Source organism: Hesperophylax consimilis, chromosome 14, assembly GCF_061612785.1.
Source record: "Hesperophylax consimilis isolate HC1 chromosome 14, BYU_Hcon_1.0, whole genome shotgun sequence".
NCBI lineage: Eukaryota > Metazoa > Arthropoda > Insecta > Trichoptera > Limnephilidae > Hesperophylax > Hesperophylax consimilis.
The window spans coordinates 24,563,100-24,707,278 of NC_142849.1; the positions used below are offsets into that span (position 1 = coordinate 24,563,100).

The window sequence follows — 144,179 nt, forward strand, 5'->3', positions numbered from 1 at the left end:
TGGATTTCACAGGCGCTCCTACATCCAAATAAATTCGACAATTGGGATGGTGGCACCACCTGTGAATGGTTTTACAAATTAATTATGCATCGACCAGGGTCGAACTAATAACATTTTGCACCCAGTTCAGAAAACAGTAAGATTAGAGCTACAACTTGGGAGTTCACCAAAACGTATTTTTTATTTTTTTTTATTTCTGGTAGAAAGCAGTCACTTTGTGGTTTGACATATTAATAAAATAATAATATTTACTTTGTATATAATCATGAATTTATTCGAACAATTATAACCTACCGTTTTCGGTTATTTATTATGACGCAAGCATCATCAGGGTGCAAAATTTATGAAAATATTTTTAGTTTGATTTTTGTAACCTAAGGGTGCTTGTGGTAAGCGAAACCGGTCGGTCATAATACATTTAATATATTCATGGATACATTCAAAGTCAATTACATAAAATAAATTCATTGTTTTATTTCAATGAAACTTTTATTTTCAAAAAGAATAGAATCACCATAATACTCTTGGTCGTGAAAATCTCAAATCAATAGAATTCCTGATAATGTATAAACATTAACATGAAATAATCGGTTTTCAACCGCAAAGTCTTTCACGTAAAGTGCATTGACTACTTATAATTATATTGAGGTACATACTGTGCTGATTTTATAGGCAAAAAAATAAAAATTATTACGTCCATGTAACTAGAGTTTTTGGAATGTGAATGATTTTTAAAATTTTGAATAAAAAAATACCTGAGCAAAAAAACTGAGATGAGCTGAGTACATAAAATTATATGTACATAAGTAGTTTAGGTACCTATTTCTTTTACGTAGAATTTTCGATTATTTTTAAAAGGGCTATTATAAGCTATTTAAAGTCCCGTACTTATATTACGTCTGGCTTTATTACTCCCTTTGAACTTATGGTAAGTCCGGCTCTGGTAGGTAGCCAGTTACTTACTCGTATATTTCCATTAGCTTGTATTTAAATACCTGTAAAATACACTTAATATTGTAGGTAGGTTCAGCCGCCCTGTGCGCAATTTTATTCATCCGTCCATTATTTCCGGTAACACCTGCGCTTACATCTCCGGGTAAAAAATCTCATAAGGTGGCGCCATCTTGCGTTCGCGTTTTAAACTATTCCTTCGCGCACTTTTCTCCCGCCAAATGCAGATGACAGATTTATCGGCCAATACGTACCTAATGGCCGCCCGGATGTAGTAAGCAAAATTTATTATATTCTTCGGTTTAATGAAAAAAAGTTGGTAATTTGAATATTGTTTGTCAAGGATTTCTGTAAGTTATGTTCTATGCAAGCGCTGCTAAATTTTTAATATTTTAAAGTACGCCGTCAGCTTTTGAGTAAGAAAAAGGTTTACAACGGGAAATACGATTTTTATGGTTCAAAATGCAGTATTCTTTGCCGATAATATCTTATTTTAAAAGTTTGGGTGAAAATTCTGCAGATAATAATTATTGTTTGCGTTACCAATTTTGCAAAAATAAGAAATCATTTGTGATTTACAAAAAGGTTTTTTAATGCGGCATGTTGACTTCGTAGGTTTTTTTTTTGCATTATTATTGCGAAATAATATTTTTATAAAAATATTTTGAAATTTTATTTTTTAACCAGTGTTTCAATTGTAAGTAAATTTCTTTGATGGAATATTCATTCGTAATATATTCATTCTCATAACACATTTTTGAAAGTTTCTATTTTATGATTTGTGCCTAGTAGTTTCGCAAAAAATCAAATGTGAAATTATCGTCAAGTGGCCATGTAGTGCCATTTTGGATGGTTCCGATGAACCCGAATATGGCCGATCACAGGTCGGCAGCTAAATTTTCCATTCCATTTTCATTTCTACGGCAGAATAACTTAATAAACTCAAACAAATAGGATAAGTGTCCAGTAAGACTTATTTGTAATTATCTACGATAGTAAATTTCTTGTAATCTTGACAAATCAAGCAGTTATTAAAGACTCCCGTAATCAATATATTCAAGCGATAATATAAACTACTAGTAATCGAAGGAATTACATATACCCACACAGATAGCTAATTCTAAAAGATTTCTTTGTCAAACAGAGCAAACTTATTTTGTGGCATTATTTTAAATGTTATAATTTATATGCAACATTTTGAATGTTATAATAGAGAAAATATTTTTCAGTCGCTCTGTCATATTTGTTCCCGTTGTAAATTGCACCCCTCTCCCCTATCCACCATCAAACTTCTCCCACTATATCTTTAGGTCTATATTTGTAATTTAGTTTTAAGTTAACTCTGTAAATGTGATCATTACGAAACATGTCGGTTGTAAATAAACAATAAAAATGGTTAGAATGAAGTATTTTTAATTTTTTTAATTTAAACTAAAAGATTTGACTCCGTCTGATACAATACTGTAAATCATGACCAAGTAGTGTTCCCCAATGGAAGTAACCCAAATAACTGACTGAGAATCCGAGAAGGCGAATGTCGATCTGGAATATTTAGGAGTATTTATGAGGGAAAATTCCACCCTGGGGCAAAGCGCCGAGACGATGTTGTTTTTAAAGAACCTAAATACCTTCCTTTAAAAAACGAGGTGGTTCTTAGCCAGATGCATATGAAACCCGGCTAGCAGTTGAATCAATCGAGTTCAAACTCATAAGATATATTCTCTTTTCAGAACAAGTAAAGGATAGTCTTTTTTCAGTTAATCCAGCAATGTTATGAATTTGGTTGGGTTTTCATGATTACTACCATTTATTGACAAACGTAAATACCTTTATCTCAAACCAAGCTTAAAAAGCAAGTGAAGTACCGTCCCTTAGTCAAGCGATCTAAAGTTTATTTTAGTAATATATTTTTAGCTGTCATAAAATAAGTTTTGATAAACGTACCTAAATAGTGTGAAAAACTATTTTTAAAATATTTGAACGCCAGCCAAAAGAACACTTATCCGGCTAGAGCACTTATTTATGGTACTTAATTGAACATAATTCGTATTTAACTCATCATCTCCATGACGATGTCTATAGGCATCTTTAAAATAGATGAGAACTATGATTTTTTTTTAATATTAGAAAAGTTGAATCGGACCAAGATATTACGCAGCATTTCAAGATTGGTATTTAAATTATCAATAAATAACAAAGTGTGATAAATTTTATGTATAAGTTATTACATTTTAAATTAATTGTTCGTCAAAAGCCTGAAAATAGACCTATTTAAAAAAAATATAATACATAAGATAACAACATAAAAAAACGAAAAAAACCAAAAATGTATATAGGACATAATTAGCAAAAGACCAAATGGCTGGCAATAGTGTTTCAATATGATATTACAATTACAAGACGTCCGTCAGGTGTCACTCAAAGTAGGTGATGCCTGCGCGCAACGTTCGGAGGTCAGCTGTTATCTTAGAGTAACATACTCTGAGGCTTCGACAGATGTTTGTCTAAGCTATTAGTTAGCGTGTTCTCAAACAAAGCGGTTGTGCTGTGTTTTTGCGAGTGATTTTTGTTGAGATTTGTAATTCTTTCGCGGTTTTTACACATTTATAAAATATACCAACTTTTTCGCCTATAATTTGTCATTATATTCTTTAACTACTGAACCAAGATAAAAGATGACATAATTATCAAGTAATATAACAAATTTAACAAGATAATATTTTAAATATTAATGCACCTTTTTAAAATAATAGATTTCTCAGACTAACGTCAATACTCCCAACTCCGAAATGTAAAAAACAATTGGGTAATCCAACTAAATAATATAATATCTTGGAGTAAAATTCATTACAGAAAGTATCCGAAATATAAATAGCATTAAAGATTTTAAACTTCACGAAAATATAAACTGAATGCTTTGGCATGTTACTTAAAAAATGACGGACAAAATGACACATCCCCCATACACACTAGCGTAGCTTAATTATGGTGGTAAATCTTATATTTAAAATTAGATTAAATAATTAATATACTTTCTGTAAATGAATATTAAAAAAAAAACAATAAGAAAAATTGTGATTCCTCCAGAAAACTTCGACGGACAGATGGACGAAGAGCATATTGACCCCTGTAGGTTTATCCATTTTTCAATTTGTTGAACATAAAAAAAATATCTTCAATTCGGTGTTTTCACTCACATACTTTCCGTCGACAAGCAAATGGTGTCTTAATTCAGTCGACATTCTTGCAAGATGTACATAAAGAATAAGCAATTGTAAATCGGCCACAAGATTTGGTGTTTTGCCGCTGAAGGCTACTTTTTCCGATGCATCTGATACCCACATGATAGAGAATTGAGTCAAATATTTTTTTAATAAATACTTTCAGCTTTACAAATCCAGATTTTTTTTCACGAGTCCGTTACTATAGCAGAAATATTATTACGAAGTTTCCACACGAGAAAATCATATTTTAATAATTCATGAAGTCAATTACCCATATTTTTTTCTGTTCATAGATCGATTTTGAATTGTAATGGGGTCTAACTATAAAAAATTATTCTACCAGATGACAGATTCGACATCTACATCCTACAAGGATGTGCGAAAGGAGGTGGCAGGCAGGTTCCACCCGGATAGGTACTAGATAGGCGCCCGGGAGTGTCTCGACGATATTTCCTAAGGGTGACGTAATGACCTTTTCTGGTTCCGCGACTGCCTATAAACCATTTTCTTTGTCTCCAGGCGCAATATTTTTTCTAAGGGGGTAAATTCCCTCTCTGAACAAACCCCTCCCCCCACCGGGTAAACTCCACCCTCGGGGTAAACTTCCCCCCGGGCAAAGTAAACCTGCCCCTCTGGGTACCTACTCGCCCCGACAGGATTACGTGTACCTACCCGCTCTCCCCCTGTAAACAGCGCTTTGCCAAAAGCCGCAGTAAAAATGTGCGGAATCCGTGAGAATTTTTTTACAGCCCGGGATATGATCTGAATAAAGTCAAACAATAAGATAAGCTTAGAATTTATCTCGGATTTTGTAAATCCTTTTTTAGTGTTTGCTCGGCGCGGGAAATGTGGCCGACGTTGATAAAATATGCGGGAAACATGAAGCCTCGTGGCATCGGGGAATTCCACCTTGGAATGTCGGTAGGACTACCTACTACCTCTAGTACTACCTTGAACGTATACTTGTATTTCCTTTAAATTACATCAAAATGTTTTATACCTTGTTTTCCAGGAAGGCAGAAAATTGGATTTCGTTTGAATTTTCCACTCATGGATGTCTTTGACATTAAACGTCTTGCGTTAATGTTAAATAATGGATTTCTTTGAAATTAAACATGTTGGGATGGTGTTGTTATGACTATCATACATTTATCTTAACTTTGCTCATAATCCAGTAAGAACAAGTATTCAAACATATAAAAAAAGTTGGCAAATTGACATGTCACAGGGCTTAGAAATAACTTAATACAGCTTTTTCTGTAATACACAGAGAATTGAGAAAAAAAGGTTGTCTCTTACTTCGTCCGTGTGATGGTGTTTTAAAAATAAAGACGTCACCACCATCTCAAATAAAAGTAGCATCACGTACTCAGTGTACCCAGACATGAACAACTCAATTACAGGTGCTCTATTAAATGCAGAGTTTCATTAACATCTAGAACACTAGGCATACCGCAGTAACTTCAATTATAATATTTTTTTTAAATATAAAAATGCAAAAATCAGTCATTTTAAACACATAATATAAAATTACGAAAGATTTAAAAAAAATTATATTCAGGGATCAGTTGGATTTAAAGGTCCAGTTAGAAGTTCTACCGAGCCGAACCTTCTGATATGAATGAACGGTGAATTATTTTCTCATTTGATCTCTGGTGAATTGAGGAGTGTGTTCTTGTATTGTTTTGTATTTATTATGCTTATATAATGCACTTGCATGATGTGGATTGACTAGATGGTCATTTGTGGAAAAGTGTGTGGAAGGGTTTAGTTTTTCAGTCGGAAAAAAAATAATAACAATATTTACACGATCCGCAAATGTGCTCTACTATTCAATAAGGAGGCCACTTTAGGTCGGAAGCTCCCTGAAACCTAAACAAAACTATTGGCTCTGAGCAAAAACGTGAATGCAAAATTCTTATGAAGTTATATCTAATGTAGTAATGCCTTTTTTTAACATAGACCACTGGTACGAATGATTTTTTTATCCTGTCGATTTAAAAAATATATATACATATATATGGTGATATGAATTATTCGTTTCATATTGAACCTTAAGTACGGTTATTCAGTCGGGAAACAAGTTAATTTTCTGCACGAGAAAGGGCCATTTTTACTGCTCAGTATATTGTGCTAAATTTTTCGGCTGTGTTTCCTATCCCTTACAAGTTAGCTTATTTCAAGACTCAGCTTGATTCCTTCATTTCCCTAAGAGACCATCAAGAGAAGTTTTTACGTTAAAAACCAACCATATCTTTCTTAGGTTAGCGTATTGCGGTATTAAGTAAACAGTGTTTTGGAAAGATTGAATAAATTAATTGAAAATTGTCAAGAAAAATATTTTATACTGTTTTATTTTAGTGAAAATAAATCACTTTGAATACACCACTAAATTCTAAATAATATAAATTTTCGAAACCAATGGTTTTGTAGTCAAGATAAACTAATGAAAATTACAAATAAAAGAACCTACAAACGGTGAATAATAAGTTATTATTAAAAAGCACCACAAAGTAAATTTTGCGATTATTGAAGAAGTTTTTTTTACAACTCAACACCTCAACAGCACTGCTAAATATAACGTTTTAATTCTAAACCAATACTAATTAGGCACAGTTGTATTGAAGGTATTCAACTTCAGTCTGGTAAAACTATGAAACGATACAAAAGAATCGCCGGATAGCAGAACCATTGACAATTGACCACCATTCATTAACTCTATTAAATCTCACCAAAACAATGCCGGCAGACACAAAACCTTCGTAAAACGCTGACCTATTGAGGATACAGCCTTAGTTTAATTATTATTATAGCTGAGTGAAAGGCCGTGCGGGGAGGAGTCAAGCCGCTCATGCGCACAATCCCACCCCTATTTGGATGATTGTCTGCAACAAAACCTTTTCTCTCCAGTCCAGCTGCAACCCCCGACGCGAAAGCTGTTTCGATTGTCACCAAAACTGCCCCCATACATCGCGCGATACAATAATAATAAGTCGGGACTTGAAACCAACCATGCTCAAACCTCAACACACGCAAATAAAAAAAGTTATTCGATCAACCCAAATAACTTTATAAGAACAATTAAACATCCTATTTAAGCAATTAATTAATTTCAAATTAACATTTTACAACTATATAATTTATTATTGTTTACTTGTTTTATTATTACTGCTTTGAAAACGAGGATTGTCAATTAATCGCCTCTTTAACCAATTAGTCACTACACCAATTGGAAGCAGCGTATTTTAAGATGTTTGTTTTAAGTAATCAAAATTCAGAGTGTCGTATCAACATTTGCAAAGAGATTGAACAATGTTTTCTCAAATAAGGAATTAGAGAGCAGATATGGAATGAGGATGTTAGTCAGTGGTACTGCCGCGAGTTTCGAAGTTTGAATTGAGATAAGATCTGACAGTTGACAGTTTATAAAATGACTGAAGAGATGGAGACGAGTGCCGTTCGCTTTGGGACGACGGTTCTGCTTCTAGGACTGGTCCTCATCACAACAGCTGATGGTAAACCTTAATTATTATAATATTATTTTCATTTGCTGTTTTTGAAACAAAGTAATGTGTTTTTGTTTTATTTTTAAAATGTAGAAATTATTTGTAGTGTATTATTTACTTTTATTATTTACGTGACAGCAGTTTTCCTAACAAGATACTATCAATCCACAAAATTTGGATTATACCAGTAAAATACAAAAGTACCTTATCCTCATAATATTATATTTGACACATTTAAGAGGAGAATATGATTTAAGATTTTCACGGCCAAAAGTATTTTTGTTATTTGTTTTCGGGGTGTTATGCCGTGTTGCGCTAACTCCTTCTTTAGCCAACGTTTCGGACAGCATTGTAGTGTCCATCATCACCATCATCAAATAACATTTTAAAAATAACACATCTGCCCTGATGATGGACATTGCAATGCTGTCCGAAACGTTGGCTAAAGAAGGAGTTAGCGCAACACGGCATAACACCCCAAAAACAAATAACAAAAAAATATATTTTACACGAGATTCAAGCAATGATTTGAAATGGATTTAACTAGACATGAAAGGAAATTTAAAAATAATTTACGTTGTGAATGGCATAATTCATATTACAATATAACCCTTCTTTACCTTTTTATTGATGTTGCAAATGATATTTTTAGGAAACACAATATTTTTTACCATAATAACTTTTTAATAAATCAGATGTTACTATTCTAACACATACCTACATAATATTTCTGTAGCTTTATAGATAAAATACTTGGGGTTTTATCCAAAAAATACAAGCAGTTTAAATGATTTGCGTTAAATTTGTTGGAATTACATGTTATTTTATAAAAAAATATATGTAGGTATAGCAGGTTTATTGTCGGTACGTTCCAGAACGGTAGATAAAGTTATCCCAGAGATAGGTGAAAAATCTTCTTTCTCATATGTCCAGTATGAAAATGAAGTAGACATAAGATGCTAGAACGACGACGTCATGTATAACTATCTATATAGGACTTACTATATTTAGTAAACTATACTCTCATTATCACCCTGGTCAAAGATCACCATTCAAAATTGGAACGTTGCTGCCTAAAATGATTTATCTCATGCTTGGTGACAAATCTGAATATGCAGGTACTTTTAACCTTTCTACTCACCATCTCCTTCGGTCTCACAACATACCAGTTGGATAGTTGGATAGCCCTGACATATTAATATTGATTCAATTTCATGTACCTACCATTAGATCAAGGTCCACTAGTATGTATTATTGTGACAATTATACCAGTCTCAGGATATAACTCAGTTATAAATAGATTGCAAACACTTGAGAAATTTTATGCTAAAATCGCAGATACTTTTAATATTCCCCTTGTAAAGTATAAAACTGCACTAATAACACATTTAACTCCACTTATTTTAATGAGGTCACTACATAACAGGATAACAGGCTATTGTCATTGCTTCATTCTTTACTGTTATTTTATTTGTTATGTTTTAACTAAATTTAATTCTTTAATTTTTCTCATCAAAATTTAATACTGCACTATGTATATGTAAAAAAATAAAATTAAAACTTTGTATGTAAATGGCACTTGTGCCGTAAATTCTAAATAAATACCACAAATGGGGATGTAATAGTCTCTAAGGATTCGCAGTTGGGACTCTTGCACAGTATTTACATAAACAAAGCAAAAAATTCTAATCTTCTTAGAATTTTCCCAGTAAATCAGTTAAAATGACTTCACACTACTATTTATATAATAACAACTTACTTGGTAGATACAAATCGATGTTCTTAAACAAATTTTATTCCTCAATATTAACTCCAAAACATTTTCCATACTTGACATGCCGGCTTTAATATGAATATTGCAATATTCTCCACCTGTACAACTAATTCAATCAACTCACGTGCCCATCCACATGTTAACCATCGAGTTATCACTCGGATGAATAGACCCAGCATCCAGATGGATGCCACTGCTAGACTATATTTGCGTTGAATACTAAAATGACTAACGTATGACTAATTATGTTTATTCTGCTGTCAGTTACATAACTATGCAATTATCATCATATACTCGCAGCATCACTCATGTGGAAGACCAAGATTCAAAATTTAAACGTTTCTAGATATACCTTTAGCCGTGTTTGGTGACCAGATATGAATAGCCAGGTAATAATAAATAATAATAATATAATATCTTTATTGTGACAAATTTTCAAACTATAACTATAGAAATACATGAAAGACTGTTTTGTGTACATTGGATTATAAATAAGATGAGTATATAATTTTATAAAAGGTAAAATAAATGTAAATAATAGAAATGTTAATGTAGTTATATGTTAAGGTTTATCATAGCCCGCCTCACTAGGCTTAGCTTGTGTTGAGGCAGCTATCTACCAAGTTTATTTATACTACTATAACGTACCTACAATTATATAAAAATACGAACACTCAATCGTTAGGTAGCATCAATATCAATACATCATTTACCAAGTTCGTTTATAATCCTAATAATATACCTAAAATTATATAAAAATACATACAATAATTAGGTTGCACCAATAACTGGGAATTTGGATGAGTGCACCGGTTAAGGCCCTATCATTACTTTTGATCCAAATTTTTACGCTATCTTTGAAATTTTTTTGTGAATGACATGTTTTTATTTTATCAGGAAGAATGCTGTAAAGTCTTGTCGCAAGATATCTAAAGTTTCGTTGACCAAAAGTAGTGTGCGTTACAGGAATTTGAAGTAAGTCTTTGTTATTGCTTCGAGTACAGCGAGTATTAGAACTTTTTTCGTAGTATGTATGTATAATTGTGTATAGTTGAGTGAGTATTGTTTTTGCGTATGTCTGCCGAACATATTCATAATATTAAAGATTAAGTTCGAGTCAGTAATTGGAGGAAGCCTAAGAATTATTTTTACAATAGTTTTCTGTGCCTTTATGATTGGGTCTAATGCAGATGAGGTTCCAACTCTCCACGCTATGATACCACACTCAATAATAGATTGACAGAGTGCAAAATAAACCGTTTTCAAGTATTGTGAGTTGAGGAAGTTTCGTATAGTTCTGAAGAAGTGCATGGTTTTTCTTATATTGGTACTTCCCCACCTTCCCTTCTCCCATCTTCTTCAATTCACCACTACCTTCAGCCTCACAATATACCCCAATTGGCAATGCCATAGTCTCACCTGCTCCAGATCGAGCAGATGGGATTCTTGTGCAGTATTCACATTAAAAAAATCTCGGTACTGCGAAGGTATATGGGTACGCATGTAAGTTTTAACTAGTGCGGTAGACTTCGCGTAATGTTGATTACTCTGACTCGACAGTTCGCTCATTTCCTCTGACGGAATAATAAGGTACTATCAAACACGGCTACCATATTGACAGGATTGACCGGACACGGACCACACAAACAAATTTAAAGATAGATGAAATGCAAGTGGTCGTGTCAAAACAGGACTTCGCTAGGGTCAGTCAATTTATTAATCCCGTTAAAACGTTTTTATATTTTGATTTGAAAAAAGTATACAAACGAAACATTACGTCTAGAATGTTTTGAATAGACATTTGAGCAAGCAAGGAACAATGCAATGCTTAGACACGGTTGCATCTGAACTTTAAAACAATTCTATTTTTGGTACTAACGTGGTGGAATTTCGTTATAATGAAACAATTTTAAACTGTCCCATGTTACCAAGAATGTAATAAAATAGCAATGGACACTTTCCTGGCATCTGTAAATAGATGAAAACAATCCAAATACGTTATTCCCTTAATAAATAGTAAAATAATCTATAAACCGAGGTAATTATGCCCGCTGGTAGTAATCAAATAATTGGAAATTCATTAATTTTAATAAAATCATTGTGTACCCCGTTTCCCCAAATATTTAATTTTATTTTTCAGTAAGTATGACGATGTTAATTTTCATTTCTATGTTAGACCATTGATTGTATTTAAAGTTCTTGATCTGGTTCATGGAGCTATTTGTGCTAACTCCTAATTTGCAGCACGCTAATAAGTCCCTACTTGGGAACTTGGGGACTGGGGAACTAGGGAACTGGCGGGCGGAGAATACCCGAGTTATGGGGAACCTGAACACTTTATGGGGAAACTTTATTTCTGAAATAATATCCACCCTACGAACCAACGCACGGAATATTGTTAAATAAAAATACCAAGTAATTGGTGACATTTTAATTTATTGAAGGGATTTAGCTCGCTGTTAAAAGCCGTGAATAACTTTTAACAGTATTTTAATATCTTATTTTAATTTTTTTACTTTATTTAATATTAAATTTATAATTACATATTATAACATTATATTAAGTTTGTTTTCTTTTTAATACATTACAGTACATCGTGATACACCTTTTTTTAGAGCAAATGCTCGTGTTAAAAAGGCAGAGAAACGCGTGTAAATAATACATACATATTTTTTGAAATAATATCGCATGGAGGGGTCATGCAATGCAGATCTGGAGCTATTAATTATTGGTAGCTGGTTAAAAACATTCGAGAGAAATTTTTTGAAGTTTTCTCGTATTTTTTGTACCGACAGGAAACTACATACTACTTATAAATACTTTTTTTAATATATTGAAAATAATAATAAAAAATAAAGAATGCTTTTTCGTTTTAATCTGATGGTATTTATTTCTCTAAAAACATCTCCTTTTACATTTTAATTTAATCTCTGAAATTGAGAGGGTTTTTTAAAAATATCTACAATATTATTTTCGTGAGATAGTTTTAAGTGAACAATCACTAGGGGTTAATATTTATGGTAATCTTTGACTTTAAATTCAATTAACTGCTAGACATGAAGAATAATAAGAAAACGCAGTTCATTTGTGAAAAGCGATATTTATTTAAAAAGATGTCGGAAATTACGAATTTTGACACAGCGAAATAATTATCGATGGATTTGAACAAAAAAAGTTGTCGCAAAGTTTTCTCTCAACACATTTTTTTTTACAGTACAATGATTGTTTGCAAAAATTTTTAAGGAATTTGAAATTTATTTTTATTTATTTATTTATTTATTTTAGGAACATTAACAGTCTTAGTAATATAATATACATAAGAGAATAACAAAAAACAGACCAATTATTAATGTTCACAGATATATATAGAAACATAAAACTAACCTGCAAACGATAAACCTATAATATGCCTACCATAAACAGCAATAAATAAAAGTGATTTTAACTATACTTAAATAGACTTGGGTTGGAACGGGAAAGGGGAGGAGAGGGATGAGGAAAAGTTGCCACGCAGGTAATATTAAAATATTAGGTACAATCATTTTAACAGTGGTTAATATGAGTTAGAATGTGATACAATGAAATTCTGTAGTGATAGTAACTAGCAGTGAATATGTCAGCACGAGTGTCTATATTTGCAAATTTATTATTATAGTAGTTACATGTCCTTTGCATAAATTCATTTTGGTTGGAATTGGTATTGCATCTATCAATGTAGAAAAGGGTATTTTGTCTGCTGTATCGAATTGGCGCATGGAAATTTATTTTGTTCAGCAACTCCGGGCAGTCAACTTTAGAGTTAATAATTTTATACAAGAGCATCTGATCAGCGACAATCCTCCTGTTGAGTAGTTTCGTGATTCGAAAATGTTTCTCGATTTCGTCGTAAGAGTTGTATATGTTAAATGATTTAAAATTGAGGAATTTGAGAAATCGTTCCTGAACTCTTTCTAACCTGTTAACATAAACAATATAGCGCGGGTTCCAAACCGGTGAACAGTACTCCAGGTGAGGACGAACATGTGAATTGTAGAGAGTCAGATATGTCTTAGTATTTTTGAAAAATTTGCATGTTCTCAGTACAAAACCTAGACTTTTTGATGCTTTGGTGACAATGTTATCAACGTGTTTATCAAAGGTAAGTTTAGAGTCCAAGAAAACCCCGAGATCACGCACATAGTCTTCATTTGTTAAAATCGATCCAGAAATGGTGTAATCATGCAGTATTTTCACACGGTTACGTGTGAATGTGACTTTGCAACATTTAGAAATATTGATAAAAAGCTTATTTCTGAGACAGTAATCCGTCAGTCGATCAAGATCTGCTTGTAAACGCGCAGAACAGTCCGGGGAGCTTATAGGAAGGTATATCTTCATATCGTCAGCAAATAGTAAAATTTGAGCGTTGTGAAAACATGTCGTAATATCATTAATATAGATAGAGAAAAGCAAAGGACCCAAAATGGACCCCTGAGGCACACCGGAAGTAATGATTTTCCAGACCGAGGAAAATCCACCCACTGTCACAGCCTGGGATCTGTTTGTTACGTATGAGGATAACCAACGAAGGAGATCTCCATGAATACCATGATTAGCAAGTTTTCTAAGCAGAATGTTGTGGTTGATCTTGTCAAAAGCCTTGCTATAGTCGGTATAGATTGTATCAACTTGCACACGTTTATCCATGGAGGCAGACAAGAAGTTTGTAAAAGTTATAAGATTAGTAGCAACAGAGCGACCTGCAAAGAATCCATGCTGAAATTCGTTGATCGAATTCTTTACCACAGGGAATAACTGGTCATAGACTATGTTTTCGAACACCTTTGAAAAAATGCAAAGCTTGGAAATGGGTCTATAATTATCTGCTTCACACTTAGTTCCCGATTTATGAATTGGTGTGATGTAGGCTCTTTTCCATATATCTGGAAATGTACCAGTCTTGATCGATATATTAAACAGTATTGATAGCGGGAGTGACAAATGATTTGCGCACTCGGTAATGAACAGTGGTGGGATACCATCCGGCCCAGCTCCCTTGCTAGAATCGAGCCGTTTTAAATATTTGGACACGAGGTCAGCATCGATAAAAACTGATCCCATCGCACAAACCTGCTTAACTACAGAGTCATCGCAGGAAATCCCCAGAGGGTCAGCCGGTTCGTAGACAGAATGAAAGTAATCAGCAAATAAATCACAGACTGCCTGTCCACCCTCGGCTGTTACATCCTTAAGATTTAATACGCTAGGAATAGATGCTGATAGTTTTTTTGATTTAACATATGACCAGAATGCCTTGGGATCTTTGGCGATATTCTCTTCAGCATTATTAATAAAGTCTTCGTGACACTTTTTTGCCATTTTTTTCTGTCTGGTGCGTAGCCTTGAAAAAGTAATGTAATCGGAAGGGTTCTTGTAGGTTGTATATAGTCTGTGAAATTTCTGCTTTTCACGAATAAGTTTTATTAATGATGAGCTATACCACGGGGGGTAGGAATATTTACCAGTACGCCTCAATGGAACCTTATCAGCGATCAAATTATTAATAATATTGTAAAAATGCGATACTGCAGGATTGACGGAATCGGTAAGGTTAAGTGCGTTCCAATCTTCTTGTGCCAGGCTATCTCTTATGTCATCATAATTAGCCTTGTGGAATGAGGGCCGTTTAATTGAGTTTTCCTTTATGACCGGGGGTTCAACGAACTCAGCAGTGATAATGATGGATTTATGATGAGCATCCTCAGGAACCAACGGATCGTTCGCGGGAGCTACGCGTACCAAAAAATTACAGAGAACGAGATCAAGAATTCTTCCTAATGTATTTTGAATACCATTATATTGGTGGAGGTTACAGTAATTAATATTGTCGATAAATGTTGAGCTTATTGTAGAAGTGTAGTTGCTAGGAATCAGGTTAACCTCACCCACAGGAAGAGTCCAGGTAATATCGGGTAGGTTAAAGTCTCCCATGATAAGAAACTTGCCGTCTGGTTGATTCAAAAGCTTAATACCTAGATCATTCGAGAAGGCGGTGATTCGAGCATTGAAGTTGAAACTTTTTGACAGGTATGTACAACAGAGATGAACGTTAGTGAATCCAGTTGCACGTGGGATGCGAAGAGTAACCCATATGTCCTCATCCGTAGAACACCATGAGTAATTACAAATTGCATTGAGTTCCTTTTTGACAGCCAGGAGCACACCACCACCCATGGTTACACCTTCGATACTTCTGTCGCGTCGGAATACGTTGTATCTTGAGTCAAAAAGCTCACCATCTGAAATAGTATCTGTAAGCCAAGTCTCTGTTATGCCGATAACGTCATAATCACCGCTCGTAACACTACGAAGAAATGTGTCAGTTTTAGTCCTCAGACCGCGTACGTTCTGATGAAAAATACTTAAAGGCAGTGACTCTTTTTCAGTTGAGTGTCAATAACAGAGAATGCGTGAATAGAATGTGAGGTACAATATAGTATTATCTGCAGAAAATAAAATAATAGTAATATCTCTAAGTAATTGTTCGTTACGAAAAGGAGTGGATCCTATAGAAGCATAATACATTGTGAGTAACATGTGCACTTGGAAATGAACGCTTAATGAGCCATTCGCACATCAGTATTACAGAATTCCGAGTTAAATTATCGAGTGACATTTGAAATATGAAGTACATAATAATATGATGTGTACAGAAAGTGAGAACATCTTGCAGTTGACAGGAGTTGTGAACATGATGATATAATAAGGTAATGTTGTGAGAGTATAATAAATATAATAGTAATGCAGTTGCAACATGAGAGGGAGGGTAGCGGGCGTGTGGAGGGAGAGGAAGGGTAGCGGGCGTGTGGAGGGGGAGGAAGGATAGCGGGTGTGTGGAGGGAGAGGGAGGGTAGCGGGCGTGTGGAGGGGGAGGGAGGATAGCGGGCGTGTGGAGGGAGAGGGAGAGGGAAGAGTAAACAATAGTAATAGAATGAGCAGTATTTTCTTATGAAATTTTCTGGAGGTCGTCTTCCCTCCTGACTAAAAAAGCTGGTGAATTATCGTTTTTTCTCACTAAGATCTTACAGTCCTTTACCCATACAAATCTGTAGCCTGCTTCCCGTGCCTTGCTTTTAACTTTGGAGAGCAGAATCTTATTGTTGATTGTTAAGTGGTTGTTAACATAAATTATTGCTTCTGGTCCGGAATATTTCAGGTCGGTACTGGTGATCTTCCTGGCCTTCTTAGATAGTGCAAGAAATTCCTCCTTTCTCCGTTTGCTTGCAAAACGGATGATTATCGGCTTAACCTGGGCGGACTTGGTAGCCACTCGCGTCACTGTGTCCACATCTTCTGGTTGTAGTTCAAAGCCAATCTGTTCGCCTATTTTCTTGGCTATGCAGAGTAAGTTTTCTCCCTTCGTCATTGGCACGTTCTTGATTTCTAGGTTTTTCACACGGGAGAGCTGATCGCGCTCGTCCAGTTCGTATCTGAAGATTTCCATGTTCTTCTTGATGGATGCAACCTCCGAAACTAACTTTTCGACAGTCTCCAGTCTCTTCTCAACCGCCTCCACCCTTTTTTCCGTATCGGACATAGCTGCTAGAGCAAACTCGAGGCTCTTCTTTATGTCAGATATCTCTCCCCACATGGGCTTGATGCGAGTGAGCTCGACATCGATTTTGTTGAGCTTCTCCATTATTTCGGCTAGAGAACTAGCCGGTACCGTTTGTGAGGACGCTGCTGGAGTTACAATTGGAGACCCACTGCGGGCTGCATTACGCGTACACGGCTTCATAATGTTGTTATAGTCGGTTCACTTATGTTGACTGGTCCAAATTGTGTTTATTTTATACACAGATAAACACTGGATATTACAGCAACTGTCACTTGATCGAAAATAGTGTTGATAAGTAGATAAGTTACTCCTGTCAGACTAGCGCCTGTTTGCCGCAATCCGTAGGGCACAGTTCAAAATCAGACACTTTCGGCCAATAGCGAGATAGATGACGACATTTACGACCAATGGCGATATAATGACAACACTTGATCTTAGCGCCTGCGTGTTTAGTCTGTTTACGATCTAAGAAATGTTTTTATAATTTTTGCTTTTTTTTTTTAATCACCACACAGGTCACTACACACTTTGTTTCACAAATCTAACTGACTGTAATCGTCGAACACCAAGTGATTTCAATTATTAAAAACGTTGTACTAGATTAACTTGTAAATCCTTATCGTTTAGGCAATTTTAATGCGGAGTGTATTTCGATGTATTCTAGACGGTATGTCTGTATGACGTATATTTAACGTTAACGTTAACGTATATTTGACGTATATTTATAGTTTATTTAACGTTGGGTCTAATAACTACATTGAAGTAAGGTAAAAATGGATCTTTCACATTATGAACTTACGTAATTATTTATTTCCCAAGTATGCAGACGTTTCACTTTCTGAAAATGTTTAATTTTTTATTACACATAGCCGATAAATTTATTAATTTTTGAAAATATGAATTTGCCAGCTTGTAGACATCTTCATAAAAAAAGAGAAAAAAAAGAGAAAAAACGATTTGGGTTTGATATTTCTCTTTGTTAAAACGCAATTGTTAGTTAGAAGAAAACATGATCAATAAACTAAACAAAAATCTCAGAATGATATTATGACAAAACTGACAAGATTTTAAATACAGTGTATTGTTTTTATTTTATTTGTGGAAGCGCAGGAATGGAAGCAAAATGAATCAATTAAGGATAATTTCATATAAAAAAAATTGTATTTTGAAATTCATTCTGTGCCAAAAAGTCACGGAACGCCCGTGCATTCCACGTGTCTCATTTCAAATTCTATATAACCCCCACATCATGTTGTTAAAAAGTGTATGAACACAAGTCATCCAATCAGTAGCGTACAATATTCTTTTCAAAGAAAATAACGTCTACACGCCATGCATTTGCTCCGTATTCTTTGTAAGAAAATTTTAATCAGAAAAACCATCAGTCTGGCTTAAAGTTTTTACTGCCATATGAGAAAGTTCTGAATACTGATTATATTTGCATTTGTGCATTAATATATATGTTATTAATAATCTGGCCTAACCTAACCAAACCTTACCCATCCTAACCCACCAAGCCTAGACTAATGATTAAATCACTTTTTAAATACATTTATTTGAATTTCACTTTTGTTTTCGTGAATGAATGAATGCAAAACTTTAGAGTGGAAATTAACCCCACTTCCCGATATTCGATCGAGCTGAAACTCGACAAATAGACTCGTTGGCAATGACGATGCATTCCATCCATTGGTGGCAATCCCTCATACACTCGCAAAAATAAAATGTGCTGACTTCTATGAAATTGCACGGAGAAAACTTACTAATATGAAATATTGATAATTTATTAAAAATTTGGTTTAATTATTTGTTTTCCTTTTAAAAATGAATAATTTGACAAATTTCATAACAAACAATCAGTAAAGCACAAATATGTTATGAGGAAGTCGGAACACGTGTTCTTCAATGTAATAATATTATAACATCTCGTCCATTATATTTATTCGGACAAGGCCACCTGCGTGAACACGTTTTCATATATATTATGAATAACTCATATTTTATCACGAAATGGTCATGCAGTCACATTTTTAACAGTATCGTAACAAAAAAGCAGTTCTCATATTTGTTCGTGTGGATGACATTACAGCAGTTAATATACGAAATAAGTGACAGCCCCACCCAGTCAGGATATCGTATATTTGTTAGGGTTGTTGACTTGGGTTGTTCCTGGGGAGGAAAGTTCAATCCTCAGTCAAATAAAAAATAAATAAATTTAATACAACTATTAATAATATATATTATTATTTTTCTTACACTGTGTTAATTTTTTTATGTTAAAATACGGACTTTATGTTTGCACCTAAATCAAATAAAAAAAAAATTTAACAAAAACTTTTTGAAAAGCTTTCAATATTATTTTTTCTTATCTTGTAATTGCACGTATAAAGTCTCTTTGGAAAGTTAATTATATTCTCACAGTTCAATCAATGGGCTGCATTATGTTATAAATATTTCTGTCTATTTCATTATGGAAGTTCATTCAATAATATAATCCAATAAAGTAAAGTTCCTGAAAAACATGTGCATAAATTAGTTCGCAGTTATTTAATTTTTGTGCTGAATGTAAATCTAAATATTAAAACAAGGAATAAGGAAGATAGATTGAGCGAATAAATAATATTTAACACATGACATTGAAATTTAGCTTTCTTGATGCGTCACAACCATATTGTGACTAGGTTGCGTTTAATCATCAGAATTAAAATGCCAAGAATTGTTATGAAACCGTTTATAAACGAAGAGGCAGAGCTACAAACTCTCCCTAATTTAATTAATTACGGGGTAGTATAAAAATAATTATCTTTTCATACATTAGGAGTGTAACTGCGATGTTTATGGCGAGCTGGGCAATAAAGGCTATACTGCCATGCCACCCTTCGTACCTTCTCACACCCCGCCTCTGCTGTACGCGACACCCTTGTCACACGAAAACACCCCTACCAACGACAGATACGGATTTATAAAGCGAATCTCACAATTCAGGTATATTCAGAAAGCTTACAGTAAATTCGTTTACAGACAACTGGTAAATTTTCAATTAATCTTAACAACTTACAAATAATTTAATATATTGTGCGCATTGGTCAGAATTTAACAACCGATATCGTACGGAATATTTGTAAAGTATTTGCGATTGAAAATCAGATAGGTACCTACCTTAATAACGGTTCTCCCAGTAGCAGCAAGAGTCTTGTATATACTTGTCCTACCGAGAGCTCGTACGTAGGTCATCGAAGATTGTCCCCTCCCTTCTCAGACGTCTTCTATGAACACAAAAAAGACAGAAGTATTGTGTTCGTACAAACAGGTCTCCAACTCATCTTGGAAGGAGTTAATACATAAGTGGTTCTTTTAGATTAATCAGGGATTTATTAATACTCCGCGTATTATAAAGGTGACTCGATAGTCGGCCTAACTAGTAGCTAACTAATTGGAATCTGAAACAATAAGTTTCTATGATAGCCTTCCCACTGGCCCTGGCGACTACTGGCCACTGGCTCCATCTTGCGGACTTCCACGCAAGCTCTATGCACTGCCATCTGTGCGTGCATCTATGAAGCTTTTACTTCTCAACAACATATTTTCTGGGTTACGAATAACCTGAACATTTTAAAATCTCATACTACCACCACGGTGAGCGTAAAATTTTGCTTATGTCGTGACGGACGATTTAGCCAGCCGAGTAATTGAACTTACGACGCCTGGTTAGGAACCAGACCCGATGCCAACTTAGCCACTGACCCGTTTAGATACCGATACTAGAACGATGACCTCACGTACGACCTCTGGCTGGGACTAGTATTCAACCATCACAGCAAAACTTAGATACTGTCTTCAAATGACTCCTATAATTCATCGGAATCGCTCTAGCAATAAGTAAAAATAATAAAAAAAAAACTTTATAAAAAAAGATGTTTACATTAACCTCATTCAGTCGGCTAAAATTTTATAATTGTAACTAAATGTATGTTTTAAAAATATATAAATTTATATTTAGAATATAATATAATTAATATTTAACTAAGAGTAGATAAGTCCTCTTTTAACTCGAGCGCATGGCATTTTGTCTGCTTGTAGATTTGTTAGTGTGTTCGGTGTCTGGTCAATCCTGTCAAGATGGTAGCCGTGTTGGATGATACATTTTCTTCCGCCAGATTTCGCATGAGCGTTACGCGCTTGGAATTATCAACATTACGTGGAGTATACTAACTGTTCACAGAACTACTAATAAGAAGTGAACCAAGCTGTTAGAGTAGTTTCCATCATAAAGAAACAACTAATGAAGTATCGTTAATTTTAAAATACCAATAAGTTTCATTACCTACATGAACACGCATAAAAAAAATATTTTTATAAATTTCATTAAAGTAACTTTTAAAATTTTATTATGAAACAACCTGCTGATAATTTGCTAATACACAAACTAAAAAAAACCAGATCACACAAAGGATACAAATTAAAGGTACGAAACCTATTCACACCAAACCATATTATATAACACAATTCAATTAGCATTTATATAATGTTATTAGTTCTACTAAATAGATTATTGTTGTATAATTAATTATTAGGTAATGTTTTTAGATATTTGCATTAATAATCATCTAATTTTGTATTTTTTATTCACTTTTCATGTTAACTGCATCATTAAGTAAACTTCAATTAGTATCCTTTTCTTTTCACTAAACTTCTACAACACTGTGTCTATGTAATATTATAATTTACTTTAGCTGCTACTAACTTGGTTTGTATGTGGCCATGGGTGAAGATGCTGTGATTTTACTTATGAAGACATAATAACACTTTACCTAAAACATGCAAACACCTCAGCACAGGTTCTCCTAGTGAGGTGTTCACAAAATACTTCTTCTAACCCATACAATTACAGATTATTACCATTCTAAACTGTATGTAAAAGAATAGAAATGATTTAATATTTCGAAAGTATTCTTATGTTACAGTAAAATAACATCAAAAACAGATTATACAGATAAACAAATATGAAAGATAATATAAATCAGCTAATTGTATAATAAGTATAAAAAGTCATCAGAAATCCTTTCTAAATCGAATCAAACAAAAAGGGACAAAACACAGGCATAGCCGGGTACGTAAGATCGGGCATTGGTAATTACATTAATCATACACCAATAACTCAATCAATTACATAATTACTCCACTGGGTAACGAGGTGTGCTACTCCCAAATTCTCTATTGCAAGATGAAATAAGTATATTATTTATTTTAAATATTGTACAACAGATTCGTTGATTTACATTACTAGATTTCGTATTTGAACATTATTTTAGGAAGATAGGTATCAATACAACAAAGTTTTGTGGTTATTTAAATAGTTATTAAATATATGTACTATTTCAGAAAATTCATCGAATACCATTCACCTTGACACGTTTTACTGTGCTAGAACATCTGTTCTGCCATGCGGTATCTTGAACAAGTCGTGGTGACGATTGCGGCTTATCAGGCACGTATAAGCTATTGCAAGAGTTTTCCATTCCATATTATAATGTTTGTGGATGTGTTTAACTACATGGAATTACAGTTACAAGAAGGCTATAATAACATACCTCAATAATAATAACAATCAAGGTTCATCTGCATGATACAAATTTTCCTTTTGATTACTGTTCCAAATTGGAAACGCTCGAGAATAGATTTTGAAATCTCACCAGGAATTGATTACACATACAAGATTAATTACATTTTTTACCCATGTAAGTTTCTGAACCCCTGATATCTGGATTTAGATCCAATACGATGCCACAGAGATGATTATTAATAGCGTCATTTTTTTAAATCAACAAAGAACCTTTCTTGATTTAATTTATTTTCCAAATCAATGATCGTATTTGAAAAAAAATACACTTGCAAATATACAAATAATCAAAGTCATTTCTGCTCTTTGAGTTAGATCAAATATTTTGTTATATTTTACCCAGCACTGCGTTCACAAAGTAAATATAACCAACACAAGTCTGCAATTATAATGATGCAGTGAAATGTCAAAGCTCCAACTCACATTAAAAAACTGCCCCATGAGGAAATATAACCTTCGGCCCCTGTTTACACTGCTAGATTAAAGGTGGGTCTGGAGAAGATGACGTAGTGAAATACTAGGCATAAAATGGAAGGGTACTTTTCGCTCTATAGTAGAAAATAATAATTCTTTCAATACGCTGCTAAAAAGATTCTTTGGGAAGCTCTGAACTTTTTGAAGAAAAAAACTTTGCCTATGCCCTTCTTAATGATCAGCATTAAGATATGATCCCTAAAAAGCAAATCTTTTAAGGAGGAATGAAAACTTATAAAAAGAGTGCTACAATTTGAATGGCACATGTAAATGTGATAGTTGAATGAAGGCATTTTTTGTGTGTGGTGGATTTTAATTTTTTTTTTGAGTTGCGTGGATAGATTGTACGTCAGAAATATGTCTTAAAAGGCTCTTCTGTTTTAAAGAAGTCTCTCTACTCAGTATAAAAGTATAATCTTTTCCAGAACTTAATTGAATCCATGTTTACTTTATATTTCCATAGTGCAGTTTTCTGTACGGGCTTTCTTTCATATTTCGTTGGCTTTTAATTTGAAATATCACGAGATATCCTATTTACCGTTTTTAAATTAAATGTTGGCTTGCAAATACTAAAATACAGAGAGTAACTTTGTGGAAACCTTTTTATATTATACTTTCCTCATTCCCTACTCTTTTATTTTTTCCTCATAAAAAGGCTCAATATACCTAACATTTTTAAAATTCAAATAAAAAAAAAAAAAAACATAACTAATTCCGTTTTTTGGTGAAAGTTTAAATACTGACTGACTTCAATGATCTGTTGCAATTTCATGGAAGCACTATTCCTAATAAAGACTCCATCGAAATGCTTGGAGTAAGGTAGGTGGCAAGAAACTTCTATGGCTTGACTTCAGTTAACTTGTATATTTATATCTATCATTGTATATTATGTAAAAGCTGTTTGTTTCTTACAAAATAAAATAAATATTAAAAATTTAACAAAAAAAAAAGTAAAAAAATAATAAAAAAAGCATATTAGACCGGCTCAAGTATCGGGGCTCTGTAGAAGCCCCTAGTAAATTTGGCTTCCAAGAAACTGGTTGTATTTTATAAGGCTAGCAAATTCTTCAATAGTCACCAGTTGCTAACCCTTTACAAATCTAAAGTGATCCCAAAAATTGAATTCGGGAGCCACCTCTGAGCTGGAGTAACACAATACTTGATAAACCTACTTTATCCTGTCCAAAGGAGGGCGGTCCGTCTGATTGTCAATCCATTGTTAACAGACCGATTGCCATCTCTCTTGCACAGACGCATTGTGGGCATGCTGAGTCTGTTCTACAGGTATTTTAAAGGAGCCTGCGAGGAAACTCGGAATACCGGTTCATAGTTGATGTTGGCTTTATGAAACGGACCGCTTCTTTAACTCATTTTGTGATGTCGCGTATACATTTCCAATCCAAGCCTCGAATTATGGGAAAAAAAACGAAGCTACGCACCATTTGCTGTTGCTTCGTTCCTTCCCTATAATTCGAGACTTGGCCTACGTTTCTTGCAAATGAACACGCAGCATTTGACAGCTCGTATGTGGAAATATTTAACGTCATCTGTTTTCTTCCTTTCTATAATCAGGGTCTCTTCAAGACCAGCATTAATAAATCTCCGTTTCGCCCCTTCCTTAGCCTGCCTCACAACGCAGGCCAAACTGGTGTACGACGTAGCTCCTTTGCCTTTAAACTTTATAGACGAGGGCGTCCTTGTGAAGTGTCACATAAAATAAAACTATACGTAAACTCTTTGGAAATTTGAACATTCAAGTGAAATTGAGTAAAATTAATATTGAAATTCAATTTAGGAGGCGGGTATGGGTACCGCCGCCCCAAGAACCATGTATTGAATAAACAACACCTCTGCCATGGGTCACCTCAAGTGGTTCGTTATGGTTAGTGATATAGCAGGGGTGCCCAGGTTCATCGGGTGAGGTATATTCAGGATGCGCCTGCCCTTCAGCTGCGTGGCGTGTCAAATCGGGAAAGGCTGGTTTGGATCGACCCTTTCACCTCTCCAACTGGTCTCTCGACCTCTCGACCTCTCGACCCATCTCTTTACGCCGCAGTGGGAGGGATTTATTCATATCTCCGTCACTCCTGGACATACTGATCCTTAGATTCTTACCCAACCTTCATACCTTTTACTTCCCCCTAACTCCCACTTCTGTCTTTCTTTAAAACATACTCTCCGCGCAGCATCCCAAAAATGATATAGGCCCATAGGGAAAATTATTTTCCTCATGGCCTTCTGTATAGGCCTAATGTAAAATGTAAGAAAAAATATTACTTTTGTGTGTTTTTAACTTCCAAATATCATAACTGACACAAGCATTACAATTGTTGCAATTAGGCTTTGTTATCGGATTCTCGACTATAATCTTAACAATTTATAATAAAATTATTATAGTCGCATAGCTGGCTTCTTTTTGAGTTATCAAACATAAATTAATAATTCCCTGCAAATCAGAAAAAAACTAGGTGTCTTTTAAATATAATCGTTTTACTGGACACTTTTTTATTACTATTGAACATAAATTTTCCCATGAAAAGATAGACTGAAACTAAAAATTTCTATTAAAATTTTTATTTTTTGTAATAAAAATGGAATAAGCTGTTTCGAGACACTACTTACAACTGTGGTAATAATTTAGTATGAAATCAGTAATTATTAACGCAATGTCAAAGGTTAAGACCCCAGGCAAGTACGATTAATTATGTAAATTAATCTGATAATTAATAATCACGATACCACTTTATAAATAACCTTACCTAACATAATTCCTTAACAGAGGTTACCAGGGAATATATAACCAGTAGCGCAACGATAAACTGTTGTGCCCCTGGCAAGTTTTAACTTCTAACCGTGACACGCATTTTCTCAGGGATTTTAGTGGTAAAGATACTTGTCTTAATATCAACCTGGTTAAAGACCATTTTTTAGAATCGAGATGTTGCTTGAAATGACTTTAGCCGTGTTTGGTGACCAAAATGAATAGCCCGAACGTCTCTATTACTTCTTGTTAATCATCTCCTCACATAGTCTCACGGGCTGGGCTGTTTTAACATAAAAAAATGTTATTATTTTCTCAAGAAAGAAAAATATTTCTGGACATTACCTGAAAATATTTTAAAATCTCCTACTCTCATCACAGTAAGCGGGAAATATTATTGCTTGTGTCGTGATGAAGGATTTTGGCCAGCCGGTATTAAACTCACGAGGCATGTAGGTGAAGGAGGGGGGGGGGGGGGGTTATTATATTATATCATATTCAGAATGAAAATGTATCCAGTATGGGAAAAAAGTGATTTTATTTTTAAACACTTTTAAAGTTTAATTTTCATAAATGTTCTGTGATTTCTGCTAATGAACATGGTTTTAACACCAAATAAAATATGACATTTGTATGCACATTTGAGCGCAATTTTGGGAAATTTTGTGTTGTATAGTTACATTCTGCAGTTTGTAAAAGACAATATCTGATAAAAAAAACTTATCTTTTTCTTCTAGATAGAGCTCGTACGTACGTTATCGATGATCGCCCTCTTCCTTCTCACACATCTTGTAAAAAAACGAAAAAGACAGAAGATGCTAGAACGTTGACATCACGTCCAACTTTTCTCTGGGACTAGAATATGTATATTTTAGATTTTTAATCTGTTGGTAAATAACTCTTTACAGCTCTGTTTCAAATAAATAAACCGAGTAATTTAGAAAAAAAAAATGCAATTGAGCATTCTCGCATAGTACCTAAGGTTTTCCCAGTTTTCCCGATTTGCCCCGTTAAACCACGCGTTTACCACGCCACTGCGTATAATATTTTACCGCGAGCACATTTCTTGCATAAACATTGATAATTACTCTCGAAAATATAAATGTAGAATTATTATAGACAATACCTGTATGGTTTTATTACTGAAGGCACTGAAATAAAAATACGGCCAATATATTTACTTATTTATTTTTATGTGAATACTACACAAGAGTCCCAACTCCTCCAAACCGTCTGGAGCCAGTGTGAATATGGCATCTCCGTGCTTGGGATATGTTTTGAGGCTGAAGGTAGTGGGGAGGGGAAGGAGATGGGAAAGAGGAAGGTAGGGGAGTACCTGGCTATTGAGATCTGGTCACCAAACACGGTTAGAACCATTTCAAGCATCGTTGCAAATATGAATGGTGGTCTTACACCAGGGCGATACTGAGAGTGTCTTCCACTCTGGAACGTGCCACAAGTATACTGGTATATTAATTTAAATGAGAAAATTGTAAAATAAATTCATCAATAAAATTTACTTGCGCACGCCGGGATTTGAAACCGCCACTAATTAATTTTAAATTATCACAAGTATTGAATTTCGAACATTTTGAGAAATTTCGTTTTAATTTTAGAAGCTACATGAACTCACTCACTGGTGAGCTTGAATCCAAACTTTGTATTTAGTCCAGTCATTATAAGATTACCCAATCGATATCGAATAGGTCAGAGGTCAGCAGACTGCGGCTTTCTGCATAGGCGTTTGCGGCTCTTCAGACATAAACTCCAGTTTCACCTACACTCAACCAGCCGCCATGAGGAGGAGCCGAATGAACTTTGACTCAATCAGCATCAGTGTTGCCAACTTTGCTCTTTTAGAGCTCTTCATCTACATAAACCAGTTTCAAAGGTCCTTTAGCCGCTAAGATCCTTTTTTTCATTTATTTAGAATTCCTCTTTGTTTTATTTAGAATTCATTCACGAACATGATATGAGGAACAGTTTTCTTTTTTTATAGGAAATTTTGTAGCCACCTCCCCTCCCAAATAAAACGGCTCTCTCTTCCATTTGTTATCCTTTTTCCTTGACAACTTGACTTTTTTCACTCAAAAGTCTGCCAATCCCTGCACTTGGCATAAGGACCTATTTGAATGTCACAGTTCACAAAAAAAAATACGAATCAAACTCGTCAATTCCTCGCCGACATAGTAAAAAAAAACCGATTGTTAAAATGATATCAAAGAATTTTAAATAACAAGTTTAAAATGAATCTACAAAATTTGTTGCGTGGCAATGTTATTTTTGATTTTTAAAAATTAATTGTTAACCATATGTAACCCTTGTGTTAAGAATTTTCTCCATTTTATGTTACAAATTTAAGAGTCCCAAGGGCGCATAACATCTATCTATCTATCTATATAAATAAAAATGTAAATATTCGTTTGTTCAAAATCCTTAATCTCCGAAAGATCTTGATTTGAATATGCTTGTGTTTTTATATATCCATATTAAATAGATGTCACATGTGACAGGTAAAAGAAGCCTTTTTTTTAAAAAAACAGCGCCATCTGTTGGACAGACATGATTTTTTTAAACAGCGCCATTTGTAGGACGCAAAAGCAACACGCGCTATTGTTTCTTTATCTGGACAGACAGACAGGGTAGAGCTAGTAGTTAATAAATAGATATAAAATCAGTTCGTGACCGAGTGGTAAAAGCGTCAGGTTAACACACAGACATCGCGGGTTCATCCTCCTCCTTCCTTACGTTAAGTGTTGCGTTAGTGGTAAGATTTAAAAACTGTTTAGTTTATTCAAAGTCTGAAAATTTTATTTATTTATTTTTGTTTTTCTCTAATGGAAAGAAAACTGTATGTACATTACAAATCTGAATAATCAACCGTTTATAAGCTCGTGTGAACATTATTACATTCTGGAATTGAACCCTAAATTACAAATGTTCCACTATTCACGTAAATACCACTGGGGTAGTACATAAATAAGTTAGAGAGTACATTTTATTCCGTAAAAGAGATTTACATCCTTTACAAATTAACCCCCGCTAACCTAATTACCCGGGGTTGTTATAATTAATTTAAAACATCAAACAAATATGATTAATGATACACCATTTATAATGAAGAAAAAAACGGTTCTGCAAAATTATCATGGCTAGGCATTGATATGAATTTTACGTTTCGGCTATGGTGGTCCCGAAAATGACAAAAGTTTTATAAAAATATAAAGGTTAGGAAAATGAAGATAATGTTGGATATTCTAAGAGTGATACAGTTTAAAATGACGTTAATGGATATGATAGAATATGTGGATATCCGCGAAGAATTTAAGGCTGATGTAAGCATAATGAGTAAGATTAAGATAGGTAGGCTTATATGGTTTTGGCATGTAGAGCGAATGAGCGAATAAAGGAGTGTAAGGAGAATATATGATGCAAATTTGAATGGTAGCAGTAGTCGGGGACGCCAGAAGAAGACATGGCACGATCAAGTGAATCAGATACTAGAGTCGGGCTATGTCAAGAGTCCAGTGCTATTCCACAGGATGAATTATAATATATAATTCGATAATTATAATTCGCCGTTCTATTCACACTCTAATTAATATTTGTCTAAACTCTAACATTGATTCACTGCCCAAATTCAAACGTGACATCATGTCAATAATTTAAAGTGTTCAATGCGCATACATTCACACACACGCAAACACTCACCCATACATTACACACGTCACACACACACCTATAAACTACACATGTCACCTGGTAATTAAGGAATAAATATACTACTTAGCACACATTGCAAGGTTACAAATCATAGGTACCCAACATGAAGTACCTTATTCCTGTATATTATTTCATCTTTGTGAATCATGTTCTGTTTTTTTCTATAATATAAAATAAAATAATTGAAGAGTATATATGTGACGATGTGTGAACGGTAGTGAAACAAGCAGTGTTTGTCAAGACCGAGTTGTTTGACGGTCCGTCCTCTCTGCCTACTCCTGCGGAAAACGGCGTGATGGTTAGTTAGTTAGCTCAGTGGTCAGAGTATTTTCAAGGAAAGAAAGAGGTCCTGAGTTATATTCCGAGATGCAATTGAATATTTTCAATCTTTTCTGTATCACAATCATCTGAGAGTCGTCAATATTGTCTTCAATGATTAAATATTACAATTTTAGGTTTTACTCATTTATACCACTACAAAAAAATAAAGTTTTCAATTAATAGGTTGGTATATCTGGTGATATTTACAGTAAATAGAATGGTGCTGATGTCAATATGTTGTGATGTATTCTTATAATATGTTTTTAAACGTACTGCGAATTAATCTCTGAAGTGGAAGATTTCTTATTATTTATTTACGTCCATCAAATTCAAGTTGTTTTAAGATGCAGTCTGCATGATGAAGATTGCTATGCAATCAATCAATCTGCCAACTTCCTGTTGGAAAGAGCATTGAGAGAAAATTATATTATTACTATTAAATAGTTACCATGAAATACATTTTCTGATAAGGCGTTCCCAACGAATCGTTTTTTATTAAATTACATCAGAAATTTTGAAGGCTGAAAGAATGAAAGACATATAATTAAAAAAAAATTATTGAGATATAGTTTGACACAAAACAAACTGTTTTAAAAAAAACTCGTTGTCGATGGCAATTCATTTTGACATGCGGACATATATGCATTTCTCTGAAATCGGACGATATTATAGTAGTTAATATACTAAATAAATTTCGGTCTTAACCGATCGGCATTTGGCAAGTTTCAGTTTCTCGGTAGGAAGGTTCAATCTGAAGTCAAAATATTTTTTTTTAGTTTTTAAAAATATTTTTAAACAGTAAAAAAGTTTATTAAGAACTTTATTTTTTATTAAAAAAATCTCAAATGTCACAAGACAAAGCTGTTAAAACAATATGCAAGCTTTAGGTGATGAGATAACGAATCATTCAATTCTAATATTATACAATACTATTTGTTGCTTAACACAAAACTGAATATAATTCATTTATTAAATTATGGCTTTGCACGCATCTTTTAATTACAATACATACTGAACGTTCAAATAAAGATCTTCATTTGTAACACATTTCACCATATCTAGAATTTAGAGAAAAATTCTGGGATTTTCCGATTTGTAGCATTTGATGATCAATTTAGCAATAATAATATATATATATATATTTTTTTTTAAATAAACATTCCCGGGTTACGAATAACCTGACAATATTTTAAAATCTCCTACTACCACCACAGTAAGCGAAAAATGTTGCTTGTGTTGTGATGGAGGACTTAGCCAGCCGAGGAATTGAACACACTATGTCTGGGTGGAATCCATACGCTATGTCAACTCGGCCACCGACCGGTCAATCCAAGAAAGCAAACAGTTTGCGGCTTGGCATTATATAAACGATTTTTTAAACTTTGTTTTAAACCACTTTATTTAGTTATATAGATCGACTGATTTCGGTTGCACTCAACCTTCTTCAGGACAATGAATTTACAGTGTATATTTTTACTGTACCGAAGAAGGTTGAGTCTAACAGAAACCGGTCGACCTATATAACTCAAATAAAGTGGTTTAAAACAAAATAAAATAATAATAATAATAATGAAAAATGACCATTTCGCCTGGTCATCATAGTTATTACTTTATTTGAATGTGTAAGATAAACAACAGGTAACTATATGCCCCATTTCATTGTGTTCATTACCACCGTAGGGCTCTTTCAGTGAATTTAATGATTGGCGGTGAATTATATTACTAACTATGAATATTCAACGCCTCCCGCAGAACCAAAGAGCCGTGTTCTGGCAGTATGGCCAGATTCAACTGAATACTAATGGATTATTATGAATGGTTGATAAAGCATATTATTTTACAGAGTCGATCAATCATGCGAAAATTCTGCTTTAAAAGCAGACACGAAAAACTATCAAGTTTGCAAGGCATCAAACATACTAATTTAGGTGTTTTAAAAGGCATTGCGATTTTTTTTGTAAGGTGGTTTGATAAATTATTTTTATCCGGCTTATTAAATTCACAATATTACTTACATATATTTTAGTTAAAACTTATGAAAAGTACGATATGGTCTCTTGAAATTAGCAAATACTGACTGATATTTTTGGTGGACGTAAACCGTATTTTATTATATAGACAACTAACTGAACTAACCGCATCATAATCAAATGCGTAGACGTTTATTGTGTGAGTTTTTCTTTTCATATTTTATGTCCGGGTTAAATCTTCCCAATAGGAAAAACTAAACCCTTCCACACACTTTTCCACAAATGATCATCTAGTCGATCAAAATTATGCAAGTGCATTATATAAGCAAAATAAATACAAAACAATACAAGAACAACACGTCAACTCACCAGAGATCAAATGGGAAAATAATTCACCGACTCCAGATATTTTCATATCAGAGGGTTCGACTCGGTAGAACTCCTAACAGGGCCTATAAATCCTACTGATCCTTCAACATGAATATTTAAAAAAATCTTTCGCTATCCTACATGTATTTAAAATGAATAGATATTTAAATTTAAATTTATTTTTTATTATTTTTATTTCTTGCTAGAACAATCACGATGAGTAACAAAACTCATTGTAGGACGAGAGGGGATTATAATATATAGTTGGGAGTTAATAGGTACAATTTAACATTGGTATTTTAATATCAAAATTATATATTTCACATGCGAAACAGTACATGAATAGAAAAATATCATAATTATAAGTTTCATATACAAGACGGTACAAAAATATAAAAAGGGAGGTTAAATAGAACAAACAAGATGAAACAAAAAAAGAAACAGACAGGGATGTACACATATAAGCACAGAGCCAAGATAGGATTTATTCTCGTAGATTGTTTTATCTGACACTAATTCACGCAAGAGGGACTACGTCGTCACCTGGCTGGACAACGTAGTGAGATGGGTTGAAGATTGGGCTCTAGAAAAGATATACAAAAAAGTGAAAATAAAGAAAATTACACTTAATTTTTTTTAATGCGTCATTTTTGTGAAATACCTTTGAAGAGGCTTTCAAAATAGACGAAAACTGGTAGGTACTCATTATCAGATGTCATGAATCGAATGCGTGCTGGGTTTCACCTCCAATTGAAAATATAATAACTGTCAACGCGAATTTGAAGGGAAAACAATTTGGAAGGTTGACATTTGAGTTCTGGGATAGCATAAAAATAATATATATGAATAGAATACAATGTGTAGGTTCCTTACCAAAGTTGTGAATAGCTCTCCTGTCTACCTAAAATACAATGTGTAGATTCCTTACCAAAGTTGTGACTAGCTCTCCTGTTTACCCAAAATACAATGTATAGTTTCCTTACCAAAGTTGTGATTAGCTCTCTTGTCTACCTAAAATACAATGTGTAGATTCCTTACCAAAGTTGTGACTAGCTCTCCTGTTTACCCAAAATACAATGTATACGTTCCTTACCGAAGTTGTGATTAGCTCTCTTGTCTACCTAAAATACAATGTGTAGATTCCTTACCAAAGTTGTGAATATTTTTTTTTATTTTTATATTTACTCCACACAGGAGGCCCTGAAGAAAATAATTTCCCCCAGGGCCTATGTCATCTTTGGGAATGCTGTGTGGAGGGTCTTTTTGTGGAGAGGAAGGAGTGAACATGGGTCTTGAAGAGTCCCATGTTGTAGGAGGGAGGAAACACAGAGGCCGGCAGTTCGTTCCACAGCCGAGCTGTTGAACTTAAGAACGAATCGTAGAAGCGACCCGTTCTCATGTGACAAGTGTCAACTGTGTACAAATGTTGGGCGCGCGTTTGGCGTGTATCCCGACTACGCACCGGTGCCGAAGGGATCAATGACGCTAGTTCCTCAGAGCATCTTCCATTGTAATACCGATAGAACAAGGACAGCATACCTACCTGACGCCTGTGCTCTAAAGATTGCAGTCCGTTTGTTAAGATTGGGGAATCTATAAAACGGACTGCCCGTTTCTGCACAGAGTCAAGGGTTTTTTTCAGGTATTTTGGGGCTCCAGACCAGAGATGGCTACCAAATTCGACAGTAGGGCGCACTTGCGATTTGTACAGGGTGAGCAGTTGTGTAATATTAAAGTATCTGCGGGCCCTGTACAGTAAGCCCAGCTTCTGAGAGGCCAACTTTACTCTGGCTTCGATGGAGCCCCCGTACTGGTACTGGTGAGCTGGTCACTTATAGTTACACCAAGCATATCAATGGAAGGCCTGTTCGGAAGATTGCTTCCGTTGAAGGAGACTAGATTATCATTTGGATCCCTTTTAGACGTAATCAGACAGGATTGGGTCTTTGAAACATTAAATTCGACGAGATTATTTTTACCCCAGGAGGAAATTCTCTCGAGATAACCGTCCATTCTCTGCTTCAAAGCCCTCCGAGCCGTTGGAGTTTGTGTGCCCTTTGGGAGCTTATCAAACAAAAAGCTATCATGAACTGTACTGTCATCCGCGTAACAATGAATCGGTGCACATGTCAAAAGGTCATTGATGTGCAACAAAAACAAAGTCGGAGACAGAACCGATCCCTGTGGGACGCCAGCATTTATGGAGTGCGAGGAAGAGGTGAAACCGTCAGCAACCGCCTGAATCGACCTATCCCTTAAAAAGTCAGCAATCCACGTACACAGGGATGCGGGAAGTCCGTAAGAATGCAATTTGTTGACAAGTCTTCGGTGCCAGACCCGGTCAAAGGCCTTGGATATGTCTAGTGCGACCGTTTGGGTTTCACCGTGACGTTCCAGGCACCGCCCCCAAACATGCGTCACATACGCGAGAAGATCACCGCACGAGCGGTTCCGCCGGAATCCGTATTGACGGTCGTTGATAATTTTGTTCTTCTCGAGGTATGTGAGCAGTTTGTCGTTGATCACACGTTCCATCACTTTGGACAGAACTGATGTGATCGCTATGGGGCGGTAGTTGGCCGGGTTGGAGCGGTCACCTTTCTTGGGAATAGGGTGAATTACCGCTTTTTTCCAACCAGAGGGCACAGTGCCACACTTCAGGGACATTTTGAAGAGCTTTGTCAAAACTGGAACTATTTCCGCAGCACACCTCTGCAATACCAGGGCAGGTATTCCATCAGGTCCACTAGCTTTGTTAACATCGAGCCCCCGTATGACGTGGAGTACATCCTGATGCCGGATCCTCAGCTTTTTCATATAGAAGACGCAGTGAGGAACCGACGGCGGAACAGCACCCCCGTCATCGAGGGTCGAGTTTTCCGCAAACATTTTCCCTAATAGGTTAGCCTTTTCGGTGGCGGTGTTTGCTAGTGAGCCGTCAGGTCTGGTAAGAGGTGGCAAACTGGGTTTGCAAAAATTTCGACCTATTGAGCCCGCAAGCAACCAGAATGCTCTGCTGCCATGCGGGCAGGCAGCCAGCTTTTTGCTGATCTGCAGGTCGTGTTCGAATTATGAACTATTAATGATTCTTTTGCATTCCTTTGCCGATTTGTTGTATGCTGATCTGCTTTCGGGCGTTCGAGATGTGTTGTAGGCTCGGTAAGCCGCGTTTTTTCGTCGAACTGCTTCGGAGCATTGTCGACTGAACCACGGCTTTGAGCCCACACCAGTTTCTTTAGTAGTCGATTGTATGAAGCCATCCATCGCCGATTTGATGACTTCACCAATCTCCTGGGCACATCTTAAAGGGTCTGAAGTCCGAAAACAAACAGCTGACCACGGAAAAGCGTTAAAATGGGCCCGCATACCGAACCAATCTGCTGACCTATAGTGCCACACTTTTCTCCTCAGTCTCTCATTGGTTGGTCTGAGGCTAACGGGGATTGATGTCGTCACTAGGCAGTGGTCAGATGATCCCAGAGGCGCTGTGACGTCAATCTTATAACCGTGTGGCACAGTAGTTAAGAATAGGTCTAACAGATTGGAGCGGTGAGTCTAGACATCAGGAACCCTTGTAGGCTCCTGAACTAATTGCTCTAATCCGTAGCAAATGGCAAAGGATTCCGCCTGTCGGCCAGCCGAGTCCGTTGGGCCTGAGAACTTCAACCATGGTTCGTTATGAACATTGAAGTCCCCCAGAACAATAAACTCGGCCGAAGGGTAGCGGGGCAAGAGATCATCAATAGTATCGCTCAAATGTTTGAAGAGCTCGGAAGTGTCTGATTCGCTATGGTTCGGTGAGCGGTATAGACATGCGTAGAATCTTGCCGTACTGGCAAGATTGACGCGCACCTACATTACGTCGAATCTGGAGTTTTCCAGACTCAATAGTCGTACACAGTTGACGTCAGCTCGACTATAGAGGCAGACTCCTCCTTTGAGTTGGAATTTGCTTGCGAGGGTAAAGCCCGGGCAGTCCAGATAGGAGGAGTCTGGCGGCTCGGCTATCTGAGTTTCGGATAGGAAAAGAAGGTTGGGACGTTGGGACAAAAGATGGTGATGGACGGAATTTAAATTTGTGTGCAGGCCGCGAATGTTGGCAAAATTTACCAACAGTTTTGGCCCGCACCGGGGACGCCTGCTACTCGCCGCTGTTATGATGTTAAAATTGTTGTGTTGTATGTTCATGAATTTAAAGTTTTTTTTTTTTTTGTAAGGGTAGGAGGTGAAAGAAAAGGTCTGGAAAGGAAAGGTATGAGGGGTGGGTAGGAATCTGGGGTTCAGGCTGTCCAGGAGTGATGAGCGTTTGGTTCCAGCCCACCCACTGCGGCACAACCGGCACAACAGCAGTGGCGGGGTTTTTTCACTCGCTGATGGGGCAGCCCACCCTTAGTCGTGAGCCTGAGGGTCGGGCCCCTGTACTATCGAGCGGCCCGGACAGCGGTAACCGGTTGTAAAGGGTCTCTCTCAACCAGCATCTCCCAACCGGCCCGCAACGCAGAAGGTGGGCCGACGCACCCGCCACCAAGACCTGGGCAAACCTTAACCCATGAACCCGGGCACCCCTGCTTAGTCACCAAACGTAGCGAACCACTTGGGGTGACCTGTGGCAGAGGTGTTGGTCATCCAATAAATGGTTCCCAGGGCGGCGGTACCCATTCCCGCCTACCAAATTGAGATGAGATGAAAATGTGTAGATTCCTTACCAAAGTTGTGAATAGCTCTCCTGTCTACCCAAAATACAATGTATAGGTTCCTTACCGAAGTTGTGATTAGCTATCTTGTCTACCTAAAATACAATGTGTAGATTCCTTACCAAAGTTGTGAATAGCTCTCCTGTCTACCCAAAATACAATGTATAGGTTACTTACTAAAGTTATGATTAGCTCTCCTGTCTACCTAAAATACAATGTGTAGGCTCCTTTAGCTTTCTATCAAATTGTAATACACTGACAAGCTTAAAAACATGATAATTGTCCTCTTCTGCTGATCAAAATTTGTTCAAAAGATAAAACGGACTAAGAATCGGCATTTAACGGGAACCTTTCAACTGTCGTCAAAACGAAGGGGCGCTGAGTGGCCATTTTATGACTTTCTCACATGTGAATTTCTGCTTAACAACTTGGTCTGATAGTTAAAGATTATTATAGTTATTTCGAAAAAAATATTTAAAAAATAACGTTTTTATTGAAGTCTTGTAAATTTTTATGAAGGTTTATAAAAATAACTAAGTATAGATACCTATAGAGGAAAATCAAGAACTATAAAATTTAAAAGAAAAACTGGTATTCTCTTAAAATAAAAACAATTCTGAGAAAGGTGGCATAAATTTATTATATTTATTGAAAATACAGGATTTGGGTATTTCTAAAATTTTAGAATGTTTTCTAGGTACATCGCATTCGTAACTCTATTGTTTAATTAAGTACCTACCTAGGAATAAAATTTTTATAAAAAATCTACTTCAGCATCATATCACCGATAACCTTCTATTCCCTCTAAGCATTTAATAAATTATTTATATTTGTATTTTATATGTGATTATCGCACAAAACTGCTCCCAACTGTCTGGAGCACATGAGAATATGGCATTCCTAATTGAGGTATGTTGTGAGGCTGAAGGTAATTAAAAGGTGAAAGAGATTAGGAAGAGGAAGGTCGGGAGTAATCTGTAAATGGCTAAAACCTTTTCAACTCACGAATGGTGGTCTTACACCAGAGCGATACTTAGGTAGTCTTACACGAGAACGAGCCGCAACTTTATTGTATATATTATTTTAAATGAATAATTGAAAATAACTCAAATTTATTAAATAAAATTTACTTGAGCACGCCGTTAACCTAATATTTTCTCGACTTAGCTATTCTATTTAAAAAGTACGATTTTTCTTAAAATTATAAGATCCTACCCTCGCATGGAATGTAAACATGAAAATCTAGAATTCATTTAAACATGTTTCAGATTTTCACTTTTCATCTTTCTCAAGTTAAATTGTGTAAAAATTGAATTTTCTTTACAAAAGAATATTTAAAAGGAAAATATGACACGAAAATCATGTTTGGAGGAATTTAATTTTTTTTTTATGTGGAGACAAAGTTTTTTTTCAGCCAGGGAGTGATGCAAAATGATCTGTTTATAAAATTAAAATTTGAAAGGGTCTGTTAGATTGGATTATGGAGCTTTTTTAAATGTTTAGTGGCAAAATTTGATAAATAAATGTTGTTGGGGTATTTTGTATCACCCGCTTTCATCACGTGCGTGACGTACATTTTCTATCTTTCGAAAAGTTATCAAAATTTTTGTTTGTCCTGAGATTTTAAGAAACTTGTGAAGTAAAAGACTATACCACAAAATGGAGCTATGAGAATTATACTGCAGACAATTTGTTATACATATAAAATTTTAAAACAAATTATTTTTTTCAAAAATATTTTTTTTACTTCAATTTCTGAGAAGGATTGAAAACCTGAAGCTCAAGCGCACACATAAGACGAATATAAATTAACGAATTAGGCTTCACTTACCAAAATACCCAAATTCAGTCGCTTGTGTACGGAGCAATGAAGACTTTTGGCGAATTATCAAAGAAAATTCAATTATAAAACTTAAATACATATAAATTTAAATAACGAAAAATGTTATTAATTTATACACTTTTTTATTGATATACTAATGTTTATAAAACAAGGTTTTTTTTCATGCATAAAAGATAACAAATTACTATAAGTAGTTATTTGCTTGAAATATCCTTGTAAACACAGGAAACATTTAAAAAAAAAAATAATAATAATTGTTGATTGAAATTATTTGGAGGGTTATGAGCAGAACAAGCCGACGTAGCTTAGTGATTCAGAGCACCTGACGGGCAATCAGAAGGTGCGGATTCAATTCCCGTCGGCAGTATTTATTTTTACTACTGGAGATATTTTCAATTTTTATAGATATTTCATGCGAGTAATTATACACCTTTCTAAGTGTTGGTTAGAACCAGGGATCAAACCAGGTTATGTATTGGCTAGCTCAGTAAAAAGGTAAGCAGATGAGACTCGTGTACTATCAGGGGTGAGCAGCTTCTTTGATCATCAGCTCGTCCATCGGTTAGGAGGTTGGAAAGGCTAACACACAATAATAACACATGGGTAAAAAGGCACAAGGTATATTGATCATCTCGAGAAATACAGGGTTGACATAGATCTCCACTCTCTCTCTCTCTCTATAACTTGACGAACGGATGAAACGAGGATTTTACATGAATTTAAATGGTTTGAACACAAGAAAGGGGTATACTGGAAGCTTACGATTCGCCTTGAGATGAGGAATGGTGCATCAGGCCGAGCTGGTCCTTCCCGTGCCCAAAAAGGCCCGGCGGTACTGTCGAGGTGATGTTGAGACACGAGGTGCTTCGACGGAAGCGTGGCTCCGGTGAACAAAGGTTAATCTCGGGATGTAGAATCATGTTTTCGAATGATGCGGCAAACTATTGATTACAATAATTGAGATGGTTTAAACACGTGAGAACTACGTGAGGTTCGGGTGAATTGATAATTGCCAACCGTGAGAGCGCGTGGCTAATTACAAGCCAGAACAAGATCGCGTCTATTATGCGCGCCAGACATTGCGGGCGATTGCAGTTTTGCTCTGCGGGAGACACTGTTGTCGGTCCCGAGGTCCGTTTTTGACTGGCGGGGGGGCCGGAAGCGGCCCGTGTTGAACCGAAGACGCTGTGTGTGGTCCGTGTTGAACACGCTGTGACTAGCTGCGAGGGTGAGTTGGGGTAACTAAAGCCCCATTTAATTTAATAGGGAGACTGTATTACGTAACAACCTTAATAACTATGTATCCATTTAAAAAAACGTTTTTTAATGTAATTGAGTGAGGATATGCTAAGTTACAACAGTCGGAAAAAAAGATTAGATTGTTTTAAAAGCTTCAATTCTACGATGTATGTCATGGTAGAATTGTACGGCAGTTAATCTGAATATTATACATGTGTAAAAAATGTCGTTTTGTTTAGTTAGTTAATTGTACAGTTTATAAAAAACACGTGTCATCATAACATGAGAAATTTTAAAAGCTTTAAGCTCATATATGACGATGTTTATCGAAATAATATGAATATCGTTTAGTAGCTGAACGTAAAAATGCATCGGGTCTCCACAAAGGCGTAATGGGTTTATTTTCCCACCATCATAAAACAAGCAACATTTTCTGCTTATTATGATGATAGGATGAAAAAAATCAAATATTGTCAGGTGATTCATAACCCCAGAATGTTTGTCTCTCCATTTAAATGAATAAAACAATATTAATTACATTCAATTAATAATTTTTTGCCTTTCCTTTTTTAATAACTAGCTGTACCCCGCCACGCGTTCTTATGGCTCAGTCCGTCTGTGCATATACGGAGACAATAGCGCTTGTTGCTTTTACGTCCAACAGATCTTGCTGTTTTTAAAAAATCATGTTTTTACATGTCACAGATGACATCAATATAATATAGGTATATAAAAACTCACGCGTATTCAAGTGTGGCGTTGTGTCAAAATTTCAAAGCAATCGGTCTAGAACTTTCGGAGATTTAAGATTTTGAACCAATGAACATTTACATTTTTATTTATAAAGATAGATAGAAGTTTGAAGTAAGCTCAGAAGGAATGCTCAAGAAAGCCAATTTGTGGCTTGACATTATAATTACACTAAACAGGTTACATTTTTAACCACAGATTTACAGTTTCGGTTATATCCTAACCTTCTTCAGAACAGTTTTGTTAAAATAACTAGCCTCAGTGCATAGATACATACATTTCAATTTCATGAGCAAACAAGTTCGAAAATGCATTTGGAAAGCAAATTTTATTTCATGATTACTACTCCGTTGTTGTTTTAAAGAATCCGAACTGTTCTCAACGCGAAGTGTAAGACCTAGAACATTAGAGGATGTACCTAGGTATCTAAACGGACCCAAAGCTATTTAACGATTTGTCTCATGTGATAAGAAAGTGAGAAAATATATTCAAAATAAACTGGTATTAAAATAAGACTGATTGACATTCTACCGTACTATGAATTACAAATTTATTTTTTTGCTTTCTGTGGCGATTTTTTATGAATTTTCAATGATTGATTTTTTTGTCCTGTATTTATAATATTTTAGATCAGTGGTTCTTGAACTTTTTGGAGGTACCGAACCCCACCAGTTACATATGCGCATTCACCGAACCCCTCCTAATTTGAAAAATAAAATTAGTTTTTTACAAATTCAAAACATGGTATATATATAGATGTACAAAATGAAAAAAAAATAAAAAACAAAGATCAAAACATTAAATTTTAATGGTTAAATCAAAACATGAAACATATTAATTATTATTTACTTTAAATCAGTGTGACTTTTGTGCTGTTGCCTTTCAGAAACCAATTCAGAAATTCGCGGCTTTACCTTGGCAAGTGCCACTCTCATGTCATTTTCACAACAAAGTCTATTCCTTCTTCGTTTTTATATTCAGCATATTCGAAAAGGATGGCTCGCAAAGATATGTTGTAACAAACGGTATAAAAATCTCCAGAGCTTTCTTAGCGATAACAGGGTATGTTTCTATTTGTTGACACCAAAACGTTGAGAGCGATGTTGTTCTGAAGAGTTGCTGTTGAACCTGGCTCTGCTGAATTTCAATGATTTTATCAAATATAAGTCGGGGGTCTTGACCTCCACCAAACCCCCGAGACTGACTCACCGAACCCCTGGGGTTCGATCAAACCCAGGTTAAGAACCACTGTTTTAGATACTTGCTGGAAAATTTTCAAGCAATTATATTGTACCTTTATTATTTATAAGTTAATAGATTAGCTTCTCCGTTAGACAAGACAATATTTATCTACGAACTGGGAAATTTAATGATGTTATATAATGTGTTGTTAATTTGTATAATTTATTTTATAATTTCAATGAAAAAAAAAAAAAAAAATATATATATATATATATATATGTGTGTGAGACCGGTCGGTGGTTGAGTTAACATCGTTTTGGGACCCATTCAGGCGTAGCGTGTTCAATTCTTCGGCTGGCTAAGTCCTCCATCACAATACAAGCAATATTTTCCACTTTCAGTGATGGTAGTAGGAGATTATAAAATATTGTCAGGTTATTCGTAACTCAAAAATGTCTTACTTTCTTTGAAAAAAAAAAAAATTATACATATAAATCACATGTGAAAACGAGTACGAAAGCAAAAGACATTTTGCATTCAACTAATAATATTTTTGTAATAATTAATGAAAATTTTACTACACATATCGTGAAGATATTGTGAAATTTAGTTTTCCCTTAATTTTTTTTCGAAATATGAATTGTTGCCTTGGTTTCGACAATGATAATTTCCAATTTCCTGTGATTTTTGACGCGCGCGTCGGGTCACAAGGCGCACAGCTCACGGTTGACAGGAACTCCCTTTAAGACGGGCGGCAGATCGTAAAGGCTTCCGTCAGCCTTCACGATAAAACACATCAAACACAACGCACATTAGAAATGAATGGGATTATGAAATGAAAGAGCTTTCTTAGTTAAAAAGTTTTATATTTTCGTAGAAAAAATGTTAGGGAGCATAATGAAACTATATTAATGACGTCTTAGTAAAAAAAAAATATATTTAATAATTGTATCAACATTATAGCCCCAGTTATTTCTCTTAGAGAAAGCTCGTTGGTTTCGTTCCCAAAATCGCAAGTTCGAAACTCGGCGAGCCCAATAAATCTCATTTCATTTGTCTCGTAATGTCACATATATTAAAACATAGGTACTTATTAAAGTTGTCTGTGATGATGTGCGTGATGTAAAATATTACCGCCTAATGCAATGTTATTATAATACATACAATTATTTACGTTAAATGAACTTAATTTTCATAATTGGAACTAGCGATAAATTGTTTTATTTCTATAATAATTCTGTATGTATTTGAAATGTATATATATATTTTTACATTTTTGACCAAAATAAATCTGTCTAAAATTGACAGTTCTAAATCTGAATCTCACTATATGATAGTATCTCTCTTTGAATTGTTAATTTATTAATACACTCTTATTATAATTTATTATAATATCCCTCGGTTTTTCACAGATCTGCGCTACTAAATTTATAAATAATAAATACATAATGTACGAATATCTACTTGTATATTTGTGCCACGTTCCAGAGTGCCATATGTCATTGGCCGTGTTTAGTGACCATATCTGAATAGCCGGATACTTTCTTACATTCCTCTTTCTCATTTCCTTTCCTACCCGATTTTTCCTACCTCAAAGTATATTCCAAATTGGAGATTTCATTTTCCCACTGAATCCGGGCAGACGTATCAAATTAACGGTAAAATTCTTTTATATAAGAAATATTCTACACAACTCTGTTTTATCGTAACCCACAAGAGTTCTTGTTACGAAAAAAATTTCATCACAATTAAATTTGAATAACTGAGTTAATGTTCTATTTCGATGGCCTAGAGCGCACACGAGTCAAGTGCAGTTTTAAGTCAAAAAATTACGTGTTTTGTAAAGCATTTATCAAGATTACTCTTTTTCTAAATAGGTGTTTCGTGGGAAATTTATATGACTTATTTAATTTTAGAATAGATAATAGTATATTAAAGTATAAGTGGATAAACAGGTCTTTAAAACACGCGCGATTTTTCGAGCACGACGGCGTAGCCGAGTGCTCGAAATAAAGCAAGTGTTTTAAAGACCAGTTATCCACGAATATTTGTACACTTTGAAAACATAAATATTGATATTATTATTAAAAATTTGGAAATAAGAACTATTAATGAATTCGTGATGTGACATCACAATATCTTGTTGTCATGGAAATGAAAAACACAATTGACATTTAGACTTCACATTTTGTTGATTTGTTGATGTTGCCATGGTAATTTTAAAAAACGCGCGTTCCATAAAGTGCGATTTAAACACGCTAGAGCGTACTTTAAATGAGTAAAAAAGGGCACCATCACAAAAAAAGTTATATTCACATTGATTTTGTTGCTTTACATACTATAAGAGTATTCTTTTACATAAAATTTTCAAATTGCACTTAACTCATTGTCGTGTGTGCGCTAAGCCGTCGATTCATTAAAATAATCATTTGTCTGAACGATTTTTCTCTCTCCTCTCTGTAATTCAAACAAGAGATTTTTTTCTTCATTTTTATTTTACACAATACACAATGATATGTGTACATACAACCAATATGCATACATAACTTTTCACCCAACTTCACTTTGTAACCCTTCACCATAAAAAATCACTTTGTAACTTTTCACTTTAAACATGATTTGAAAATTTTCTCTTTATAATAACTTCACTTAAATTTTTTTCATTCTATAACTTTACACAATAATATACACAAGTAATTGTAATATATGAGTGATAATCAGCTTTATCAGGAGAGTGTTTGTAATATAATGTAAATCAATATTATTATTAAATTATTAGTATCTCCATTAATGGAGGACTGAACGCAGTTGGCGCTAACATAAAATTGTCCAAAGAAGCGAAGTTAGCAGTCCACAATGGAGTGCTGGTACCTACCCTGATGTATGTAAGTGGGGCATGGAACTAGCAGAGAAAGTATGAAAGTAGACTGAATGCTGTTGAAATCCTTGATTGATCACTGAGGCGTATGTGTGGTAAAACCAAGTATGATCGTGTGAGGAATGTGGAGATACGCAAAAAGTGAAAGGCTGATGTAAGCGTAACGAGTAAGATCAAGAAAGGGACGCTTAGATGGTTTGGGCATGTAGAACGAATGAGCGATGAAAGGAGTGTAAGGGGAATATACGATGCAAATGTGAATGGTAGCAGAAGTCCGGGACGCCCGAGGAAGACATGGCACTACCAAGTGAATCAGATACTTGAGTCTGGCCATGTCAAGAGTCAGAATAATAGAAGAGTATGTATAAGACGATGTATGAATGTGAATGAGGCAAGGAGTGTGTGCCAAGACCGAGTTGTTTGGCGGTCGGTCCTCTCTGCCTACCCCTGCGGGGAAACGGCGTGATGGTTAGTTAGTTAGTTAATATTATTATGTTGAAAAAAATTATTTGTTTTTGATCTTATATAAATCGATCTTATTAAATTTATGAAAAAAAGTTTAAAATAAACTCAATTCAATGGTACCAAGCCCGTTTTAAATAAACGCACTAAACCAACCTTCAATTGAAATATATGATGAATAAATATTTCAGCTATATTTAGTCTGGACTAAATCTGGCTTATCACCTAGACGAAAATAATCTTATTTTTCAACACCGTCAAAAAACGCTTCAAGGATTGTCAATATGTTTTCGTCGCGAAGTAAAATATAGCCTAGTTTTAAAAGGTTATCTTTTCAGAACAAACCGAAAATAATATCATTTTTTCCGGTTTTTTCACCCCTCACCTTGAGACGATATTACGAGTAATAGAGAAAATAATAAAGTCCTACCGCAACATTTTTCTCTACATTTCTTTTCCTTTTTTGTATACCTTCTGTAACTTTTCTCTTTGTTTCTTTCTGCTCAAAATAAATGATTTTCTTTATTCGATTTGTCCTTGAATACTTTGTTCGGTCTCCTTAATAATCGAATAATAAATAACTAAATAAAGATATGGTCACACGTAGTCATTGGTTACCAGACAAAATACTCGTCCTGTACAGATTAGCAGTTTTTTTGTATTCTTAAAAACTTATTTATCTAGTCTACAGACTTCAAAGTTGAATGTGTCAAATTGTAATAATATAAAATTTATCATCCACAACGTGTTTACCCGCTTTCAAAATAAATCTCTCTGATTTCACGTTTGTTTATGGTTTTGAATGAATATTATCCTTGGATGCGGAAACTAACCCATTTCCCGACATCCGATCAAGCTGAAATTCGGCAGATAAACTCGTTGTCGATGACAATGCACTCCATTAGTTCCGGTGGGAATCACGCACATATATACATTTTTCTGAACTCGTATGTCGGTCCAACCCAATTGGCATTTGGCAAAGTTCAAGAGGGTGAGTATATATTGTAAATAGATTATTACAATATAGCGCCCCTGAGGTGATATCTCACAAAAGCGGCGCTATACAAATTGTCCAATAAATAAACAAATATAATTTTTACATTTTATTGCGTACATATGCATTGAAATACAACGGAAATAGATAAAATAATGTAATCTTATTTAACTTTATTTCATTAAAAAACAAATTACTTTGTTTACATCACTTTATTATATACAACCTCTTCACGTTTCATGAACGAAGTTCACCTCATCAGGAGTAAGAAATATAGATTACAATTGCAAAGAAGAAGTGGAAGGAGGGGGGGTTAGAGTGGGCGGGGTTTATCAGAATTAGGAATTACAATATCGTTAGACGGGAAAGACCAGTTGAGTTGGAAAATATTTAAAAGAGATTTCAGATAACTTCGAGTCGGGAACACCCTAGGAAGTTCACGGTACTACCAAGTGAATGCTTGATATATGTAAGTCAATTGAAGAATCAGACTAACCAAATGAGTATATTTGAAACGATGCTTAAATGTGAATGAAGCAAGGAACGTGCGCAAAATACATAGTTGTATGGTAGTTCATAATATATGCCTTGTCCTCCGGGGAACGGCATGTTGGTTAGTTTATTTTATTTTAAAGGTTTATCGAAAAAACATTCTGAAACATAATATGTACTCAAACAGATGGAAAATGTATTAAAAGATGATTGTTTATTTGAAATTAACATATAACAAGTTGTGATATTTGTGCTGAATTGAGTTGTTTGTGTTTCTTGTTTCAGAATCTCTATTTCCTCGCTTTGCCGAACCAATACCAAATGTCACCGTATCGGTAGGCAGAGATGCTCTGCTTGCTTGTGTGGTGGATAACCTGAGAACATTCAAGGTAAGATTAGCAAATTTTATATTACATCTAATCTTTGGTTAATTTTAGTGGACACTAGTTTTAAAATATATTTTCTTGTAATTACTGCACTGTGTAAGAGATTAATATATTTTTTTAAATTAAATTTTCGTTACCATTATAATATAGACCTTATAAGTCTCAAAAGGGGATTTTAAAATTTTTATTTTAAAAATTAGAAAGATGCAGTACTTAACAAGATCCTGCTTAGCCAAACCCCTGGCCTGCAAACAGGTGCCCTTAAATTATTATATACAATTTTTTTCACGGAGAAATCGTATTAAAAACTCGTCTTTAAAATGGGATAGCATGCCATGTGTTAATAAACTTTTAGAACATTCATTACATATAGCGGAACACGTGTTAATTCACCTGTGTTTTTCCTGATAGTAAACAATGACGAAATGCAAAAATATTCTAATTTTTACGAATGCGTGTTCCGACATCGCCACAACTCATTCGTGTTTTACTGAGAGTTTATTAGGAAACCTGACAATTCATTCGTTAAAGTCCAAAATAAGCAATTTTGTAAGAGATTTTTAATAAAATATCAATATCAGTTATTTTTCTCCATATACTTTATAGTAATCATCTTAATATCTACACAATTTCCATCATTACTCATTTATACATTTTGATTTTCCCTTTCAGTCATCATTAACATGTACCGATCCAATTTACCATTACCATTCGCATTGTGTCAATGCCTTTCTTCCAGATTAAGATCTTCCAGCCATTTTTTCTTCTCATTTGATCTTCCAGCCATAGAGTAACATCTGTTTACGTTTTTTGACAGTGATTTAAATATATTCCACCTTGGTCATAATAGAAATACGGGGGGATAAGAACGGGTTAGAATAACGCGTTACTTATAATCACGCTCATGCGTACTGCTTATACCGGTCGCAATTGATCTAAGTATTTTATAAGTTTTTTTATATGTTTATTCTATTTAAAATTGAATTCCACGGTAGTAAATAGTATTATTCTTTCTTATAAATTTTGAAAACCCGAAAAATGTTCAACCTATAAACGCCAAACGCGCGCTCAACATATATCACGGGTCGCTTCTACGCATCTTCTACGACTCGTTCTTGAGTTCAACAGCTTGAAGCTGGTGGGACCCAAACGCGATGTCACCTCAGCCACCGACCGGAAAAGTGATGTATAATCAATTTGTGCACATTAGTAAAACTGAATATATTACTAACAACATATCGAATTGAGTTCAATTTTCACATTCATTAATCAACTAAATTTGATTCGTAGCTATCCACTGTTGATTAATGACTGGGTAGTTGCAATTTAGTGTTGTTGTGTCCCACATTTTACATCGTCTATTAATTGTATTGTTTTTTTTTTGTCTGTGGAAAATACCCTACATTACCTACATGTGATTGTCGTTCACCGGAGCTACATAATATATGATGTATAAAATGTTATAACACAGAACATTTTGTATAAAAAGCTATATTATCAAAATATGAAAATTACCTAAAAACAACCCGAACCCGGAAAGACTATGGCATCCCAAATCACTGGGGTATGGGTATACTGATGACAGTGTGGAAATATAATTAAAATAGGATTGGAAAGAACCTAACCACCCAGATCTATTTGCTAAATATATATACAGCCATTTTGAGCCACGTTTTGATTAAGAATTCATCAGAGTGATACTGAGAGTATCTACCACTCTGGTACTCCACTAGCTCACTGCTAAAATATTGATAGAATAGAAATAAATTGATAGAAATAAACGGTATAGCTATTTAATAAAGTATATTTATTTAAATATTTCGTATTAGAAAATCAAAAAAAATGATTAAAATAACTGTTCGGGTGTGAGAAAAATTTATTAAAATTCAAATATTTTAAATCCCTGATGAACATAGATCATAATTTAATTTAAAGTCAGAAAATTAAGTGCATTATACTTCTACCATGCAAAATTACAAATTTATAAAAACAATATTCAAAATAAAATTGCACCCTTTAAAAATAACAGAAATCTTAGACAAACGTCCATACTTCCTACTCCTAAATGTAAAAAAAACAATAGGACAGTTCAACCATGAATATCTCGGAGTTAAATTTTTTAACTCATTACCAGAAAAAATTAGAAACATGAATACAAATATAAACGAATTCAAAAGCCACCTTAAAAAGTATTCCGAACAGTTGAACTGAATAATATCAAATATAAACCAATATAACAACACCCCCATACACACAAGCCCTGCTTATTTATGGGGGTACATCAAATACATATATTATGTAATTAATAACTGTACTATATTCAATATTGTGTAATGTAAGTCATGTATTACTAATAAAAATAAAAATAAATAAATAAATAATTCCAGCTAGATGAGGGTTGCTGTCTTTCACGTTAACCACCTGGCTGTGATTAGGTTGTTACGGTTTTAAAACAATAAGCCCCAACTTCCGGTACTAATATCGATTCGAAGATCTAGGTAATAGTATCGATGCATACCAACACTAGGATGATAGCTGTGTTTGGCACGCTCCTTACTGATCAGTTGAGATCTAGCAGAGCGGCAGTGAGCACGTAACGGACACTTAGAGACCAGGCAAATCAGGGTGACGCAACGTATTTCGACTCGTAAATAATAAATCATATTATTTAGTTTTCTTTGTTATAATTTTTGGTTTATCATGTGGCATATTTAAATAATGACTTGTTTTTTTTTATATTTAAACAAACTGGCACCCTATAAATTCATTAATTATTAGACTAACTTCAATATAATATTGCGGTGACATTTTGTAAATTAGAACTATCACAAAAAGTCATACATGAAGTAGTCGCAAAATATTCAAAGTCAGTAAAATATTAGATAAATCCCAGCTTTCATGGCTTTGATACCTGAACTGAATAAAGCTATCTAATGCAAGCTTTATAGTCTAGACTACCTTTAGTCAAAGAGCGAATAGGTTGGTATATTATGATACTATTAAACGATCTCCACGTCGTTAACGACAAGCAGATTCAGCCATCAAAAATATGAATTCGAGAGGACTGGATAATAAAATATGTCGACCCGCACTTGGAAATTATGTAGAATATATGTTTATCGGGTAGATTTAAAAGGTGGACATAAGAATTTCTTGTAAGTATTCACTTGTTGAATCTTTAACCTAAATTCTGGAATAGTCACGAATAAAACTGTCGTATATAACTTTACGACTCGAAACTTAAAGGGTTTAATATTTTCAAATATTTACGAGCTTTTAACATTTTGTGTCAAATACGTCTATTCCGAGATTGGCAACTTCACAGAAATTTATGTCTTACACAAGTCACGATCAATAATTCATTCAGTTGTTTTAAATTATCTTTTCCGATTTTATGTCCGGGTTAAATCTTCCCCTTATGAAAAACTAAACCCTTCCACACACTTTTCCACAAATGATCATCTAGTCAATCAACATTATGCAAGTGCATTTTATAAGCAAAATAAATACAAAACAATACAAGAATAACACGTCAAATCACCAGAGATCAAATGGGAAAATAATTCACCGACTCGGGATATTTTTATATCAGAGGGTTCGGCTCGGTAGAACTCCTAATAGGGCCTATAAATCCTACTGATCCCTCAACATAAATATTTAAAAAATCTTTCGTTATCCTACATGTATTTAAAATGACTGATTTTTGCATTTTCATATATAATTTTTATAGATAGATCTAATATAGATATCATACGCCTAAATTTTTAATGAAAGAGCTAGGTATAATGCCAGTAGCCGAAATAACGAATGGTAATATTTTTATAGTCTGAGAATGCCAAATTCTTTTTATCTCATTTCCTAAATCTGTGTATTTTCTTATTTTTTCATTAACAAATTTTTGAATATTACTTTTTTTTTTTATGCTTCCGATTTTTTTGTCCGGGTTAAATCTTCCCCATAGGAAAAAAAAACCCTTCCACTCACTTTTCCACAAATGATCATCTAGTCAATCGACAATATGCAAGTGCATTATATAAGCAAAATAAATACAAAACAATACAAGAACAACACGTCAACTCACCAGAGATCAAATAGGAAAATAATTCACCGACTCCAGATATTTTCATATCAGAGGGTTCGGCTCGGTAGAACTCCTAACAGGGCATATGAATCCTCCTGATCCCTCAACATAGATATTTAAAAAAATCTTTCGTTATCCTACATGTATTCAAAATGACCGACTTTTGAATTTTTATATATAAATTTTTTGATAGATCTAATACGTCTAAATTTTTAATGAGAGAGCTAGGTATAATGCCAGTAGCCGAAATAACGAATGGTAATATTTTTATAGCCTGAGAATGCCAAACTATTTTTATTTCATTTACTAAATCTGTGTATTTTCTTATTTTTATATTATTATTATATATATTAACATTTTTAATAATTGATTTTTATTAATAAATTTTTCAATTTTCCAGAAATATGAACCTATATATAAGTTTCTATATCCATCCGGCTTACACATCGATAATTTTTTTTTTTTATTCATCGGGATTGCTATGTGACAAGATTCATTCGTTATCCTCTAACTACATAGCTAGGGCTTATAACAATACCCTTTAATGTATCTATCTTACTATTACTGCTGTTTATTTGATCTTTTTACTATCGCCATCTGATTATTGCATTAATTGAATGAACTTATGTTTCATTAGTATGTTCACGAAAAAAATTGAATCGAAAAAAAACCATTTCAAATATATACCTACAATTAGATGTAGAGTTTTTACTGACAGGTATAGTTTAGAAAAATACAGATTTCTAGTGTACAAATAACCCGACACACATAAAAAAACCTTTTGAAAAAAAAAAAAGGAAATGTTGCTTGTGCAATAATGGAGGACTTAGCTAGAGAATGTCTTGAAACTCTGACGTCTTTCTTTTTGCAGTTCACTTAGCTGCCGACCGGTAATAACCACGATTAACTTTATTAATAAAGTTTGGAAATATAATAGTTCAGTAATACAGTACAGAAATGTAGGTTACGAGAAAAAGTTTATTGGTAGGTGCAGTTTTGAAATGCAGTTCGCAACTCTCACTTTTCATACCATTTTGATATGTTACACTTAAGCCACCGCATACACAATTTCTACTGATTTGTAAAAAGTTTCTCGTTAATTCTATAAGACTTTAAGTTCGAAAAAAAAATATTTTTTAAGATAATATCCCTCTTAGATATGAAGTCACTCGATAGAAAAAAATCACAAAGTAAGCTCCGAAAATTATTTAAAACACCTTTTATTCTGTTATTTAATATGTTATAGAGATGAAAAATTAAGTGTATTTTTAAATGCAACCAAAGCATTTATGGAGAGATTTTCCTGTATTTTTAAACGAGTTGTGTTTTATTAAATATTTTCACCATTTATAATAGTTTTTAATTATTAGAACGCTCCCTCTAACGTTCGTATTTATATATCTCCCTTTCAAACCATATTTGAACGTTTCACAGAATTTTAACAATTCATCAAATTTTAATATTAGATTTCTGTTATAATTCAAGTAATGTAAAAAACTGGTCTATGTGGAAATATTTACAGAACGTAAAGAATATAAATTTAACGGCATTTGAATTTAAACTTAAATTTGATTAATTTTTTAAATTCTGTGAATCAAATGGTCCATATGTAGTTAAATAAAACGGGTTTCTTGGTCTGTAAGTAAGTAACTAAAAATACAATGTATCAGTAGAGATTTTGGTAAAGCAGAGCACTAAACAGAGCATTATAATACGAAATAATATTATAAATTAGTTTATTTTATATGAATACCGCACATGAATCCCAACTGCCCGGAGCCAGTGGGTCTACTGCGTATTTAAAAGGTTATTGTAAGGACAGAGTGAGTGAAGAGGGGAAGGCTATGGGGAAGAGTATGGTAAGGTTAACAAATAAACATGGCTGTTGCCATTTCAAACAATAGACGTACACTTTCGAGTAGTACATTCAAGTGGACTTAAGAGGAGATAGATTACCGAAAATAATATGAGAGAGACCCATGTAACAGTTAACAAGTAAGAATAAGTAGTTTTGATTGATTTAGTGTAATTATTGGATGTATTTTTTTAGGGCCTCCGTGGTCGAGAGAAAGAACTCTCGTTTAGCAATTCGGAGATCACATGTTCAAATCCCATACATTTTAATATAACTAATTCGTGTTACTTAATAATTTGTTCTGTTAAAATAATGTGTAGTACCTCTCGAAGATACTCTCCGTATGGCCCTAGTATATGAATTGAAACGTTTCTTGAAATGGTTTTAGTCGTGTTCGGTGACCAGATCTGATTAGCCAGGTATTTTCCAACCTTTCTCTTCCTCATCTCTTTTTTCTCCTCACTATTTTTGGCCTCACAACAAAGACTGAAAAAGGGAATACCAACATAAAATATATGAAGTTTTCATCGGAAAATTGAAGTTATTTTTCATAATAAATAAAGAAATATTGACCATAAAGATGCTAAGCGCAAACTTCTGTTCTTATGGATAAAGTCCAATCCAAGATACTAGACCCAATCGTTTGCTTCAATAGAAACATACTAACTTTATGGGTTAACTCTCGATATATTTACTCTGAATAACAGGAAAATCCCATTGCAAAGAGATTCCCAAGAAATGCATTACTATTCAGCTGCAATATATGAATAAAACAATGTTGCCGACTTTTCAATGCAGTTTTAAAATACGGACAACTTTGTCCGACAAGTCATGAATTTCTGAACTTCGTGAACATACTCCTACTTGGATACATATTTATTTACGGAACATGAAAATAACAAGGAAATGTGTCGTTTTTATTGTTTGTTCTCATTGTTCGTGATTTTAAATTCGAAGAATTAGCATTATTCCCGGATATTTATAACTTTAATATAATATTTCAAAAACAAATTAGAAGTAAAATAATTTTACCTTCTAACGCATCGTTTGCTTATTAAAATCACCAACCAGTATTCCGTATTTGCTCTCTCAACAATAATTGTCGTGTTTTTTCAGTTCTTTATAAGTTCATAGACTTGAAAGCAGTGGCGGCTGTGACTTTTGGGTGTGCTAGAGTGCTACATTACAAAATATGGCATTATTGATGTTGTTGTAGCTGAAAACGGTTTTTAACTTTTTTTAGAAAATTTGATTTTTTGTATAAAGATTTTCAGGAAATCCGTGCGGCGCACGGAATAACCAAAAACCGAATTTTCGAAAAAAAATGTTTTAAACTACGAAAACATCAATAATGCCATTTTTTAATATTTGCAATCTAATACACTGAAATGTCACGAGCCGCCACTGCTTGAAAGACTTCATTATTTTATATGTCCTGTCTCCTTACAGATTATCCTCAAAATTATAACCATCTATTGTAACTTTAACGGCACATAGCACTCATTTTAAGGTGAATTTCCTTAGTGAACAACTGAAAAATTATTCATTTTCAATTTGTGCCAGTTTGAGAATAATCTCGTTTTCATCAGGATACAAAGATATCATACAAATATAGAAAAACATATTAATGCAAGTGTTATGAATGAAAATAAGGGCGTTGTACTTGGGAAAGAAAGAGGCTTACTTGATATTTGGTGCTTCCTAAACCGGATGACCATTTAAATAAAATTTGAATTATTGACCGACTTCGTACGAGACTTTCCTTCGTCTGAACAAAAGATAAATCATCAATGTCTGCAACGATTATTATAATCTGTATACAAACAATTGTTAAATTACTATAACTATAACTTAGGGTAAAAGGACAGGTAAGGGATGCGAAAGAAGAATAAAATGACATTCAGGGAACAAATTTTACCTTAAATTTCATTGGTTATTTGTTGTTATAATTACAATTTAAAATAATCAGAAAATACATTGCAACCCTAAATTAAACGAAATGAGAATATTGTATTACGTAAATACACATGGAGCGAGTTGCTTTTGGCCTCCCCATTCTGGGTATATTGTGGGTGAGGGGAAACAGATGGTAATGATGTAGGTTAGGAATAACCAGGCACCGAACACGGCTAAAGTCATTTCAAGCAACGTTTGTCCAACGCTTGTTACCCCTTTAATTTGAAAATTTTCTCATTTTAGAAGTTTTGTCACACATAGCGTTCAAAAAAAGTATATTCAATTTTATCTTATTTGATAAAACAAAATCAAAATTTTCTCCCATAGTATTTATAAGAAGATGGGTACTTTAATACCTACCAATCCGATGATAAACCATATGTTTTTTATAAACTGTTTTAAATTTCAAATAAGGAAGTATGCAATTTGTCACTATCTTAATGACGAATTTTCTTTCAAACTATCTTCAGGTAGCTATTAGTTACCATAAAAATACGAATAAAAAAGTCCTAATAAACACGACGATTTCATATTTGAAAAAAAATCTTTACTGAACCATTAAAACGACCACCATGTTGAAACGGAAATGGAACGTACCCACAAATTAAAAGACATATGAAATGGAAAACGGTTAAGTTATAACAGGATATCTCAACACTCAGTCAACGAATGTGGAAAAAATTTATGAATTAATAAAACCAATTTTTTTTATTATCTTAAGAATCCTTTCTCCAGAAAGATCCGCTCATTCTTTCCAATTTAACACTATCACTTAGAATGGGAAGAAGATTGTGAAACGCTTCCAGAGATATTCATTCCAGCAATTAAATTAAGAAGTTAAGAAAAGTTCGGTGAGCAAATTTTCGGAAATGAAATTTAATGGCCGACGTGGAGTTGGTTTTACTGCCATCTTCAGATTCTTTGCCAAGTTTTGTTATGGTGGGAGCTAACCGGCAATCATTGCAGATTGTTTTATTTTCATCTGTCATCTTAGAATTATGCGTCAGGCAGATCTCTCTCTTTTTCTTTTTCTGATATTTTGCTTTCTTATACAGGATGCGGCAAAACAGAACAGTCAGTGTAGTTTTGAAGGGCTATTAAAAAACGGCGCAACTTACAAAAATGGGGTTTATTCTAATTTATTCGGTACATGCCGTTTTATGTATCTAGTTCTGAAGATGACATCAGAATCATGATGCCCCCCAGCAGCGATATGATGAAGGTGATTTCTGAAGTTTTCGGCCGCGCATATTTTATAATTATAATTCGGTGATTTCCACCCAAATTTGATCCCTGAGTTCTTCCAAGGTGTGAGGCCGATGATAAAAAAAACATTTTCCTTCAGGTAGCATCACAGGAAGAAGTTGAAATTGCAGGCGAAAAGCTGGCTGGATGGCGACGAAAGAACGGCCATTTTCAAGAAACATTCGGACGGCAAAGCCCCGGTGTTGTCGAGACCAAACAATGGTAACGACTGAAAACGGCACGACCCTCCCGATACAATGAGACACCTCCTAGTTTCCTACCTCCATCACACGGGATGTACCGGCCCTTCAAACCTGCAATGTCTATTTTTCTGCACCCTACATTAAGGGTGTGTGTCAGACAGATTTTTAGATAAACAATTAATTCTGATTTTTTTATAAATAAAAAAAAAGAAATAAAATAATAATAAATCTTATAAATTTTTCAAAATGACAATATTTTGCTGATTTTTTCTACAATCCTACTAGACTCATGCTCGTATTATGGTAATCGTATATGATTTATGTAAGAATAACAATAATAAAACATAAGGAGAAAAGGAAATTGAAATGTTACAACAATAATTTTGAAAATGCATATTATCAAACAAACCAAATTAGAAATAAAAACAAAGATAAAACTGATTGAGAAAAAAGATATTCTAAAGAAATGGAAATAAAGATATTAAAATTAAGATTAAAATATTGCAAAATTATACTAAATTATTTTATGTCATTTTATCATTATCATTATAATATATATTACTTATCTACAAATGTACTTATTTACGGTCACATTTGAATTTAGCCATATAAAAAATTAAATTAGTTAAAACTTTTTTTTTAAACAGTGTAAGGAACTCATGTATTCTTTAAATAAGGCTCGTCCCCTTTCAAATAGCCAATGTTGAACACGAATAGTAAAAAGGGATATAGAATTAATTTACTTTATATTGGTGTTTAATTTTAATTACAGTTTCTGATGGTCCACAAAATATTACCATGATCTGTAATTTTTAATATTTATATTTATTTATAGTTAAATAAAATTATTTATTTTATTGAAAATTCATTATTTTAAATTTTTATTTTTTGTCTTTAAATTTTACACATGCCAAAATCTGTTTAAGATAGATTTAATTCTGAATCTATAACGATTTTTAAAGTTTACTAATGGTGTTCATTTGAAAGGTAATACTGTGCGCCTCTCTAATTACTTATTTGTCAATGAAAAAAAATTATATGGTAAAGAAGATTAATAGTACTGTAAGGCAACGATTCTGAGGCAATAATTTTACAAATACTTTGCAGTCACAAATCCTACATTTATAACATCCAGTGATTGTTCACGATTTTGCGCTAGTTTTCATAAAATCATTGACTTGTCAATAGCTCCACTCACAAAGGAGTTTTTTTAACGCAGCGCCATTTTTGTGAAGCTTTTACTAATTGCTCGAACGACTGAAGTAAGAAACGTGGTGAACTGTTAACTATTGACTATTCAAATTTAATAATTAGTCATTGCTTGACACATTAGCAATTCGTCAGTTATCAATTTAACGAGTTTTTACCTACCGATACAAGGAGAAAAACGTTTTTTTAATTTTTTTTTGTCAAGATATTGTTAAAAACGTGACTGCGTGACCAATTCCTAGTGAAATATAAGTCAGTCATAATAAATTTGAGCACGTATTCACGCAGGTAGCCTTGTCCGAAGAAATATAATGAACACGTGTTCCGACTTACTCATAATATATTCGTGCTTTACTGATAGTTCGATGTGAAATTTGTCAATTCATTCGTTATAGGCGTCCAGTCCCGTTTTTAACAGGAAAACGAATAATTTAACCAGATTTTTAATAAATTAACAATATTTCTTAATCTTAAGTTTTCTCCGTGTAAGAATATTTTCAATATTATTTTTCAGGTGATGATATCACGGAGATTTTTTTCTGATTTCTTTCAGTCAATTTCTTCAAGCCGTTTATCGTTGTTAACAAAGGAAAAGCTCTATTTTTAGTACCTAAAAAAAATGTTATTTGCATCTTAGTTGCATGAAAATTTAAAGCGGTTGTTCGAACGCAATATTCATTGGTGATCTCACTAGTGTTCCTTAGTAAATTATTTATTCATGCAATAAACATTTGTCTGATATCAAACATAATATATTCATGTTGCTGCCACCCCGACTCTTCTTTAGCTCGCATATAAAAACGTAAGCGTCGGGCATACTTAAAATGCAAAACTGACAACTGACAGCGCGTTTGGAGCAAAAAGGCGTCTTTGCTCGGTGCGAATGGACGAGCTCCAGTTCCGCGTCAAAATGTCTCGACGCCGAACATTTTTCTTACTTGCGAAATGGGTTTTAATATTACAATAGTGTAGTTCTGTGAACAGTAGACTTCACGTCCAAAAAAATATGTTTCTAATTTTCTCTTAGAAAATAAATCAAAACCAAAATTTCCTCCGAAATCATAAAATTTGTATGTTGGAACTTGAATACTTACCTACTTAACTAACTAACTAACCATCACGCCTTTCCCCGCAGGGGAAGGCAGAGAAGACGAACCGCCAAACAACTCGGTCTCATAGGTTTTCTTATTCACATTCATACATCGTCTCATACATACTCTTCTATTATTCTGACTCTTGACGTGTCCCAAATTTGATTAACTTGATCGTGCCATGTCTTCTTTGATCTTCCCCGTCTTCCGATACCATTCGCTTTTGCGTCAAATATTCTCCTTACACTCCTTTCTTCGCTCATTTGCTCTACTTGCCCAAACCATCTAAGCGTCCTTTTTTTAATCTCATTCATTACGCTTTCATGAGACTTGCACTCTTTGCGGATCTCCACATTGCTCACACGATCATATATGGTTTTGTCACACATATGCCTCAAAGATCTCATTTCAACAGCATTCAGTCTACTTTCATCCTTTCTCTGCCATTTCCATGCCCCACTTCCAAACATCAGGGTAGGTACAAGCACTGCATTGTGGACTGCTAACTTCGCTTCTTTGGACGATTTTTTGTTAGCGCCTACTGCGGTCAGTTCTACTTACCTACTCAATTACTTATAAACCATAAATATTTTACGTAACTTTTATTTTTTTTAATAATGAATAATTATACAATTTGTGCGAAGAAATGACTCCACCTCAATGACAATTCTTTTATAACAAACTATTATTTATTTCACCTTGCAGCTCGTACTCTGGCGTAATAAAAAGGGAGTTTACAACACGGCCACCATCTTGAACCGGAACCGGAACGTAATTAACAAATTTACAGACAGATGAAATGTAAAATTGTTACGCTTATTCTATATTTAGAAAAAGACTTAAATAAAGTAAAGATAATCCGAAAAAAAAATCAGTCGACTACCTATAGTGGTGGATAGTTTCACGCTATATATATCAATATGTTTTACCATATATTTATAAAAAAAAAATAGAATAAAAAGCCCTGAAATCGCTTGTGTACTTTTGTATGAATTTCAGTAAAAAAACAGAACATTTACTAGCGGTAATGAAGATGGGTAATTTGTTGGCAATTGACACGTTGATTTATTTTTATAAAGAAAGACAAACATTCCCAGGTTACAAATCATCTGACAATGTTTGAAAAACTTCTGCTACCACCGCAGTAAGCAAAAAACGATTCTTGTGTCGTGACGGAAGACTTAGCCAGCCAAGGAATTGAACTCAAGACGGTCGATTTACGCTCATATAAGTTCCTCTACTAGGACACACAATAATGTAACCAAACTTAAGAATATTATGTTAAACATTTTATGAAACACCTGTGAGAAATATGAAGCTTGCTGAAACTGTTTTCGTTTTGCTGATTATTTGTTAATTCTTCCACCAGGTGGCATGGGTAAAAGTGGACACACAAACCATTCTCAGCATTCACCACAACATCATCTCCCAGAACCCGCGCATCAGCTTATCCTATAATGATCACCGCTCCTGGTATCTACATATCAAGAGCGTGCAGGAGGGGGACAGGGGATGGTACATGTGTCAGGTCAACACTGATCCCATGCGCTCCAGGCAGGGATATCTTCAAGTTGTAGGTATGTTAAGTATCAGTTTATCTTATAACGATCACCGCTCTTGGTACTTGCACACCAAGAGCGTGCAGCAGGTGGACAGGGGGTGGTACATGTGTCAGGTCAACACTGATCCCATGCGCTTCAGGCAGGGATATCTTCAAGTTGTAGGTATTTTCAGTATCATTTAATTCTATAACGATCACCGATTTTGGTACTTGCACACCAAAAAAGTGCAGCAGGGGGATAGGGGATAGTCAACACGGATCTCATGGGCTGCAGTCAGGGATATCTTTAAATATCGACAAAATTGATGAAATCCTGGTGCTTACCGTAAATCATAATTATGTACTACCTTTTTACATGCATGTTTTTATTACTATTAATAACACGTAGACGGTTTATAATTCCCGTGAGCTATGTCTAATCAGGCCATGGGATCATTGTACATCTCCAATTTTACCTTTGTCAGTGGCCCGGTCCCCATTATATGTAAAGTTCAACAGGATAATCGTTGGATATTTTGATATCTCCTAGTTTCAGAATATGTCTTCCCATATAGCTGATCCTTGTTCCCACTATGGTGGGACATTGGGACTATAAATATATTGGATTCTCTTCTTCACATTTGTGTAGATAATATTGTTGTTTTCACCATTGTTAAAGAATGAGTAAAAGAACCAAATCATTCCTTTTCTGCGATTGATTAATGATTTCCTTTATTTCAATAGTACCTCCTTCAATAATCGACAACAAGACTTCTACCGACCTGGTTGTGAGGGAATCCAGCAATGTGACGCTGATCTGTAAAGCGGCCGGTTATCCCGATCCATACGTGATGTGGAGGAGGGAAGACGGAGAAGATATCAACTATAATGGAGATAATGGTACATGCTATGTAGACTTCAATAATTTATATAGAACCTGCACAAATTAAAAGCGCAAATAGTATGTAGTTTACCTCCTTTGTAACACTGTCCGTATCTTTCCGTATTGCCACAGTCATAAATAACATTGACATTTGCCTCCAGCTGTCAAAAAATTTACAAACTGCGCCAATCAGGGAATAGTTAAAGTATCTCCTTGATGACTTTAGATCGGCGAATAAATTTTGCATATAAAATCCAAGGGTTTACAACTATAATCATGTACAAATTTTAGAAATAAGAAAATTGTTAAGATGAACGGTTGAGCGGCCTTTTTCACACAAAACTTAAATATAGATTTGAGGCCAAAATAGCCAACCAAAATGAAAAAAAATATTTGTTCAATCAAATAGTAAAGAAAATTTTTAGTGCACATAAGTGGTATTTTTGAAGTGAAACTTCTTTACGCGCGTTATGCAATTTCGAGGACAGGAGTAAAACCAACTCATGACCGTCATGAAAAACCGTGATCATTTCGCTATAGGAGCCTAGCCAATATTATATACCTTTTTTAGGTCACTCTCCAAACTCAGCTTCGCGGTCTAGAGGCAGAGCGCGCGACTCTCGTCGGGAAAAACCGAGGTTCGATCCCCGCTTAAATTTTTTTTTTTTTTCTTTTTGTGATTTTTTAATAATATATTTTTTTAAAGTGATAAAATGCTTTTGTTAAAAGTGATAAAAGACTTTTAGATATTTTGACTACATGATATATAGGTCGAATACGTAATAACCGCGGTCTAGAGGCAGAGCGTTCGACACTCGTTATGCAGGACCCGGGTTCGAATCCCATATTTTTATAACTTTTAATTTTTTTTATCAACGATTTGTATTTTCTTTTTGTGATTTTTTTTAATAATAATTTTTTTTGAAGTGATAAAATGCTCTCGTGCTGCGACTTTTAGATATTTTGACTATATGATATTTTGGTCGAATACGTTATAACCGCGGTCTAGAGGCAGAGCGTTCGACACTCGTTAATAAATAACTTTGAAATTTAATGATTTGTTCAAATTCTGTGAAACAACCCGTCCTAACCCCTCCAGCGTCTTAGGGTTATATATGACAGGGCTTCCATATTTTATTAAAAAATTATCTTAAAAAAAACTCAGATATATGTGATTTTGTGGTGTTAGAAAGAGAAATAATATTCCTTTCCAGTTTGCCTCAAATATGCATAACGGATCCATTAATAAAATCCTAAGAATAGCCAAAATAAATTAATCATATTTCATGCCGCTATCGTAACAACCGGTTTAACTTATATAAAAATCTTATTTTTTTTTAATGAACGAGATAAAAGTAAAAATTAGTTCAATTCTTCATAACTTTCGTAGATAACATACACATCCAAATTTCTCATATTTCTGGTAGATAGTAATTTAGTTGAGGACAATTATAGCCATTTTATCTTTTAAATTTTTATACATAATACCCCTCGAGACTTATACTGTGACTAATTATTATTGTGTTTTTTTCCAGTTAATGTGGTGGATGGAGAAATTCTTTGCATAACAAAAGTGTCTCGTCTACACATGGGAGCATATTTGTGCATCGCCTCAAATGGAGTTCCTCCATCGATCAGCAAACGAGTAATGCTCATGGTACAGTGTAAGTAATCTCTTCTATTATCTGTAATCCGGACACTTCTTACTAATTACGTAGATGGGCTTGTATATTAGTTACCATTATATGTGTATTAAAATGGGTAGTAGATTTTAAGAAACACAGCTTTTATTAGTACCTAATAAAGGAGATTTAGTACCTACTACAATAACTTTACTTGCAGTTCCACCAATGCTGTCAATACCAAATCAGTTGGAAGGAGCATATCTAGGGCAAGATGTCGCTTTAGAATGTCATACTGAAGCATACCCAGCATCCATAAATTACTGGACTACGGAGCGAGGCGATATGATAATATCAGGTTCGCATTACACTTTCCTTTGATATAACTTTGTTGAGCTGTTTCCCACCCATAGTTACGAGTAATTTAACGTTTTTTATAGGTATAATCGGATTAAAAAACAAAACATTTATGATTATTCACAGGCTTTTTAAAATTATTTTTGCTGATTTACGATTATTTTAAAATTGCTGTGTATTTCTAATTTTTTCGTTTTTCGTAAACAAAAACAATTTTAGAAATAAATTAATCTTTTAGGTGTATGAATTTCAAATAAACATAGCTATTTTTAAATAAAAACATTTAAATACCTAAGTAATAAAAAAATACCGAAAATCTTGTCGAAAACGCTGACCACATGTTTGCTCCATTTTTTACTCCAATTATACAAAAAAATTACAAAACACGATGATATTTCGAAAAAACATTCCTTTTGCTTTGAGAATTTGTAAGAAAATTCTCACTTCAGTGTTTATCTCGTTCACAAAATTAAAAAATAAATATTTTTAACCGAATATCATGTTAGTGTCACGAATTAGGAATTCTTCACTTCGGCTATTCTCAGGATTTTATTCATGCAGGGAGTAACAGCACGTATTATAAAGATTTTAAGCAGAGATTATTATCAGAGAATATTTGGAGTTAAAAATGTAGTTTTAAAAGTAATTTTACTGTCCGATGATTTTTTTATCAATTAAAAACAAAAACATAGTATTCCATCACACGTCGCAACTGAGTAGTTGGGTAAAGCCTAGCGGGTCATGTGATATGCACTCCTTCTCTTTTCAGCAGCACAGTAACGTGTGAGATAGAGCGCACATCACGTAATCTCCTTGTAGCAGTGTTATCAGTGGCGTGGTGTAATAGATTTATTCTGTTTTTAATTGAAAAAAAATGTAATCGGACAGCAAAATGACATCCACCTTTCCAAGTACGCTCAGGAGTTGCTAGTTAAAATTAAAAAGTTAAAGTTTCACCATGCATATTTGAGATAATCTGAGAATAATAATAATATGATAGAAAAATAGATTAAAATTCTTTTATAAAAAGTTATTATTTTATTTTTAGCACCAAGAGGATCGTGGGTTTAAATATATTGATATTCTTAATTTTTTTTTCTTAGGTGATAAGTACCAGACTGTTTCTATGGACAGTGGGTATAACCGCTACATGATGCTGAAGATAATAAACGTGGCCGCAAGAGACTTTGGATCATACAAATGTGTAGCGAAGAATTCCCTGGGAGAAACGGATGGCGTCATTCGATTGGATGGTAAGGATTTTCATTTTATTTGGTTCATACATTTTGAGTGATTTATTTTTAAACCCTATTGAAAATGTCGCAAAAGTTGACTTTGAATTATTACCACATCGCACCCTTTCAACTAAACTGCCATACAAATTTGAATTTACGATAGTGGACTATAAAATGTTTTTATTCGTAACCTTTTTCGCTGCATGAATTCTGTCATACTTTCACGGTGCACAGTTATTAAGATCTATAAACACTAGATAACATATTTTTTTAAATACTTGTGTTTTTATATATAAATGCTTACAGTACGATCTTAAACCACATTTACATATCCAAACACATTGTCAAAATGCTAAACTTTCCAAGTCCATTTTCCTAGTTTGATATGCAGGGTGTTGAGATGTACCTGACTTACTTTAGCCAGTGATTCCTGACCTTATTTGGAGTAAAAAATGTATGAAATTACCGGGTCACACTGCCTAGAAAACCCTTGGACCCGACCCTAACTGTTCATTACCTACTGAATTATTTTATTTTTTGTTAAAAACAAATACAAAAGCATTTTTTATCGGAACAATTTTTAACTTTTGAAGGCCAACTTTTTATGGCACAGAAGTTATACCTATGAATGAAATATCTCATTGTATAAACAAGTTAAATCTAACAGATAATAAGGATATAACGTTCTAAACTGGTAATCGAACCCGGAATCTCTGTCGGGACAATTATACGTCATATTTATTGATCTAATGTTCCAAATTATCTTAACCAACTAATTTGTCCAATATTTTTGGCAGCTATCTTTTTGAATGATCACAAAGTTCAAAATAGTTGCTCTGTAACCTAGATAATATCTCGGCTAAAAAAATCACATTTTTATTTATATGAGATACCTATACCGGTACAATTGAATATTTAATTTTTGTCGGAACTAACTTTTGAAGGTTATACGCGTCAATATAATATATGATTGAATAATAAGATAAAACTAACGAATCTAAACGAAACAGAAGAAGACACAGAAAATAAAATTTTACCGATCTCAAGACAGAGATGAGACATAGATCCTGAGTTCGATTCCAAGTTGAGACAGTTATCTTTTTATTTTATATGTCCTGTTTTGTTTCCTGTTTCATTTATATTTTTTAATATTATCTTCCTTTTCAATGATAATTTCAAAAAAAAGACGCGCAGATATGCAAAATGCTAACTATATTTTTAATTAAAAATAAGGTAAGAAATCAACATTTAAAGTATGTCAGGTACGTCTCTTAAAAGGGTGTATTTTGGCTTACACCATTGTAGTTGAGCTCGTGGGCCTCATATATTGTATGCTCGTATTTTTATGGTATTTATATTTACAATCATTCAGTTTTTTGATTTCCTGTCTATTTTAAACAGACTTATTATATTATAATAATATTAACAATGTTATTATTTTAATAACAGTCATGGACTGTCCATCAACAACGAGTTAGTGTTGATTGATATTGCGATAAAATTTGTTCTAAGAAAATACTATTTTCGAAAACCACAGCTTGTTGCACTTCATCCTCTTTCTCGAACTGTTGTTTTTTTTTCTTACATTGATTTGTTAACAAATTTAAAAAAAAACTCAATATAATTTTACGTATTGTATAAAAATCGATTCTACGTCGTCATTTCATCAAACAGTATTGAAAATGTATAGATTGGCTAGTCTTCGTTTGAAGTGTGTTTGTCTCATTGCGTAAACGATGGGCATTGTAGTATCACTTAATGAAATTGCCAGTTCAGTGGGCAGTATTATAACATCACAAGCAAAAAATTATTAGATTACCTAAGAAGTATCGCAAAATGTATTAGATTGTTTGATCGTGGCGAAATAAAATACGGTTCTCAGAATAATACGTCAATTCTCATGAAAGGGTATCTATTATATTTAATTTTCAGAGAAAAAAAAATCATTTACCTCCCTGAAACTGACACGAGTTATTTTATAGAAACGTAATATTATTTTTTTTAAACTTTTTATTAAATTATGTCTTGCTAACAATGTCTTACTAAATAAAATTTTTGGTTAAAATTTTATAAAAATAATCAAACATGTTTGTGTAAACCTCACTAATAGAAACGTAAAAAAGAAACCGGTATAAAATGGTTCTTGGAAATATAGCATAAATTGTTTATACAGCCAAAGAGGTTTATTATGTGTTGTATTTACTTGAAATTTGTCAATAACCCTTCACGTCTCGGAAGAACATTACTAGCCAAACACATCATATTCCATTAGAAGCTCTGAAGGACAGATCTGACCGGGGCATCCATACATTGCTAGCCCCATACATCATATTCCATTAGAGGCTTTGAAGGACAGATCTGACCGGGGCATCCATAAATTGCTAGCCCCATACATCATATTCCATTAGAGGCTCTGAAGGACAGATCTGACCATGGCATCCATACATTGCTAGCCCCATACATCATATTCCATTAGGGGCTCTGAAGGATAGATCTGACCGGGGCATCCATACATTGCTAGCCTCATACATCATATTCCATTAGAGGCTCTGAAGGACAGATCTGACCGGGGCATCCATACATTGCTAGCCCCATACATCATATTCCATTAGAGGCTATGAAGGACAGATCTGACCGGGGCGTCCATACATTGCTAGCCCCATACATCATATTCCATTAGAGGCTCTGAAGGACAGATCTGACCGGGGCATCCATACATTGCTAGCCCCATACATAATATTCCATTAGAAGCTCTGAAGGACAGATCTGACCGGGGCATCCATACATTGCTAGCCCCATACATCATATTCTATTAGAGGCTCTGAAGGACATATCTGATCGGGGCGTGCATACATTATAAAAGTACTTTTATCATCTTTTTTCCATAATACGTTGATATTTGGAAAGATAAAAAATTATTCTTCTCAAATATTTATGCATGATTGATTACGCGGATAAAATCAAAACAATTATCAAAGTGTATGATTTCGAATTGGTGGGAGTTTTTTATAGACAGTTGAAGGTAATTTTTTTTATTGTATAAACGGCATAAAAAGTGAAGCGACAGTATTCTTACTAATGACCTACAAAAAAGGAATGTGTTTTATAAATATCAAGTTTTTTCAAAATTATGGACGTTTCTAGTCAAAATGTCCCGGTAAGTTAACATTTTCATGATTAATATTAAAATTTATTTTTTAGAAATAATAATGTTAGTGCTAACAAAAATAATAATGCTAACAAAAATAATAATGCTAACAAAAAATTGTCCAAAGAAGCGAAGTTAGCAGTCCACAACGGAGTGCTGGTACCTACCTTGATGTATGGAAGTGAGGCATGGAACTGGCAAAGAAAGGATGAAAGTAGATTAAATCCCTGAGGCTTATGTGTGGTAAAACCATGTTTGATCGTGTGAGGAATGTAGAAATCCGCAAAGAGTGCAAGGCTGATGTAAGCGTAATGAGTAAGATTAAGAAAGGGACGCTTAGATGGTTTGGGCATATAGAGCGAATGAGCGAAGATAGGAGTGTAAGGAGGATATATGATGCAAATGCGAATGGTAACAGAAGTCGGGGACTCCCGAGGAAGACATGGCACGATCAAGTGAATCAGATACTCGAGTCGGGCCATGTCAAGAGTCAAAATAATAGAACATTATGTATGAGACGATGTATGAATGTGAATGAGGCAAGAAGTGTGTGCCAAGACCGAGTTGTTTGGCGGTCCGTCCTCTCTGCCTACCACTGCGGGGAAACGGCGTGATGGTTAGTTAGTTAGTTAGTTATAATGTTTATTTCATATACAAGTCATATACAAAGATAATTTAATCTTCTTTCTAAAATAATATTAAATATTAAAATAAGTAATATGCTGCACATTTTATATACCTCAGGGGCATTCCTAAATTCCTTGGAATTTCACCATGTCGTTGGGACTTGTTGGTAAAAAGATTTAAAATCCTAAAGGGTTAAATGTGCCATATTTTTTTGTGTTGAAGTGTTTATTCAAAAAAATAATGTTCAAATAATTAACAGAAGATAAAGTAATTATTTCACCTAACAATACATAAGATGTACCACCATAATAAAGCTAGACTTGTGTGTATGTGGGATGTGTCATTTGGTTAGTTATTTTTTTATAAATATATGCCAAAATATTCAGTTTCATTGTGTTTTTTAACGTGTATTTTAAAAACTTTATTTTTATTAATATTTCGGATACTTTCTCGTAATGAAATAAAACATTTTACGTCATGATATTTCTAGTTGAATTGCCCCATACTTTGTCAGAGTAATATATTGTTTTTAAAAGGTGCAATTTTATTTATAATATTATCTTTATCTTTGTAAATTTGTAATGTTAAATGGTGGAAGTATAATGTATTTAGTTTTCTGACTTCAAATTCTTTAAACAAAAGTTCTGATGAAATATTTCTTGTTTTTGAAGATGTTGTAAAAAACAAATGCCAATTTATAAACTACATACATAAAACTAACTATGTATTTGAAATGTACTTTAATATTTTAAAATTGTAATATATCAATTTCTAACGTAAAAATAGACGAAAAAAAACACATTTAATTTTATTTCGGAGATCTGCAAGGAAATTGTGACTTCACTTGTTGTGCATGCATTTATAAGATAGACGTCGATTTCTAGGTTTTATATTTACGTTATTAAAAATCATCACATTCACAGAAATTTTATTAAATTCTCGCGTTAAAAGTCAATTAAAAAATAATGTGCCCAAAATAACCTTTTGTCGTTGGATTGCACCATTGTAAGCTCTTTCAGTGCGCTGTTAAATATATTGATTATTCGTACCAAATCCAATCTGAGCCTGAATCGTATACATTAAATGTATAACTAAAATACCGTTTAACGGCTGAGAAGTTTTTTTATTAGTAAGGCTGTCAGTATATTACTAGAAAGTAAACCTCGCTATGCAAAATATAGATTTTTTGTTAGCATCCATTAAGATATTTTTATGGAACACATAAAATTGATGTACTCATAGCACAACGAAAAAAATTAAACATATAAAACAATTTTTTCGTGAAATTCCGTAAAATGATTTATAATTGCCTACCCGACTTTACCGCCCGAGATTTGAATAGTAATTAAAATACGGAACAAATATATCATACAATATTATAATTTTTTTTCCGTTTCTTGAATAATTCTCATTATAAATTACGTATCAAGTTGAAAAGAGTTGTGGTCATTCTTGTAGGTTCCTACCTACACTTGTTTTAGAGTTTTTAAGGAGACGCACAAACTGATTTTCCGAAAGCTAAGATGTTGCAGTTGATTGTGTCTGTTCAAGGTTCAAAATTCCTTAGCTTCTTTAAAATACCCACTACAGTTGAAAATAAAATATCAATATCAAAAATATTTCACTATTGTCACATCTACTCGAATCCACTATTTTTTGAAAATCACAATTCGAACTAGTGTAACTCACCTTTCGCGCGTTTTCACCGAACTGCCAATCTCTACAGACCCTTTTCACATCATTCAAAACATTTCTGTCCTGCATCAAAGCAAAAATTATTAGTTCTGAATGCACTATTATTATTTGAATGTACTATTATTTTTGTAACTAATCCATCTTATCCTATTTTTTATTCTATTATGTTCGACATGTAGGTGTTACGTTTGTAAAAGCCCTGCCGATGCTCAATATACAAATAATTATAATCTCAATTGAAAAATATCTTTCGTAATAAGATCGATTCGTCTATCTTCGTTACTTGGAAAGACATATCGAGTAAACTTTGTCAATATCAGCTGACGCCATTCCCTGACCATTTTGTTCTCAGAAATCCCCGCCCCCTCCACTGTGACTCTACCCACCACCCCTCCCCCGGACCAGGGGGTGGCCAAGAAAAAAGGTTTGTACTACATTTGAATAATTCTATCAGGACTTGAGACGGATGAGGGAGGATTGGGGCCCAACTAAATAAGTAAATCTTTTGGCTCAGGATTGGACCCTTTCAAAGGGTGCAGATTACGCTGACTTGGTGGCTTTTTGTGCTTGTTTTGGGGTTCTTTAGCACAAATTTGATGCACTTGAGAATGAAGATGGTTAAGGGATGAAAATAAGGGTACATAATGTAGTGATTTTGTTTTGATGATGGGTGTTTTAAAGTGGCTGATTATTTTAAGATAACCACGTTTTTATTCATTACTAGTACAAGGAAAAAAAATGTTAATGGTTAGAAACAAAAAACATAATTCATGATTTCGAGTGCCTGGCATTTCAAATCTGGTCACTAAACAGGCAGGATAAATTCAGGCCAAGTATAAAACAGAATAACTTTCAAATAAGAGTAATCATGAGATTAAATTTGAATAGAGCAGTTTTGTTATACCACTATCCACGAAACTGTACTAGTTAAAAAATGTTTCATTTCGTTCGAAAAAAGTATTTCATCACAAAGTGATTCATTACCCTAACCGATCACGCGTCTCTATGTACATAGTTTATCGAGATTTTCGGTACGTTATTAAATGTCTGTTTGACTATTCCAATAAGTATTACGTTTGACGAAATATTCGATTATTTCATGTTTTTCTTTCTTTATATTGTGTTTGTAGTAAAAAAACACTAATCAACGCACATCAATAAGAACAAATGTATGCAAGAGGAATGGCACACGAGTCACGTAAATAAAATATACCCATATAGTTGTAGAGTTTCATGACTTAATGATAAAGACTTAGGTAATTAAGTCAGAGAGGGGGACTAACGCTTTGCAGGTAGCTAGCTCGCTTGCACAAAGCGGCTATAAACGTAAATTGAGACTTACGGAGTTCTCTGCGTTATGGATATACCTTCGTTAACTTTTCGTTTATACAACAGCTCTAAATATATGAGGAGTTGTAAAATTATATTTATTTCATAGTTATTTTAGACTGGTTTCTAAAATATTTGTACATTTTATTTAATTAAAAATCATTTTTAAATACATATGTATATCGATTAGGAGATTCGAAAATAATGGAGGCTTAATTCAAATTAAGAAAGTTACTGTTATGTATATATGTAGGTTGAATATCGAGAGTGAACAGTCAGAGAAGATAGTGAAAAAATATGTGATTAAGAAATGAATGGAATAAAAAGTTTGCAAATATGGTGAATCGGATAACTACTCCCACAGTCGGATTATGTGTCGAGTCGGTGTAAGATAAGAGTATCTATGTTTAAGACGATTTATGAATATGAATGAAGCAAGGATGTGACGAGATAGAGTACTGTGGAGGTCCTGTTAGTGTTAGTTGTTAGTTATTTGTGTGCCTGCTTGTTAGTTAGTATGACAACTGACCTCCACAGAACTCACACAATCCTTGCTTCATTCACATTCATAAACCTTTTCATACATAAGTACTTTACTGCTGACAGTACTACAGTACATAGAGTACTGTACCGTGAAATTTGTGTGTATTTATGTAAATGTTCACACAAAAAATCGAATTTTCGAAAAAAAAATCGTTTTCACTTGCAACAACATCAATAATGCCTTTATTTTAACACATTTTCCTCTGCTTTCAGAAATACTCTTTTTTCATGGTTAGAATATTAAAAATGTGTGAAAATATTAAAATTTTGAATATTTATTAAGGCGTGTTAAAATAAAGAGGTTTCGAAAAGAGATATTGTAATTATTGCAAGCCACAAAGGAATTTTTTTTTCCAAATACCTTAAATTAAATGCTAGACATATAATTATACTCAAAACAAGAATATGACTTGGCCACATAGGTATCGCTGACCAACCAATCAATTTAATTGAAACCACTCTTAAACCTCCATCAATTAATTCACGAGTTCGCATTTTTTCGGAATGAACAATATTTCAATCAACTTGCTAACACGGTCAACAATATTAAAGCCTCCCAGTGCAAACTTGGAGTTCTTCCGCTCTATCGGAATAAATGGAATATATCCATTTTCATAAATGATTTGGACGTGCGCCAGATAACATGGAAGTTGTTTGTGCGGAACTGATTCATATTAAATTTAATTGTTTGGGATATTTGGAATCACCTAGCTGTCAGAAATCTTCACTTTCGATTGGGTTGATGCTTTTTTAATATGGACACAGCGTTTATATTAAATGTTATAAAAATATAATTTTAGCTCATCAACAATCATTGAGATACCTAAATGTCAACAATAGGTTTAATTGACTTTCAACAATTTGGAGTTCCTGTTTAAGGAATTTTGAGGTTTGGGGGTCAAAACTTATTAATTTCAATGAACATTGTTATTAAAAGGAGTGTCCTCTGAGATTATTGCTCATTGATTAGAATTAATGATAATCCAAGAAGATAATTAAGAAAATCAGACAAATTAGCAAAAACTTTTTAGCAGAGCGTTTCAAATGGATTTTTTTTTGCTATAGACTATTATTTATTATGTTCTAATGAGTTCTAACAGGTTTGTGGTAAGGTTCTAGTCAATAATTATAGAAATAATGTTCCTGGCGACAATATTCCTTCTCAAAATGTTTCCACTAAAATTACCCCAGTTAAAATGTTCCAATGTCAAAATTTTCTAACGTCAAAATGTTACCATTAAAATTTACCCCAGTTAAAACGTTCCCAGTAATATTGTTCCATTCCAAAATGTTCATAACCTAACCTAAACATTTATTATTATTATTATTGTAGTTGTGTTATATATTTCAGTTCTTTCCACTTTGAAACACAACTTGTTACAGACCATGTCGTAGGATATATAATCACGAGTGTATCAGCATGTCCCCTAAAATTGTTCGATGATGTTTCGCTGATTGATGACATTTTTTTTCAATTAATATAAAAAAAATATATTATTTTTACATTTCACATATTATTTTGCACCTGGGTAGATTCATCCTAGAACTTCACTTGATACGCACTCCGTATCTTTCCAGCAGCATCCGATCCGAATCAGATGCGCATGTGGCAGTGTTATCAGTGGTATTTTTCTTTATTTTAAAATTAAAAAAAATATAATAATTGGAAAGCAAAACGATATCTACATTTTTACTCCAAATATGCTTGGAAGTATCGAGTTAAAGTCTTTCAGGTACGTGCTGATGTAGAGGGTAGACGACATTATTATGTGTGTATTGCTTAAACAATGAAATTGCAAAAAAAAGAACAAGAAAGTTGTCTACGGTCAACCCTTGGAACAAATGGATGAGTGCGTATTTTTTAAAGTATGCGCATAAACTGTGTTCACGATATGTTAATATGATGGCAGATGTTTGAAAGCATTAAATAAATTGATTTTGTAATGGGGGATTAAATGCAGTACCTAGTCTTAAATCAGAAGTCTTAATTTGTTTTTCGATGCGAAATCTCCCTCTATTTAATTGTTTAATGTATCTATTTTAGCATTATTAAATACTGAGAGTCAAAGTCCATTTGTAAACAAATAAAAACTAAATTCATTGTATTGATTCTTTTTGTCCAATATGTTTAGAGCACCGCAAGAACTGGAATAAAATCTCAGCAGAAAACAACGTCATTGGAGATTACGAGACGAAGGAGTGGAAGAACGCAGGTTAGTAAAGTTATCCGCAGTTGAAAATAGCGACCTGCTTTATCTTAAGCGGTATTGTTTTCTTCAAAGTAGCCTGATAAATAGCACTGCAACGGAAACTAGATAAAAGAAAAATATTCAAGAGGGTCTTGAATTTTTTCACTCTCTTTTTCAGCGTGTTTTGTGAGATTTCGACAAAAGCTTTCATGTTGTTTGTTAGTATAATCATTTGTAGTTCTGGTAACATATTTGAAATGGCTTACCGATATTAAAAATAAATAATTTTCTTCTTTCGTACGGTTAATTTTGAGTAGGAAATCAACCTTTGACCGAGAGGTTCTCTTAATATTCAGGGACAATATTTTTAATTGTTCCCCAATATTGATCGATTCCCCTTGGCTGGGAGACCTGTCGGTCTTCGCCCCCTTAAATAGCGGCATAGTTTGCAGTTGGAGGTCCACTTAATTTGGTATCTTCTTCACTCACTGCACTACCCACACTACACACTTTCATTAATATTCATACATACATCGTCTCATACGAACTTTTATATTATTTTGACTTTTTACATAGCCCGACTCAAGTATTTGACAGTGCCATATCTTCTTCGGGGCAGGGACGGCCCTGTGAGGGCGCAATTCGAGCAGTCCACTGCGGGCGATAAATTGCCAAGGCGCTGATAATACCTAACATGAAACAACCTGTGATGAATGGCTTCAATCAAAAGTGAAAACAGATAAACAGTAGCTCCTACCTTACGGATTAAAAATATATCAATTATTTATAAAAACGAACATCCTAGCGACATCTGTTGAATTAAATTTGATTGAGGTTTGTTTGCAGTAGGCATCTGTGATAGTTGAACTTATATCGAGATTCTAGAACGTAAACACAGAGGTCGTTAAAATCGTCTAGGATAGAGAGAATTCCCCTTGTTTAGGCCTGAAAATAAACATTGAATCTTGACAGCCAATTAGATTTAAACAAAAACTATAAAGTTTTGAGTAACCAATCAGTGAACGTAGAGGCGCGCGTCAACTAGAGACAAAGGAATGAACTTTGGACCCGACTATTAAAGAGATAATTTATGACCCTTTTATTTCCACAGAAATTAGAGGTGAAGGCACTTTAATACAAACATCAAACGGGTCAAGGTTTTAGTATAAAAAATCCTATGGAATGTTTTGAATAACTGATGTATTCGTAGGGTAGCGAACCATAGAGATCGAGTGCTTTGGGGCCTTTTCATGTTGAAAAAACACACGCGAAAATACAATGAAAAATTTGTAAATGAAATATAGTATAAGAAAGGGCGGAAAAACTTAGGAAAATTACTGGCAGGATTTTCAACTGTCGTGCGTTTGCTTATGGGAGCGGGAGAGAGCCAAATTTTAGGAAAATCGTATTAAAGAAAGGTGAAAGTGTTGGAAACAATGGGAGCTAATCGTTATCAATTTAAGATGAAGCGGACATATTGGAAAAACGATTTGGAAGAAAAATTTCGCGAAAAATTTTTAGAAAGAGTGCAGCGACTGAACGAAGGAACAATTCAGAGATTTTGAGCTACTACAAAGGTCCTAGGGACATGATAATAGAGTACCAAAGGAAGACAGTAATACTAAACATATAGCGATAGATTTAATTCAGGAAAAGTAGGCATTTTACATAATTATCAGGGTAGATAGATCTTAGAGTTGCACGAGACTACAGAAGAAATGGGACGAGATAAAAGGTTGGCGGTCTCATGTGTATTTTAGGATATAAACAATCAAAATTCGAACATGGTTCTTGTTTACGTTAGAGTAATAAGCAATTAGGAAAGCAATTAAATTTAACATAGCATATGGGACTGTTTATTTAAAACCAAATACATTAAATTGACAGGCAGACACATTAGCTAGAATTGATGACTTAAGTACAAAAATTTCATAAAAATGATTCCATATAAATCAAAAATTAATGACTATTTTTGAGAGAACAAGATGCAATACAGGTAACACCTTAATATTTAATTACTTTACAGTGGCGAACCGGTAAAAAGGGACAAAAATAATATTCATTTCAGGTCTAATGACATTAAGGTGGATAAAGATTTTGAGATGCTTAGAAGTACTACCCTGTACGCTTAAACTGAGATAATGCATAAGGATATAAATGAAAACATTTGAACTTTGTTTTCCAAGCGAAATTTAAATAGAAAATTTGGTCTTGGAAGAAAGGTCGCATATGGACCGACAGATTGGCAAGAACTGGAATATAGACGAAGATAACAGCATTATGAAAATAATTTCGGCTAGATGCGATAAAAATACAGTGATGGGAGGGTTTTCGCACATCATATGAGCGTGGAGACGATTTAAAGTGCCATAATAACCATAGGAAGGATGAAATAAAGGTAAACACTAATAAACATGATTGGATTGAGGGAATCAAGTACGAACATGAACTTGCCTGCTAAGACAGAAACAATAGTGACTGAATTATGAAACGTAGGCTTACTCAATTCGGACCCTATGGAGTTGGGGACGAGAGATAAAAACTAACCACCGCCCATAGTCAGATGACTGAAATGTTACAAAAGGTCATATGTCGGCACAATCGAAATTAGTGGCAGATATTTTCAAATTTACGAGTTGATAGGAGATAGAATTAATTATTAAAAGAAATTCAGATACGTCTTTTGGAACCTGAGAGGAGTATAAAATACGGTGCACAGCAGTTTCTAAACAGTGAGCCGTGGATTTGAAAAGTGGTTACGTGGCCGTACTACGTTCTTCGTAAAATTACAGTGGAATATCTTCCAGTCCGGACACGTCGCCCTAGAAATTATTTTTCATCAAAATAGCGCTACACAAGATATAAATTATCCGAATGTTATTGATTACGGCGATCACCCACCTAGGCGCCGACTGGTTTTGACAAGGGCGCCGTTTGTCTCAGAGCCGGCCCTGACTTCTAACATTCATAGTCGCGTCATATAATATTGCCCTTACACTCCCTTATTTTTTCATTTGCTCAACATGTACTTATCAAAACCATCTTATCGTACCTTTCTTAATCTTACTCATTACACTTAAATCAGCCTAGAATTCTTTGCAAATATCTCACACGATCGTACACAATTTTACCACTTGTATACACGCCTTGTGGATCCCATTTCTACAGAATTTATTATGATTTAACAAAGAATTAAGCTATATTCCATACTGCGTCCTTAATATTAACATTTTTTTAACTGTCAAAAGTATACAACAATAAAAAAACAAAAAAAATAAGCCATTTATCTCAGCGGCCTTACAATTGCAGTGAAACAATAAAATTTTGAACGCTATACACAAAATAAAAATTAGTATTCTGTATTATAAACACCTGTGTTCTACAGTTGGACAGTGTTTTTTTATAGTATTCAACAATAACATTCCAATGAACCAAAAAATAATATTGATTTTCATGTTCTATTTTATAATTAAAATTGACTAAGCACATTATTGTCCCTATTGTTTCCAACTCGGCATCCCTAATTGCTGCATAGTGAAAGGCGTAAAATAGTTAGGAGAGGAAGTAGATGGGTGCGGAGAAGGTGGGGGAAGTGCCTGGCTATTCAGATTCAGCCATTTCAGGCAACGTTTTAATTCTAAATAATGGTCTTTCACCAGAAAATACAAACATTGTTTTTAATAAATAAGTCGTGAAAAAATACAAATTAATTATGTAAAAATCGCTTGCGTCCGCCGGGTTTTGAGCCTACGACCCGTGGATTCATAGTCGAGAGCCTTACCACGCGACTAAGGATACATTTAGGCATGATTATGTTTATTGAAAAATTATTAGTGGCAGAATTGTATTTCAGATTTTTTGATGATTTTTTTGATTGTAGCGTAAATCTTCGATTAAATTAATTCGATGGATTACGCCGCTTGTAATAGAGGGTCGGTACTTTAATCGAGTAAGACTGCATTTCACACAAAGGGATGAGAATATGAAAATTAATTGAAATGGTTCAATTTGAAAGTTTAAATGAGCTGAAATTTCTACATTGAGTCCAGTTATAAAACTATACGGCAAGTTCGAAAAATGGTGCACCCCTAATGGGCAATTTCAAGTACCTCTTTGTTCATTGAATTTTCATATGAATACTAAATATTATAACATGGCTAGTCGTTATCTTGAGTGAGTTACTAATTTAAAAATTCACGAAATTATTTAATTATTGCTTATTCATTTTTGGATTTCATTCTTACTGAAACAAAATTACAACTCTCACAAAGGACAGTTTATAACTGAGTAGATTCAAGTCTGTGACAGACCACGCTATAAGCGCGCTATATTTTCATGGCTTTGCTTATTTCAGCTTATCGCTCACCATAAATTCCCATTGGTAGTGTATGGCGAGCGATATGCTGAAATATGCCAAGCCATGATGCATTAAGCGTAATGTGTCGCCTACCTTATGGAGAGCGATTTTTCAAACATTTCTTTGCGAAAACAGATAATCCATTTCTTAAAACAATGTTTGATTGTTTTGTCTACTCTGGGGTCAGCAAATAATGAGTGTTTTTTGTAGAAAGAAAGGAGTGATCCATATACTAGGAAAGGGAAAACACAAAAACAAAAAGCTGATTGCCTAATAATTTTAGATGAGCATGCGACTTATACGGAAAATTCCAACTGATTTACAGTTGTTGGAGAACAAGCCGCTACTATTTATCCCACCTGTAAGCGCATTTTATATTGGAATACTTAGAAATACACAATATTTTGTTTGGTGTCTTTTCTGCTCTGATTTTTATTTCAATATTGTAATTTTTTTTATTTATTCATCTTTATTTACACATTTGCTACAGGGTGATGTATAGTGCAGTGTGGCTAGAAAATTTTGAGTTGAGGGTAGGATTTGTGTAGAACGTAATATTAAAAGATTCATTCATTGTTTACTACACAATATTACACTAAAAAATACAACATCATACGATAAGAATACTTATAAAAAGGTTTGAAAATTTCGATATTTGATCTGTCTTGGCTAATGATGCAATACTTGGTGTCTAATTTATATTTACTACCGTAATACGGACATGTGTCTAGCTTGGTAGTCGAAAAGCATGTAAAAAACTGTATACAAATATATTTTACGAATAAAGGAAAGAAAAAAAAACGTAATTTGTGTTCTGTCTAATGGCCAGTGGAAGTGTTTAGTTTAGCTTTGCTAAAGTGTCAGCTACATTACTCGCTTCGACGCTTCGACGAAGTCCTCGACGAAGTTAGCCGAAGTTAGAAGTGTGTGCCCACACACTCGTGCAACTTCGCGAGTAATGCTTCGAGTCCTTTGACTCGGGCGCATTTACCGTCAACAATCGGAAGTCGGGCGAAGCGAAGCGAAGTTGCCCGAAGCGAAGTGAAGTTCGTGCCCACACTATCGTATTCGGTCAACTTCAATCAATTTCGCGAGTAGTGTAGCTGGGCTTTTAGACAGTTATTTATTTGAAGAGTTTGTTTGCGGTCCGACAGGTAGTTTCGAATATTTACGTTTACTACCATTTATTCCAATGTTTATAATAATAGTATGAAATGATTTACATAGGTCTAAGAATATTGGCAGGCATTTGAATCCCTTATCTAAGTTTTTGACTAAAGCAAATCTGTACCTCACGGTTGCGATGGAATGAGGGCAACCTTTATTTTTTCTGAATTTTAATTGGTTGGAGGGCAATAGGTAGAACACTATTATTTATTTAAAACCCCACGATCTCACTTAGTGAGAATGATCCAGTTATAAAATCTCCGTTAATACACAAATAGGTACAACAATTACAAACATCTACTCAGACCTCAGATACATTAATTTCCATACAACTAAATAAAGATTAAAAAATAAAACAAATATATAAAAATAAATATTTTAAAATTAAATGAAAGCTCACTCAAATGACAAATATTACCAAGGAAGTAAGAGACATAAGAGGGGCAATTGGAAAATCAAGAAATACATAGTATAATCAGAGCAACAGATTTTTTAGCAATAGTAAAACATTATTGTTCTTCAAGGTTTTCAACTGTTGATAGTTCTAAGAATATTCGATAGCTTTTCCAAAAAGTTAGGATGGATTATTTGACAGAATTTGAACAATTCATCAAATTTCCTAGTTAAAAGTCAAGTTACGTGAAAGTTCTGTAGTTATTTCAAAATTGCCAGTTGTTTTACAGTACTTGGATAAAACTGAACTTGAATAAGACTTTTACAGAACTTGAAAATGTTCAATAAAATAAAATAATTTTTGCTTATAACCACTAGTTTTTAATAATTTTTAGAACCGACCGGTTTCGCTTTACTCAAGCATCATCTGGGTACAAATTATTACTTTAAAACTCGTGGTTTTAAAACAAAAAGTATTTTATTTTATCAAATATTATTTACAATAATATTGAAAATATTCTTTGAAATTTGATGAATTGTTCAAATTCCGTGAAATAACCTGTTCTTAGACTTAGTTTTTTAAATGATAAACTAATATTTAAAAGACATGTATTCTTATGCATAGCACAAAGGATAACAAAAATATTATAAGCAATGATTGCTTTAGTCAAAATATTCAAAAAAGTCAAAAATAGTTCACCAACAAATGTAGGGGAGAGTGGGGCACAGAGGACAGCTTAACATTCTATCGTTGATAAAATAATTATTACTCTGATGAATGCTATAAAATTTTTACACTATGTTCTCTAAAGGGTTCAGTATAAAGTGGCAAACTCTTTTTTTAAATTTTAGGTACACAGTTTTTTATAAATCACAAAATAATCATAATGAGAAAGTGTCCTCTGTGCCCCGCAGCTGGGGCACAGAGGACCAAGCGTGGTCCCGTGTGCCCCACAACAATTTTCAACTTAAAAAATAATAATAAGAACACAAAAAATATTTAGGTTTTATATAGGAAACGAAATTTTTATTAATAATGTACTATAAGTCAAAAGTAAGGAATAAAAAATATGAGTTATAAGAAGGAAAAATATATATAATGTATAATTTAAGTACAATTTATGCATGTAATATTTTTGTCATCATCTTCTGATCCAGCACAAGAATCATGAGCCCATTTCTTGCATACTCTACATTGAATCCATCCTTCACTTGATTTTGAATCTAAGAATTTTTCTGTGCAGTAAATACAATGTGGGTTTTTCTCATCTTCAGATTTACCATCACTTTTGTCATCTGTCGCATTAAAAATAACTTTTGTTATTTTATTTTTTCCCGACAACTTTTTTAATGTTTTTTTTGGCAGTTAATAGCGTTTTCCTGAGTTTTTCCTGTTCTTCTGCAAGTTTAGCATTTTTGAAAGGTGATCCAGTTAGTTCTTCTGCATACTGTGTCCTTATTTTACGTTTACTTTCTTGGAATTTTCGTTGGAAAGTGGGTTTTGGTGATATTTGATTTAATATACTTTGAACCATATTGATAGTTTTCGTTTCATCTTGGAAACTAGTTGATGGTTCTGAAACCGCCAAAACTGATGATATCAATGAAGTTTCTAATTGATCGGCAATCGGTTCTTTATCAATATCAATAAGTGCCGAATCAATTAATATGTCATTTGTTATGGCAGGCTCAAAGACATCATTTGAAGTTAGGATTTTTGGAACTTCGTTTGGAAGTTCAGTTACGTTAGATGGTAAATAATCTTCTTCAGTAAAAATATCTGGATCATATGGGACAATTCCTGTAATTTTAAATCCTTTGATTGCCTTTTCCAGTGTAGCTGTCCGAATAAAGGCTCTCCCAAATATTTCTGAAATGCATGCTGATTTTTCAGTGGGCCATAAAAACAGCAATCCAAAGGCTGTAGTCGATGGCTAGTATGCGGAGGTGAAAAATCATAATCACGTTATTATTACGTGCAAAAGTTATCGCCTCGAGAGTTCTATGACTGGCGTGGTTATCAATAATTAAAAGCGCTTTCCTATTTTCAGAGGGCTTTGCGTAGTTAACGAAATGTTCCAAAAATTTCACGAAATGGACCGAATCCATCATATTAAAATTGTGAGAAATGCTTAGATTTTCGGCAAGGTCGAATGCCAATTTTCTAACATCTCGCGGAGTCAAGCCGTAAAATCTAGTTTCCAGATCCAAAATATGTATGACTAGTTCTTTTTCTTGATTTTAGAGAATACAGGTTTGAAATGGTCATTACGAGGACCACTTCCAATTTCCCTTTTCAGTTTACGCATAAGATACGTCCTTGGAATCCCAAATTGAATCGATGCTTTTCTTACTGACAACGTCTTCAAATTCACAGCCGAAACAGCTTTTATCATATCCGAACTGCTCCAACTTGGTTCTTCCTTCTTCTTTATATAGTTACAAACCATCTGAAACAAAATACAAACACAAAAATAATGTATATTTGAAACACAATATAGATCATAGAATGGGGGCACAGAGGACCATTGGTCCTCTGTGCCCCGTCTAGCTTGGCCCCGTATGCCCCATATTACCTTACTATACTATCGGAAATTTTACGTGTTAAAGACAATGAACTCGAATATAATAAAACTATTGAAAACACCTCAAATACATTACAAATCAGGTAAAAAATACTACTTCAACATACAGATACAGTATCTCTTCTTGAAATAAACATTAATAGGATATTTTTTTTAGAAACTTTCCTTGAAAAACGATTATTTAACTTTCTTGCCGAAATTGACGACTGCTCACGCCGCTCGCTGTGACCTGACTAAAGATGGCGTCCGAGCACAGCGTTTACAAGAATTAAAACTAAGATGGCGCCGCTAGTTTCGGTTTTATCGGGAATGACCCTTGTGCCCCGCTGGTCCCCTGTGCCCCACTCTCCCCTAGATATAATATGTCTCACCGCCATTTAGTAGGAAATTTAAAACTAACAAAGCCTTTCCTACAAAATAAAGTTGGTTGTTTACATGTGAAAAATATAATAAGCAGTAATTTTTAATTGAAGTACTAGTACATATTGAATTATTTGGCGTGTTGGAAATAAGCCGACGTAGCTCAGTGGTCTCAGAGCACCTGACCCAACATAAGAAGGTGCGGGTTCAATTCCCGTCGGCGGCATTTATTTTTACTCAGTAGATTTGTATTTTCAATTTGTATGAATATTTCAAGCGACTAATTATTGCTTATAATAATTTGTTGTCCTTATACGTTCATTTATCAGTTTAATTGAACTTTAGCTAGTATCTAGATTGACTATAATCCACGTTTGATTCTAATGGGTTTATTTATGTTGAGTAATATGTAAAATTCTTTTCAGAAAATGACTACACCTTCGGATCTTCAGGTTCCACGTTCTGGGGACTTGGTTCGTCTGCCTATAGACACACTTCAAGTCCACATTCAACTATTCTGGTTACTGTATATATATTAATCTACTACTTTCGCCTGTTGAGTTGAGACTTCACTAAATATACACATAATTACATTGACAAATAATAATACTAATGTGGAAGATTGATGTTACGTTTAAAATAATGTACTGTAACTCTTTTGTTTAAGGATAGTGTAAATATGAATGAAAGGAAGCAAATAGATTAACGACGCCTACACGATATCTTGTTCGCACCCATTTGATATCGAAAGGGTGTTGATAAAATATAATGTACGGTCAATTGAAGTCAGCCAATTTATTATGCGGCAGATTTTCATACATTGGTCTATGAAGTGATCGCAGAGGTTTTGAAAGCGTTAATAACTGTTTATTTATATGTCCTATTTCTCTCTGCCTACCCTTATAGCAATAATATTTTGTGCTTTAGAGACTCTATTTAAATTGTTCCTAAATTATTTACTTAAACTCTCTGATGTGGGAGCATGTTCCTTGCTTTGTGAAAAGTTGTGTATTTGGGAAAATATTCATTACTTTTGTACAAACAATTTTTTTTGTATAATCCACTTAAATAACTTATAAACCCAGTAAAATAAGTTAAGTTTGTTTTGCATTAGACATATTTTTTTAGTATCTCACCATTGTATAACCTATAATTATTATATTCTGTAATTGGGAACTAACCTAATTAGTTTAATAAATAAAGATTTTTTATCATCTTGTATCAATTTATCGTTTCATATGAATGTGTTGTAGTTTTATTTAGTGATGCAACTGTATTTTCTTTTGAGATTACGATTATATTACTGTCAGTAATAATCGTTAATTATTACGATTAAAATATTGACTTATGATACAAAAAGTAAAAAAACTTATCTTTTAAATTACGTTTTTGTTTTCTTGATTGAATGAATGAATGAATGAAGTGGAATCTTGGAAGTGGAAATTAACCCACTTCCCGCCACCTGCTCGAGCTGAAATTCGGCAGAAAGATCTGGTGGCACTCGTCCACACACACGCATTACACTAAAAGTGGATGACATTATACAAATATACAGCAGTTAATGTACGAAATAAACCTCGGTACCATTCAATCATTTTTTAATAAAAATCTGTAATATTAAAAAAAAAAACTTTGTTAGTTTTTATTCTTCTTTATATTCTCATTATGTATGGTCGTACGAAAACAAAAGTCTTGCAAATTTCTGATATCTTTATTATTTATTTTGTCACCACGAACATTTTTTAGGTTTGATGGACAAAAATGTGTTTAAGAAATATATGTTTTTTGTTGTTGATAATGATGTAAAAATCTTAATACACGCGGTAACGATTAATCGGCATCGTAATCGTTGTATCACAGTTGTAAACAGTATCGCTAAAAATAGAAAAAAATGTGATGATTATAAATAATATTAACTTTTACCATAGTGATTTCATTTGTATTTTCTGAGATGGTGTAAATAGTTGAGAGCATTTAAATGATTGATATTATAATATTATGAATAATTAAGAGAATGTGTAATTAATAATAAACAAAACATAAAAAGCTGTACAATAATACACTATTTTGTACATTAATAGAGAACATTGCTTATTTAGAAAATAATAATTATACATTTTTTGGATAAATTTTGTTCATTGGGTTTTTCAACTAACGTGGGATTTCAAAATATTATTGAGTTTTGCGAGCTGTAAAAAAGGTTTGTGTTAAGTGTTTTTTTATGTAAAAGGAAAGTATGACAAAATATTTAGTAAAGTTTTGCAAGTAAATCTTAATAATAATGATTTTGTATGTATGTATTATGTTTCATATTAAATTTCATTAACTGATTAAACAAACCGAGTCCCAAACTATGTCCCGATTACTCCCTATTTCGAGTGAATGTTTATGCATTTCGTATGTCTGCTAATTTGTTTGTACGTCCCGTTTCCGTTTCAAGATGGTAGCCGTTTAAATGGTTTAGTAAAGATTAGTTTTAAAAAACTGTAATCGTTGTGTTTATTTGGACTCACTTATTCGCATGTTTTGAATATTACGGTACCTACCTTACCTGCCTGAAAAAAGTAAAAAAAAAAATATTTCATTTAGATAGTGTTAATGTAATATTTCTTTGGACAGATTGTATAATTCCTTATTTAAAAAAGGTACATAAAATAAATGGTTTAAACTTAAGAAGGTAAGTATTTAATCAGTTACCAATTTATAAATCTTGTGATTTCAGAGACAAAAAATTGTTTTGTTTATTAAATGAGAGAAAATTAGACACGTATTTTTTTGAACGTAAGATTTACAATTTTTTTACGAAACTGCTAGTTATCAAATTTCTTTATAAGTTTTTATCATACTTCTAGGTATTTTTTGCTCAGTGATTTCATTACATACTATATAAGAAAATTGTCCGTAAAAAAATCGGGAATAAACAGTTTTGTATGAAAGTTGTATGATGTTGATTTTCAGAAAAAAAGGTTTTGTAAATATCCTGTTTTGGGTTAAATTTTAGTGTTTCGCAATATCAAATGATTGGTAAGACTGCTAACATAGATGACATACTCTAAACTGAATGGATAGTTGCTTTTTTATGCCAATGTGTTGTTTAAGTACCTACCAACGTGTAAGGGTGGTATTCGCTTGAAGATCATTACAACTGTTATTAAAAAAAGTGATATTTTATTACTGGTTTTATTTACCTCACTTTACTTTCATTACCTACCTTTGTTAATTCACTCCCCATATATTTTATTTATACCTACCTGTGAAAGCAGCAATTCTAAAAAAAATGGTACGAATACAAATATTAATTGTAGTAGAATTATGCCCTTTGACGAAGATTTTAAGGTGAAATTATTTTGTCAACACTATTGTCCCTCTGTGGTTGAATGGTTACGATCCTTGGGTATGATTCCGGAGGTCGCGGGTTCAAACCGCCCAATTTAATTTAATTTGATTTATTGGTGTCATTTCATTTTTTCAATGACACTTGACAAGAGCGCCCTGTCTGTACAGTGTAAAAATAGGGGAACTATGTCACCAACCGGTTTTGGAGCGTATTGCGGCGGGCCTTTAAAAGGCCCGGATTAGGAGGAAAGTTGGAAAAACTGATGCCTATAGCTCATTCTACATACGATCCGGCTTATAAAAAAAGAATCGAAGAAACGACTCGTTCTCATAAAGCCAAAATTCCTGATATTTTTTTACATGGCTACTATCCGTGGCTCTATCGTTCAATTTCATTTGAGTATAATCGAAATTAACCATCTACAGGTTAGAAGGGATGTACACATTGCTACACATTTCTTCAGACTGATTCGTGGATGGTTTGAAAACTGTTATAATAATAATAATTGGATGACTTGTATAGCGCCGTTTTTGTGCAAAATCACCTCAAGGACGCTGTACAAATTTATAATACATTTCTACAGTGATCTATGTTATTACAAACTATTTATGGAGATAATATACAGAACAATACTTACCTGGTAGGTCACTTCAGATTAACATTACCTAATTGTTTATTAGCCAAATTTAGATATAGGATTTAGAAAATAATTAGAAAATTGAATAAAACCGGACTTTCTGTCAGGAATAGTATATTTAATTTAAGGGTATGACAGCTTAAAAAGGTAATTTTTTAGTTTTGACCTGAATTCTGTTGGACTGTTGTGGATCTTAGTTCCGGTGGGAGTTTATTCCAAGCCTTCGGCCCAGATACTCCGAAAGCGCGATCACCAAACTTAGTATTTGGCTCTCGTTTAGGTCCTATCAGTCTGCTTACAGCTGATGATATTGCTGATCTAAGAGTTGACTGCCTCAGACCAGTGTTTTCCGGGACGTATAGTTCAGAGATGTAGGGTAGGGCCATTTCATTGATGGATTTAAACACCATCCAGCACAGTTTGTACTGGATTCTTTCAGGGCACTTGAGCCAGTGAAGGTTACGAAGGTGTTCTGAAATGTGCGAATATTTTGAAACCCCGGTTATGAGCCGTGCTGCTGCATTAAACACTGATTGAAGTTTGTCAATTTGATATTTTGGAAGGCTGGCATAAATGCCGTTGCAGTAATCGAGACGTGAGACTACGTACGAGTTGATAAGTAGTTTTGTTGCTTCTGTAGGAAGGTTTCTTCGGACAGACTTGATTTGTCTTAGGTGAAAAAAACCGGTGCTTACATTCCTATTTATTTGACTTCTAAACGAAAAGTCTGAATCTAAATTGACATCGAGAAGTTTGACTGTTGTTTTTAGGATGATATCGCTGCCGGAAATAGTAATAGGTGAATTGTCTATGAAGTGTTGACGTTTGTTTGTGGCCGCCCAGAGAAACTCAGTCTTAGATGGATTGAGCTGCAGCTTATTTGAAGACATCCAATGAGTTATTGCTTCTAGACATTCAGTTATATGGATCTTGAGACTATTGATTTCGTTTGGAGAGCATTAAAAATAAACTTGCTGATCGTCAGCGTAGCAGTGAGACAAGAGATCAAATGACTCGATTATTTAAGCGACATTATTTGTAAAAAGGATGAAGAGAAGTGGACCCAAAACGGATCCCTGGGGTAACCCTGAAAGCATGTGAGCATTGAGCATAGGAGCATGAGAGAATATCATGGAGAGCATTCATTCTATGTTACCGATGGTTATTTATTTGGTTTGTTAATTATCGGTAAATCGACAGTTTATATTTATTTCACTTTTTAGATAAGTATTACATAGCCAAATAAAAACAATTATGGATTTCTTCCTTGTGATTTTACCTCTACTGAGACAGTATACTATGGAATATGTAAATTAAATTTGTAAGAAAGGAATATGAATTCAAATATTTATACAAAACAAAAGATAATATAGAACGAAAAATTTACAAAACAAAACATTTATGAATACATAAATAGCCATGGAGAGAGGTTGTACATATAAATCAAATCATAATAGAAATATAAAAAATAGAGACATAACATTATTCGCAAGCTATCTGAGAAATATACTTTTAAGTATTTGGTAAGTTTGGTAAGTTTGGTAAGTATTTCCGTCACCCACAGCATAAATCTCCCAGCCTGCAGGACTAATTTGCCAATGGTCATGCCAATAGGGAGAGCAATCTTGCTGTTGAACAGAATTAATTCGGAAATGGACATATTTAGCATCAATGAAGCTACATTTAAAAGGCAAGCTCTATTATTACTAGTATAGTTGTTATACCCACTGTTTATATTTAAAAACGCATTGAAATGAGCTGATGAATAAAATTTGAAATGTTTTTTTTAATTAATTATGGACTAGTGAACGAGTGTACTGGGGATCAATACTGATAGCTGCTTAGATCAAGCTAAATTGAAATACCTGCAGAACAGACTCAGGATGCCGACAATGGATTAAATATTGCAATCGGCCTGTTAACAACGAATTATCAATCAGACGGATCGCCTTTCTTTGCACAGAATCGAATAGGTTAATCAAATACTGTTTGACTCTAGCCCAGAGGTGGCTCCCAAATTTTAAAGCTCAAAAATATATGTAGTATATATGCTGCACGTTTCAGAAATGTATATACATTTTATATCTAGTGACCAGATCTGAATAGACAGGTACTTTCTTACCTTCCTCCCTTCTTATTTCCTTCCCCTCCCTATTATCTTTACTTAGCCTCACAACACACTCTGATTGGAAATGCCACAGTCTCACTGGCTCAAGGTGATTAAGAGTAGTTGGGACTCTTATGCGGTACTCACATAAGCAATATAAATAATAATGTATTTTATCAAAGAGTTTGGTTAAACCGTTAAAAGAGGAAACAGCTGTAACACAGATAAATATGTAACAAAAATAGTTATCACTTAACAAAAATTAGTATTAAAAATAAATAATTACTATGCAACATAAAAACCATAGTTTTACACATTTCGTACTTTATTGTAAGTAGTTCATTCCTAAAATTTGTCTTCCAAACAAAAATGATTCAAGTTTTAATTTTATTATGTAATAAATTATTGACGGTAAATATAACTACTGTATGGTACAACGGGACACGCACAAGAAAAACGCAACTGAAGTTACAAAGGCCGGCACACGGAGACGCCTGATAATTGTAAGGTCTTGATAAAGATGGCCAAGAGGCAAGCGGTCCGGCTCGACTGTCCAGGACGTCAGTGGTGATTGTGGCAGGTGACGTAGCTTCCAATAAGGGCTGGCACACGGAGACGCCTGATTATTGTAATGTCTTGATAGAGATGGCCAAGAGGCAAGCGGTCCGACTCGGCTGTCCAGAACATCAGTGGCCTGCTGGGCAGGTGTTCGTGTGACGTCAGCTTCCAAAACATGTTGTTGTTTTTCCCAGTTTTCAGCGCAGCTCTTCAATTTAGGTGGTAAAACTATAAATAACTCGAGTAAATATTATGATTTTGTTTTGGAAACAGGAGTCATCGAACTTGCAGTTGTTTGCCAGATGCTGGTGTCCAGGAAGTGGCATCAAGTTTAATCTAGTTGCATGATACGATGTTCGATACATCTACTACTGCGAGCCGCCACACCCTACTAAAATCAAAGGGGTTGAAAGTAGACTATCAAGCAACGGAGATCATCAGGAGATTAAATAAATCAGTTAAAAAAACAAGAGTTTCCAGCTTTTTCTCTACTTATAAAAACGTCAGCAGTCTATCACATTCCATTGGCAACGGTTTGGCCTGCTTAACGAATTCGTCCAGTTCAGTTGGTTGGCCCAATTAACTCAACACCGCGGTGCAAGATACATTGGCCGAATAAATCAACCAGCCGCGGAATAACAGCCCCAATAATTTGATTTTTGTGGGCAAACAACTACTGCGTGCCTTATTACCTTAGTAAAATATCATATCGGGAAACGATCCCTACAACCTTTAAAAATAACTTGAAGAAAGAAACGAAAAATAACACAGAAATAATTGTAATATATTAAAAATAATAATCATTTTTATTCCAGACGGTATTCAGGGATTATTCAATTTACAAAAATGAAATTTCCAAAATATTCCATCATTTACAAAACATGTTTTTTATTTTAAAATTGGCTCCCACGTCCAATCCAACAATCAGGTAATTGCTCGTCTAGATATCGACGAACGGCAAGTGGTAGAGCTCTATCCTGTTGAAACCACATTTCAAGTCTTCTACGTAAATCAACTTCTCCCAAAAGGAAAGGAAGGTCGTTCATCAAGCAATGCAGGTAATATCTTGAAAAAGTCACTGTTAATTGTTGATGATTTCCGCCCAAACGTTCACAGAGAACTAAACATGATGGTGCACCTCCTCTATATAGCGTGGACTTTCTTCTGTCCATTCATGCAAGTTATGCATGTTTATCACACCAGTTCTATTGCAAAGAGCCTCGTCCGTCCAAAGGACGTTCCCAATGAAGTTGGAGTTCTCAAGTAACATACTGAGTAGCCACTGACAATATGAAATCATTGATACGGGGTCACGTTCCAGAAGGCCCTGTACGCAACGATAATGGAACGGGTGCACTTCTTGAAAGATTCTAGGTAGAACTTTTCGAAACACCAGTCATTGCAGAAATTCTGCTAAGTGACAATGTATGGTCATCTACACTGTAGCCAAGATGAATTTATCATCCTCTAGTGGTAAATTAGTAGCAAATTTGTTTCGAGGTCTTCAGTCTATGCCTTGTTCGCGAATACGTTCATGCGTTTGAACACAAGTTTTAGACAAATTTCGATTTAGAAAAATGACGTGCATATTCCCGGTGGGCGGCGTTTGCGTTTGCGTTTTGCCTGTACAAATTGATGAATGCCTACCCTTTCTTCGTTTCTTTCTTGTTTTTAATGAAATAAAAAATATATATATACATTAACAAGTTTTGATTATAACATCAAGTCAAACACTCCTAGGTACATTACATTATCGGATTATTTTGCGAATGAAATACAAGTTATCGACACATCGCATGGGATTCGTTGAATTCAAAACTGATCGAGGGAACCAGCAGTAGGTGCGGGACGGTAGTTTGACGGAAAATAGTAATGCCTGACACACACGTTGAACCAATTTTACCTTTTAACATGAAAAGCAACCTGTAGTATCATGTACATACACAGGGTGTCCGCGAAGTAAAGTGCACTAACTTCGGGAGCTGATTCTAAATGACGATAGAAGTAAAAAAGATAAATATCTTTATTTTCCATACAAAATTATTTATTAACCCATACAAACAAATTTTGTATTTTGAAAAAGTTATTATTTTTTTACTTCTAATATCATGTAGAATCACACCCCCTCGAAGTTAGCGTACTTTACTTTTGGACATCCTGTATAAAAAAACTTAACACTAAATTTTAAAAATAAAATAATAAATTCAGTTTGCCTCTAGTACGATCTGTTTTCTATAGTGGGAACCTTCGACTTCTTCTCCCATTCAAAATTATGTAAGAATGAAGTCTTCGAATTAAAACCAGCTGCTTTATTCACCAACTTCTTGTTCATCTCTAAATAGTATAAAATAAAGTCGCTATCCGCATCTGTCTGTTTGTGCGTTTAGTTCTTCTAAACTACGCAAAGGATTTTGATACTGTTTTCACTTTTATTTAAAGAATTTATTCCGAAAGATTTATATATAAATATAATACAAGAATATTATATTTTGTAAAGTTTGGAGCCCCCACGTTATGCGCCAGTGTAAAGGGCGCCACGTAGGGTTTTGGAGCCGGCTGCTCAGCTTCAGAGGTAGAATCATAGGATTCTAATTATTAGCTCAGGTAGGGTCGGCAGATTATACCTTTACACGGGGGGATATTCAACAATTGAAGACTCCACTATCTCGTCAAATGAAACACCTAAATGGGAATGATTAATGAGTGTATTTACAGGTCAACAAGCACACAATAGTATAACACAAAGAGGGCAGAAAATATACTTCATAAATTATTTCTGGCTGATTGAATTGAACAAATCTCTTTCTCACATTGGCTTCGTCTGTCAGACGTCTTTAACAGGCTTCTAAATAGGCACATAAAATGGCAAAGGTTTGGTACACGCTTACATTAGATATCCCGGGAATGCAGGAGTTGCTAGGCCAGCGAGGTGTTACTTCCAGATATTGTAGAGTGGGAACCAAGGTAGTAATCGTCTACACGCGCAAAACGTGCGCGGACTAGGCTCGGGCTATGATGAGGAGGCCGGAGCCAAACGCACGAGGCCAAGTCGTGAGTTGAAAGAGCACGTGATGTCGCAGCCAAGGCTAGTATTGGAGCGCACGTGATGTCGAGACCAAGGCTAGTATTGGAGCGCACGTGATGTCGAGACCAAGGCTAGTATTGGAGCGCACGTGATGTCGAGACCAAGGCTAGAGTTGGAGCGCACGTGATGTCGAGACCAAGGCTAGAGTTGGAGTGCAAGATGGCGGGCGGCCACTAAAACTGTTGGGGTTTGGCGTTGGTGCGCAGTAATGCATGCGCACCGTTCTGCGTTGAATTTTAATTTCGCAGGTATTTTAAAATGTGTTTGAGAGATCTGTTACGTGACAATTTGTAGAAAATACTTAAAAGTCAATGTTTATTCTAGAATTCACATCCTCAAAAATTTACTCCAAATCATTAACAACGCCGAGCAACGCCGGGCAAACGTCTGCTAGTTAATCATATAAATGAAAAATCCCACTGAATTCCTAGGAACGTAATGAATAATTTATTTGAAAAGGCAGACATTTTTTCAATTATATTAACAAAAAAAAATATACATCCTGATTGATGATGTCGTATTAAACATAGGTTTAACGTTATGAGACAAATTGGAAATGGGAGCGAGAAAGATTGTGTTTTTATTAAAATATATATTTTCCTTAAAATTAATAAAAGCCACTACATTGTTCTTCGGGATCGTCGTATTATAATATAGAACTAACAAAATTTATTTCACTTTAAAAAATCCTAATTGATTTAGCGTTAATAATGTTCTTACTGACAAATTTTCCAAATTAATCAAATTGTTGATTTTATTCCAGACGAGAGCTTTCCAATTGTTTCCAATTCCCATTGCATAATGACTCCGTTCCATCAGTAGAAGTTTGCCGTAACCGTATTCGTTGGAAATAGTGAATAATTTATGAATGAAGGCGAATGAAATAAGCCGAATGAGAGAAAATGGAAGAAGTTCGGGTTGTGTTCCCCTTTTTCAGTGACCTCGTTCAACGGACTCACATAACTCAATGGTATAAGTATACTATTCTTCGTATTGGTAAATAAGAGTTTTGGTTTATGCCATATACTCTAACAAATGTGCTGGCCCAGATAACATACCGCCAATATTTCTCAAACAATGCGCACATGCAATATCAGGTCCACTCGATGCAATATTCAACCACTTACTTTTTTCTGGACATTTTCAAACCCGTTGGAAATCTAGTTTCATTACCCCTTTTTTCAAAAAAGGTGATGACACAAACATAAAAAACTACCGTATTATATGTATACAATCAACACTTCCAAAAATTTTTGAATCCCTTGTTCTCGATATAATTTATCCATCAATACTCAAAGTAATTGATAAAAACCAACATGGATTTGTTACTGGAAGGTCAACTGCTACTACTTGTAACATTTCTTGCCAAATGACGGGTGATGAAATGATTATTATGAATAATTAATGATGGATCCTAAGATTGTGACATTAATCTGATAATACCTTACAATAATCAAGTCATCTCAACCACGCGCAACAAATGTATGTGGGTAGCAAATGTAATCTGTGAAGGAAGTTTTAAATAAAAGAAGGTTCAATTATTACAAGAAGCTAATTTATTGAAACAACAATTGATATATATTTTGATCAATAAAACGAACATGAGACTCTAATAAATTTTATCTCCGGGCGTGTCAAGAATGCACGTACGATAAACGCCATCTTGATAAAATATGACTGATAAGCCGGTAACATTATATTTAAAAAAACTCTAAGTATCTTGTAAAGAAATGTTTGAGTGGGCGCCAGCAGAGTATTTATTAACTATGCAAGAAGTTAATGCAGTAATCCCTATCGGAAAGTTAAATTAAATATTTTAAAATATAAGTTAAAAAGGAAAAGACCTTTCGTGAATTGCAAGAAAGTCCCTCATGTTCAGCGTCGCACAAAACACAGCGCAAGCTCCCGAGTCCAGCCACCAACTAAACCAGTCGAAGTACGCTCGGCACCGTGATCTCGAAAACAGGAGCGCCAACAGGAGAAAATTAACCAACTGATTATTTCCAATCGGGTAGGAACTCGCCGCCCAGGAGTAAGAACTGCTACAACCTGCTACTCTACCGCAACTATATTACGGAATCTTTTTCCAAAAAAAACGAGTGGACAGTATCTGTGCAGACTTTTCAAAAGCTTTCGACAAAGTATCCTATAAATTATTGCTTAGTAAACTGTATGCATTGGGAATGAGAGGCAAGTTGTTGGATTGGTTCTCGAGTTACTTGTCTAACAGAATTTTAATAGAAGAAATTAAATATTCCAAATCTAAGTTATTTTATGCAACAAGTGGCCTACCGCAATGGATTAAACTCGGCCCCATTCTCTTTCTTATATTTATAAATGATATCATAAATTGTTTTGACGATGCAGAAGTTCTGCTTTTTGCCGATGACATCAAATTATACAAAAGAATATCTAATATAAGCGATTGCCTAATCTTACAGTCCAACATCGGAAAATTACATAATTGGTGTATAGCTAACAACTTGTTCCTCAATTTTGATAAATGTAAGCTATTAACATTTTCTCGAACAAAGACCCCACTATTATTCACATATACAATAGCAAGCGAAATCTTAGAAAAAGTCAACGAAATTCGGGACCTTGGAGTTATGTTTGATACTCGATTAAATTTTGTAAATCACACACAAAAAATAACTAACAAAGGTATGAAGACTCTGGGATTTATAATCAGAACCATCAAAGACTTCGACTCGTTGGAGGTTATAAAAATCGTGTATCTGTCGGTAGTGCGCAGCTTGTTAGAACACAATTCAGTGGTCCCCATACTACCAGATTCATATCAAAAATATTGAACGTGTGCAGCACAAATTTTTACGATTTATTAACTTCAAACTACACATATACTATATACTATTCAAACTATACATTCTTGCTAAATACACTTAAAATACACTCCCTAGAACAGAACAGAAGAAAAATAAATGACCTAACTTTTTAATTTAAGATAATTTACTCCAAACTAGACTGTTGTGAACTCCTGCAATTCATAGATTTCAGAGTATCTACTCGAGCAAATAGGCAAAATATATTCTTCTGCAACAATAAATTTAGTACCAACTATCACATACATGCATCTATTTCTCGCTTTCACACACTTGGAAATAAAATCACCTCAAATATCGACATATTTAATAAAAGTTTGCCAAGATAGACAGATTAATGTTCAAGAGACACCTGATTGACATTTTTATGTAGCATATTGAAAGAGCAATTGCGTAAATTGGTTGTTTTCTTGTAGATATGTTGTGAACTTAAAAAAAAGTAATTTTTGTGTTGATGTTTTAAAAATAAAAAATTCAGTGTGTGGCAAGCCTACGCACGACGGAAGTGAAACTTTGAGTATTCTTCTCTCTCTCTTTTCATTTCATTCTCTCTTTTAACCGAATGTTAAAATTAATCAATTCTTTTACACTTTTATGTCGTCACTACTCATTTTTGACACTAAAACTCTGTTCCAAATCGAATAAACTACAATCAATTAGGTATTTCACTCGCAGTACACGAAGCAAGCAGCTGATGCCTGGCGTGGCGTCGTTGGCTAGAGAGAGAGGAAAAGAGAGAAGAGAGAGAGAGAGAGAGAGAACGTTCGTCAGTGGCTCCCTCACCTCAGTAAGCGACTACGGTGAGAGAGCGACAGTGAACAGTGAGCAAATGATCACGGTTTTTCGTGACGGTCATGAGTCGGTTTTACTCCGGTCCTAGAAAATGCATGACGCGCGTAAAGAAGTTTTACTTCAAAAACCTTCTGTTGTCACTGTATTATGCAGTAAATTATGTTTAGTGTAAAAGCCCATCAGGGCGTTTAAATTGATAAATAAATAAATATCCTAAATACAAGATATTTATAATATTCAAACCCTTCATAAAATTGACAATAAGAACTTGTACACGATATATCTTGATAATTAAACAAGTAGCTGGAATAAGAGTAACGGAAACGATAATTTTATTAAGTGTAATAACCATTTTTACACCATCAACTATTTCAAGAATGGCGGCCAAAATTCATTGTTTATTTACTTAAAATTTACGGAACAAGTGCCATTTATGTATAAATGAAGACCTCAGCACGGGTAAGCCACCCAGTGAGGCCAAAATTACTGGATAATTCTGAAATTTAAAAAATATTATACCAAAAAAAAATATATATATATATGATAGTTATTGATAATTATAGTGTTATGATATAGAAAGATAAAACAATAGAAAAAAAGTAATATTTTATAAATAAACAAGACAAAAGATAAAAAGAATATATATTCTAACATTGTTTATAACATAGCGAATCTAGGAATCACACAAGTGAAAAAATGGTTGGACTCAAATACACTCACACTAAACATATCGAAAACAAAATTCACAACGTACAGCATAACTAACACAGGACAGCCAAAAAACAATACAAACACCATAAAAATACACGAATGCATAAACACCAACATCTGCGATTGCCCCCCTCTAGAAAAAACAGAACAAATAAAGTATCTAGGAATCCTAATTGACCATAATCTTAGATGGACACATCACATCAAACAAATCACAAATAGACTCCTCAGAACAATACACATTTTCCTAAACATAAGAAACATATATAAAATAAAACAATTGAAAACAATATATTATGCACTATGCCAATCAATAATAGAATATGGAATAATTGCTTGGGGAGGAGCAACAAACGCAGCTATCGCTCAAATAGAAATCGCACAGAAAACGATATTAAAAGTAATACTCAAAAAACATAAACTAACCGACACAGACCAAATATTTAAAAGCTGTGACGTACTTGATATACGCCATTTATATGTTAAAACACTACTAAACTACATTTTCGACCAAAAAAACAAACCCCAACAAACACAAAATATCACTAATAGACCGGTCAGACAAGCGTACAAAGAAAACATAAAAACTCCGACGGTAAACACTACCTTTGGACAAAGACACCATAAATACCACGCTATTAAAGCATTCAACAGTCTTCCACTTGAAACAAAAATTGAGGAAAATAAAAATAAATTCAAACACAAAATAAAAAAAATGGATTAAAGAACAAAAAGACAATATTACCAAAATACTATAACATAAAAGAATAAAACATATACACGCAACACAAAAAAAATATATATAAAACACGCAACACGCACAAACACATATATCATTATAAATGCCGATTTACATTCTCTTTTGATATTTTTCTTTTAGTGTTATAATTATATTTTAATTTTTAATCTTTATTTTTTATTTTAAATTTATCTTTATTTTAATGTTGTTTTTCTTTTATTTTTTTTAAATGTATAAATTCTTAAATTATAAAATGGGGGCCCCAGCACGGGTAAACAACCCAGTGAGGCCAACATTACTAAATTGAAATATGAAATATTGTAAAAAAAAATGTATCAACAATAAAAATAAAAAAAAAATTAAAAAAAAAAAATTCATTCAAAGTTAGCGAAAGAAATGAAGAAAAACAAAAAAAGTCAAGCAGTGAACTCGTTAAAACGTTGTAATATTTCGCCTCTTTTCGCCATTCTTTTATTTGTTTAAAACAATATAAAATTTTCTTCTCTCTTGGCTATGGCCGATATTTAATAATTTTTTTTTTCTCTGAGGCTTTGCATATGTGTTCGCAGGGATGGAAAATTCCTCCCCTACAACACATAAGCCTCCATGAAATTGGACCCTTTTCTTTGATATCTACAGAAAGCTACTTAAAGCTCTCTTGTACTATATATCTTTATAGACATATGTACTTACCTAATTAATACGTTATTTACGAACTTGAACGTAAATATTTCCGTATTTATATTGTAATTAAATTCCATCAAACGTTGTGTAATTTTTTGATTTATGATATAGGATTTTAATTACCTTCATTTTTGTGGTAACCCCCTTGGTTCTGATCGAGGTGTTGAGTTTCAAAATTTAATTGGTCTTTCCATTGCAAACCTAGACTTTAATGAATTCTCTGAATGAGCTAACTTTCCTATTGTTATTATTCTGATTCCCTGCACCCTAACAAAGTCGTAGTTAAACGCTGATAAAAGATATTACACATGTTTATTTGAACAGGTGATTAAATATAACTCAAATGGTTAATTGTTAGTAAATTTGATTTTGGTAAACTCTTGTGTCTGTTTGGCGCCACTCCTTTATGATTCTGCTGCTATAAGGTACATGTAAAGATTGATTTAGTAGGTTAATGTAATTAGTTAATTGCATATTTGACGAACTCGGAATAGCCCATTTGCTGGCATAATTTGGCTCCAAATCCTCCTGCAAGTAAACGAGATGATCGGGAGTCGACTAGAAATTCGCACAATCTTTTGACACGGCTCTTTGATTGATACCTAAGTTATCGCGTCCCAAAAAGCCTTCCACGTCATCATGCATTGCCTTCAAGTTTCTCCTCGAGTCCCGATACCCCCAAATTCCGACCCCTCCTTGGACTACAATTTACTTAGGGCGAACCGGTTTCGTCCTATATACAATCATATACTCACGGTTGGTGTGGACTTACGGGTCGTGAATCCTCATTCCACGTTTAAGAGAAGATGCGAGAGTGGTCCAGAAGACCTAAAATGCAAGCTGTATGCAGGTCCGCATCCTCCAGTAAACAGTACATACGAATAAATATATGTATACATACAGTTTGGGAAAGGTTTATAACTCGCAATACGAGGCTATCTACCTCGCATTCCAAGCTCGGATCTCGCACGAAGAGTTCTACGTATTGTTTTAAATTTTACCTCCAGGTTTCAACATTAATTTTGTTCATCCTATCCCGTGATTTTCCAATTGTTTCAAATAGTTGGTCGCCACATTAGAGAGTACTCGACTCTCAAATGTCTCAGGCAACTGATGGGGTTCTGTATGAGCACCCAATCAATAATATTCAAATGTTTCGTATAATTATTCGATATAAATCTTACTAACCCGTGATTTTTCATTTGTCGATTGTGAATGATAAGTATTTGTAAGCACGCAGCTTCCAGCTGTTTCAGGTAACTAATAAAAATCTATGCGATTATCTAATCAATGGTATTCAAATGTTTTATGTAATTTTTCGATATAAATCTGGCTAACCCGTGATTTTTCAATTGTCGTTTGTGATTGATAGGTTTTTGAGAGCACGCATCTTCCAGCTGTTTCGGGTAATTAATAAAATCCTATGTGACTAACTAATTATGGCCAAGGTCGTTTCCAAACTATGCGGTTGACCCAATTCTCCAGTGATCCCTTGTTTTATCAACAAATTGAACAATGTAAACATCTCATCTGACCCACTAACCCAGATGTGAGATTGTTTATTTTAAAAATATCTCGCGCTCTCCTTGTGATTCAGTTATGTTACCGTTTATTGTGCATAGTTAATTTAAATATTTTTAATTCCTTTATTGAAGTTAAACTATTTATTTCTTTTCCGAATTTAGTAAATTTACTAGAGTTTATTGAAGAATAGATATATATATATATATATAAGTACACATATCTCGATTGTCAAAAACGTTAAATAAGATTACATATATTAATAAATAAATATAAAATATATGATTCTACATAGTCTTGAATAATAAATAAATACATATTTTCTTTTTCAATAATATAGATATGTCCTCGGGTAGGTATTAAAAATCGCTACCATTTCGATGCTTCGATTAATAAATAAAATACATATATATAATTACATTACTTATATATATATATTCTTTATATACAATATATTATTTTATATTTATATATATATACACAAATACACAATATACATATTTTAATGTGTAATTCTTTGTTTTGTTGTTTTAATTTAATATTCAATTGATATACTTCCACTTCACAGCCCTTCTGTGTCTCCTGGGACCTGAAAATTATTTATAAAAGGAAAACTTACCCCCGTCAAGGTATTTCCGGTCGGGTAGTACACAACAACCTTGATGAAGAAATCCTACCTAATTAATTGTATTTTTCAACTAATTTCAAAATAAATCTTTTTGACTATTTATTCCTATATAATATTTTATTCTCGCTTGAATCATATAAATTAGCTGATATTTAATTTTTCTTCCGAACGAAATCCTAATCCAGAAAACCCGTTGATTTAGTAACACTTTTCTAGTTTAGGCTTTTGAATGATAACTGTTTCATACTTTTTTTCGAAATGGTAGATTGATGTTTAGAATTCCGGTTAAAACGACAAACACTTTTAACACTGTCGCTATACGCACGATGGATTTTAATTGATCAATTTATTGATTCTAAATTTCTTTTTATTTATTTTTATAAGAAAATTTTTTCCGAATTGCGCAGACTTTTAATTATCTCGATTCTTAATAAATTAATTTCTTTTCCGAACTGTTACTTTTTTGAACAAAGGTTTGAGCATTTGTTGTTATTTCTTTTCGAACTGTCTAGATTGTGTTTATTTTAAACTAAGACGTAAATATTTATTACTATTTTATTATTTTTTAACCAAATTGATGTTAAATTATAATCTATTTTTAAATTTCAATTCACGAGCACATCCACTCTAGATGAACGACAAAACTCTCAATCGAATTTTAATTTCACTTGAATGGAATAATTATTTTTAAATTTTGATTTAATTTTTAATTCAGTAGTCACTTTTTTGCACTTCACTAAACACTTTTTAAGCACTGAGTTTAAATTATATTTATTTTCACTGTTTAACCAAATTAAACTGACCCAACAAAACTTCACTGATAGGATTTTCAAAGGAATTTAAACTGAATTTAAAATTTCTAACTTTTCACAAAACTTCCTAAGTCCAGGGACTTGTTCAAAATTTAATACTTAGACTTGTTCAAAATTTAACACTTAGATTATTTCACTAGAATTTTACCAATAGACGTAGTAATGCGACGTAAACTCCGTTTTCAAAACTCTCGACTGACTCCCTGAAAACTGGTCTGCACCGCCATTTTATACCTTTCTCAGATTCCAAAAGACGTATCTGAATTTCCTCTGATGATCGATTCTATCTTTTACCAACTCGCAAATCCGAACATCCCTGCCATTAATATCGATTGTGCTTCCATAAGATCTTCTGCTTTCCGGCTCTGGGCGGTGGTTAATTTTTATCTCACAACTCTAAATCGATAGGGTCCGAATCGGGTAAGTCCGCGTTAGTCGCCCAAGCTACCTTTGTCCTCCGTTCATACAAAATGTAGTTAAAATCTCATGATTTTGCGTTCCTTTTTTTTCCAATTCGCGATAGGTCCATCCTCAATAACATATATATAGATCTCAATTTTATGCATCTCGTGCGAAAATTGTTTAAATCCATGCTGAGATCTTTACTACGCATTTTTGAATTTCGATTTGTCTAAATTCTACTTAATTTTATTGTCACCTATACGAGCTTTTCCATTTTCACCCGTACCTTCCCTCTTTATGTCGCAGATTTGAGTTTTCCTTATTTTTTTGGATTTTCTTTTATTCGCGACGTTTTCCTGCACAATTTTCTTCTTTATTCTTTTGTTATTTCTCATAACTCTATAACTAATTATTTTCCAAGTCGTATTTATTTATTTCACGGTTAAATTTAATTGTATCACTTTTCTCCACTTGGATTATTCTTTATCTCCGTTCTTTACCCTTTCTTTTATCTTTTCTCCACTTTTCCCGATGTGTGTGGTCTCCAGGAAAATTTCATACTTCATCTATTATTAATTAATATATAATTTTCCACACTTCTATGGGAGATATACCTAATTAGACTCTGGGATATCTGTCATTTTTATTGCCTGACCCAATCTCCGCCCCATCCTCTATCTTTGTCATACAAGATTTTACATAAATTATATGTCTGGACACATGTTTACGTCTTGAATTTATGTACTATGGTCGTAAATTTAATTTAATTTCAAACCTGTTAATTTTAATCTCTTTTGCCTTATCTAAATACCTCATCTGCTCCACGTTAAAGTTAATCGTTTTTCTAATCGTTTATTACCTTAACGTAAATAAAAATCATGTTCGGATTTCGATTGTTTATCTCCCAAAATACACATGAGACTGTCAACCTTTTATCTCATGTCACTTCTTCAGCCGTCTTGTGTAGCTCTAATATCTATCTAACCTAATAATCATGTAAAATGCCTACGTTTCCTGAATCTAATCTATCGCTATATGTTTAGTTTTACTGTCTTCTTCTGATACTCAATTTTCATGTCCCTAGGACCTTTGTAGCAGCTCAAAAATCTCTGTATTATCCTTCCATTCGGTCGCCACACTTTTCTAAAATGTCTATTTTTTTTGCGAGATTTTCATTCAAAATTGATTTACCAATATGTCCGTTTCATCTTAAATTGATAACGATTAATTTCCATTGTTTCCAAAACTCTCACCTCTCTTTAGTACGATTTTTATCGAACATGACACCCTCCTTCTATCATAAATAATTGTACTACAGTTGAAAATTCTGCCAGTAATTTCCCTAAGTTTCTCCGCCCTCTCTTACACTATCACGTTTATAATTTTTTCATTGCATTTTTGTGTGTGCGCTTTACAACTTGTAAAACTCCCAAAGCCCTCGATTTCAATGGTTCGATACCCCATAAATGTCTCAGTTATTGTAAACATTCCCAGGATCCGTTTCCTTGAAACGTCGATGTTTACTCTATAGTGCATTTACCTCTAATTTTTGTGGGAATCGAAATGTCGTTAATTATCTATTTTATTGCCCGATCCAGAGTTCATTCCTTTGTCTGTAGCTGAAGCACGCCTCTCCGTTCACTGATTGGTTATTCAAAATTTTTATCGTTCTCGACCAGATCCAATTGGTCGACAACCTTCAATATTTATTTTTAAGCCTAGAAAGGGGGTTCCTTTCTCGTCTTAGACGATTTTACGACCTCTCTGCTTTCATCCCGGAACCTCGATTTAAGTCCAACTATTACAGGCGCCTACTGCAAGCAAACTGAATCAATTCTTTCTCCGCCAGATGTCGTTAGCATGTCCGTTTTCATAAATAATTTGTATATTTTTTTGCAGCTATGGTTTATCTGTTTTTTCACTGTGATTTAAAGCCTTTCATCACAACGTGAACTGCCAAAATGTTTAGTTGGTACATAGAATTGTAGCCTGAAACCGTAGTATAATTGCAACTATTATACATAATAGGGAACCATGATTTAATGGTAGGAACATAAAAGGGAATCAACAACAATATACCATGGGAATCCAACAGAAAATTTACAATTTTGTGTAAAAAAATAAAAAAAACATTTTTTTGTTTCTTAACTTCAACATTTTCAATGAATCTAATATAAAATAATAATCTTTTGATTAAAAAAATTCCAATTCTTGAAAATCTTTGTAATTATGCACTGAAAATAATAAAAATTGTTGATTTTTTATAATTTTAGAACGTATCTTCGTACTCACAATTATAAAAGAAATTATGTTGTATCCGTTTTCTTCAAAAAAGAAGCGGTATTGGGAATACTTTCATTTTTTCAAAAAGTATTTTAATACAAAATTGAGCCCAACAAATTTAGAATTGAATTGGAATGAGTCCCACAAACTTAGAATTGAATTGGAGGAGTGAGCCCCACAAACATAGAATTGAACTGAAGTGAAGGACACAAACGTAGAATTGAATTGGTGTAAGCCCCACAAACTTAGAATTGAATAGGAGGAGTGAGCCTCACAAACTTAGAATTTCAGTTTCCTCAAAATTTATGGACCACTTCTTAAGCCAAAGAATTAGTTGAATCGAACAAGTTTACGCAGTAGAAATCCACGGAATATCCCTCGCTTTTTTATCCAGAAACTTGGAAACATGTCACTTATCTTAATTTGGTTTCTTTTAGGTTCCTATTACAAGAGAAAGAATTACAACATAAAACGTCGTCGGAGAATGTATATTAAAAAAAACACAATAAGCACAAAGCTAGGCCAATTTCTTCCCAAACAGCCGGGAAATTGTGGAAATATAATTGAAGAGATTTCCGGCAAAAAAGTGGATTCCCGGAAAATTTAATTCAATTATGTCTCAAGATATCAAATCATTGGGGACTTTCGGTGGAAGGACCGGACGACGGGGCTTTTTTTAATAAAGAGTTAAGCGATTTTATTTGTCAAGGTAGAGTTGAAGGTAATTATAAAATGTTTGCTCCCCTGAAATGAGAAACGTTCCACAAACTTGACACAGTTCTTTACAAAAAATAATATTAGAGGGTTTCTTTTTTTCAAGGAAAATTGAATAAAATATAATCTGAAAATTGTGTAACAAAACCAGATTTTAATTGCTTTTTTCTGGTGTTATGATTTTAATTTTCGCTTTACTTCTTGCGTTAATTTTGTGCGTTATTTTTTGTTTGCTTGAAAGGAGAGCTTTTCCAAAGGAAAAGTATTCTTTATATCTGAGGTTAGCCTTAAATAAAATTATTAAAAAATTCCGCACAGCATCCCCAAAGATGAAGTAGGCCCTGAGGGGTTTTTTGTCCTCATGGCCTCCTTTGTAAAGCCAATGTACTGCATGTTTTATTGAGAAAAAAAACGATTACATTTCTGTAAAAGGTGACAAATTTATCGAATAAATCGTATATTTTACAAATTAAATTTATATTTAAATAAACGTGTAATTTTTTTTAATAATCATCATTTAAAAGTCAAACCTACACATATATAATAATAAATTAGTTTATCTTTTGGCTTTTTCTTTCATAACGGTTATAATATATACCTTGTCCTCATATATTGTATTATACAGAAGTGAGATGCATAAGACTGTGAATGGGCCGGTGATCCCAATCCGCGGAGGCGTGAGATGTCGTCCTTCAGTGGCGTGGAGGGGTAGAACGGGCCGTCTCTGTAGCCGCTGTAGAGTTGGTCCGATCGATTGTCGCTTGTTCTTGATGCTGATCCCGGGTATGGTCCGAAGGGGTAGGCCCGTGGTCCAGGATGAGGCGGGGGTCAGAGTAAAAGAAGGCGAGCAGAAGCAGAAGTAGAGGGCAGAGCAGAGAGAGAGAGTTGTAGAGCTGGTGATGGTTACTGGCTATCTCCCCTTCTGAGGGGCTTGTGCCCGTTTTATAGGCCGCCGGTGGTGGCCCTACGCTCAAACGGCTCTCGCTTTCTCTTTGATTCTTGGAATCGAGAGCCGTGTTGTGACGCAATGGTGGCGCCCGCCGGTCCGTTTACCGCCGCTCGGCCGGTAATTTCGGGCCGTGGTCGAACGTGAGCACCGCTTTCCTTTGTTTGGGCACAATCCTCAGAATCGTGCCCATGTGACGTAATGACGGCGTACCACCGGTCATTTGTAACGCTTTGACGGCGCACGGCCGCTTGCTTCGAGCCGTGGCCAAGCGTTCCCACTACGTTTAGGCACGATTCTCATAATCGTGCCCGAATTGTATATCATTTTATTTCACCAGCTCTCACACTCTATAATTCTCTGCCCGTATTCCTCTAGCCAAGCTCTGACGTTTTATTTATTCCAAGATCACATATAACATTTACATAATTTACATATAGAGGGTTACAACAATTTTGCCTTTCATACATTTAACTTTAACATTTAACTTCTAGATAGAACAAATTTAAAATGGGACGGCTGTGGCCGAGCCCGGAGCAGTACGTCCGTTACAGTATATCAATAAAGTATAAATTAAATTTGCTTATTTGTTTTCTTTATGTCAATTACAAACAACACAGAGAACCCTTTCAAACATTTTCATTTCAGAAATAAGTATTTCTTAGTAAAAATCTAAACCTCCCTGCTACTGACATAAATCTTTAATTTAGCTATGTCTAAGCATAACATTTTTGTTTATCTTTAGCTTTGGGTCCTAATTTGAAACCTCTGAAATAAATATGAAATAGTGGAAAGGCTTCTTCTTCCCTTTGGGGTAGGTTTCGATTGGCCCTGCAACCCTTAGGAAAGATGAAACGAAAACATTTGGAATCATAATCAGACTGATCGGAAGGCAAATAATACGGCTGTAATCGGTAAGAACTTCTTGCGGTTGACGAAGTTGTATTATAAATGCGACCAATAAGACGATTATTTTTGATGAAATATATTCTGAACTTATATAATATGCTTTGTGGTTAGGGAAAGTTGGGTTTTACTCCCAGAGGTGGGCAGATGGTTAAACTCATCTTTGAAAAATGGTCAATCGTCTTTTAGAAGAAGTTATCAAGACTTAATCTTCGGCATGTTAAGATGTAAAACGTAATTTGGGTTTGTAGAAGGGGTGACTTTGTTTTCTTATGTATTTTTATAATTTTTTTTTCTTTTTTCAAAAAAATTATGGCAATTCTTTTTATGGCTTTCGTTAAATTATATTTAAAGAAGGCAAATTTATAATAAAAGCTCTTCATTCATCAACGACTGTGGCCTCCGGCAAACGCCTGCGGTTGGAGGGCGTTAAGTTACCTTACCCCATAATGCAGCTTTGGTAAAAGCGCATGCAAGTGAGAAGGTGCGCATAAACCCCCGAGGCAGGCACTGTACGCATATAAACGGAAACTACTGTGGTATGAGATTAGCGCGCAATGCATATATTGTAGGAATTATACATGTATGAAACTAAAAAGGTTGTTGTGGTAGATAGTGTTTTTGTATCGGCAGCTACTACACCTGGTACTTCCTTGAATGATCTAGAACATCGATAAATGCAACCCTTATCGTATTGGAACTTACGAGATGCGCGGCGAAAATACATTGAGCGCCCGCGATCTTCGAGATCAGTGCAGTACATATCTAGAATAATAGCGAAGCCGTTAGCCTACGTTCTTACGACCTGAGAGGTTCTAGACTAATAAACTACTAGGTGCGTATGTCTACTATATAAATACCACATCGCGTTACCTTGTGGTCAGTCTTTAGCACTCAGCCTGTCAATCTCGGGAAAGCGCCCGACGTTCATTTGTTTCCTTACCACATACAAAAATGTTTATAAGTTTTGTAGGAATGCAAAATATACAAGTACTATAAAGTTTATATTAAAAAATAAACATGGACGGTAGTAGATTTTGGGTACCTAGCTTGGTAATGGAAAGGTTAAATCAATTTATTTTTAAGTATATATTAAGTTGATATCGCTTTCACATAATTTCTCATAGTTACCGTAACGTATTTGGAACTTGCAATTCAATTGTTCACGATAGGAAAGCAATAAAAATCCTAATAACGAATTTCATTAAGCGTGGTCGCTGGCTAAAGAAGCCATTTATTTGCTATTCAGGCCAGACACACTACAAATTAGAGGCATCCATGAGTATAAGAGTTTTGGCTAACATAACGCGAAATACGTGTAACAAATATATTGCTCAAACAAAACAGTGTGTACCCTAACAAATCACCGAAGACCTCCTATCTACATAGAGTTTTCCAGGGCATAAAGATTTGTAAAAAATAAGAGCTGGTTGTTGGCTATATAAACTTTGAATAAAGAATGAGTACAAACAAAACAGTTTGTATCCCAACAAATCACTGAAGACCCACCTATCTACACAAAGTTTTCCAGGGCACAAAACTAATTTTTTTGTAAAAACTTAGTTTTGTGCCTTAGTTATATAAGGTTTGTATAAAAATCGAGTAGGTATATACAATTTCAAAATATTGCCTGAAAATTTACAAACTTATTTATTTTAAACAATAAAAAAATGGTTAAAACTAAGTGAATTTTGAATTAAAATGGTGCCATAAAATAAGTTTGTTGTGTTTGAAAAAAATATATTATTGCGGCAACATTTCAGCAAAATTCTTTTACACCGTACTGTTGGCACACTCTGCGTTATTTTGCTGGCCATTATTGTTTGAAAGAGCGCAGTTACAACAGTGAGTTTTTTCTTCAAATTAAATGCAAGTCGCGCATCTTGGATTGATGGTATTTTTAAAAATGGGTGTGCGAAGGATTAAAATAACTTCCGAGTCGCCGTAATTTACAATCATTTAGATAAGGCACTACTCTAAAATCCCTGAGACTCTTAAGTTTGCAGTTGAATTTATAATTCTAATAAGGTGGCGTGAAAATTTGAGTACATGTACCTTTTATTAATATCTTCATTTTTGGTACCCTTTCCTGTCGGAGGTTGAATATCATCACGGTTATGTTTTCCTATTACATTTTTTTATATTGAGACGTATAAACTTCCTTAAACAAAGCCATTGAATGCACATTAATTTTTATAATATGTAAACACGTGATCAATGATTAGTAAGAAAAATATTTCAGTAATTTCAGTTCATGGAATGTAAATAACAAATAAGTCAGAAGAGAGGTAAGACACGCTGGAGCTTATGAAATAATTCCAATAAATGTTTTAAAATATCTCTTCAAACTGCACACATTTTGGCTAGTGTGAGCTCGCGGGCATTTGCAAATTGACCAAGATATGGTCAAATAAGGTCCAGTCGATAGTGCATTTAAATTGCTATTTCGGTAAAATTAAAATCGTTTGTTTACTCGGCAGCCATTGTTATTGAAGTAAAAGTTTAAAGGTTAGTTTTTTTCATCTCACATTATTTTGAAAATCCAAATTTTTTAGTCATTTTTAGTTTAAAAAAATTTGAAAAATTTTTGGAATTGAAAAAATAATATTTTTCCATGGAAAAAATCTTGTACTTTACCATCACCTAGAATTAACTCCCGTAGGGCACCCCTAGATAACCTGCACAGAACTACAGCATCAAAAGTTTCCAAATTAAATCATTCAACCAATCAACTGCTTACGTAAATCATCTTTAAACCGTAAAACCCCAGTACTTCAGCAGCCAGTCAAGATATGTTTATATAGCAGCTAGCTATTCTATACAATGTACTGTGTAGTGTAGCAGGTAGGTATACAGTACATTATACAGAGTACATCATATGGTAAACAGCAATCAGAGAGTGTTCATGTTACACTTCCTACTACCGGCTGTACCGGAGTAGCACATAATCATACTTTCCTTCCAGCCTTGAAGCCTTGAAGCCTTGAGCTTCATGTTTACTGAAACTAACTACCCACGTTAGAAACCTTCTGAAAGGTATTTTCAGGGGCAGGGGGTTTCAAACGTAAATTCATTTTTTAAAAAGAGGGCTGTTGCTGTGAAAATATATTGTACCTTGTATATTTAGAATTATTGTCACAAGCGCCATTTATAAACTTAATATTTATTGACAGTTATATTACAATAAGTATGTAAAAGAATCATATTATATAAGTTAACAAGACAAAAGTAAAAATAATAAACATTGGTGCAAATGTTGTGAAAGAAATTAAGAAGAAACAAAAAACTTGATGTGCAGTGATCTCGTTTAAATATGCACGGTTCAAATTTTTAATCAGTATGTCTTTATAATTTATTTTTCCCAAAATTCAATCTCATCGCTCATTTGCAATAAAAATTCGCAAGTTACTGGATAATCGCACATGTCTTCGAATGTGTTTTCTGGGATTTACACATTCTACACTCCTTTTTTCATACGTTTTACTTTACAATGTACATACAGGAGTGTAGGATTTAGATTATCCTACGCTCCTTTATTCATACGTTTAAGTTTATAATGTAGATAGGAGTGTAGGATTGAAACCTTTATTCATAAGTTTAACTGTACAATTTACATAAGTATGACCAAAATGTATAATTTTATTTTTATAAATATATGTAAATACATCACTCAACAGGTGTTTTCCATAGTTGTTCTTGTGCATTGCAACTTTTTTTAAATTACACCTTTTAAATCCATCAATTCGAATTTTACTGTTGTATTTGGAAATGTAAATATAGGAAGTGGAAATTAACCCACTTCCGACATACAATCAAACTGAAACTCGGCAGAGAGACTCATCGTCGATGATAATGCATTCTAAAAAATAAATATTATTCCACCCGATCAGCATTTGGCGAGGTTGGTAGGATTGTGAACCCCAGTTTCTGAAGGAAGGTCCAAAATATATATTTGAATATATTTTTTAATTTTTAAAAAAGATATAAGACACAGCAGAACCAGTCCCTGGGGAGGAAGGTTCAATCCTCAGTAAAAAAATACGAAAAAAATCTAATAATAAATTGTGGTTAAAAATATTTGTTTTTTAGGGGTTGATTTTTTTAAAATTACACCTTTTTTAGATAATTCCGATCATTTTGATACGTGAATTACTAAAAAATAATTAATTGTATTAAATATAATATATATTAACTCTGCCACTGAAACTATATTGTAATTAATTTAACTAATTTCATTGATATAATACATACGCACTTACACATTTTTATATTACGTACATACTGTTCATTCGCTACTGTTTGTTTCCTGAATAAAATAAAATAAATTAAATATTTGGCTCATTCAATCATGGACGTAAAAGAGTGTCAACTAATTTCTGAAGTATTAGTATGAGCGTCGCTTAGCATCAATATTTGTTTGTGGTGTTGCATAAATCGTTTTCAGTTACATTTTGTAGAATAGTCTTCGTCTTTAATTTATTTATAAATAGTGCAGATCCGTGAAAAATCACGGAAATGTCTGAGTTGATGCAACTATTAATCTTCCTTTAACATTTTACTTGCATTTTCCCGCCCCATTTTTACCTACAAGTACTTATACAAGTTTGTGTGACATTTTACAACAATAAAACTGACTGTCAAAGCAGTTCATTGATGGAGCCTGTTTGATGAACATCTATTGGTGATCAGTGCTGTTATTAATGTCAACTCAGGGAAGAAGGCCTGTGCAGTGAACATATTCGGTTCCCTCAATGTGTTTCGTATCGAACCTGGATGTTATGGAAGCTCGTGCGTGAAATAAATCATAACTCCTGTGAGTTAAACAACCGAAATTAGTATTCTCGAAGCGTTCTATTAAAAAAGCATTTTTTTTTAAATTTTATTAAAAAAAAGTTGAAATGATTATTATTACTCTAGCCAGAACTGAAAGATTCGCCGTATTTTTGGTAAATGCGCAGTTTAGGCGATTTTTGTCGGATTTTTGCGAAAAATTGTGTTTATTTCCCGGCGGTGGTATTTTACAACGACAGTAGTGTTATGATAAAATTTTTGAAATTTAGCTGCAATTACTGGCGTTTTGGTTTTAGTTTACTTTTCAAAATTACAAAACAAATTGCAGCATTCGGAGTTTTAGAGGCAAAATCCGCTGGGTTCATTTTATAGCTCTACAAGTTTGTCGAACTATAGAAAAGAAATATTTCGAATTTTTACTTTCTTATTTGAAAAAAAATACCAGAAAACCGCCTAATTGTGAATTACGCGTCACGTTATCAGAAACGTAAAACTTCCGGATTCGATCAATGACTAATTTAATATTGTTAACCATAGATTTCCAAACATTTACCATTTATATACAGAACGAAGTTTCTATCTAACTTGACTGTTCTCTTCTCCGTATTTAACTGTGCTTGTGCCTTGTCAGGTAGAACAATGGCATAATACCGTATTGTTGGTGAGATTGTTCAACGTTCCCGAATCTGCAACAAATCCTAGGATCTTGAATGTTCCCTTGTTCAATGCCTACTATTACAATCTTTCATACGTGAAACTTTTAACGTAGTTCAGCTCGGCAGTTCGGCTCGCGTATGTATACGCAGCATAGTAACACTAGAGTTTGAAAGCACACTTATTTTAATACATTGAAAGTTTTTATTTTATTTTTGTGTGATACGTCACAAAAGCGCGCTTATGTTGCCACCCAGTTGGGCAGCGTTGCGAGGGGTAAAGGTAGTCCTGTGAAAAGAGTTTTATTAATGCGGGCTAGAGATCAGGATAACCGACGCTCATAGTAAGAAATGGAACAGAAATTTGTCCCCACGGCGTAGGCAAAGTTCATCATGCACCAAAGGCAGCACCAGAGATCCGGACAGCCAACTCTCGAGGAAAGGAAATTATACGGAAAGTTATCACCATGGCGCTTGCGGGTGATAAGTTTAACAAACCCTCACGGCGCTGAAAACACCATCCTCTCCACGGGCAAATCAACAAAATAGCAATACGACCGCAGAAAGTTTCAGCTTGTTTTTGACAATCTCTGAATTGCTCTAAGGTAGCCAATACAAAGGGTAATTTACTGCTACGAAACAAGTAGAAATGACACGATTAAATATCCAGTGAAGAATTATTAGAAGTTGATTTCAGATGAATCGAGAGCCATAATCTGCTTTCAATGGACGTTATAGTGAATCAGCCTAAATATTTATACAATTCTGGTATCCAAAGCCAAGCGGACCGCACGCCACTATCGGCTGGACGAGATTCCGCTAAAACACCAGCTGTATCAGTCGCGAAAATACGATGCTCCCAGCACAAACCGAAGGAATCACTAGGAGCTAGAAACTGAAAGATATGACTGGCAGCCTCCGTTTGTCACCATACCACACCATGTGAGATCTCTCGTACCGAATTACTATATTAGATTCGGAGCCGTAAATTCCAATTAGAAATGTTGTTCAAACCTTAGTCATAATCACTCATTAGTTTAATTCAGTCATTTCCTGACAAGAAAGTTGTATAAAGCTCGGTCCAGACATGTTCTTTTGTCCGTACCGTACCTCCGTTTCGTACCAGCGTCGCGATCAAGAACGCTAGTTTGGACGCCCGTTCGGTACGGTACGGTGGTACGGCATCTCGATACGGATAGAGGTACGCTCCGATCCATCGCGAGTCGGTTTTTCGGCCCGTTCAAAGGCGATACGGTACGGGTCTGCGCCAGTCTGGACGTGTTCGCGGCGTGCGACATCTTTCTCTGTTTTTGAACAATTCTAACTCCCACCAACGTCGCCTTTTTTGTTTTTTTTTCGTTATATTATTGTGAATAACAATGAAGGACGCGCAAACAATCGTCAAATTCTCAAACACTTCCGCAGTCGACGACATGGTGTGAGGAAATGAACACGCTATGATCGCAGCGACGTTACGGAGATACGGGCTTTTGATCGCGACGCGGATACGAAACGGAGGTACGGTACGGACAAAAGATGATGCGTCCAGAGTTTTTGGATCGCGACGCTGGTACGAAACGGAGGTACGGGACGGACAAAAGAACATGTCTGGACCCAGCTTAAACTCTAATAACTGTGTTTCATTGTAGTATTTGTTGACTCACGAAAACGGCGCTATATAAATTAGCCAAATATTATTATTATTATGTGCGGCTGAATACATAACCCGGAATTATTTTCTGGAAGCCACCGGCCCTAGCCTAAAAAACTAGTGACGCAGCATAAAATCATGTAATGAACATCCTACACAAGACGCCCATGGAAGAATTTGGGATAGACCAGGAGGAAGAGAAGGCAGATGATTATATTGTAGGAACTGGTGATGAAGTGTCATTAAATGTAACTTAAGTCATTTTTAGCAATATATCGCTCCCTTACCAATATCTTGACTCTAAGACTTTTTTGTTTGTATTCAACTGCTTGGTTGTGATGTGGTATAAAACAAGGACCTCTTCAGGACATAGGTACACTCTTTCCTGTATTCAAAAAGACTTTTCACACAGCATCACCGAGGATGACTTCAAGTCACCCAAAGATACAATTTAGCAATCAATGTGCTAGGTTTAAAAATAGGGTGTTCATCGCGTTTAAGGTTATGAAACTGTTAAGATAACTCAATATGTAAATGTTGTCATTTTCAAAATTTGTTTTACGTTTTACGCACATAAATCTTTTAAAAAAGCAAAATTTACAAAGCTTGGCCCTTGTTAAGGCCGCGGCCGCAAGTTGCCATCCCCGAACCCGTGATGATGAGCAATTTGATCCCATCAGGGGCTCCCAAGTCATGTATTAAATTACTACCCGGACGTCGCGGCGTCTTTTTAATGCTGAATTTGTGTACCCAAGAATCCGACCCATCGCTAAGAAAGATTACAATATCACGGAGGCCGTAAGACCCGCAATTTCTAACCCGCCAATAAAATGGTAAAAAAAATTACTGACCTATTTTTGTAATGTTTAAATGATTAAAAAAATCTACCTGTAAGAGTTTAAAAACGATCATATAAACAATAGTAAGAAAACCAAGTAAATTTTGAAAAAGCAAGATACGTTTCTTTAAAGATCTCAACGTCATTTCCAATACTAGCTATGTAGAATTGAAAGATCCTAATTGTCAAAGTATAGAAAAAGATTTATTTATTTTTCGGAATAACTTTATTGAGTAAAACCTCAAATTGTAATATTTAAATATTGAAGACAATATTAGTGATTTCTAAACGAAAATCTGAAACAGAAAAATGATGTGACCGTTTCCTTTTCTGATTTTTCTGTTTCAGATTTTAGTTAAGAAATCACTAATATTGTCTTCAATATTTAAATATTACAATTTGAGGTTTTACTCAATAAAGTTATTCCGAAAAATAATTTTTTTTTTTTTTTTTTTATTTTTTTTATTATAAATTTTTAAAGATACAGGTATATGCAGTCCCACAAAGCTGTCACACATGACGGCTTGTCTGTAGGTTCTACAAATAATATATATAAAACATTTTTAATTTTTAATACATGTATGACACAAAATTATACAATAAACAATATCACAAAATAATATATATCAAAGTACCTACCTATATACAAATTATTTAGGCAGGTACGTTGAGATGTTCAGGAATACATCAATAATAATGTTCAGAGATACATTGATTCGTCGCTTATTAGCCAACGCTTAGTGTTTTTGGGGCAGGGTCTCTCATTATTCTGAGGTTTAAAATTATTAAAATTATTAAATTTATTGAAAATCTCTGGTATTAAATATTTAAGCGTTCGGCTTCCATACTTATTTGTTACTCTTGGAATAATGAGGCCCTTATTTTCAGTGAATCTTGTTGTGTGATTATGCACCGGTTGCTTTTTATATTTGCTATCTCTCTCATTATCCATTATAATAATGTACCAAAGAAGACCCTTTATTGGAAGTAGGCCCTCAGAACCATACAGTAGTTTTAGATTACTTCTTTGTCTGTAGATATTCGGTGGTACAATTTTTTTTATTATAGCAATTTGTAAGTTTTGTATATATTTAATATAAATATTGCTTGAGTGCCCCCAAGTTCGTATGCCATATCTGAGTATGGATTCGACCATAGAAAAATAAATTATTTTAAGAGTACAATGAGGCAAAACAAATTTCAGTTTATAAAAATTACTTGCAAAAGATCGGAGCTGGTTACAGATTTTAGCCACTTGTTTATCCCATTTAAATTTATTGTCTACTATTAGTCCCAGATAAGTATATTCGTTAGTAAAGTCAATTGTTTCACAGTGGCAAATATTTTCAATTTTTCTATGTATACATTCAGAATTATGAGCAATTATTTTGGGTATATTCCATATTCCCAGGCTTGGTGATTTTACATACATACATTTTGTTTTTTTAACATTAATAATTAAACCAACATCATGAGCCCATTTAAGTAGCTCGTTAAAGTCACTTTGCAATTGTTGAATAGCTATGATAGGATTTTCATTGGATACTACAAGTGCAGTATCGTCAGCAAAAATGAATCTAAAGGCCTTTTTAAAGAGTTTTGACATAACAATAACATATATAATGTACAATTTTGGACCTAAAATTGATCCTTGCGGTACTCCTGATTTAATATGTCTTCCTTTACTCATATCATTTAAAATCTTTACGTTCATTTTTCTATTAGTTAAGTAGTTTTTAAAGAATGAGAGGAGTTTACCCCGGATTCCAATGTTTTCAAGAACCTTAATTAATTGTATATGGCTGAGAGTGTCAAAAGCTTTTGAGTAGTCAATAAAAAGCACCAGTACATGTTTTTTAGAATTAAGTTGAGAATTTATAAAATCAGAAAATTTTTCCAGCAATTTATCACAACTTTTTTTTTTCTGGAACCCGTACTGGCATTCATCTATAATATTCAAATTATTCAAATATTTATCTAAATTTATCGAAATATATTTTTCTAAAATTTTTTCTAGTGCCGGGAGAATAGAAATTGGCCTGTAATTGTTAATTTCGGAGTGATCTCCATTTTTGAAAATAGGTCTTACAATGCTATTTTTTAATTCATCGGGGATGAGGCTGGTATCGATTATTTTGTTGATAAAGTGAGCAATAACAGGGCTAAGTAATTTGACATGTTTTTTTAAATCAAACATACGAATTAGATCTATGCCCGGTGACTTTGAATTTTTCATACCTCCGATAATATATTCAATTTGCTTAGCATTAGCTCTAGGTAAGTACATTGAATGCGGTAGGGATTCTTGCAAGTGATTAGACGCTCGGAAATCACATTCATGTAACAACTTATTAACTCCTTCATCAAAAAAGTTAGCAAAATTTTCTGCCACTGCATCAGAAGATTGTGACTTTAGGAAATATTTAGATAAGACTTCATCGCAACCAGATTTATTTTTCCTACCCAAAATTGTATTAATTTCATTCCATGTTTTTTTAATGTTCTTGAAACAGTGATTAAATTTGTTATTATAGTATGCCTTTTTTGTGTTTAATATTTGTTTATTAAGTTTATTTCTATATTTTTTGAAAGAGATTTCATATTTTTTATTATTAGGCGTGTTTTTCCACTTTTTCCACATGGCATACCTTAAAATATTCATTCTAGACTTGCAGAAAAGTCAACAGATGTCGCACATAAAAAATAAAAAATAAGATAGGTTTATCTAAAAAGACGCTGTCTGGATTGCATTTAGTTCGGGTTGAATCTTGCGATCATACATAAAGATAGTTGCCAATAAAAATGTGCGGTGAAAAAATGAAGACAATGTTAGTAGTTCTTATTCGAAGTATGATACAGTTAAAAATGACCGAGGGGAATAGGGTCCCATTAGCTCAGTTGGTAGAGCACTGTCACGGAAAGACAAGGGTCCTGGGTTCGAGTCCCAGATGTGACCGTTTCCTTTTCTGATTTTTCTGTTTCAGATTTTCGTTTAGAAATCACTAATATTGTCTTCAATATTTAAATGGAAAAAGATTGCTGAAAAAATGTTTTTTAACTTATATTCAAATATTCAGTTTTATAAAAGCTCAGTCAAATAAAAAAAACTGCAGAAGATTCAGATTTACAGAAGTTGTAATTATGATTGAATTTATATAGGTTTGCTTAGTATTTATTATACAGGGTTTTTTTTTTAAATATTTACTCCACACAGGAGGCCCTGAAGAAAATAATTTCCCTCAGGGCCTGTGTCATCTTTGGGGATGCTGTGTGGAGGGTCTTTTTGTGGAGAGGAAGGAGTGAACATGGGTCTTGAAGAGTCCCATGTTGTAGGAGAGAGGAAACACAGAGGCCGGCAGTTTGTTCCACAGCCGAGCTGTTGAACTTAAGAACGAATCGTAGAAGCGACCCGTTCTACGCACCGGTGCCGAAGGGATCAATGACGCTAGTTCCTCAGAGCATCTTCCATTGTAATACCGATAGAACAAGGACAGCATACCTACCTGACGCCTGTGCTCTAAAGATTGCAGTCCGTTTGTTAAGATTGGGGAATCTATCAAACGGACCGCCCGTTTCTGCACAGAGTCAAGGGTTTTTTTCAGGTATTTTGGGGCTCCAGACCAGAGATGGCTGCCAAATTCGACAGTAGGGCGCACTTGCGATTTGTACAGGGTGAGCAGTTGTGTACTATTAAAGTATCTGCGGGCCCTGTACAGTACGCCCAGCTTCTGAGAGGCCAACTTTACTTTGGCTTCGATGGAGCCCCCGTACCTGAGCTGGTCACTTATAGTTACACCAAGCATATCAATGGAAGGCCTGTTCGGAAGATTGCTTCCGTTGAAGGAGACTAGATTATCATTTGGATCCCTTTTAGACGTAATCAGACAGGATTGGGTCTTTGAAACATTAATTTCGACGAGATTGTTTTTACCCCAGGAGGAAATACTCTCGAGATAACCGTCCATTCTCTGCTTCAAAGCCCTCCGAGCCGTTGGAGTTTGTGTGCCCTTTGGGGGCTTGTCAAACAAAAAGCTATCATGAACTTCACTGTCATCCGCGTAACAATGAATCGGTGCACATGTCAAAAGGTCATTGATGTGCGACAAAAACAAAGTCGGAGACAGAACCGATCCCTGTGGGACGCCAGCATTTATGGAGTGCGAGGAAGAGGTGAAACCGTCAGCAACCGCCTGAATCGACCTATCCCTTAAAAAGTCAGCAATCCACGTACACAGGGATGCGGGAAGTCCGTAAGAATGCAATTTGTTGACAAGTCCTCGGTGCCAGACCCGGTCAAAGGCCTTGAATATGTCTAGTGCGACCGTTTGGGTCTCACCGTGACGTTCCAGGCACCGCCCCCAAACATGCGTCACATACGCGAGAAGATCACCGCACGAGCGGTTCCGCCGGAATCCGTATTGACGGTCGTTGATAATTTTGTTCTTCTCGAGGTATGTGAGCAGTTTGTCGTTGATCACACGTTCCATCACTTTGGACAGAACTGATGTGATCGCTATGGGGCGGTAGTTGGCCGGGTTGGAGCGGTCACCTTTCTTGGGAATAGGGTGAATTACCGCTTTTTTCCAACCAGAGGGCACAGAGGGTTTTCCAATAAGAGGTGTTATTTTGATATTCAATTGTAAAAGATCAATGGTTTCGTTGCTTGTGTGGCACGTAGCGCCGTCTTGTTGAAAGTAAACGTTGTCCAGATCAATACCATCCAATTCCGGCCATGAAAAATCATTAATCATCTCTCGAAAGCGCTGTTGCTCCAGCCTCATTTTCGAAAAAGTAAAATCCAATGACTCCACCGGACCATAAACCGCACCAAACAGTCACACGATGAGGATAGAGAGGCTTTTCAACAATAACTCTTGGGTTTTCCGAGCCCCAGATGCGACAATTTTGCTTGTTGACGAAGCCACCGAGGTGGAAATGGGCCTCATCACTCAAGATGATTTGCATTTGATTCACTCAAGTGAATTTCAATGCGTTGTTGAAGCGTGTGTTGTTCCATTTTTATTAATGGCGTAGTTTCTACTTGTCAAATGTCAAAAAACGACAGCTCAAAAGTAACATCTATCGAAATAGCGGGCTATTCAAAATAACACCTCTTATTGTCAACTGCGTAAACTGTTTTGCTAGGAAATTCCATCAAATTGTTTTTTTGGCAGTCTAAACGCAATTTTTTTGGGTTAATTTATATTTTGTTTGAAATGATTTGAGATTTTCACGGTAAAAAGTATTATTGTGGGTTATTCTTGGGGTACTGTGCCGTGTTTCAGTACCTCCTTTTTAGCCAACGATTCGGATCCCATTACAGTATCCATCATTAGGGCAGATGCGAAATTGACACAGTAATGCTTTATGAAACGTTGACTGAAGAACGAGTAAGGTAATGCGGCATAATATCAAAAAAATAAATCACCATAAATATTTTGTTTATTTATTTGAATAACCACTTCCCTGGTAAGCAGGCTTATTTTTTCTGAATATACTGGAAAATATTCAAATTTACTATCCATCAAAGCATGTGACAATATATAATAATAATAATAATAATGTTTATTTCAGCTGGACAGAGCGGTGTGTGCAATGCTCTTCCTGCCATAAAAGTTTACATTTAAGTTAATACATAAAAAGAAAATTAATAAAGAAATAAATAAAAATAATTAATAAAAAATGAATACATTGATGAGTAGATTAGAACTTTATGGTGGCTTGAGTGAAATTCTCCATCTCTGGTGTAGAGGCGCTCCCTGCCACTGGGCAACGGCCTGGACAAGAGTGTTGTCCGATCTCTGGTAGCGATGACTCGTCCCAGCTATTCTGTGGCGCATCAAAGCAGCGAACCCATGCACCCTTCCTTCGGTGAACATCTGTGAGGCGCTGCATCACCAGGGGAGGCCAAATAGGGCTCTGTATGGGTGGTTGTACTGTACTCGGACTGTGTTCATGACACCTTGTGTGTATGTCGTCCATAGCTCGCTAGTGTAGAAGCTCATACAATATGATTGGAAAAGTTGCTTCTTCACCGGAGGACTGCATTTGTTGAATATTCTGGCAAGCATGTTAGCTCGTTCACTCAGTACTCTTCTTTGACGTTTTATGTATTTTTATCATTTAGGTCATCGGTGATGACATGCCTCAAATATTAGATTTCGCTGCAAATTTTCAGGTTGGCCCCGCCGAGACGTATGGGTGGAATGACAGTGGAACCAGTATTTGCTTTAAATATCAGCAGGGATGACTTTTTAGCATTGTACATCAGCCCGTGACTATAAAAGCTTACTATAAGCTTCGAATATTGCCAGAAGTTTTCTCATCGCTCAATGCGTTACAAGTTTTTTGTTTGTTTTTTTATGTTAAGGCAGTCCATTATTTCCTTGGTTCGAGGTTGCGAAGGACTATTATAGGACTCAGTATAGTGTTACGACGTAATTGCCGAGATGTGAATATGAAGATCGTTAATTTGGATTGTGAACCAAATTTTAGCTTTTTTGGTCGTTGTTTTGTGTTGTGGTATTAGAAATTACCTAGGGAATACAGTGGACTCACTGTTTGTAGTGGACAGTAATTTAGTGAAATAATGGTTAACCGGAAATAAACAGACATGTTGAATTATTGAATGACATGATTGTCATAATTAAAGTGTATATTATAAAAATACCTATTTTAACCCAAGAAGACTAATCTTAGTCGTTTCGACTAACACTGCATGGGTTTTATGCTGTATCTCTCTAACAAATACGACGATAAAGCTACTTCTCCGTGCCAACTCAGTTACCGACAAAAAAACTTGCAGCAAGTGGAGCGCCAGTTGTATGTGGTATTATTTTCTATAAACGACACACTTTTTAGCCAAGTCCGCAGAGAATACAAGGTACTTAAATATGTCAACAATAGAAATATATTAGAATTATTGTTCTTAACATTTTTTAAAGATTTACAAGAGATTAAACCATTATAAGTAAGTTATACAAAACTAAAATGATACTTTTGGTTTAGTTATTTTTCTTCAGATTTGCATCACCGCTAATTTTGATCTGTAAATTTTGGAGCTTTAAGATTAATAAATTTACAAAAAATAACAACAATTTTTTTATTTTTCATGCTTTATATAAAGTGATTTTATAAAAAAAAACGTACATACGTGTGCAGATTATCAGTTCCAATCACAAATACACATATTTTTTTATCTTGGGATGTAGTTTTTACACGTGTTTTATCATTTATTTATCTAATTGTTTTTGTATATGATTAGAATGATAATTATGATTATAAATCTATTTTTTGAAATATAGAAATCAATACAAACTTTAGATAATTTAATATTTAAAAAAAATTCTATAAAAACAATAAATTGAAAAAAAAAACGAGAGACTATGCCCAAAAATTATAAAGCTGTGGTTAATTAACGAAAATTTCATGTATCTTTGAATTTATTAATGCCTACATATCTCGTTTTTGGGCAGGTATATTGAGATATTTTATAAATTTTATAGATGTAATTTAAATTATCTAATATTACTATGTGATCTATTCGAATGTTTCATAAATGTAACTACAAATGTATTTATCTGCAAGTATTTTCTTATACATCTATTAAGAATGTTTAATTGGTAGAACCTACAGACAAACTGCCATATGACAGCTTTGCGGGACTAGCCTAAATTTTTGCAAATGTTTTTATATTCGAAATAAATAAATTAATAAAAATATGTATTTCAAATGGTGATGCATGCACGAAAAGCCTCCCTCCCATAATGCCATAAAGTTGTATATACATATCGTCAAGCTATGCAAATTCCAACAATCCCATGACCTGGAAATAGCTTCGATATAAACCCTATCGATAAAATATCGTTGATTACGAAGAAAGAATCGAAAAAAGAGAAATAACTCATTCATTCAAGTGTGGCGATACAACCAAGAAATAAAAATAAAAACAGCTGCAAAACTTTGTATACAGCATGCCGACTCAAATTAAATAACTTCTTAAGAACAAAATAATATTCAGCAAATACTAGATAATATAAACCATTCGTGAAATTAAAGTAAATATATGTCATTAAAGTTTACAAAAAAACAATAGTTTGAGTCTAATAATCTGCACACATCTGTACACATGCATTTTGTGAGGGCTTGTAGTAGTGTTAGTCAAATTGACAAATTTTATTTTTTTATTTTTTTTTTTTTTTATTGAATAAATAGTTAATACATAATATCAAAAAACAAGTCCTGCTAAGCCGATTGAATTGGCTTGTCAACAGGTGCTTAAAGTTAGTTTCAAATACATTTTTTAAAGTTATAATTTACATCTTATATCTACAGAATTAACAATTTTTTCATACAATATTTCATACATATTAAAATAAATATTTTTTTTCCGATAGCCAATTTTTCACCATATATTTAACCTTATTCATAGATTTACATTGCTTTATAGTGTCAGGTAATAAATTAAATATCTTCGGTATGTTGTATTCAAACGTTCTCTGTCCGTATTTATTATTAAATTTCGGAACTATTAACCCGTCATTGCGCGTGAATCTAGTACTGTATTTATGTTCTAATTTTTCTTTATGCTGCGGGGTAAATATATACTGAATTATGATTTTTTGCCATAGTATAGCCTTAACAGGTAAAATTTTGGCACTCTGAAACAGCAACGGTGTATTATGTCTCTGTTTAAAAATATTAGGGACGACTAGTAATTTTACAATTGCGTTTTGTACAACTTGGACTTGTTTCAGATTATTGTTTATTGATGATTATTGTTTACGTGTAGAAATATGATGAGGGTTAATAAAAGACACATATATAGAATTAATATTTCATGTGACGTGGAGACAAACGAGAACAGAGACATTAATTATAATATGTATTGCTAAGGGAGAGATAGATCAGAACTTACTGGAAACATGTTTAAAATATATAATAATTTGCATACTTATACACATATAATAAGCGTTTTTATTAATTTCACGCGCATTAACCCATTGGCCTCATATCGTATTTATTTATCTTATTCGTAAAAAATTGCGTCCTCCCTTTCTGCATCAAAATTTTTTTTGATCTTTTTTCAGAAAACACATTGTAAATGGAATGTTATCGTAATTATACTTATGAAAATCATTTACGTTTTGTGACGTAATAACTGACAAAATAAAAGCAAAACAAACTTTTATCTAAATAAATCTGTTCCCTTGGGCTTCGCTTCACATAGTAGGTACATAAATATGCATAAAAACGAATGAGCAAAAAATATGGGTAAATTGCATTCATGGCTTCAAACCGCCACAAACCCGACGCCGGCGGTTGCATTCTGCGGATCTTTCAGCATTTTTGTTGTACCATTTTATCAGTCTACTGAAACAGACATCATGAACATGGTTAACCCATTGAAAACCGAATTTTGAAGAAAAGAATGCTCGTCCAAATCCCATTACGTCATAAATTTATTTATTTATTCTTGGTTTTACAGATGCTTTCACTTAAGTGTGAACAATCCAATACAAACAATATAAATCTGGATTGTAGAATTAATGGAAATAATTTATTTAGGTATCTATCATTGGTGTGTCGAATGTGCTGAGTCAGCGGCAACTGACCGGCTGCCGCTTCAGCGTTCAAAATGTCCGATGGCATTATAGGAAGTAAGCTAGAGTACGCTAATGGTGTAAGTAATCTGCACCAAACTAAATATACAAATTAATATGCTGGAACAAAGCCATACAAAAATCAGTTGTGTCAATATGCGGATGTATGGAACTTATCCGAGGTTGATGCACCTTATAGACTTATTTGGAGTAAATACAAATAGATTAAGCCTACAAATTAGAGTAAAAATCTTGCAATAAATAGTTTTAATATCACCCTACAGATTGCACCACAAAACAAACAGAAAATAAATCGTACCACTCTCCTGATTTCGCGGCTATGAGCTGCAATGGGTGAACACGAATGTTTGATTTTCCGGTTATTTTATATCTTATCACAAAATTGCAGAACGAATCTCATTCGAACTATCAGAATTAAAAGAAAGTTCAACTGTTAGGGAGCGTTCAAAGTATTAGACCTAAACAGAGAGCGTACTGTAAGCTTATTAATAAATTCGATCAATCACTATCAATTTTCAAAATTTTATCATAAATCAATCTCATGTTGTTTTCCAATTTTAATTTTCATCCCCCGCTCATTATTGTTTTTGGTACTGACTGAAATATTTTCCATAGATTAACATTTTTACTTTCACGCAAAGTAGATCTCCATTCTTTAATAGCAGATGTCGAATTTCTGTTAATTCATATTATTTAAGAATTCCGTAAATGTAATTCTGAAGAAATGAAGTTTTAATTTGCAAACGTTCTTATGAGGATTTAAATGGAACAAAAAAAATATAGCGTTGAAATAGGCATCGAGATCTTGGACATTTTTTGTGAAGAATTTTTAATATTATGTACTTATTTGCTAAAAAACAAGCCATTTTATAGCAGGGATAAGCAACGAAGATTGTACATCAGAAATTAATTTTCATTAAAATAATAGCGCAGACTCGTAAAAGTCATGGTATATTGTAATTTTTTTATTATTAAAAAAAAGACAAATATTGCCGGGTTTCAAATAACCTGACAATATTTAAAAATCTCCTTCTATTACAAATGTTGCTTATTTTGTTATGGAGTACTAGAGGCCAGGCGAGGAATTGAGCACACAACGCCTGGGTGGAACACAAACGCGATGGCAACTCAGCCACTGACTTACAATCGTGGGATTTGTGAAGCTGAAAGTATTTATAAAATACTTACTGGGTCCCGCGAGCATTGTTGTGGCTCAGTCAGTCTGTGCAGATAGAGAAACAATAATTGATTTTGCAACGTTGTATCAAAATTTCAAGGCTATCGGTCAAGAGCTTTTGGAGATTTAAGATTTTTAACAAACGAACATCAACATTTATATTTATATAGATTTGCCTCAGAATCAATGCATACCAAAAAAAATTAGAGGCGATCAGATATTTGCCATTCAAACCCAAGAAAAAAAAGAACCCATAAACCCAAGCTTCAAATCGTTATTCTAATTTAGATCTGAAAAAAATGTAAACGAAAGAATGATGAAGATTATATCAACAACTCTCAATGAAGATATGAAGCTGATATACACAAAAAACTGGGATTCCAACCAAGGTCTTCTCTAAACTGGTAAGTCCCGGTATGTTTGTTTTGTACCGTCTGTTTTATATTTTAATTGAGTTTCTATTATCTTCCTCAATGATTAAAGTAAATATTACAATAAGATAAAAGGTTCAATATTCTACCCCATAATAGAATTTACACATTATACAGAGATATTATTAATTATTAACTTATATCATTGATATCGCTATTCCAAATTCCTGTAATATTCAAAAAACTGTTAATGAAAAAGAATAAACAATAAAATAATAAAAAAAAAGAAAATACACAGATTTAGGAAATGAGATTAAAAGAATTTCTCATTCTCAGACTATATAAATATTACCATTCGTTATTTCGGCTACTGGCATTATACCTAGCTCTCTCGTTAAAAATGTAGGTGTATTAGATCTATCAAAAAATTTATACATAAAGATGCAAAAGTCGGTCATTTTGAATACATGTAGGATAACGAAAGATTTTTTAAATATTTATGTTGAGGGATCAGTAGGATTTATAGGCCCTGTTAGGAGTTCTACCGAGCCGAACCCTCTGATATGAAAATATCTGGAGTCGGTGAATTATTTTCCCATTTGATCTCTGGTGGGTTGACGTGTTGTTCTTGTATTGTTTTGTATTTATTTTGATTATATAATGCACTTGCATAATGTTGATTGACTAGATGACCATTTGTGGAAAAGTGTGTGGAAGGGTTTAGTTTTTCCTATGGGGAAGATTTAACCCGGACATAAAATCGGAAAAATAAAAATAAAATTATAAAAATAAAATAATTTTGATACATACTTTGTCGCTGGTACCTATTATATGATTAAAAACTTATCAGCTCAAGTTTTGGAAATAAAAAAGTTCATTGAACAATAAATTAAATTAAATAATTTTACAAATTATGCAGGAATACTTTATATCACGCTTGTATGTAAACGCATTGCTTCAATGAATTTCATCGTAAAATACGTATTCTAATGGTTTTAGCGAATATTGACACAACCCTTGTTAATTATTTGATCAAGTTAGGTTTTTTTATATTAACTCCACACAAGAAGCCCTGAGAAAAATATTTTCCCTCGGGGCCTATGTCATCTCTGGGGATGACATTGGCCCTAAAGTTTCATAGCTTGCGCGAAGCGCCTTGACGCCAAAGGTATTTTGCACCAATCTGAAAATGCGTCTGTTATGGATTAATTTAGGAAAACAAATTTACAATGTAAGCGCTACAACATTCATACTTTGGCAATGCATGCAGATCAATTTTGACGACTCCGCGAGATTATCAGAGATTTAAAAAAAAAAATTGTGTGTCCTTTACTATCAAATGATTTTGTGGACATTGACGGAGAAGTTTCATTAATACAATCATTTTGTAAAGGTTACTTAGTAAGTTCGTTCAAAACCGGTTTTCGGTAAATAAAATGCTGTCTCCCTCTATTCGTTTGGGAGGGGATGACCGATGGTGGTATTTTCCTGTTAAGCATTTACTACAACGAAGAGTTTCTTCATACTTCTTTATTCCAAGCAACCAAATAAAATTAAATGGTGATCAATTTCACTATTGCCAACATTTATTATTGCATTGAACGTTCATCAGCCGTGTGAACAAATGCATAGGGTTGCCAATTAGGGATCATGGGTTTAGTTCCTTTGGAAGCTATGTAAACCCTCAAATTATCATAAAAATGTCAGTTTCTACTTTAATGATGGGATTAGGTTATTGGGGTCAGGTTTTTTTGCAAACTTAAAAAAATCTTTAAAAAAACATTGTTCCAATTTGCTCCGAGTTTCAAACCAATTATAATTTATATAGAGTAACTGATTTTGAATACAGATGGCGCTAGTTTACACCTTCTTTAAAGGCAGCCAAATTATGTTATTTAAGTCCCAATTTTGATAAGGGAACTCACTTCTCTTCGATAGTTTCTAGCTAAAGGAACCCAAAGTGACAATTATATTTCGCTCTCCGTTGGTGGAGTGATCTCCACAGAGTGTCGGTAGCAATATAAACTTTGGAAAAAACAACAATAAATTCGGTGTAATTTCAACTTCCACAAAGTGTTTTATTTAAAGAGGAATCTACCCTTTTGTTTCTCAAGTTCTAGTTTAAACAAACATGTATTTGAAAAATTAATCAGACTCCCAACAGTCTAGAGCCGGGCATAGCGAACTATGGCATTCCCAATCGGGGTATATTGTGAGGCTGAAGGTAGTGAGGAGGAGAATGAGATAAGGAACACCAAATACGCACGCCGGGATTCGGACGCGCTACCTCCGGATAAAATTTACAAAAATTACTTACACTTACAAAAATTTACAACAAAATTGCACTATTTCAGCTACACAAAGATATTTTTAATGAAAATAATACCCCAATGCTAAATATTGGCATATTGAATACTTCTGTTGGTGGACTAACTGTACCACTCGTACGAACCACAACAGCACAGCATCACTATGTATATAAAATTAAAATTAAATTATCTAATCAATTACCCGCTGATGTGCGAACAGAAAAAAATACGACAAATATAAAAAAAATATTAAACCATATTTTTGTAGTACCACCATATAATTTTAACTTCCTCTTATATAAACTGACTGTTTTGTTATTCCTAATGTTTTATGTATTGTTTTAATTACCTCTATAATCTTAAAAAATATTATGTCTAAATCTATTATTATGTTAAATTTTAATGTTTTTTAAAGTTATTAATAAGTTGTCTTCTCCTAACCACAAGCGTCAGATTTTGTAGGACAGTGTATAAAATATGCTTTAATAATAAAAGAATAAACTTTACTTACGCACCCCGGGATTTGATCACGTTACCTCCGTTAAAACTTTTTAAAGATATCTATGTACCCACCAATGTAATTCGTTAACTGTACGCTATATTTCCTCACCAAAAACTTTTTCACAAAGGTAGTTAAAAACAACAAAGTACACGCCCTCATCTCTTTCAGATTGGGGTCAGAGGTAAAGCTCAGGTATTTGGTCCCGGAAGTCTGTGGTAAGGCGTAAGTCCGGTGGATCCCAGTGACAAAGGTTCGAACCCCAACCGCTCATAAAATGGCACATTTTAATAAAATAATGCCCGCTATCTTTCTTTTATGTGGGCAGGACCTCCCGAAACCCACATCACCTGTTTAAAATAATTTATTTATGATGGAGAATAAAATTAAATACGAAGAGTTTTATTCTGAACGGGAAGTTTTCTCTCTGCCGTGTGAATTACAGACAGAGTTTTTCCTTTTGAAGTTTTAAAGGTAAAACCATTTCTCTAAAGAAAACAGCCAAATATAAATTTTGATCCATATTTTCCTGTTCCAAAGTTTTGTTTATTGTTATTTGATTAACGCCACTAACACACACTGTTTACGCGTTACGAACTAATAATACATATTTCAAATACTGTCTAGTTAAATAAACATTTTACTTCTATTGCGAAATATTTTACTTTTCCTTGTAAAAGTTAAAAATTATCAGTAAAGCCACGTTTGGGCCATTGTAACAGGTATGAACCGCGTTGGGCCGCCATTGTAACAGGTATGAACTGCGTTGGGCCGCCATTGTAACAACTACGGAAAACCAACATCGGGAATTGCTACGATTATGAAATAAAACCGAAAATAATTTCAATATTATATTTATTTCAATATCACATAGAGCTAGAGATCTCTCTTCAACAAAATTAGATTAAACTCAGGGGTGAGTGTCAATACGAAGTATTTGAACGCACGGATGGAATTTGTATTGGTAGCAAAAGTTTGAGTGTGACATTGTGTAATGACACTAAATATCTAATCTGTTAAACGTGAGTAGGGCGCCGAACAACACTTAGGAAAGCGTTGTTAAATTTCGAAGCGGTACAAACCGATGACCAGCAAATTAATTTTATCTAGCTGATTCCGTCATCGCGTTACCCGGAAGTCTGTCGACTGGAACGATCGCTCGTATCTTATCTGAAGTCGCGTCGTCCTCGGCTGGCTGCCCGATTGGTACTAACGGTCCACGCTTCTCGAAATTATGTCCCGAGCTCCCTTCTAGAACGGACCATAGAGCACATGTCACATAGATAACTCAGAGGTCTTGTCAGATGATTGATAATTATTAGCAGGGCAAAACTGAACTACTACATCCTATCAATAAATATCCCATACAACAAACTATAACATTAACTCCATACCGGACGCCCTGTGGAAATCAACTCTCATCAGGGCCTATGTCTGTCAACTTTGGGAATGCCGGGTGGAGGATTTTTTAAGAGAGGATGGGGCATGTTGTCAGACGTAGGAAAGAAGCCGGAAAATCGTTCCATAGCAAAGTTGTCAAACTCAAGAATAAGTCGTAGGAACGACCCGTTCACATGTGACAAATGTCAACCGTATAAAATTATTGCCATAATCGCAAATGAATTATCTCAATACGCGTTATTATAAAACGATATTTAATTTGTTATTTTTTCCAAGCATACACGGAGAATACTGATATGAAATATTGCTAATTTATTAAATTTATTAATTGTATAATAATATAATTAATGCTAATTTATTAATTGTACATGCTGACTTGCACAGCAGATCACTTCGAAGAGTACGTTGACTGTCTCGCCACCTTGCAAGCAACTATTAACGAAAAGGATTACACCAACTCCATAATTATCGGAGATTTTAATGCTAAACCAGATTCAATTTTTGGAATAGAACATAAATCCTTCTGTCAAGAATATGATCTTATATGTGCTGACACCGAAATGTTACCAGAAAATTCATATATATATATTAGTGACGCACACCACACCACTAGGTGGCTGGACCACTGCTTAGTGACAAAAAATATCTTCAAGCAGATTCTAGACATGAAAATATATTACGACGTGGACTGGAAAGACCATAGGCCTCTCGAACTTACCCTACAAACGTAAGAAATACCAACTACCGAAATATATACATGTATGAAAACTGACCGAGCAACTTGGAATCCAAAGAATGAACGCGACATTCAGAGTTATAATATAACCCCACAAGTTTTTCTACAAAATATTCAACAAGATTTTATATCGAACGAAAGAATTGGCAACCCTGCAATTGCGAACATCGAGGCACTATTTATCCACATAGTGGACGCACTACGAAACGCTGCGATTGAAGCATTTGACAATCGTTAACAAAGATCACAACGGCATAAACAAATATGTGGTTGGAAGGACTTCGTCGCGCAAAAATACGCAGAATCGAGACGCGCTATGATGATCTGGATTGAAAATGGTAGGCTCCATGAGGGCTCCATCACGGTGGAAAGAAAGTTAAAGCGTGCAACGTTCAAACTAGCATTTAAAAAATTAAAAAATGTCAAAACAACTCCGAACAAATTTAAATGGATAAAATAGCTGGAACTTTACATAGCCGTGACTTTAAACAGTTTTGGAGTAAGAAAAATAAACACTGCAACATACGATGTAAAATTCCGTGCAATATAAATGGAGAAACGAACACTAAAGCAATTGCTAACATTTTTGCAGAACACTTCACCACCTCTTCTCCGACCTCTCCAATCCCCGCAAGCGAACCACCACTGAGTCGTTTAACAAACCAAGACAGCGGCTTATTGATCACAGCAGACATGGTCATTACCGCCCTGAGACAAATGAAAACTGGGAAATCAGCGAGTCATGACGGACTGAGTACCGAACACATCAAACACGCTGGAGGACCGATTTTTCTACTGCTGGCGAGTTTGTTTACCGACATCTTGAAGAACGGATACTTACCAACTAATATGACAAGAACTATAATAACACCTTTTTTGTTGTTTGTTTTTGGGGTGCTATGCCGTGTTGCGCTAACTCCTTCTTTAGCCGACGTTTCGGACAGCGTTGCAGTGTCCATCATCAGGGCAGATCCGGTAGATTCGAAGATGTCACACATCTGCCCTGATGATGGACACTCCAACGCTGTCCGAAACGTCGGCTAAACAAGGAGTTAGCGCAACACGGCGTAACACCCCAAAAACAAACAACAAAAATGCTTTTGGCCGTGAGAATCTAAGAACTTACCTATAATAACACCTGTTCTCAAATCTAAATCGTTGGACTCTACCTTCCAAGACAGCTATAGACCGATCTCAATTGTCACCACCATTGCATGATTATTCGAACGTCTATTATTAAACAGTATCGGACCTAGTCTGGAAACCTATGACAACCAAATGGGATTCAAAAAACAAACTGCTACCGATACTGCTATATTTACGGTAAAAAGAACCCTGGAATACTACAGGAATAAAAAGACCACCTCATATGCATGTTTCTTAGACCTGAGCAAGGCCTTCGACAGGGTTTTTCACCTTCTGCTATGGGCTAAACTCAGAGAAAGAGGCATATCATCGGAGGTCATACATATCCTCGACTCGTGGCACAGACAGCAGGAAAACCTAGTAAGATGGAAGGATGATTTTTCCGAACCTTTCCTCCTAAAGAGTGGCATCAGACAGGGAGGATGCATGTCACCGATACTGTTCAATCTGTACATGGACGAACTCACCGAAAGGCTAAACAATGCAGGAGTAGGCTGCCACATCGGAGGACAGTGTCTGAATAACGTCATTTATGCGGACGATATGGTCTTGATGGCACCATCTATAAGGGGACTGCGCATTCTTCTGAAAATCTGTGAAGAGTATGCTGAAGAAACAAATATGTTGTATAACCCCGCTAAAACGGCTCTATTGGTCATAAGACATGGGCAAGGCCCAAAAAATATTCCTCCAGCTACCTTGAACGGTGTGAACTTGAAGGTGACCGAAGGAACTAAATACCTTGGACACATAATCACCAGTAATCATCAGTAATCACGATGATGATATCGATAGACAAAGGCGATCTTTCAGCGTTAAAGCAAACATGCTCAGTACAAGATTTCGCCTTTGCAGTACCGCAGTAAAAAGGACGCTCTTCCTTTCATTCTGCGCAACGTTGTACACGTGCGAATTATGGGCAAACTACAAATAGAGTAGTATAGAAAGACTACGGGTCCAATACCGATAGAGTACCTACATTCGAACTGTGCGTGCACGCTAGAAATCGCTCTGCTTAAATAATCAATATTTAATAGATTTACCGAAATAATCCAAAAATATTGGTGAATATATAACCTTGGAACAGTGGTGAACTTTTTATTGCGTACTTGTATTAAAACGCCCGCTGATCAGTATCCTAAAGTGATCTTAAATCTGTGTAGTGCTTCAGTGAAAGTTTTGTCACATTTAAGCGCAAACAGAATACTGTACTGTGTACTGTCAGGCTAATATCACATATTAGTACCAATATTATCACGGTTGCGGATAAATAGGCCGTGGCGTAGAGTACAGCAACTTTAGCGTCGCTTACTATTGTCGCGGAGGAGCTGAGTTCGCTCCCCGGTTAAAGAAACTTTTTTTTTAAATAAAAAAAAATAATAATTAAAAACATTAATAAGTTAATTAATAAGTGTAACGCCATCTAGTGAATTTCATCAAATACATTAAAATGAGCAAGCAAAAGAAAACCACCAAAAAACACCATCTAGCGACTCTGATGATGACTACAACACAAATAAAATATTTAAATTCATGGAAAAAAAGTTTGAAGATTTATCGGAACAATTGATGAAATCTTTTAGAGAACAAATTAAAAATGAACTAAGAGATCTTAAGAAATCTGTAGGATTTTGTTGCAATAAAATTGATGAATATGAAGAAAATAATAAAAAGAAAGATACACTGATCAAACAACTGCAATCAGAAAACAACGAAATAAAACAGCAAATAAACAAACTGGAACAATTACACAAACAAAATAACATTGAGATACAAGGTATTCCTTTTAAAGAAAATGAAAACTTACCAAAAATAGTCAATAATATAATGGAAACCATAAAATGCGAAATGGAATCATCAAAAATAACAAATATATATCGTATCAGAAACAGAAACCCTTTAAACAAATATCCAGCCTTAATTGTATCATTCCAAAACAAAGAAACAAAGGACAAAATCATCGACCAAAAAATAAAATATGGTGTCTTGTACACTAAAAATATAAATTTTCCGGAAGATAACAAAATTTTCATAAACGAACAATTAACGCAACTAAATAAACACCTCCTGTTTCTGGCGAAATCCTCAAGACTTGGCTACAAATTCATCTGGGCGAAAAACGGTAAAGTTATGATGAGAAAAGATGAAACAGCTCCAATCATCCACATAAGGCAGCCGAATGACATCCCTTCAGAATAAAGGACCATTTAACCGCATTGCATGTGAAAATTACTTATATCCATCAAAATGTCTGATGAAAATTTTTTGTATGAAAATTACATTTGTAAAAACACAAGTGAACTAAATAATCACTTTAAGGACGTTAACTTTTCAATTCTTAATATGAATATTAGAAGCTTAAGAAGGCACTTTAATGAGTTTTGTATTCTTCTCGATAGTCTTGATTTTTCTCCTAGTATTGTCATTTTAACAGAAACGCAAATGAAAGAAGTAATTCCCTATGACTTGCCAGGATATGTAACTATTTCATCCGAATGTAAGCATACTGGTCACGATGGAATCACTTTATTTATAAAAAATTGTCTTAAAAAACCTGCCTTCGAAATTCTAGACTTTAAAACAGCTAACGCAATTAAATTAACATTTACCCATAGTAATTGCACTTATTTGCAATTAATTAGCTATCTATAGATTAGATTAGCTATCTATTAGCTATCTATAGATCACCTTCCTTAAATGAATCTCTATTCAATAATGAACTTAATTCACTTATAAAAATGACTAACAGAAATAACTTTAATTTTGAAATATTAACTGGTGATATTAATATAAACATAAATGAAAACAACAAAAGAACAAAATGTATAAATGAATACTTAGATTGTTTGTCACATGCAGGATACCAATCATACATAAACTCACCAACAAGAAAAAATCTAAATAATTCCACGACTCTAGATCACATATTTATCAAAACACACAAACACGTTATAACTACATCTTCAACTCTAAAAACAAACATTACTGACCACTACCCAACATTCTACGGACACAACATCTTAACCACAAATTCAAAAGTACACTCTAACACTGTTGAAATAAATGAAATTAATTACATCACATTAAACAATTTACTTCTTTCAGAAAAATGGGACAACAAACTATCAATAGCTAACCCAAATTCAGCATTAGAATTATTTTATAAAACTCTAGAAGCTTACATTTCTAAGAGTACAAATAAAATTGTCATCGCCAAGAGAAATTATAAAAAAATTAAGCCTTGGATCATCGTAGGACTAATAGTCTCTATTAAACAAAGAGATAAATTATACAAAGAGATGTTAAATTATCAAAAAGCCTGTCAAAAAAATAACACAAGAATTATGCCTTTCATGAAAACGAAATATTTAATGTATAGAAACTTACTAAATAGTTTAATAAGAAATTGCAAAAAGAAGTATTATTGTGAACAAATTGATAGTGCAAAAAATGATACCAAAAAAACGTGGAATATTATTAACGAAATCACGAACAAAAAAAAAAGTATCAACCGATGTCAATGAGATTATAATAAATGAAAATATTATAACTGACAAATCGGCCATTGCAGAAAACTTTAACAACTTTTTTACAAATGTAGTAGATCAAGTACTTGAATCTTCTGGTCAAATTGATAATACAATACCCGTAGACTCATATTTACACTTAGACTCAACTAACGATTCAATTAACTCCTTAGAATATTTTTCACCCATCACAACAGATGAAATTGATAAACACATTGACGGTCTAAAATCAACAAATTCTACAGAAATTGATGGTTTATCAGGTAACACACTAAAAAAAATAAAACATTATATTTTAACTCCATTGCAACATATTTTTAATATATCTTTAAAAGAGGGAAATTTTCCCGAACAATTAAAAACCTCTATCATAATACCAATCCACAAATCGGGAGAAACGCACATATTAGACAACTACAGACCCATTTCCTTGGTCTCAAACCTCTCAAAAATATTTGAAAAATGTATCAAAAATAGAATAATGAATTACCTAGAACAAAACAAAATTATGTCCCAAAATCAATATGGCTTCAGAACAAAACTAAGCACTGAAGATGCAATATTCGATCTGACTAAAAAATTATACACATCTGTTGATCAAAATTAAAAGAGTTTAGCTATATTTCTAGACTTAAGAAAAGCTTTTGATACGGTAAATCACAATCTACTTATAAAAAAAATGAATCAAATAGGTTTAAAAAATGATACACTAAAAATTCTTACTAGCTACCTCAAAGACAGAAAACAAAAAACAAACATAGGGGATTTTTATAGTACTGAAACAGGAATAAAAAATGGAGTACCACAGGGAACTGTGCTTGGCCCAATTCTCTTTCTAATATACATAAACGATTTGGGTGATGTTATAATCCCTGGTAAAATTGTATCTTACGATGATGATACAGTAATAATAGTGAATGGAAAATCCTGGCCTGAAACTTTTTTGAAGGCAACAAAATGTATTACATATGTCTCACCATGGCTAAAAAGTAATAGACTCTTCTTAAACTATAATAAAACATTTTGCCTAACCTTTTCTAAAAATAGTAAAAATAAACCCCCCAATAACCTTAAAATTCGAATACATAACGTTAACTGTAATCAAGAAATATGCTCATCTTGCTTTGAACTCGGAAAAGTTGAAAATATTAAATATTTAGGTATTGTTATTGATACAAAATTAAATTGGCAGTCACAAATTAATAATACCGTCTGTAAATTAAGATATCTTACATACACATTTTACAGACTAAAAGAAGTGCTCAATGTTGAAAAACTGAAAATTATTTATTTTTCTTTGGTGCAATCTTCACTCATATACGGAATAATAGGATGGGGCGGAGCGCTTCATACACATATCAAACCTTTACAAATAATTCAAAATTATATCATCAAAGTTATGTATAATCGGAAAAGAACATTTTCAACAGATGAGTTATACAAAGAATCTAAAATATTCTGTCTCCGTAAACTATTTATTTTGCAAACTATGAAATACACCTTTAAAAACAAACATAAATTCGAAATAAATGAAAACAGAACCAACATTAGAAATAATAATGTATTTTATACCCCCCAAACGAACACGAAACAAATGCAAACACACTGCAGTTTCATTGGACCTCGTACTTTCAATCTTTTACCGAAAAATATTCAAGTGATTACTAAACTTCCTCAATATTTAAAAGAATTAAAATTATGGCTTTTCGATACAGCAGTTGAAACTTTTTTTATTTAATTTGTATCAATTTATGTTTCTCATAAAATATTCACCATATATTACACTAAACACGTATAACTTCACTATACACTATTATAAACACTTTTTATACAAACCGCTTAGACAAAATGTAATCTTGTTTTTATTATAATTATTGTTTGTTTCTAGGTACAATAAAATAATAATTTAAATATATTACCCACGCACAGGCTGCGCCTTAGTGGGTTCCCATTATTCGCATTGATTTATATGATATTGTATGTAATTAATGTTAAAATTGGGAAAAATAAAGGAATTAAAAAAAAAAAATACAACAACGCCTTCCGCACAATGTTTTGTCTCCCCAGATACTGCAGCGCTTCCCGTATGTTCACGGAGGGGCGAGTTCCCGGATATGCAGCCCTTATTAGATCCAGGGTGGCAGGAATGAGGGAAAGGATAAGAAGCTCTGGAAATATCCTCACTATGGAAGCCCGCCTCACTCCATCCTCCAGCATTGACTAAAACTGGAGAAAAATACTAGCGCCTAATATTGTCACGGCTCCCTAAAGGCTTCAACTTTCTATTATTTTATCATTTTATTCTATTTTATTTTCAATTTATTCTGTTTTCTTTTCGTTGTCTTTCTGTTCTATCTTTTTGTTTTTGATTATATATTTTATTTTATCTTTATATGGAATGTGTGGGACTGCATTAACCTCCCCACATACCGGAATAAACACCTTATTATTATTATTAAAATTCTTGTAAATTATTTGTTTACGTGAAATTATTTCTACACTATAACGAATGTTTTGTCGAATTTTCTAAAAAATTATCAGCAGTAGCACGAATATGTTATGAGGAAGTCGGAAAACGTGTTCTTCCAAATAATAAGAGTATCGCATATCGTCCATTATATTTATTTGGAAAAGGGCACCTGCATGAACACGTATTCAGATATATTCTGAATGACTAATATTTTATAGGTAATTGGTCATGCAGTCAAATTTTTAACAGAATCTTGATTAAAAAGCCATACTCATTTTTCTCCGTGTACCAACAGAATTATGAATCAATTTTAGTCAAATATAAGGGGATTGGTTTAACAAGGGGGGTTGGCGAGGAGAGATGAGACATGGGAAGACACATTGTGGAACCAAAAGACATAGCCATATATCCAATGAAAACTCTGGTGAACTTTATAAAAGGGACCGGGAGACTGTTAAAGGATTGAGGTAAAATGGGAGATGGTACAATGGGTCTATGGCCTAAGTGCTCACGGGAAATATATGTGAACCGTCTTCGCTCTATAAAAAAAAATAGTCACACATATATTTGTTTATTGTTAATCTAACTTTGAGAGGTTATACATTATTGTTTTTTCACTATGAGTGACGATAACTATTTATGAAGAAAATATTTTAAATTATTATCTGATTGTTTTTTGCAGATAAAACAAATAAACTACTTGCTTAACAGTTGAGTTGAATTGAATTATCAAGAACCAAATACGCGTTAGTTAATACCTACACCTACGCCGCGCAGCCTCGTGTTTCCCTTTAAAGTGTAAAACATTCCTACCGACTGAAATAACAATCTCTTAAAAGATCTAAACTATATAAAGTCGAGAAAACTTGAATAGAACAAGGCACTTTTGTCTAATGTAATGTTGACTTCTGATTACGATTACAACATAAGGTTTGTTTCTTAGACTCTTTGTTTTGGAAAATTCTAAGAGATTGTTAATCAACTGTATTTTGCGATGTAATTTCACCTTCCTTACGTTCTTTCCAGCCTATTTACATAGTATTACGATTCTATTTAAATATTTTCAGCGAAAGTGCCATCGTTAACACTTCATTTAATTTTCTCCGGGACGTTTATTTTTACGAAACTACTGCGCGATCTTTTTTGAAAAAAAGGTAAAAAGAGATTACATCACCCCTGGCTGCGACCAATGTTTGGTTATGCGTAAGCTATTCAGGAACCTTCAAAGCTTCTAAGGCTGTATTTGGAATAGTATCACCGTTTGTCAAAAGGCTAACAATGGCTCTACCCGGAATAAGGACCTCTGAGGTAATAGACTATACTGCAGGTACTCCCTATGGAGCCAATCTCATCAAAATAAAATATTCACATCAGCCTTGAAATTTAGGTTCTATGGCATCCAGATTCTCCCCCAAATCCTGAAAACTCTGAAAACGAACGGATATTTTGAAAAGAAGCTTTCAGATTTTTTTAGTTCACTTTTCAAATTCGCATTGCTTTCGCGTATTGAGTGAACGAAGTCTTTTGAAGGGAAAAAAATAAACAAAATGCTTTTTGGGCACTCTGTTCGCAAGGGAGATTTCTTCTTTCATGGTCTTTCTTTGTATGGAGTACGTTAGTTTGAATTCTCTCGCTGTGTGTATTGAGAGACGTATATGAATAAGTTCACTTCGGATGGGATTGCAAAAACCCTAATGGTAATACAAGCCCAGGTGAATAATACACAAATGTATCAATTCAATTACCGTTTATATTTGAATAGTGCGCCATGTGAATAATTCAAGAGAGGAATTACACTAAGGTGGATTCTTATGAAACAGCTGCAAATTCTAAGGACCATCTTAAGTTAATAAGATTTGCTATTGAAGAAACCTTCTTATAAAAAACATTGTAATACAGATTTACTCTATTTGCATTGGAAAGGGTAGTAAAAATATAAAGATTGGATAGTTAGAGCAAGATGCGACGAGTAAATTTCAAACTTCCTTTTAATGTAAGTATTATTATATATTATATATTACCCAGTGAGGCCAACATTACTGAATTAGAATATGAAATATTGTAAAATAATGTATCAACAATAAAAAAAAAATGTTTACGCCACATCTACATAATTATACACGAGCAAACGAAGGAGCTAGTTTGCTAGGTGCCGATTTTCGATGATTAGAATTAATTCAAACAACTTAAAGCAAGGCATTGGTGTTTCTTTGTAATACCAATACAATATTTATCTAAATACATTTATGTTCAACCATTATCTATTATTATTTCAGTTTTCATTCAAATAAAAATCTATCTATACGAAATTGAACACACCGTTTTTACATTAGCTTCTAGATCATCTTTGGGGATGCTTTGTGAAGGGTTTTTTTAGGAAAAGGCGGGAGTGGAACTTTTGTGAAGCAAAAAGGTTTGAGGGGTGGGTAGGAATCTGAGGGTCAATGTGTACTGGAGTGACGGACGTATAAATTCATCTCTCCCACTGCGGTGCAAGGCAATAGGTCAAGAGAGCCCGGCTGGAGAGATCAAAGGGTCTCCCTCAACCAGTCTTTCCCAATTATGCCCGCCACAATAGGTGGGCAAACGAATTCGCCGCCAAGACCTAAACAAACCTCACCCCACGAACACGGGCACCCCTGCTAAGACACTGCTAGCAAACCACTTGGGGTTACCTATCGCAGGGGTGTTGGTTATTGAATAAATGTCCACTAGGGCGGCGTTACTAAAACCCGCCTCCCAAATTGTAAATATTTCTATTAAATGATGTGTTTTTAAAACAATACACACTTTATCTTGCCAAGCTATCAACTCTCCTCGCAAATATCGATCGTAATATGATATTTATTTTTTTATTAAACTAAGCTTTTTAAAAGGCGACCTTGCTACCGTGATCTAATCCAAATTTTGTCTAAGTTGTTCTAAAGGACATTTTTTTGTATCAGGGTGCTCCTTGAAGAACTAATCCCCCGGTGTTTGGTGCCTCCGTAAAAAAATGTTATTCAAGAAAATATTTCATTTATAAATTTTAAAACTTTTCTTTCATTAATATATAATAAACAGTATATTTGAGAATTTGAGAATTCCTTATTATTCTCGGAACATCAAAGAATTTTCTCAGATTTCTAAGAATAGTTTAATATTTGAGAACACCACTAATCAACATTGGGCTCGCAAAGCTCTAGTTACATACATATAACACGACAAAATAGGCTTTGATCTGAGTACAGTATTTACACAAATGGCTTCACTTCTGCGAAATAATTCCGTCTTCCTCCGACATCAAATTTCTCCCTTGTCCGCACGGGAGCCTTTATTAACTTTTCAGCCGCACAAAAAGCCTCATTACGGCGCCAGACCGAGAAGTTACTTTCGCGTGACAAAAAGAATCACTTAATAATATCAAGACGGGGATATTAAATTCTACCTCACGTTTCTTTTGTGCCTTGAGATGGACCTTTATCATTAAGGCCGGGGTTTCCAGCGAAGTAAAGTTTGAGGGACACTTATAATTGACACCTATGAAAAATGCAATCGTCTGGAGAAAAAGAAACAAATTCAGCGGTTCTCATTCTTTGAAAAAAAAACTAAGCGTCTATTTTAAGAATATTAAAAAGATTTTTTAATTGAAATATTTTTCGTAATCATTGCGATCGTGTCTTTCAGAAATATTTCATTGCTTTTATTAAGTTCCATTGCTGAATTTGCTATATTACACACCTCTCAATTTATACAGGGTGTCCGTTGATAAAGGGCACAAACTTAAGGAGATGATTCTTAAAGATATTTTGAGTATTTTTTTGTTTAAATTTAAACATTTTAACGTACTTTTTAGGTACAAAAGTTGAATTCTTTGTACGGAGATTATCTTATTCTTCCAGTTCCATGGTAAAACATTTTTATGGAAAAAAAAACAACTGAATTTTGAAAAGAGTATTTTTTTTTACTTCTACCAACATGTAAAATCACATCTCAAAATTTGTGCACTATTTCTGAAAGTTTGTTAAATAATGCTTAAAGTATGAAATGATATTCGGTAAATAAAAAGGCAGTATTATAACATTTCATGTTTTCAAAAACGTTTGGACGGATAATACGGATGAACTAATTAACCTTGTTTAGCAATAGGTAGTTATGTATAATCCATAATATTACCTAACCAAATATTATTATCACTAACCAAATATTCAACATATAAATATGCAAACAAAGTTATATGTTAAAATAGATTTTTGATAAAAAAAAGTTAGAAATACAAAGCATTTAAACTCCGTCGATAAGCACAAGTTTTCTACAAAGACACCACAATTCCGGGCAATACAAGTATTCAACAAACTAATTATTGACACAAAAAAATAACAAACGAAATTGAGACCTGGATTAAAGAACAAAAAAGGAAATATTACGAACATTTTAAAATAATTAAAAATAAACGTCATAATATACACTATCGTAACAATAATTACATATGTATTAGCTAGTTTTTGTATTACTGCCTTCATTATTTTATTTTTATTTCTTAAGTTTGTTTAATTTAAGCTTATTACAATAAAGTCCATTTTATTTATATTCATATTTTGAATGTATATAAAAATGTAAAATGGAAGCCTCAGCACGGGGAAGCACCTAGTAAAGCTCACATTACCAAGTAATGTTTTATACAAAATATTACTAATGTTTTGATAGACAAAATTATAATAAAACAAAATATTAACAATTAAATGATCATTAAAAACATAAAATTTATAATTTGTGCGTATTATTCGAATATTGATAAATTTTATACGTATTTTTAAAGTATAATTTTTATTTTCTTAATCTGCATTTCAATAAAGATGGAATCTTTCCTTATCACTCTAGTTACTTCACTAGACAATGGAATTCGACTCTGCTTCCTTTTAACTGGACGAAATCAATATGTGCTCTTTTTTGTAGTTTTATCGGGATTTGGCGTTAGATTAGTCATTGCGTTGTTCACTCATTTTAGTCATACCCCGGAGAGGAAGGTTCAATTATTGTTCAAATATGAGTACTTTTAAATACGTCTATTAAGACGTGATAATACCCTAAAATATACCCAGAATCTAAACGACTTAAGTGAAGCATCCGTGCACCAAAATATTCGAATCCCGACCCTTTAAAATAAAGTGGGTATCTTAACGACGTAAGTACTGAAGTTGCGTAAAAACAATATTCGGCGCGCGGCTCAGCGTAATGGACGCACCTGTTACCGACTTTGCCCTAGAAGGCCTAGAAAAACAATATTTCCATGGGGTTTATTTGAATTATTTTTGATGAACGTATTAGTAACCTCTCAAATGTTTCTAGAGGGATCCCTCGGGAAAATACTAATTCATCATCTAAAAAAATAAAATTTTGTGTTACCGCAAATTTTATAGTTAAAAAACGGTTTATAAAATTTTCAAATCGTTTTACAGAAAATATTTTAATGGTAAAGTCTTGTTTTTATTAATCTTAAATATAAATATCTTACATCTCTAGAAACATTTGAGATTTTAGTAAAACATTCGGCAGAAATAATTAAAATGGGAGCTTCGAGCAAACCCGCGGCATTAGAGTCTTGTGTCGCCTTAGTGGAAATGAAGAAACATTTTAAATTTGAAAAAAAAAATTCTCAGATGGCATTGGTGACCATCAAAACGTTTTTTTTTTTTTTTGACCAAAATTTTACATGAAAATCAAGAAAATTAAGTGCGGTCACCGGTGACTGTCATGGCGCTATGTGAGAAAAATGACGATTTTCGTTATGAGGTTACCGGTGACCTACATGGCGTTCAACGTATTAATGAAAATAGATGATGTATTGTAGTAAAAATACCTGTTTTTTACAGGTTGATAAGGAAGCAGATCTCTCGCTGGGACAAGTATACAAGAATTCTAGCTATCGCTGTACAGAATAAACTCTATTTTATTTTATAGTCCTTCACATTTTAATTTGATTTTTAATAATTTTAACAATCTCCGTTTTCTACAATTGAACAGACGTTTTCCGCTTCTTCTCCTTTTATTTTCCACGTTGAATTATCGTTTGAAGAAATCCTTAGCTTTGCATTTCCCTAGTGCAAACATATTGCAGCCGCGTCAGTTCAGATCGTTAGATGCAGAAACGAACATGAAATGGAGTGGGGACTAATGGGCTACATGCACTCAGTTTTTATTGAATTGGATAAAAATATTCAAGTCAATTAATTATTTAAATAATTATGTTTATAGAACTAAAATCAGTATTAAATATAATATTTACGATAAATGCTTTCGAGTTAAAAATTCTGTGTCGTGGTATATGGCATAAATTTATTTATGAGTATGGCAAAAAAAAACACATTACACTATTTATTCTTTTTATATTTTGGACTTCTCCTATTTTGCACGAAGATTTTT

The 144,179-nt window shown here is 34.0% G+C and overlaps 1 protein-coding gene across 1 annotated transcript; it reads left to right on the forward strand.

Moving 5' to 3' along the window:
- The first annotated feature begins 7,319 nt into the window (after window positions 1-7,319).
- On the forward strand, window positions 7,320-84,105 carry LOC149418099 (lachesin-like). The gene is made up of 10 exons (XM_089639327.1): window positions 7,320-7,690; window positions 47,110-47,213; window positions 60,220-60,427; window positions 61,135-61,290; window positions 62,809-62,937; window positions 63,116-63,253; window positions 64,356-64,505; window positions 70,310-70,381; window positions 73,962-74,042; window positions 83,306-84,105. Exons 1-10 carry the CDS (start codon window positions 7,606-7,608, stop codon window positions 83,443-83,445), a joined length of 1,263 nt encoding a protein of 420 aa, XP_089495453.1. The 5' UTR covers window positions 7,320-7,605; the 3' UTR covers window positions 83,446-84,105.
- The last annotated feature ends 60,074 nt before the right edge of the window (window positions 84,106-144,179 follow it).

What these genes read in the sequence shown, in the direction of transcription:
- LOC149418099 (XM_089639327.1), top strand. Translation starts at nt 7,606, where the DNA reads ATGACTGAAGAGATGGAGACGAGTGCCGTTCGCTTTGGGACGACGGTT. An exon ending in ATAACCTGAGAACATTCAAG is followed by an intron (nt 47,214 to 60,219) that starts GTAAGATTAGCA and finishes TTCTTCCACCAG; the next exon opens with GTGGCATGGGTAAAAGTGGA. An exon ending in GGGATATCTTCAAGTTGTAG is followed by an intron (nt 60,428 to 61,134) that starts GTATGTTAAGTA and finishes TTATTTCAATAG; the next exon opens with TACCTCCTTCAATAATCGAC.